At 47.8% G+C, this 139,403-nt stretch overlaps 7 protein-coding genes and 1 long non-coding RNA gene across 22 annotated transcripts; 4 read left to right on the top strand and 4 right to left on the bottom strand.

The window, feature by feature from the left end:
• Positions 1-493: 493 nt before the first annotated feature.
• Positions 494-22,070, bottom strand: Gjc1 (gap junction protein gamma 1). 5 transcript variants are annotated; one of them, XM_052757989.1, is made up of 4 exons: positions 21,650-22,070; positions 13,706-13,805; positions 3,550-3,623; positions 494-2,217 (listed from the first exon to the last, which is right to left on the bottom strand). In XM_052757989.1, exon 4 carries the CDS (start codon positions 2,195-2,197, stop codon positions 1,007-1,009), a length of 1,191 nt encoding a protein of 396 aa, XP_052613949.1. In that variant the 5' UTR covers positions 2,198-2,217; positions 3,550-3,623; positions 13,706-13,805; positions 21,650-22,070; the 3' UTR covers positions 494-1,006. The 5 variants fall into 5 exon arrangements, with proteins under 5 accessions (XP_052613949.1, XP_052613950.1, XP_052613953.1 ...); XM_052757990.1 differs by lacking the exon at positions 21,650-22,070 and adding an exon at positions 21,079-21,187; XM_052757993.1 differs by lacking the exon at positions 13,706-13,805.
• Positions 22,071-39,210: 17,140 nt separating this feature from the next.
• Positions 39,211-41,686, top strand: Higd1b (HIG1 hypoxia inducible domain family member 1B). 3 transcript variants are annotated; one of them, XM_052756177.1, is made up of 5 exons: positions 39,211-39,341; positions 40,061-40,210; positions 40,928-41,062; positions 41,190-41,261; positions 41,544-41,686. In XM_052756177.1, the coding sequence occupies exons 2-5, from the start codon at positions 40,111-40,113 to the stop codon at positions 41,603-41,605; spliced, it is 369 nt and encodes a 122-aa protein (XP_052612137.1). In that variant the 5' UTR covers positions 39,211-39,341; positions 40,061-40,110; the 3' UTR covers positions 41,606-41,686. The 3 variants fall into 3 exon arrangements, with proteins under 3 accessions (XP_052612137.1, XP_052612136.1, XP_052612138.1); XM_052756176.1 differs by lacking the exon at positions 39,211-39,341 and adding an exon at positions 39,417-39,982; XM_052756178.1 differs by lacking the exons at positions 39,211-39,341; positions 41,190-41,261 and adding an exon at positions 39,618-39,982.
• Positions 41,687-42,132: 446 nt separating this feature from the next.
• Eftud2 (elongation factor Tu GTP binding domain containing 2) lies at positions 42,133-88,639 on the bottom strand. Of its 3 annotated transcripts, none has more exons than XM_052756170.1 (28): positions 88,369-88,481; positions 84,278-84,386; positions 75,946-76,111; positions 74,817-74,895; positions 73,521-73,596; positions 72,981-73,046; positions 72,182-72,217; positions 70,898-70,988; positions 69,967-70,049; positions 67,619-67,785; positions 64,960-65,084; positions 56,965-57,028; positions 56,502-56,592; positions 54,956-55,091; positions 52,824-52,951; positions 52,266-52,459; positions 50,814-50,925; positions 50,331-50,471; positions 47,675-47,776; positions 46,847-46,929; positions 45,210-45,296; positions 44,913-45,039; positions 44,647-44,734; positions 44,041-44,159; positions 43,806-43,900; positions 43,168-43,321; positions 42,886-42,993; positions 42,133-42,591 (listed from the first exon to the last, which is right to left on the bottom strand). In XM_052756170.1, the coding sequence occupies exons 2-28, from the start codon at positions 84,380-84,382 to the stop codon at positions 42,496-42,498; spliced, it is 2,919 nt and encodes a 972-aa protein (XP_052612130.1). In that variant the 5' UTR covers positions 84,383-84,386; positions 88,369-88,481; the 3' UTR covers positions 42,133-42,495. The 3 variants fall into 3 exon arrangements, with proteins under 3 accessions (XP_052612130.1, XP_052612132.1, XP_052612129.1); XM_052756172.1 differs by having other exon boundaries at positions 75,946-76,102; XM_052756169.1 differs by lacking the exons at positions 74,817-74,895; positions 75,946-76,111 and having other exon boundaries at positions 88,369-88,639.
• Positions 88,640-88,697: 58 nt separating this feature from the next.
• Positions 88,698-92,069, top strand: Ccdc103 (coiled-coil domain containing 103). Of its 2 annotated transcripts, none has more exons than XM_052756174.1 (4): positions 88,698-88,810; positions 90,093-90,244; positions 90,815-90,947; positions 91,561-92,069. In XM_052756174.1, the coding sequence occupies exons 2-4, from the start codon at positions 90,102-90,104 to the stop codon at positions 91,996-91,998; spliced, it is 714 nt and encodes a 237-aa protein (XP_052612134.1). In that variant the 5' UTR covers positions 88,698-88,810; positions 90,093-90,101; the 3' UTR covers positions 91,999-92,069. The 2 variants fall into 2 exon arrangements, with proteins under 2 accessions (XP_052612134.1, XP_052612135.1); XM_052756175.1 differs by having other exon boundaries at positions 88,709-88,810; positions 89,664-90,244.
• A 1,233-nt stretch (positions 92,070-93,302) lies between these two features.
• Positions 93,303-94,638, top strand: Fam187a (family with sequence similarity 187 member A). Its single transcript, XM_052756173.1, has one exon. It carries the CDS (start codon positions 93,340-93,342, stop codon positions 94,600-94,602), a length of 1,263 nt encoding a protein of 420 aa, XP_052612133.1. The 5' UTR covers positions 93,303-93,339; the 3' UTR covers positions 94,603-94,638.
• A 669-nt stretch (positions 94,639-95,307) lies between these two features.
• Positions 95,308-104,310, bottom strand: Gfap (glial fibrillary acidic protein). 4 transcript variants are annotated; one of them, XM_052756982.1, is made up of 11 exons: positions 103,811-104,310; positions 102,726-102,786; positions 102,444-102,539; positions 101,296-101,457; positions 100,375-100,500; positions 99,940-100,160; positions 98,956-98,999; positions 98,520-98,634; positions 97,567-97,571; positions 97,355-97,440; positions 95,308-96,788 (listed from the first exon to the last, which is right to left on the bottom strand). In XM_052756982.1, the coding sequence occupies exons 1-11, from the start codon at positions 104,263-104,265 to the stop codon at positions 96,747-96,749; spliced, it is 1,413 nt and encodes a 470-aa protein (XP_052612942.1). In that variant the 5' UTR covers positions 104,266-104,310; the 3' UTR covers positions 95,308-96,746. The 4 variants fall into 4 exon arrangements, with proteins under 4 accessions (XP_052612942.1, XP_052612941.1, XP_052612939.1 ...); XM_052756981.1 differs by lacking the exons at positions 97,567-97,571; positions 98,520-98,634 and having other exon boundaries at positions 97,385-97,440; positions 103,811-104,308; XM_052756979.1 differs by lacking the exons at positions 97,567-97,571; positions 98,520-98,634 and having other exon boundaries at positions 103,811-104,307.
• A 10-nt stretch (positions 104,311-104,320) lies between these two features.
• Positions 104,321-111,974, top strand: LOC128121906 (uncharacterized). 3 transcript variants are annotated; one of them, XR_008222287.1, is made up of 6 exons: positions 104,321-104,503; positions 105,708-105,934; positions 107,451-107,711; positions 107,831-108,198; positions 109,488-109,754; positions 110,231-111,974. It is a non-coding gene; the product is annotated as an uncharacterized LOC128121906 (long non-coding RNA). The 3 variants fall into 3 exon arrangements; XR_008222286.1 differs by lacking the exon at positions 104,321-104,503 and having other exon boundaries at positions 105,638-105,934; XR_008222288.1 differs by lacking the exons at positions 104,321-104,503; positions 107,451-107,711 and having other exon boundaries at positions 105,638-105,934.
• A 248-nt stretch (positions 111,975-112,222) lies between these two features.
• Positions 112,223-136,176, bottom strand: Kif18b (kinesin family member 18B). Its single transcript, XM_052756978.1, has 17 exons — positions 134,603-136,176; positions 133,345-133,539; positions 124,360-124,686; positions 123,402-123,559; positions 122,994-123,098; positions 122,585-122,695; positions 122,310-122,507; positions 122,024-122,200; positions 121,372-121,446; positions 121,141-121,238; positions 120,565-120,733; positions 120,068-120,183; positions 115,672-115,871; positions 114,889-115,414; positions 113,803-113,886; positions 113,270-113,355; positions 112,223-113,048 (listed from the first exon to the last, which is right to left on the bottom strand). The coding sequence occupies exons 3-17, from the start codon at positions 124,676-124,678 to the stop codon at positions 112,972-112,974; spliced, it is 2,499 nt and encodes an 832-aa protein (XP_052612938.1). The 5' UTR covers positions 124,679-124,686; positions 133,345-133,539; positions 134,603-136,176; the 3' UTR covers positions 112,223-112,971.
• Between the last annotated feature and the right edge of the window lie 3,227 nt (positions 136,177-139,403).

The raw sequence follows: 139,403 nt of genomic DNA, 5'->3' as shown, positions 1-139,403 counted from the left end.
TAAGAGAATTTTTGTTTCTATTTCTAATGCTAACAAATATAGAAAATACTCATGACCAGCTTCTTCAGAAACCAGAGAGTCGCGATTGTGGACAGAGGCTCTGGGCAAGTGGAAGAGCTTTACAACTTCACTCCCTGTTAGGTTCACTCTCCAGGCGTGTCTTTGCACACTGAGGAGCCGCTTACGGCACTGCACAGTCACACTGGTGGGCGCCCACACTGCTGCACAGGAGCATCCTCGCTTCTCAGTCTTCGAAGACTGTGGGTCAGACACACCATCAAAGCACACAGCCATGCTGGGCGTTTAAAGGAAACCTGTAGTAAAAATTTACTTCCTTTGGAAACATATTCCAAGAACGGCTACAACTCTGGTCACAGGAAGGATGTTCCAAGATCTCCCAGGCAGAAGAAAGATCTCAACCTCTTTCTAAGAGGGATCTTCTTCCAACAACTTGAAAACTGGTTTCTCCCTCAGTTTCCTTATGAATCTTAAATCTTTCCCAAACACGAGAGGCACTTTTATTAAGTGTAGCATCTACTACAATTCTAATCACAAAGGTAACATTTGCTAAACAAAGTAATAACACTAGCTTTTAACAGGCATTATTTACAAGGATTTTTCCTTTAATATAAAAAAGTATAACTACAGCAGTCCAATGTACAAATACAAAAAAAAAGTTATCATACTAAAAAAATGTACCATAATACTGTACATACAAAAACTGTTCAACAGAATGATTTAAATAGATCTGTTCTTCTCTGGACCTGGAAGACACAATGTAAAGTTCTGCAACTGTATTATTGCTGAGAACATGTGCCTGGGAACACTGTGTTTTCCTTTCCCCACTCATCCCAGCTCCACCTTCAGAGTCCCCTGAGTTTGGATCATGAGCCAACAGCATCCCTGAAGATAACCAGAGCCAAATGTTTACTCAATGGAAGTCATTATTCAGCGAGCCACTGCTTACCATAAACTATGAAAACCCAAGTTTTAAGCCCAACCAAGATTAAATCCAGACGGAGGTCTTCCCATCCCCTGATTTGCTACTAACACTGCTTTTATTGGAGCCAGATTTGGACCCCACTTTGGCCTTCTTTTCCCGAGGACCATGGGGGTTGTTCTGGTGATGGTAGGCTTGGATGGCTAGATCCAAGCGTTCCTGAGCCATCCTGATCTCCCGCTGCAGAGTCTCCAGATCAGCTGGGAGGTGCTCCTCGTGGCTGCCATACTGCTGCTCCTGGGCGATATTGGCTTTGTTTTGCTTGTAGGCAATCTTAGCATTGGACAACTCGGTGTACTGGATTTGATCTGGTTTGACAGCAATGTTATAGCCAGGGGGAGCAGATGGTGTATTCCAAGTGAAAGGATAATTATAAGCACCCGGATCGTCAAGCTCCCTCCTTTTACTGTTCAGTGAGTCTCGAATGGTCCCAAACCCTAAATGGAGCATCTCCCAAATGTTAAGCAATAGGCAGAGGCCTGTAACACCATACATTATCAGAAGGAAGATGGTCTTTTCAGTGGGTCTAGAAATAAAGCAGTCTATCTTATGAGGACAAGGAAGTCTGCTGCACACATAAAATGGGTGGACTTGAAAACCATACAGGAAATACTGTCCAATTAGAAAGCCCACTTCAAACACAGTCCTGGCCAGTAGCTGCAACACATAGATTTTCATGAGCCCATCCTCCCGAATTCGTCTCCGGCCATCATGCTTCGGTTTTGGTTGGCTCTGCTCTTTATTTTCTTTTTCACTTTCTAGCTCCATTTCTGGATACATCATAGGATCCTCTTCATGGTCCTCTTCCGTTTCTTCCAGAGCCCGGTGCTGTTTCCAACGCATGGCATAGGGTTTGCTCCGAGCTGCCTTCTTGTCTGCCTCGCCATGCTCCATTTTGGCAATCTTATGAATAGCATATCCCAGGTACATCACAGAGGGAGTTGCAACCAGGATGATCTGGAATACCCAGAAGCGCACGTGGGAGAGGGGTGCAAAGGCATCATAGCAGACGTTCTCACAGCCTGGCTGCTCTGTGTTGCACACAAATTTGCTTTGCTCGTCATAGTAGATGGACTCTCCTCCTACAGCAGTCAGGACAATTCGAAAGACAATCAGTACGGTGAGCCAGATCTTCCCTACAAATGTTGAATGGTTGTGGATCTCCTCTAGCAGGCGAGTCAGGAAGCTCCAACTCATGGTGATGGAATTGGTTTGCCCTGGTATGTGGAAAAGTACCAAGCAGAGTGGGGGGGAAAAAAAAATCAACAAATGCTAAAAGTAGCTTTCTATTTTTGGTGCCCAACAAATAATCAAACCTTAGCAATGTAAATTTTAATTCCTACTATTTCTAGGGACTTTGTAACCCTGAAACAGAACTCACTTCAGGACTCATAGTAGAACAAATGTTGGCCTATACTCACATCTCGCTCTAACAGCTTTAGGAAAGATAGCAACCTTACTCATGTCTAGACACAGAAGGTCTTGTGTGCTTTCCTGGTTTTTCTCTCAGATGCAGCACACTGTATTTTTACATATATTAGTATGTTATGGGACACCTAGACACTGTGCACTACACATAACAAAATAATGCACCGGAGCAGCTTTCTGGTCCAGTCACAGTTACCACTGAGAACATAAAATGGGATGGAGTCCATTGTGAAGAGGCAGTTTACTAGAAAGCTTAAGTTTTAGACCAGCTAACAAAATGTTGAAGTAATTAAGGAGCCAAGAGTAGTGACACACATCTTTAATCCCAACACTTGAGAGGCAGAGGCAAGCGGATCTCTGTGAGTTCCAGGCCAGCCAGAGATACACAGTGAGACCCTGTCTCAAAATTTTTCATAAGTAATTAAGGAAAACAGCTGTCATTAACTGGCAATGATGAGCACTAATAGAGAGAGGAACTGGGGAGTGGTCCCTGCTAGGCCACACAGCAGAGCAAACCCTGGTTTTATTTTTAAAAGTCCACAATGGAAGCTGTTACAACAAAAAAAAATTAATGACAGATACAAAAAGAAATTTATGACAAACTGATCCATGAGAGCAGCAAATCCAACTGGTAGGCAAATCCACTAAAAATTAGCATATTTTTGTTTTTGTTTTTTGAGACAAAGTCTCACTATGAAGCTCTGGCTGTCCTGGAAATCGCTAGGTAGACCAGGCTAGCCTCAAACTCACAGAGATCTACCTCCTGAGTGTTGGAGTTAAAGGCATCCACCACCATGCACAGGTCTTATTTTTGATTTTTTGTTTTTGTTTTTCAGAGGGTCAAATGTTACCTAGACTGACCTTTGAACTCAAGCTATTCCCACCTTGGTCTTGGAATACTGGGATTACAGGTGTCTGTTACCATACCCATCTTTAAAAACAGCATGTTAGAGGATAAATTTTATTCCAAGACACTCACATCTATGCCTAGAATCCGTGTGACGTGTTAAACTCCTAATACAACATTTGACACAAAGGCCACCTACATTTTCAACTCCCCCTCTCCCACCACACTGCAAAGATTACGGTAAATCACCACCACCAAGTAACTCCAAACTTACCTGTTATCCAGAACTTGTTACCCAAAACCTTCTTTCAGAAATGGTATTTTGTTTGTTACTTTCACAAAGTCTCTCTGAAAGGGAAAAAGAAAAGGGCAGGTCATCAGCTTCCTCCCACAGAAAACAATGAATCACTAACGTGTCATTTTCGGGAAGAAACAAAGTTTTCTGTGTGCTACGGGGGTCACTCAGAATGAGAAGGAAATAGGCCTGACTCTCCTCCCAAAATAAATGACAGGAGAAATTGACAGTGACCTCAAAGTTTTTAGCCCATCAGGCTCTATGAAAACATGACAGGGGCTGGAGAGGACTCAGCAGTTCAGAGCACTGGCTGCTCTTCCAGAGACCTGGGTTCAACTCTCAGCACCCACGTGGCGGTTCACAACTGTCTCCAACTCCAGTTCCAGAGTAGCCGATGTCCATTTTTGGCCTCTGCAGGCACTGGAAGTGTACATAGTACACACACATAGATGCAGGCAAAGTAAATAAAATTAATTAAAAAATAAGAAAACTGGGCCTGGAGAGCTGGCTCAGAGGTTAAGAGCACCGACTGCTCTTCCAAAGATCCTGAGTTCAATTCCCAGCACCCACATGGTGGCTCACAACCATCTGTAATGAGATCTGGCACCCTCTTCTGTATACATAATAAATAAATAAATTTTAAAAAAATAAGAAAACCTAATAGGGAAATGAATAATTTGTGACAATTCAAAATCGCTGGTCATGGTGGAGTATTTAATTGTATTTGGAAGAGGGAGGCAGAGACAGGCAGCTCTCTCAGAATTCCAGGCCAGCCGGGGTTAAAAGTGAGACAGCGGCTAAAACAAACGAACAAACAAACAAACAAACAAACGCCAGACACTGATGAAGTTTGACAACTACAGCAAAGATCGGAAGCCTCAGCACTGCAAGGTTAAAGCAGGCTACCAACAGCCCTGGCTCTGTCGCAGCCAATACTTCTCACTAGGATTTGAGCAGCCAAGTAGGAGCAAGCTGTTCAGCTCAAACACCCAACAGCTGGCTCAGTTACTGCACACCAGTCTCCACAGGAGGTGATTTACAGATCCAATGGCTCACAAAGTCGGAGAAAGAAAACACCTGCACTGTGATTAAAAACAAAATAAAGTGAGCTTGGAAAACAAAACAATGTGAACTGGAGGCCAGAAGGCTCTCCATAGCCAGTTCCAGGCTAGCTGGCTACACAGTGAGCTGTCTCAAGACAACAAAACTATCAACAACAAAGCAAACCAACCAACGTAGGAGGATTCTGTAGCCATTACCAAGCTGTGTAACTCTGAAAAGCTAGGGTCAAACATCATCCATATGGCACCAACTTCCTTCATTACTATCATTTTATTAACATAAATTTACAACAATTGCTGAGACTGGGCCTAGTGGCCCATAACCTTTAATCTCAGCACTCAGGAGGCAGAGCTTGGTTTATGCAGTGTAACCGTGACTGCAAAGTGAGACGCTGTCTCAAAAACAAAAGTCCCGAGGGGGAAGAGGGGTTGGTATGTAAGAGGAAAGAAAAACTTTTTTTATAAAAAAATCATATAAAAATGCCGGGTGGTGGTGGCGCACACCTTTAATCTCAGCACTCGGGAGGCAGATGCTGGTGGATCTCTGTGAGTTTGAGGCCAGCCTGGTCTACAGAGTGAGATTCAGGACAGGCACCAAAACTACACAGAGAAACCCTGTGGGGGGTCGGGAGGGGGATGCTGAACCAAGCCAAATGCTGAGGTTGTGGCTCAGTTGGTAGAGTGCTGGCCTAGTGCATACAAAGCCCTGATCTGATCCCCAATACCCATAAAGGGGGCATGGCGGCACACACCTGTAACTCAGCATTTAGGATGTGGAGGCAAGAGAATCAGGGAGTAAGTTCAAGTTCAAGGCCAGCGTGGGATACATGAGGCCCCCGGGGAGGGGGGTTGAGAGAAAGGGAGAGCCTCATTCCAGCCTTACTTTCCATGGGCGTTTTATAGAATCACAGCATCCTATATCCACATCCTGAAGTTTTTGGTGCAGGTCTCCCTATAATTTATGCTCTTGACTACAAAATGTCTGAGAGAAGAGAATCTTGGTACTTTGTCCTCTATAGACAGAATGCACAAATTATTTCATCCTTTTTCTTAATTCTGTGGAGGCAAGATAAACCAGCACCATTAAGAGAAACTATCCCACAAGTGGTCTGGAGAGACGGCTCAGAGGTTAAGAACATTTCCACAGTTCCAATCCCCAGCACCCACATGGTGGTACACAACCATGCAAAGTTCCAGTCTCAGGAGATCTGGTGTCCTCTTCTGGCCTCCGTGGTCACTGGGCACTAGCCACACACATGGAACACAGACATACATGCAAAGCATCCATATATATAACATAAAACTTTTTTGTTTTCCTTTTTAGCTCTATGAGTTCACGGCCAGCCTGGGCTACAGAGTGAGTTCTAGGAAAGGCGTAAAGCTACACAGAGAAACCCTGTCTTGAAAAACCAAAACCAAACCAAACCAAAACAAAAATCTTAAAAAATACCTTTTTCTACATTAAAAAAATGGCCTCTTACAAAGGAGCTTAGGAATAAATGATTTTGTTTTGTTTTTGTTTTCTCTTTGCTATGTTGAATGTCTCTCCCCCTAAACCTCACATATTGGAGTTTTACTCAGAATGGCCAAGTGAGGTGGCGGTGGTGCAGGCTGAGGAAGGCGGATTTCTGAGTTTGAGGCCAGCCTGGTCTACAGAGCGAGTTCCAGGACAGTCAGGCTATAGAGAGAAACCTTGTCTTGAAGAAAAAAAACAACCAAAAAACCAAACCAAACCAAAATTTAAAAAAAAAAATTTTTTTTTTTTTGAGCTGAGGATCGAACCCAAGGCCTAGCAAGCGCTCTACCCCTGAGCTAAATCCCCAACCCAACAAAATAAAATTTTTTAAAAAGACCTAATGGAAGGTCTCTAGGCCATTGGGATGTTGACTTCAGGAGGGAATGCTGGTCTCCTCCACTGAATTCTGTGTATAAAAGTCTGATCCTGAGCCCTGAGCCTCTCCTGCTTCCTGTCTGGTAGGGTGATCTGCTACCACAGTCTCCTGCTTCCTAGGTGCCCTACCATCAGACTTTCACCAGAACTAACCAGAAGCTAGCACCATGTCCTTGAAGCCCCAAACTCTGCTAAATAGGATGATTTTTTTTTGAGACAGGGTTTCTCTGTGTAGCCTCGATCTCCTGGAACTCATTCTGTAGACCAGGCTGGCCTTGAACTCAGAGATCCACTGCCTCTGCCTCCCAAGTGCTGGGATTAAAGGTGTGTGTCACAACTGCCCTGCTTATAAAGCTGATTTTAAAAAGCAGCCTGAACACCGGGCAGTGGTGGTGCACACCTTTAGTCCCAGCACTCAGGAGACAGAGCCAAGCGGATCTTTGTGAGTTCGAGGTCAGCCTGGTCTACAGAACGAGATCCAGGACAGGCACCAAAACTACACAGAGAAACCCTGTCTCGGAGAAGAAAAAAAAAAAAAAAAAAGCCTGTTTCAGCATTTTACTGTATCTCTTTCTATGTAAATGATGTGTTTTACTAATTCTAACATCACATAAAATGGGTGACAGGTAATTTTTTTTCTAAAATAAAAAAGCATGGGCTTCCAAAGGAACAGCAGAACCAACAATAATTTTTTAAAAAAGAATACTACAGCCCATGGTGGTCCATAATTCAAAACGATTCACACACCCACACACACACTAAAGAAAATCATGTTTGCTTATATAATGGTTATTGGACAGAAACCAAATATGTTATTTTTAGTCTATTTTCCAAGTAACTTAAGATATAAATCTACCTTGTCTTGCACTAGAAGTATTCTACCACTGAATTACATTAGAGCCAAAATTCATAATAATTTTCTTAGTTACACACTATTTGAATCAAGTAAAAACTTACTGCATTTTTCTGTTAAGCGAAGTTCATAGGATTTTTAAAAATTAAGTATAAATCACATTGTCTGGACTATCTCGGGTGGTAGAGTCTCTTATTGGGATCATCATAAACAGGAGAAAGTGAGATTCAGATAATGTATGTAATTTGTCTATGATCATCTAATTACTAAATATTGTAAAACCAGAATATGAAGTTAGCCAGTCTTGCTCTAGAGTTCTGGCACTTATTAGTGATGAATTCTGCTGTACAGCTAGGTTGTAGCTCAGTGGTAAGGGGCTCACTTAGCATGCTGAAGGGCCTGTGTTGGACTCCCAGCATCACTCACACACCCACTGCAAAGGGGACTGCATACAGTTTTCATGTGAAAAGGACTTTATCCCAATCCTTGGGATCTGATTTATAAAGGAAACTCTTGGGGCTGGAGAGATGACTCAGTGGTTAAGAGCACGTACTGCTCTTGCAGAAGACCCAGGTTCAGTTCCCAGCACCACATGGTAGTTCACAACCATCCTTAACTCCAGTTCCAGGGAGGTCTGACAACTTTTCACCTCGTTGGGCACCAGGCATGCAAATGGTGCACAGATATTCAGGCATAACACTAATACACATACAATAAAATAAATATGAAGAAAAAAAGGATACTGGCTTCCCTGAAAAGCAAGCAAACATACATACAAAAAACTTGGTAAGACCAGGAAATTTGAGTTTATTCTACATCTTAAATGTAGAATAAATCAATTAAAGCTTAAAAACAAAACAAAAATTCTGCAAGGGTCCTTTCAACCAGGAGGGGTGGGATGGCTGGATGGGGTAATGACTGGACACTGAGAAGTTAGTACATTCAGTTTGGGAACAGCAAGCCCGAGACAACTGTTAAAGGGGGAGATATGCAGACTGTGTACATACCAAGTCCTGAGAGCTATGTCTGGACTCAAGGCAAACCAAACACATTATCATGATTATTATGAGTGGCTCAACTTTTTATCTTGTCACCTCAACTTGACTGGGAGCCCCCCTAAAAGACAAAGGCCAGACCCTTACTTCAGCACCTCGACTAGGGAAAGATAGATTTTAAGTGCTAAATAAACACCTGATCAACAAATGGACTGTGTGTTTCTCTAGTACCTGCTACTGTACAGCCTGTGACAGTCCTTCATACTTTTCTTCTTGATCCCGTTTCATCAGTCTGTCTGTGGATGGCTTACACAGAGACAGGATGTTGTGCAGAATCCAGCATCAGCCCAAATGTCGGGCTGAAGTTAACCATTCTTCCTTCAAGTTTCAGTTTCTCACCTTTGTCCAACATTTTTCAGAAACCAATCTGCTTGTTTTCCAGAGATGTTTCATTCTGGCCATGGCTCTTTAAACTTGCACCTTAAATCATGTGGTCCCAGCTCAATCCCAGATTCTCAAAGGCTCTCATATTTTTGAGGAAAACAAAAGCCAACACATAGAAATGTGATCAACCTCCTCTAATCAATCCATCAATCTATCCATCCATCCATCTATCTACACACTTGGTTTTTGGGTTTTCAAGACAGCATCTCTGAGTTGGCCCTGGCTAGCCGAGAACTTACTATCTAGATTAAGCTGTTGTAGAATTCGTGGCAATCCTCCTGCCTCTGCCTCCTAAGTGCTAAGACTACACAGGCAAGTACTACCAAGTTTAGCTTCCTCTCCCTACCCTTAAAATAAAAACGCTAACTGGGAACAGTGCAAGGGACCAGTGGGCTGAGCAGTTTCTTTCTTTTTTCTCTTCTTCCTTTCTTTTTTCTTTTTGTAAGAAAGGATCTTACTTTGGAGTCTTGCCTTGAGCTCTCCGGAATCCTACTGACTCAGTATCCTGAGAACACAAGTGTGAGCCACTACATCCTGCTCCGTGTGTGTGTGTGTGTGTGTGTGTGTGTGTGTGTGTGTGTGTGTGTGTACACACGTATGTACTAGCTGCTCTTTTAGAGGACCTGGATTCAACCTCCAACAGCCACATGGTGACTCATAACCACCTGTTACTCCAGGAGATTCAATGCCTTCTGGCTTCTGCAGGCAGACATGCATGTAGTACACAGACATACATGTAGGCAACACATTCATACACATAAAATAAATAAAATCAATTTTAAAATAAAATAAAAGCCAGATAGAGGCCTGAAAGATGGTTCAGCAGTTAACAGCATATACTGCTCCTGTAGAGGACCTGAGTTCAATTTCCAGCACCCACATCAGGCATTTCATTTCCACCTGTAACTCCACCTCCAGATCTGACACTCACATGTACAAACCCACACACAGATACACACATATACACAGAATTAAAAGTAAAATAAAATTTTTTTTAAAAGTCAGACAGACTAGGCATGGTAGCAAGTTTATAATCGCAGCACTCAGGATGCTAAAGCAAGAGATCATTAGTTCGAGGCCATCCTGGAATATAACATGATCTTGATTGTATGTCTGTATACCTTAATTAACACTAAGGGGGAAATCTATAAAGCAGTAGTTAGTTACTCACTCCTTAAAAATAGGCAATACATTACAGAAATGCCTGAGAAGAGGGAACAACATGAAACCTCTAATTATCTGAGCTCACTGGAGGGTTTTCAGAGCAAAGAGGAAAAACAAACAAAGCATAGTAGACTCACTGAGTTGAGGAGACAGCCAAGGTTACAACCGAGAAACCCTGCTTCAAAAAACAAACAAAATCTATAGATGAACTAAGGATTGATTCTTAACCCTAAATTTTGTGAAACTGAGCAGAATGGACTAGGAACCAAGGACAGTGATTTCAAAACATGATTCACATGCTTCAAGAATCAGGTCTTATTTTCCATATTTCTTTTCACACACACACACATGCATAGGAATGCAGGTACCCACTAATGCCAGAGGCATCTCAAATTCCCTGGAGCTGAGTTACAGGTGTCTAAGAACTGAACTGAGGTCCTCTGCAAGAGCAGTATGTGCTCCTTACCACTGAACCATCTCTCCATCCCCTTTCCATATTTCCAACTGTGACATAAATGGAGAATATCAAACTAGCTAATTTCTAAGGTTCACACTGCTTAATACTATCTCTGGCACAATAAAATTCATAAAACAACTGAAAAATTACAAAGAATTCAGCACTCCAGGGTAAGGAAGGAAGCAAAGTAACAGCAGTGACATTAACAATAATAAGATGTCAAATTTTCATAAAGATATTTCCCGGCTGGGAGGTGGAGGTGCACGCCTTAATCTCAGCACTCGGGAGGCAGGGGCAGGCAGATCTCTGTGAGTTCGAGGCCAGCCTGGTCTACAGAGCAAGTTCCAGAACAGCTAAGACTGTTACAAAGAGAAACCCTGTCTCAACTTCACCCCCTAAAAAAAGGTATTTCCCGGACAGTCATTCCAGAAAATCTGGACTAAACTAAAAAAATTGAAGACAGGTTCACCAAGTTAAGAACTCACTATCTGGGCATCCCAGATCAAGAGCTGAGCAATCCATTAAGAACTGTGCTAGTGACTCACATCCCTGAATGAGTATGCTTTATAGTGCAGACAAGGAATCAATTAAGGGGTTTACAATGAAGTTTTGTTTAACTGGAACGTTTTAAGTGGAAGTTAATTCCACATCAGTGATAATAGATGCTTAATAACTAGCTAGTGACAATTTCTAAGAAAAAGAATTATGGCAGCTAACAGGCAAACAGTAATCTATGTGGCATAAACATGAAAACAACTTGTTTTCAAAAGTGTTCCTGGCTATGAACAACATTTGAGAAACACAAAATATAATTTATCATGAATCAAATTATAAAACCAACTGAAAAGAGAGGCATCTGAAATGTTGGCTCTAACAACCAACAAGGAAATAAAACACACCATTGTGGGCTGAAGTGCCAATTTACACTGGCAAAGAGCCATTCTGTTTGAATTCAAGAACATTCAGGAACCAGCTGGAAAAGTATGGGATACCACATTCATCCACAATGCCTCGTAAGTGGGGCTGTCTTCATTCAAAAAGGACAGTACTGGTATCCACGTCTAAAACAGCCTAAGCTTAGATCAAATTGAGAATTCTAAATACTATTCAGTCTTGGAAAGTAAACATGTCCAATAAATGTATTTCCAATATTACTAGATTTGTGGATGTTCTAATATCATACAGCAATGGCAAGTGTGATCTGGCATACATACTTCTCGAAGACATCTGAGCAATATTTATCAAGAACTGAAATACTGCCGTGCACAGTGGCACATCTGAGGCAGAGGCAGACAGCTACAGTTCAATTAAGGACACTTGGTCTAAACAGAGACCTTCTCTCAAATGCCACTCTTCAAGAAAAAACTCTAAAATACTGTCTTTTGATCAGTAATACTACATTTGCAATTATTCCTAAATAAATACAGAATACTGGCTATAAGAATATTTTATATTAAAGCCTGGCGGTGGTGGTGCGCGCGCCTTTAATCCCAGCACTCGGGAGGCAGAGGCAGGTGGATCTCTGTGAGTTCGAGGCCAGTCTGGTCTATAAAGCGAGTTCCAGGAAAGGCGCAAAACTACACAGAGAAACCCTGTCTCGAAAAACCAAAAAAAAAAAAAAAAAAAAAGAATATTTTATATAATGTTAGAAGCCTCTGTAATAAAATAATATACAATGACTTTGAGGGGGGAGGGATGAGGGGAGATTGAGAAAGGGTCTCACTATGTCACTGTGTAGCCCTGGCTAGCCTTGATCCTTCTGCCTCTACTTCCCACACGCTAGGATTACAGGTGTGTGTCAACCCTTATCTACAATTTTTTTTTTAATTATTTTTTGAGGGGCTAAAGATGGCTCAGTAGTTAAGTGTTTGCTCCTCTTGGAGAGGACATCGGTTTAGTTCCCAGAACCCACATAGCAGTTCCCAACCACCTGTAACTCCAGTTCCAAGGGATCCAATGTTCTTTCTGACCTTCAAGAACTCCTGCACACATGTGGTACACAAAGGACACACTCAGACATACATACATAAAATAGAAAAAAAATCTTTTAAAATACAGATTTGTAAGCCCGTAAACAGCACTCCTCCATGGCTTCTGCTTCAGTTCCTGCCTCCAGGTTCCTTCCCTGACTTCTTCTTGCCACGACTTTTCTCAGTGGTACATGGAAATATAAAATGAAATACCACCCACCCAAGAAATATTGAGACAGAGTCCTGCTAGGCACGCCATAGCCTAAACGTTACAATCCTTCTACCCCAGCTGCCCAAGTTCTGGGATTATAAGCGTGTGCTACCAAACCTCTCTTCTAATTTTTTATAACAAAGAACACAAAATTCAAATATCTACAATTACCTAGATAAAATTCAAAATTATCTAGACAAATTCAAGCACCTGTAATTAGACTGAAAGTAGATTAGTGGCTGTCTAAGTCTGAGGGGTGGCGCTATCACTTTAGGATATTAACCAGTCCTCTAAGAGGAACCAAGTACTCTTAATTAACTGTGGTGATGCCTGTATATCCTTGTGCACACACTAGAAATCTTCTTTGGTAGTTTATTTTCTTCTTTTTAATGTGTATGAATGTTTTGCTTGCATGTATGTCGGTGTACCATATGTGTGCCTGGTGCCTGCAGAGGCCAAAAAAAGGGCCAACAGATCCCATGAAACTGGAGTTACAGACAGGTGTGAGCCACCGTGTGGTTTCGGGGGTTGAACCCAGGTCCTCTGGAAGAGCATCCAGTGCTTTTAACTGTGGAACTCTCTCTCCAGCCCCTTTTGGATGCTTTAAATAAGTGAGCTGGAACTTCAGGTTATATATAAGATAAAAATAAATCTTAAAAGAAAATGACTGACATGTAAGATTTCAATTATTTCTCAATAAAACTCTTTTTAACATTTTAACTCTTTGGATAGCAATAAGGTAATACAAGTAACTAACTAAACAGGAGGAGAGGCCTACAACAAATGGAGACCACAGGTACCCCTAAAGAGGACTAGCTTAGCTCCAGCTGTGAGAGGCTGGTGTATTTTCAAAAGAATTCTTCAACCTGAATTTTTATACACAATCTTGATTTTTTGGTAAACTTCCTGAAGAATATGGTAAGATGAATTAACAGGGCTGAGGTACAGCTAGCTCAGTGGTAGAGCACTTGCCTAGAATGCACAAGGCCCTGTGTTTAACTCCAGCACAAACACAAGCACACTCCTTCATGAATCTTCACAGATTAAACACTCACGTGACCAACATGGAGATGAAGCATAAAACATTACCAGGAAGCCAGCAAGATGGTTCAGTGAGCAGCACAAGTGTGACAACGCAATTCAATCCTTAGGGAACTCCTGATACCATATATCCGCAATCTCAGCATGCCTGCATGGAGATGGGAAGTGGAAAGAAGAGCCCCTAAGTTCAAAGGCAGTGAGCCTGGGGTATGTAGCATAGCAGAACACCAAGACCGACCCTGTCTCAACAGGGTTAAGAAAGAACCAACTCCCCAAAGTTGTTCTCTGGGGGCTGGAGAGGTGGCTCAGCACTTATTGGCAGCTCCTCCAAAAGTCCTGAGTTCAATTCCCAGCAACCACATGGTGGCACACAACCATCTATAATGGGATCTGGTGCCCTCTTCTGGCACGTAGGTGTACATGCAGATAGAACACCATACACATAAAATAAATCTTTAAAAAATTATTAAAAAAAACAAAACAAAACAAAAACTGGGGCTGGACAGCTGGCTCAGTTAAGAGCCAAGTCCTCTGGAAGAGCAGCCAGTGCTCTTAACCATTGAGCCATCTCTCCAGCCCTCTTTATTTTTAAATGGCTAGTTTTTGTGCACAGTGTTTCACGTAATCCAGACTGGTACGAACTTCCTCCGCAGTCTTCCTCATCTTCTTGCCTTTGCCTCTCGTACTGATATCACAGTCTGTGCTACCAGGTTCAGCCCAAGAGTCCCTGAAAACCCACAGTCCCTGCCATTATTTTTTGTTGATTTTCATCCACTACTGAGTATTGGAAGGAATTTACTTTTATTTGAAAGACTGATTAAAATAGCCACCAGAGGTTGAGGATTTTGATCAAGAGAGTAGAGCACTCGCTTAGCACACAGGAGGTTCAGGGCTTAATCCCCCTGCATATATACAGTAGGAAAAAAAAATCAGGTTCAATTACAAGTTCCATTAAATGTTTATTTGCAATGTGAATGTTATACAATTTTCATCTTCTAATCACTTTCTTTCATATCAAAGGTTCTTTTGTTGGAATAACAACATGCCATGAGATTCAGTACAAGCTCAATGGACCTATCTTGTAGTATTAACATATAGTCCTAGACACACTTTTTAAAAACCAAAATGTTACATTAAGGCTTTAAGATTAGCTATTAGAATTTAAGAACACTATTCTGAGCACAGATCTCCTTTTTATTTTTCCTGTCTTAAGAAATTATGCTCATATATATGCAATTTCAAACCTCCAGAGTGAGGGGACAGTTTCCCTGTGAAAAACATATAAAAAGCAGCTGGAAACAAAGCTCCTAGCTGTTGAGAGCCCTGGTGTGGTCCAAATAATAAAGCTACTTATTCTAACAGGATGTGGTACATACCTGGAATCCCAGCACCTGGGAGGTAGAGACAGGAGGATCAAGAATTCAGGGCTATGTTCAGTTACATGGTAAGTTTGAGGTCAGTCGGGACTACATGAAACCCTGTCTCAAAACACCCAAAACAAAGAGAGAAAAGAAAAGGCTTTGTAACCACTGAGCATCCATCAGCTTCCAATGACAAAGAATAACAATGATAAACCAAAAAGGAGGAAGGACAGATTTGCTTGTGGTATCAGTCTCAGTCCAGCGTCATTTGGCACCATTACTTTGGACGTACAGAATCATCAGGGGAGTGTGGGGAAGGACAGGACTGCTCACATGGCAGCCAGGAAGTACAAAGACAGAGGGTCAAACCAAAACACACCCTCCAAAGGCACACTGTTACCTCCTAAAGCTCCCAAAACTTCCCAACAGCATCATCAGCTAGAGACCAAAGCCTTCAACTCATGCTTTAGGGGAACATCTAAGATGCAAACCATAAATCATACATAAATAATTTTTCCTAGGTAAGATCTCAAATCATAGACATATTTTCCATTTTTATATTCTAGGTTTAAGTACAAGAGGATGCAATGGCTTCAGAATCACAATTCATTTTTTTCTAAATTTATCGCTACCATTTCCATCTTAGTGTTCTATTGCTGTAAAGAGACACCATGACCACAGCAACTCTTACAAGAGAAAGCATTTAATTGGGGCTTGCTTACAGTTTCAGAGATTTAGTCCACTGTCATTATGGTGGGGAGCATGGTGGTGTGCAGACAGACATTTTGCTGGAATAGCTGAGGGTTCTTCAGCAGGAAGAAAAAAACAATGGGCCTAGCTTGGGCTTTTGAAACCTTAAAACACATCGCCAGTTACACACTTCTTCCAACAAGGCCATACCTTCTAATCTTCTCAAGTAGTGTCATTCCCTGATGAGTAAGCATTCAAATATATGAGCCTATGGGGGCCACTCTTATTCAAACCACAATTCCTAACCATTTTTCCAAACTCAAAATAAGATGTCCTAGGCCAGGCTTTGTGATTCACACCTGTAATCCCAGTACTAGGAGTCTGAGACATAATAGTCTAAGTTTGAGGCTAGTATGGGTTACTAATTATACATCAGAAAATAGGATAAAATCAATAATGCATGAGCCTGTACTTGGGAGGCTGATGCAGTGGGATTATGAGTATGAGGCCAGCCTGGACTGCAGAGTTTAAGTTATTCTGTCTCAAAACCATACAACAAAATAAGGCAAGATTTAAAAACTAGATGCAATGTGTCAAAAGGAAAAAAAAAATCTTTATTTCACTTGACAGTCTGCTCAAGTTTAGCAAAGATCCTGCTGAAAATATGATTCCTCGATGTTATGCATATTATGTTACAGGTAATGTAGTACCTTTGTTTATGTGAACTAGTTGTTTGGGGGAGGGGTGGGACACGGTATTTTTTGTTTTGTTTTTGATGCTGGAATCAAACCTGGGCCCTTGAGCATCATTAGTGAGTGTTCTAGCACTCAGATACACCACCACTACACACCAACATCAGCACAGGGAAGGCTGAGACATCATCACTGAAGTTTAACAAGTTAGAAAAACAGATTTAAAAACAAAGTATCAGGAACGAGAGAGATGGCCCAGCAGTTAAGAGCACTGGCTGCTCTTCCAGAGGACCTGGGTTCGATTCCCAGCACCCACCATGGGTGGCTCACAAGCACCTAGAGGATCTAATGCCTTCTTCTGGTCTCCTTGGTTATCAGGCACACACATATACACAAAAAATAAAAATAAATATTTTTGTTTGTTTAAACTCATTTTATGTGTAAGAGTGTTTGCCTTCATATATGTATGTGCCTGCAGAGGCCAGATGAGAACACTGGATCCCCTGGGCTGGAGTTAAGAAGGTTAAGAGCCTCCATGTAGGTGCTGGGAATCAAATTAAGGTCCTCTGGAAGAGTAGCTGGTGTTCTTAACCCGAGTCATCTCTCTAGCTCTGTTTTGTTTGAGACAGGGTCTCACTGTACAGTCCTGTCTGTCCTCGAACTGACAGATCCACAGATCCTTCTAGGTGCTGGAATTAAAGGCATGGACCACATATCCAATTAAAAATAAACCTTTAAACAAACAAACCAACCACAACAAAACATCACTAACTATATCCATATATAAGACCATAAACATACAAACAAAATATTTAAACCAGGTGTACACACCTATAATCCTAGTACTTGAGGTTAAGGCACACAGACCAACTGAGGTCAACTTGGGCTACATAGGGGGAGACTCTTATCTCCAAACCACCACCACCACCACCAAGGTGGCAGGGGAACCACACACACACACAAAGAAAAAGAATATACAATATGTAATAGCAAGGCTTCCAAATAGGCATAGATTCCTAGAACAGTACTGTATTTTAGAGGTCCCTAGGCTAAACTAGAAAGATAGGCTTCTTTCTTTTTAATTTAATTTTATGTGTATGAGTATTTTGCTCATATGTGTATCTGTGCACCATTTGTGTGCTTGGTGCTTGCAAGGTCAGAAGACAGTGTTAGGATACCCTGGAACTGGAGTTATAGATGGTTGGCTGCCATATTAGTGCTGGGTATCGAACCCAAGTCCTCTGTAAGAACAAGTGTTCTTAACTGCTGAGCCATCTCTCTAGTCCTGAAAGGTTTCTTGACAGGAGTAAGGATAAAGACTTGCCTCTGGGGTAAAGGAAATAGATGGAGTGTGTGCAAAGACTCTTTGGGTGAGCTTTGAACTTTCAAGAAGTAGGAAAAAGACATAAACATGACAAGGATACACAGAATAAGAAAAAGTATATAAGCAAGGCTAGGGATGTAGTTCAGTGGCAGTGTTTGTCTACCATGCTGTGAGTTCAATCCCTAGTACAGAAAGGAAGGAAAAGAAAATGGAGCTATAAAAGCAAGCTGGAGGTGGAGCTTAGTTGGCAGAGTGTTTCTCTAGCATCCAAGATGTCGTAGGCTCACTCTCCAGCCCTGTGTACACCAATGGAGCACAGCGGCACACATCAGTAATTCCAACTCCACAGCACATGGAGAGACTGAGACAGGACTTCCATGAGTTCATAGGCAACCTGGACTAGAATGAGACTCTGTCTCAAAAACACAACAAAACTCAAAATATACCTAGTAACTGAAGATCAAGAATGGGTAAAGTTCAGAGTGAGAGGAGAGAAAGAATAAGGACTAAGACCAAGATTATCAGGTAAAGACACGGCCACCAGCCGGGCGGTGGTGGCGCGCGCCTTTAATCCCAGCACTCGGGAGGCAGAGGCAGGCGGATCTCTGTGAGTTCGAGGCCAGCCTGGGCTACCAAGTGAGTTCCAGGAAAGGCGCAAAGCTACACAGAGAAACCCTGTCTTGAAAAACCAAAAAAAAAAAAAAAAACACGGCCACCACCAGAGAGGGACCTGAGGAAGAGCTGGAGCAGAATCAGAACCCTAGAGGAGGCAGTACTTCAGGATGGAATCTAAGTCCACATAAAAACCTACCCTGGATAGGCAATTAGGAATCCCAGCTCCAAGAATGAGTCAAAAGGAATCCCCTAAAAATAGAGTCTAACTCCACTTAACTCCTCAAAAGGAGTATGTTACAAGTCATCATGAGGTTACAATTATTTCAGTCAAAACCAGTTAGCTCCCACAAAAACGTGGATAAAACAAGCCATATAACTAGAAAGTTAAACATTGTTTAGCGGTTAGAGGATAAGAATAGTACGTGATATTTATTCCACTTCCATAGAGGAAAAACAAACTTATTCCAAAAGTTTGTACATGTTTTCAAGGATTTTAGATAATTACCAGACTGCTAAACTTTTTTTGCACGTTAAAAACATTGAGAGGAGCCAGGCAGTGGTGGCACACACCTTTAATCCCAGCACTCGGAAAGCAGAGGCAGGTGGATCTCTGAGTTCAAGGGCAGCCTGGTCTTCAGAGCAAGTTCCAGGACAGCCAAGGCTACACAGAGAAACCGGGTCTTGAAAAACAAAACACAACAACAAAACTCACTGAGCAGATGGTACTCATCTTTGTTTATTCAGTTTCGAGTTCTGTGCCACACAAGTACTTAATGGGGAAAAAGTCTGCTGGGGCTGAGGGCTCGATGACAGAGCACATGCTTAGCATATGTCAAGCCCAGGTACAGTCTCCAGCATCACAAAAAAGTTTGTTGAATGAGCCACCTGTGGTGGTACACACCTGTAACCCCATCAATCTGGAGGGTCAGGCAGTAGGAACTAGAGTTCAAAGCCAGCCTGGGATGAATACCAAGTTCCAGATCACCAGTTCCAATCGTATCACATAAAAAGTAAAATGTTATCTTTAATGAGATCATCTCATCCTTGTACCTAGGAAAACCCTCCTGGGTAAACACATTCCACAGGTCTGAAAGATAAAACCTTTGCCAAGGTGTGCGGACAACTCCAGACTTTGTAAAACAAGAATTTACTGCTGTATGTAAACTCTGAGTACCTGGTCTTCTATTCTTCAGCTGTATAGTCAGGGTTCTCCAAAGGAACAGAATTGGTAGAATGAAACCAACGGTTTGAGACTATGACAAATCAAGACACGTTTATAAACCGTCTACTGCCTGTTTTCTCTCCGAAATGCCCTTTGCCTACAGTACTCCGCACCGAAGAGCTGGTGTAACGGATTGGTTTAAAAAAAGCTTTCACCCTTTACCCAGAAGAGTCTGTTCTAGTTCCTAGCATCCTGCCATTACACAGCCCTTCAGAAACTCAAAGTAACTGCAAAGAAATCCCTGCTCACACCAAAAGAAACCTGCAAATTTAACACAAATTCACAACTAATTTAGTTAGGAGCTAAACAATTAAGTTTGTAGGGCTTTTTTGTTTCTCTTTGCTTTTATTCCTGCTCTGAAAAATACCCACAAACTGTTCACAGGGCGAAGGATTTGATTCCAAAATCACCATATTAATTCTCTTCTTACAGATACTCATGTACTACAAACAAACTGATTTCTGCTTAACAGAGAATTAAAATCTTTCGTTTGCATAGCTTTGTACAGCGCTTTCACATATATCCACTTGTAAGAGTGCACAACAAAAACCGGACACCTTTAGACTTAAGACACAGATAAGATCTCTTATCCAGACTTGGTCTACCTTGATTTCCTCGATTTCACTTAGTGTTGATGAGGACAAAACAAAAGCCCGAGCACACTGAAATCTGTAGCACGGCCAATTCTCGAGGACCGAAAATGTCTTCAAATGATAAAACCCGAACTCCACTTCGCAAAAGAAAAGCAATCCCAAACAATCGCAAAGGGGTGGGGTGGGGGGCGGGAAACCCCAAATTCTAAACACAAGTCACATAAATCTCTTCAACTCAAAAACTCCAACCGCAGCAGCCAGCCCAATCACAGCATTAGCGCCTCCGCTCTGCTTTCCATCTGGAGACTCCACGAAGAACAATTAACACACACACACACAGGGGAAAAAAAAAACACCGCAGAGCTCCAAAGTTTTACCAAGTGAGGATAAAGTCATCTCAAGTGAAGAAAAGGCGTCCGGCAAGAGGCGACGAGCCGGGTCCTCCCGCCAGCCCCTCTCCCGCTCCGCAGCGCTCGCACCGAACCTCGGGTCAAAGCCTCCGAGGGAGACGGAGGACCCGCCGGACCCCCGCAGCACGCCGCGGAGAAGCGGCCGCGGTCGCCAGACAAAGACCAGCCGCCCAGCGCCGGCCGGGCCGGGCCCCCAACCGCCTGAGGAGTTGCGGGAGCGCCGCCGCCGCCCGCCCCCGGCCCGCCCGAGCCGTTTCCCTCCCAATTTGGGAACCGCGCGCCTGGGGACAAAGAGGGCGGGCGCGCCGGGGACGGCGGCGGGACGCGGGTGGCGACGCCCCTCGGGGCTCGGCGGGAAGCCTCCGGCGGCAACCTTTCCCGCCCGGCCACTCCCGGGAGCCCGGCCCGCCGCCGCCGCCGCCGCCGCCGCCGCCGCCGCCGCCGCCGCCTTCGAGGTGCCTCAGAGTTCGCCCGGCCGCGCCCGGCCCGGGTCCCCCTCAAAGCCGCCGCTCACCCGGCGGTGGGCGTCCCCGAAACCTCCTCCTCCGCCGGGCCTCGGCCCGTCCCGCCGGCCGCCGCCTCATGGGCCCCGCGTCGCCATCACCTTCGCCGCCTCGCCGCCGCCGCCGCCGCCGCCGCCGCCGCCGCCGCCTTCTCCGCCTCAGCCCTCAGCCGAGGCTGGAGCCGCTCCCGCCGTGCCCGCCGCCTCCCTCTCTCGCTCCCGCTCCCTCCCGCCGCCGGGACCCGCGGGGAGGCGCCTGCGCACTGCGTGCCGCGGTGGGGGTGGGGGCGTCCCGTCTGGGCCTGGGAGCGGGGGGCGCGGCGGCACGTGCGCCTCGGGTGGGAGGGGGGCGCCCGGAGCGCGCGGCCCCGCGCCGGCGCCAACTTTCCGTGGCCGGCTGCGCGCGCTCCCGGGCGGTCCCCCGTGCGCGGTGGGCGCGGCGGTGGCGGGGAGGACCCCTGCGTGCGGAGCCGGGAGCCCGGGTGGGCTGCTGCTGACTTGGCGCGCTGCGGGCTCCTGTCCTCCGGCGGGATTCTCGCAGGAGCCGCACGGCCACTAACGGCGTGATGGAGACACGCCTCACCTGAGTTTCCCGGGTCAGGCCCGAGAGCTCCGCCGTTATCTCGTGCGCTGGGTCAGGGCCTTGGTCCAGCGGATCTCGGGATGCTCATGGCCGTTCTAGGTCCTGCTCTGCGGTTGCTCGCAGAACCTCCGGGGCCTCTCGGCCAACCATCCCCGCCTGGTGGCTTTTGCAGGCGGGCTACATAGTTTTGAGGTCCTGGGTTTCTCGGATTAGCAAAACCCTAATAGGCCATTTCCTCTTAACTCCTTGCATCCCAGCAAGATCCCAACGACAAGACTTCTTAAAAATGCGCGTGAACTGGAATTCCCCCTGATCGAAGCAGCCAGTTAGTGAAAGGAAAACTGGGGCTGGAGAGATGGCTCAGCGGTTAAGAGTTTGTACTGCTGTTGCAGAGGACCTCCAACACCCACATCGGGTTCACAACCACCTGTAACTCCAACCCCTGGGGATCCGACTCCTCTGTGAGCGCCTATACTGATGTGCACATACCTGCATACAGACACAGAGACAAACAATTCAAAATAATCTCTAAGAAAAAAAAGAAACGGAAAATTCCCCTAAATACTTTAAATAGAGTGAGACTGGGTGACAAAAGACAGCTTACCAAAGATAGGGAGAGGAGGCAGCTCTGTGCAGTCAAGTGCTGACCATTCCTGGACTCTGGAATTACAGATGAACAAACTTAGTTTTGCCCCTGGCCAGGAAAGAAATTAAGCTGTAAGAAGTGAGGTGACTTGCGGATCAAATTTCACCTGAAGCCAAGCCCTGCGGGCTAGTTCACAGGTGTAAGAACTAAAAGGGCTGCCCTCCTTCCCGGGAGGGGGGTGTGTGTTTTGACCTCCATGTTTTCCAAAAATGTAAATTGCCTAAAATTTTACATCCTGGTTTCTGGCTTCTCTCTAAAAATCAAACAATGTGCTCACTTGAGCCTCAATTTTCATTTTTGTTGTTATTTTGTTTCTGAAACAAAGTTACATGTAGCCCAGGCTGGTCTCAAACTCAGTATATGGCTGAGAACTGGCCTTGAACTCCTGACGCCGGCTTCCATCTTTGGAGCGGTGGGATTTGAGGCATGGCATCACCACACCACTGCTTTGAACCTCTATTTTTGTTTTTAAGACAGGGTCTCTCTATGTAGTTTTAGTGTTCTGGAGCTTGCTGTGGAGACAGGCTGGTCTTCAAATCACAGAGATCCTGCAGCCTCTGCCCGATTAAAGGTGAGGGCCTCCCTGTCCGGCTTACGTGATGGCTACTTCTGATCCACTTTTGGTTTACTGAGAGCCAACACTGCCCCCTCAGCTGCTTGGGTCTCTTTAGTTCCTTAACTGGCGTGGCCTCAGTACCAAAGTTCTCCCCAGTTGGCCTTCGCCATCATATTACCTCTCTAGAGATATATGTCAGTGGTAAATGTGAAGAGCTTTTAAATACATGTAAATATTAATTAAAAAAAACATGTTGAGGATGAGGTGTAGCACTAGAGCTCTTACGTAGGTCTAATATGTCCTTGGGTTTATCACAGATCCCTCTTCTAGGGGAAAAAGGATACTAAACAGAGGACATCAGAACATGAGGACTAGAATGTTAAAGCCACAGCCTGGACACACATGTAAATTGGTACAAATCACTTTGGAGAGCACATATCCACTAAAGTGTCAACATATGAACACACTAGAACCTTAGAAACTCCATGGGACTTCTACAGAAACGCCTACAGACGGTCACCAAAATACTTGTGACAGAGTGTTCACAGAAGCACTATTCCCAACAGCCAAAAAACAAAAAATAGGAAACCTCTCAATGCCCATCAACCACAGGATAGGTAAATGCTACTATAGTCATCCATTGGTACAACGTGCCTCAATGAGAATAGACAACACCGAATTATATCATCTCGTTAAAAGTTTCCACGTATATATAGTTTGAAAACAGGCAAAAGGAATTGGTGCTGCTAAGTGAGACAGGACAGTGCCTGGAAAGGAGCATGATGGGACTTTGGGCGGCTAGTTCTGTGCTTGATCTGGATACTGAATACACAGGTGTGTTCAGTCGGTACATTGAGCTGTAGACAGGTTTTCTTTTTCTTTCTTTTTTGGTGGTGAGAATCAAACTCAGGGGCTCCTGCATGCTAGGTAACTCTCTACCACTGAACTATATATACCCCAGACTCGAAACTGTATATTGTGTGTGTGTGTGTGTGTGTGTGTGTGTGTGTGTGTGTGTGTGTGTGTGTGTGTAGTGTTTGCTCATGTGTGTAGAGGCCAGAAGTCAATGTCAGATGTCTTGACTGCTCTCCACTTTATTTTTTTGAGACAGAATTTCTCACTTAACCTGGAGCTCATTGATTCAGCTAGAATGGCCAGCCACCAGAATCTCCGGGGATCTTCTCTCTGCCTCCTGGGTGGGTCTGTGTGAGTTTGAGGCCAGTCTGGTTTACATAGTGACCTTCAGGACATTGAGGACTCCATGGAGAGCCCCTGTCTGAAAACACACACACACACACACACACACACACACGGAGAGAGTCACCTCCCACTTTTTGTGTACGTGCTGGAGATCCAAACTCGGGTTCTCTTGTTTCCTGACAAGCACTTTACTGACCATCCTCTTCCCAGCCCTGTATAATTTTAAGAGTGTGCTACTTTAATGTGGACTGGAGAGATGGCTCAGTGGTTAAGAGCACTGGATGCTGTTCCAGAGGACTGGGGTTCAATTCTCAGCGCCCACATAGCAGTTCACAATCATCTGTAACTCCAGTGCCCTAAGATCTGAAGCCCAATTCTGGCCTCCACTGGCACCAGGCATGCATATGGTACACAGACATATGTGCGGGCAAACCACACATACGCTTTAGAAATTCCATGAGAATTCTACAGAAATGCCTATAGATGTTCAGAAAAATGCTTATAGCGGAGTGTTCACAGAAGCACGTGAAATAAAATGATATTGAGAAAAATACATCAATAAAACTTTGAGGTCTAGAAATGTGCTTAATATGCGAGGGCCTGGGTTTGAGTTGCTTGTGACAAAGTGAGTTAAAGGTGCTTTGCTACCACGCCTGATGATCTGAGTTTGTGCCACAGGATAGGAGAGAGCTGACTCGTTCACGTTGTGCTCTGGCCTCCTGGATGTTGTGCACATAGGTGCAGAAGGAAAGAAAAATAGAAGTGGGTTTTTACTAAGGTTTTTGTTGTTTGGGGACAGAGATTTACACTGTATTCCAGCCTCGAACTTGTCATGATCTTCCTTCCTCTGCTTTCCTGAGTGCCAGGATTCTAGACATAAGCCATTTCAGGCAGCTTGACTTCATCAGGTTTAATGCTTTATTTATTTACTTGTTTATCTATTGAGACAAGGTCTCTCTATGTAACTCTGGTTGTCCTGTAACTCGATATATAGACCAGGCTAGACTCAAAACTCAGAGAAATATGCTTCCCTTTGCCTCCTGAGTACTGGGATTAAAGGTGTGCACACCACACAGCAGCAGATGATTGTAAAGGCATGGTAGCTGATAAGCTGCTCATCCTGGATGGATGTGGAGTCATATATATTTTCCCAATTACGGTCCCTTGGCCAAGTAGTGGGTACTACACCGCACAGGGCTTCCACTGTGCTACCCCATCATTATTATTATTATTATTATTATTTTTTTTTTTGGTTTTTTGAGACAGGGTTTCTCTGTGTAGCTTTGCGCCTCTCCTGGAACTCACTTGGTAGCCCAGGCTGGTCTTGAACTCACAGAGATCCGCCTGGCTCTGCCTCCCGAGTGCTGGGATTAAAGACGTGCGCCACCACCGCCCGGCCTTACCCCATCATTATAACTAATGAATCTTACATCCTATTCCAAAAGGTTGATTGCATAGAATTATACATTTTACATAATTAAAGATATACAAGTAGAATCAAATATTCCCTAGGATCATCCTCCTATAAATTGATGAATAAGCCTGCCAGGGAAACCATCCTTTATCTTGGTCCATTTCCTATGGAGACTGGGAACAGTTCCTTCTAAACAGTTATCTTGTTATCAGTCATTGTCTCTCTTTAGATGTGTGGTGATGAGTTTCTTTTTAGTCCACACACACACACTGTATCTTGTATTAGTTTGCTTTCTGTTGCTGTGAGAAAAGGGTTTACTTTATCTTACAGCTGACAATCCATAATAAAGGAAAGTCAGGGCAGAAACTCAATGCAAGAGTTTGAATCAAAAAATCACAGAGGAGGGCTGGAGAGATGGCTCAGAGGTTAAGAGCACTGGCTGCTCTTCCAGAGGTCCTTGAGTTCAATTCCCAGCAACCACATGGCAGCTCACAACTGTCTGTAACTCCAGTTCCAGGGGATCTGACACCTTTCACACCAATGAACATAAAATAAATTAAAAACAAAAAAACAAAAACAAAAATCATAGAAGAAGCCGGGCAGCGGTGGTGCTTGCCTTTAATCCCAGCACTTCGAAGGCAGAGCCAGGCAGTTCTCTGTGAGTTCGAGGCCAGCCTGGTCTACAGATCGAGATCCAGGACAGGCACCAAAACTACACAGAGAAACCCAGTCTCGAAAAAACAAAAACAAAAAACAAACAAACGAAAAAAAAAACCTACAGAGGAGGCACTGGAGAGATGGCTCAGAGGTCAGGAGCACCTGCTGCTCTTGCAGAGGGTTCAGTTCGATGTGCACGCACGTCCCAGCAGTGCTAAGGACTGAACCTGGAACCCTGTACACGGTAGACAAGCAGCATCCCCAAGTCTACAGCACTTGGTGTTAATGTTGTTCTTTAGGCTCTTTTCATCATTACATTTATTATCTATTTAAATAGATACATGTTGTTGTGTATTCCTGTATCTGTGGTTTTCCTTTTTTCATTTATTTATGTATTTATTTTTTATGTGCATTGGTGTTTTGCCTGCATGTATGTCTATGTGAATTTCCTGGAACTGGAGTTACAGTCTTGAGCTGCCATGTAGGTGCTGGGAATTGAACCCAGGTCCTCTGGATGAGCAGTTAGTGCTCTTAACTGCTGAGCCATCTCCCCAGCCCCATCCATGTCTGTGTTTGTATACACATGAATGTGAAAGTCAGAGGACAACTTTTGGGAGCTGGGTCTCTCCTTCTACCAGGAGGTTTCCAGGGATCACACTCAGGCAATCAGGCCCCCCAGCAAGTACCTTTACCAGCTGAGCCATCTTACTGGCCCCCTGGTATGTTTTGTTTAAACAGGGTTGTAGCTGGAAATTTCTCCGTCCCGCCCGGCCCCTTGGTCCTGCAGCCGCTTATAAAATAATCACTCAAAGGCTTATATTAATTATTAACTGTATGGCCTATGGCCTCAGCTTCTTGCTAGCTCACTCTTTCATCTTAAATTAACCCATTCCTATTCATCTATATGTTACTACGTGGCCATGGCGTTACTGGTCTGCTGGCATCTTGTGGCTCCTTGGGTAGCGGGCTGGCGTCTCTCCAGACTCCACCCTTCTCTGTCACCTAACCTTATCCTGCCCTGCCATAGGCCAATGCAGCTTTATTTATTATCCACCGGGAGCCACACATATTCACAGCATACAGAAAGACATCCATAGCACAGTGTTTCATGTATGGAAGATTAGCCTTGAGCTCAGTATATAGCCAAGGATAGCCTTGAATTCTGATCCTCCTGCCTCTAACTCAGGTTTATGGCTGGGTATTAAACCAAGGCTTGTGCACACATTCTACTAACTCATCTACATCCCCAGCCCAGCCCTTAGGTTTTGAGAAAGGGCCTCACTATGTAGCTCAGGCTAGCCTTGAAGTTATAATCCTCAGCCTCAGCCTCCTAAGTACAGGAATTTCAGGAATACCATGCCCAGCTCAGAGCAACCTTGTAAAGACAGTAAAAATGAGACTCGAGTAAGGTAGCTTGTTTTATGGTAGATAGTTTTATAAACCAGATCTATGACCTAAAATAAGGTTTCTGTCTTGTAGTCGGGACTCTTTGTCCACTCCTCAATCATCTTGCTGGCTATCACGTCTTTAACTCTATCACAGATGGGAAGCTAGGCTGGAAGCTCTTGTGCGTAGGCATTCCCCGAAGTCTGAAGAGATGGCTCAGCAGCTAAAAATACTTAGTGCTCTTGCAGAAGATCTGGGCTCGGTTCCCAGCACCCACATCTGTCTGTAACTCTAGTGCTAGAGGAGCCAACTCCCTCTTCTGGCCTCCTTTGCATCAGGCACACAAGGAGGTACACAAACATACAGGCAGGCAAAACACTTATACACATAAACAAAATTTAAAAATAAACCCTAGAAACTCAGTGGCTTTAAAAATATTAAACTAGGCCGGGCATGGTGGCGCACACCTTTGATCCCAGCACTCCAAGAGCTGGAGAGATGGCTCAGTCATTAAAAACTAGGCTTACAACCAAAATCAGGAGGCCGATGCAGGTGGATCTCTGTGAGTTCAAGGCCAGCCTGGTCTACAAAGTGAGCTCCAGGACAGCCAAGGCTACACAGAGAAACTCAATCTTGACAAACAACAACAAAAATTAAACTAATATATGAGAGAAGAATAAATTTCTAAAAATTAAACTATTTTTTAAAAAGAAAGGGGCTAAAGCAGTGGCGCATGCCTTTAATCCCAGCACTCAGGAGGCGGAGGCAGAGGCAGGCGGATCTTTATGATTTCAAGGCCAGATTGATCTACATAGTGAGTTCTAGGACAGCTAGGACTCTGTAGAGAGACCTTATCTCAAAAAGAGGGGTGGGGTGGGGCTGGAGAGTTGGCTTGTGGTTAAGAGCACTGATACTCTTCCAGAGGACCTGGGTTGGATTCCAAGCACCCCCGTGGCAGCACACAAACATCTGTAATCCTAATTCCAGGGGGTCTGACACCCTCTTCTGGCCTCCGAGGGCACAGACACACACCTGGCACACATGCAGGAAAAACACCCATACTGAAAGACCCCCGAAGGTAGTCTTCCCTCTGGAGAGACCCTCGCCCAGAGATCACACCGAAACCACAAGTCAGATGCAAACAGCAAGAGGCTTTATTCCGGAACACGGGTACCCGGGGCGACACAGTCCCTCCAGAGACTGAAGAGACTGGCGCGCCGACGGGCTGGAGTGGAGGGTTTTTATAGGGTTGGGCAGCGGAAGGGCGGGTACAGAAGCAAGAAGCATGTTTTACAGGGTTCTGATTGGACGACTCATATGAGGCCATGTTTTACAGGGTTCTGATTGGACGACTCATATGAGGCCATGTCTTACAGGGTTCTGATTGGACGACTCATATGAGGCCAGGTTCAAACTCAGGACAGCTCGTGGTCCCCCCCCCCCCCCCCCCCCCCCCCCCCCGAGCTCGACAGGCCTGCTGACCTGGCCCCCATCCAGGGTACAAACTGTCCCTCCGACCCTCCAGTTCCCTGTTCTGGGGCCAGGTGGCCGACCGCAGACACCCCGCTCGTTCCTGCGCCCATGTCCTCCAACTGAACCCTCCCCGTACTCCTCAGGCCCTGCTCAAGATGGCGTCAGGCCAAGCAAGCATGCTGGGGCCCCTCAGCACCACCCCAGAAGAGTCCCGGGGTCCCGGCCTGCACCTCCCTGCAGGGCTCCCCAGTCCTCAGGCCGCGCCACCCCCACAGGGTCCCCGAGTCCCCAAGCTGCGCCACCCCGGGGGCACCCGGGCCCCAGTCTGCACCGCCCGGAGGGTCCCCGGCTCTCGGCCTGCTCCATCCCGCAGGGCCCCGGGCGCCCGGGTCGCGGCCCGCACGCCCGGGCAGCGGCGCCGATCGGGCTCGAGGACACGGCGGGCCCGGGCTGGGAGCCTGCGGTCTCTGCCCGCCGCTACGACGCGGGGCCCGGGCGCGCGGGCCGCTGCGGGGCGCGCATGGCGGGCGCGGGCGGCTGGCGCGGGGACGGGGATGCGGCCCGGCCTGCGCTGCCCGCGGCTCCGCTCCTGGCGGCCTTTCAATACAAATAAACATTAAGAATTTAAAACAGAAATAGCCAGGTCAGGCGATGTTGGCGCCCGCCCTTCATCCCAGCACTTGGGAGGCAGAGTCAGGAGGACCTTTGTGAATGTGAGGCCAGCCTGGTCTACAAAGTGTGTTCCAGGACAGCCAGAGTTACACACAGAGAAACCCTGTCTCAAAAAACAAACAATAACAAAAAGAAAAAGAAAGAAAAGAAAAAGAAAGAAAGAAAAGAAAAGAGAGGCAGCCAGACATTGTGCACATCCTTAATGTCAGCACTTCAAAGGCAGAGGCAGGTGGATCTCTCAGTTGGAGACTGGCCTGTTCTACATAGTGAGTTCTAGGACAGCCAGTGCTATACAAAGAGACCTGTCGCTGAGAAGAAAGAATGAGTGAATGAATGAGAGCAAAGGCCGAGGAGACAGGAACACTGAGTCCCAGCTTGTGGATCCCAGGTCCGTGCATTGCAGGTGCTTGGGAAATGTGCTGAATACGTGAATAAACGCTTATCGACCTTAGACCCAAAGGGACAGCCTACTGAGGAGAAAAGAAAAAAGGAAGCAAAACAAAGTAACAACAGCAGCAGCAGCAGCAGCAAAACACCATGTTTCAAGCAGGGAAGCAGGTCTGGTTTCCAGGCTCTGGCAGGGAGCGGCTGGGGGCCTGTGCTGTGAGAACCACGTTGCATTTTATTCACATGGGGCTCAGGCAGGAAAAGATCAAAACTCAGTTTGAGAACTTGAGAGTCACCCTGGGGCTCTGTGGTTTGGGAACAGTAAGGTCAGCTTGAAGGCTGAACTGTGTCACTCTTTCCATTACATACTTTGCAGGGTCCCCACTTGGCTGGTAAACTCAGCGCAGATTCCTCTGTCTTGCAGCGTGGCACAGGGGCCTGGAGGGGTGGCATGTAAAGAGTACTCAGTGTTGGCAGTGAGTGGCTGAGTCCTGCCTGGCCCAGCCTAGGTGGGAAGGTGGACTGCTCAGGAGTCCTCGGTTCCCTGGGAGATGGGTATTAGTGGCACAAACCTCCTGCCCTCCCTGCTAATCCGGGCGGTTTCAGTTCATCTGCAGGATATACTGAATGGTTTCTTCCTGCCTTTGCCTACAAGGATGTTAGCTGAGTCTGGTCTTGGTTGTGGGAAACTTTTTGAGTAGGTAACACAAGTCATATAGTATAGCAGGAAAGGTAAGCCGACTCCCACCAGCTGGGTCCCAGGGCCCTGTTTGTAGATTCTTGTGTATTGATGTTGGATTTTAAATGAAAGATCAGTTTCCTTGGGAGAGTAAGAGCTAGATGCAATATAGTCAGATGCTTAGCTGGGCAGGACCTAAAGACACCTGTCCTGGTGTCACAGGCCAGACAGACTCTGGACAGACCCGGAACACAGAGCTCTGACCCAGGCCTGCCCCAACCTTGGGTAAAGTCCCTGAATGCCTGGAAGGCCTGGGTCTAGTAGGCTACCCTGTTAGCTGTGTGCACTCTTGTTTCCAGCTCCCAACCTTTGGCTTTTTAAAGATAGATTCTCAGGGATGGAGATGGCTCTTCACTTGAGAGCACCGGCTGCTCTTCCAATTACTCCAGACTGATTTCCAGCACCCACCTGGTGCTTCACAACCCTCTAACTCTAGTCGCAGGGGACCAAATGCTCTCTCTGGCCTCCATGGCATCAGGCAGGTACTCAGTGCACAGACATAATACAAGCAAAACACCCATACATATAATAAAATAATTTTAAAAAATTGCTTGTAACTGCCAAACCATTTCACCAGCACCTAATAATAATTTAAAAGTTTTTTTTTCATGAAAAACAATAAGTTCTCAGCCAGGCAGTGGTAGTGCATGCCTTTAATCCCAGCACCTGGGGTGGGGGGGGCAGAAGCGGGTCCATCTCTACGAGTTTGAGGCCAGCCTGGGCTACAGAGCAAGTTCCAGGACAGGCTCCAAAAAGTCCTCAGGGGCTGGGAAGATAGCTCATCAGTTGAAAGCACTTGCTATTCTAGGAGAGAATCCCAGCTTGGTTCCCAACACCCACATGGCAGCTCATTATTAGAGAGATATAATGTCTTCTTCTGGCCTCCAAGGGCACCAGGCATGCACGTGTTACACATACATGCAATCACTCATTCATACACATAAAATAAAATAAAAAAAGAAAAGAAAAGAAAAAAAGAAGTTCTCATGGAGCCCACTCTGGCCCTGAGCTCACCTGGTAGCCAATGAAGACCTTGAATTTCTGATTGTCCTACGTCCACCTCCTAAACTCCGGGGTTAGAGGTAAGTGGCATCCCAGAAGCCTCTCTCTTCCTCCTGCTGCTGGGGATTGAAGAACCAAGGAATCTGTGCCTGTTAGGTGTTGGGCACACCCTCCACCCTTGAGCTACACCCCAAGCCGTTTGTGCATGGGGGGGGGGGAGAGAGAAGAGAGAAGAGATAGATAGAGAGAGAGAGAGAGAGAGAGAGAGAGAGAGAGAGAATATCAGGTGTCTGCCCTCACTTTCTATCTTGTTTGAGGCAGGGTCTTTCTTGTCTGCTGCTATGCTGTGAACTCCAGGCTACCTGGCTCTCGAGTTTCCAGGGTTAGCCTGTCTCATGGCTCCACAGGAGTGTTGAAATTGCAGAATTGTGCCGTGAGGTTCTAGAGATCCAGGCTCAGTTTATCAGGCTTGCATAGCAAGGACTTTTAGCTGCTGAGCCATTTCCTCCTCCTCCTTCTCCTTCTCTTTCTTCTCCTCCTCCTTCTCCTTTTCTTTTTTAGTTTTTTGAGACATTGAGGCAGGGTTTCTCTGTGTAGTCTTGGCTGTCCTGGAACTCACTTTGTAGACCAGTCTGGCCTCAAACTCACAGAGATCCTCCTGCATCTGCCTCCTGAGTGCTGGGATTAAAGGTGTGTGTCACCACTGCCTGGTGTTTTTTAAAACTTAAAAAAAAATTATTTGGGGCTGGAGAGATGGCTCAGAGGTTAAGAGCACTGCTTGCTCTTCCAAAGGTCCTGAGTTCAATTCCCAGAAACCACATGGTGGCTCACAACCATCTGTAATGAGATCTGGTGCCCTCTTCTGGCCTGCAGGGATATATATAATAAATAAATTAAAAAAAATTATTTGTATTTTATGTGTATAAGTGTTTTGCCTGCATGTATCTCTGTAAGCCACATGCATATATCGCCCGAGGAGGCCAGAAGAGGGGATCAGATCCCCTGGAACTAGAGTTGCAACATTTGTGAGCCATCAAGTGGCTGCTAGAAATCCAACCCAGGACCTCTGGAAGAGCAGCCAGTGCTCTTAGTCACTAAGCCATCTCTCCAGCCTGTTTCTTGTTTTTTTGTTTTTTTTTTTTTAACCAGTGTGACTCATACCTGCTAGACCAGTACGAAGGATTAAATGTAATATGTAAGGTGCCCAATGCTTTTAGGCTTTTGAGGATCTTGGGTATCATCCCGCCTACAGAGTATTTTAGAGGAAGCTGGGAGATAGATATGGGAATTCCAAAAACACCCAACACAGGGACCTTAGCAAAAGATTTCAGCTTCTGGTGCACCCATTTCCTGTCTGAGTCAAGAGTCTCTGCCAGGATGTTCTACAGGCCAGAGCTGTTCCTTCACAAACAGGATTCTGTAACAGGAGCATTACTACAGCCAGATCTGTCTCCGTCACCATTATCCACACACTCGCTATGCTGCCTCAAATGATCCTGTCTCAGTTCCTGAGACTACAGGTCCATACCACCGTGCCCAGCTCTACCCATGGCCCCGTACACTCTGTTTCAAATGTGAACAGTCTCCTCTGGAACATATCAAAGGCACTTTCCTGGCTCCATGCCTGTGGCTCTTGGGGATGTCCTTGGACAGATGCTGCAAGGGCCTTAGAACCTTGTTCCAGTTTCTAAAAGGGGATGGGGTATTACAGCTTCCCAGGCCCAGCCACTTCCCAAGGACCCCCTGCACCTGCAGGCTTCATCTGGAGACTTCAATGGCCCAGCTTTCTATTACTTTTTTTTTTTTAAGTTTTTTTGAGACAGGGTTTCTCTTTGTAGCTTTGGAGCCTGTCCTGGAACTCATTCTGTAGCCCAGGCTGGCCTCAAACTCACAGAGATCTGCCTGCCTCTACCTCCCGAGTGCTGGGATTAACGGCATGCACCACCACCGCCTGGTTCTGTTACTTTTATCTTTCCTACCTACCTTCCTTCCTTTCTTCCTTCCTTCCTTCCTTCCTTCCCTTTTTCCTTTTAATGTTAAGGCAGGTCTCACTCTGTTGCCCTAAGCTGACCTAGAACTTGTTTTGTTTTGTTAGAGACAGGGTCTCATCATATAGACCAGGCTAGCCTCCGACTCACAGAGATCCGCCTGCCTCTGCCTCCTAAGTGCCGGGATTAAGGGTGTGCATCACCACCCCCAGTCCTTATCTCTGCTTTTTGCTTCTCAAATCCCAGGTACTTCTCTATGACCTAAATGTTTGGGTTTTTTCTCCTAAGATGCCCCCTCGGCTCTTCTATTCTGTTCTTTCCTGTTCCATCCCGTTCCTTGTCTAGTCCATTCTCATCTTCCCCTCACTCACAGCTCTCATTAGCTCAAGGCAGAAGCTTCATGTCGCTCCCTTGCCCTGTGCGGCCACTCAACTCTCTTGGGCTATATATAGCCCAGCCGTGCCTTAGATTATGTGCAGAGTTTCAAGACATCACCCCCTCCCCACAACCAGCTCCACTTGAACATAACAGGAACAACACCCAGGAAGCTTCCAGTTAGGAAGAGGTAGCCCAACAGTGTGAATGGGACAGGGGGGTTCACACAGCCCGTGACAACCTTCCCATCTGTTGTCAGGAACTTTTCAGTCTTCGACCCTTTTCCTGACACTTGCTCATCCTGGAGGAAGAGGAACAGCAGTGCCCCAGAAGTGCTAACCTCTGGATGGAGGCTGTTTCCACAGAGGAGGGTGGAGTCTCAGATCAAGGGGCTTAACAAAATATTCAGAGTGATCCATGTAGTATATGGGCAGGTTGATTCTGCATCCGATGCCGGCCTATAGACAGTGACCTGTACACTGAGTCTGTCTGTATATTTCATTTAGGCCCCTCTAAGGCAGATTTTATTTTTTCTTAATTTTTTTTAAAGATTTATTTATTATGTATACAAAAGAGGGCACCAGATTTCATTACAGATGGTTGTGAGCCACCATGTGGGTGCTGGGAATTGAACTCAGGACCTCTGGAAGAGCAGTCGATGCTCTTAACCTCTGAGCCATCTCTCCAGCCCCAGATTTTATTAATATGACCTGATTTGGAAGAAAAAGAAGGTTCAGTAAGCAAATTACTAATATAGAAATGCTTACATGGAAACAATTATTAAACACTTGGCATATTAACAAGAATGATGCTGTCATAATTTTATCTTATCTGTTTACTAAAACAGGACACTACAGAAACTTGTTAGTTGAAGTTTTACTGTATGTCCTCAGGTCCCCTAACCCTTTCTTTAGTGCTGGGGACCAAACCCAGGGCCTTGGATGCTAGACAAGTGCTGTTCAAAAGCTGTTTCATAGCCCTTCTCACAGGTTTTTGAAATAAAAAGGCAACTTCATTTCTTCCATCTCAAGACTTCTCCTGCAGTATACTGAAGTTAGTCCTGGGCAGTGAAATTTGATGTGAGGGATGGTTACAAGTTTGGTTTTCTCTATTTCATACTGTGACTTTGCATAAGTCATTCAACGGAGCCTCAGTTTTTCTTTTCTTTTTTTGGTTTTTCGAGACAAGGTTTCTCTATATAGCCTTGGCTGTCTGAAGACCAGCTGGCCTTGAACTCTAAGATCTGCCTGCCTCTGCCTCCCAAATGCTGGGGTTAAAGGTGTGTACCACCGCCGGGCGGTGGTGGCGCACGCCTTTAATCCCAGCACTCGGGAGGCAGAGGCAGGCGGATTTCTGTGAGTTCGAGGCCAGCCTGGTCTCCAAAGCGAGTACCAGGAAAGGCGCAAAGCTACACAGAGAAACCCTGTCTCGAAAAACCAAAAAAAAAAAAAAAAAAAAAAAAAAAGGTGTGTACCACCATGCCTGGCTCAGACCCTCAGTTTTTAATCTGTGAAATGGGAATAGTAATAGTCTCTGTCTCAGAGTTTTTTGGCTAACAGCCTGGGCTCCTGAAGCCCCAACAAGCTAGCTTCAGCCATTTGCTCTGCTATGCCTATTAAAGAGATGAATAATGGCTAGGCATGGTGGCACACGCCTTTAATACCAGCACTGGAGAGGCAGAGGCAGGCAGATCTGTGGATCTGAGGCCAGCCTGGTCTAACAGCAAGTTCCAGGCCAGTGAGACCCCATCTAAAAACAAACAAGAGAGGAATAGAGAAAAGATGAGAAAGGAAATTTACTCAACATGGTCATGCTGAGAAAAGGGACTATAAAGTGGTCCGTCCAGTGACCCCTACAGCCATGTTTGTGCATTGAAATGAACCTCTAGTCTGGATGGAGGGGAAGAAGGCTGCATTGGTCCTGGTGAAGGTGTGGTGGTCCAGCATGTCATTCCTCCTTGTTTAGCTCATGTCTGTCCTTCAAGACATGCTGTCCGACTGGATAACATCTCTTCCACCGGTAAGTTCCTCCTCTATCCAGACCAGGGCTTTAGACTTTCCCTTCCTCCACCGTGGGACTCCTGAGAAATCTTAATTCTTTCGAGTCCATTGTTTCAGTAGTTCAATTGCAAAAGGAGCAGCCCTTCTGCTTGTGCATGTGTGTTAGAATGTGTGGGTGCACACTTGCCACTGTGTGCATGTGTGTGTTAGTGTGTGTGGGTGCACACTTGCCACTGTGTGCATGTGTGTGTTAGAATGTGTGTGGTTGCACACTTGCCACTGTGCACAGGTGTATGTAGAGGCCAGAAGTTGATGTCAGGTATCCCAGGTATTGGTGGAGCGGAACTCTAAACTAAATATCTCCTTTCATTAGCTGGCTTTGTAGTTCACACTTTAATCCCAGCACTCAGGAAGACAGAGAGAGATCTCCGAGTTCAAGGCCAACCTGATCTACATGACAAATTCCAGGCCAGCCTGGGCTACATAGTGACATCCTGTCTCAAAACCCCAAAACTCAAGCCAGGTGGGTGGTGGCACACGCCTTTAATCCCAGCACTCAGGAGGCAGAGGCAGGTGAATCTCTGTGAGTTCCAGGCCAGCCTGGGCTACAGAGTGAGTTCCAGGAAAGGCACAAAGCTACATAGAGAAACCCTGTCTCCAAAAAACAAAAAACAAACAAAAAAACCCAACCAACCAACCAAAACTCCTTTTAAGATATGACTCAAAAAAAAAAAAAAAAAAAAAAAAAAAAAAGATAAGACTCAGTGGGTAAACGTGCTTGTCACCAAGCCTGGCAGAGTTTGATCCCCAGAACCCATGTAAAAGCTGGAGGGAGAGATTCTCTGGCCACCACATATGTGCCATGGCATGTACGTGCTCGCACACATGCATCACATACTCACTCACATAATAGTATTGATTTTTAAGGTCACAGCAGTGTGCTGGTACATGCCTTTAATTCTAGAACTTTAATTCAGCAGAGGCAGTTGGAGCACTCTGAGTTCAAGGCCAGCTAGGGTGCCATAGTAAGACCACTTAAAAATTTTTTTAGTTGTATGTGTGTGCACATATGTATATAAATGAGTGTATGCCAGTGGCATTGGATCTCCCAGAGTTGGAGTTTCAGGCAGTCTTCAGCTACCAGACATGGTTGCTGAGATCCAAACTCAAAATCTTGACCACTCTCCAGCAAATAATTTATTTTTAGGTACATGTGTATGTGAGGGGCTACGTGTTTGTCTGTGCACCACATATAAACCTTGTGTCTGCGGAGGTCAGGAGGTACAGGGGCCCCTGGAACTGGAGTTACAGGCAGTTGTGAACCGCCATGTGGGTTTTCTGCAAAAGCAAGTTATCTTAACCAATGAGCCATGTCTCTAGCCCTTTGTCCCCGTTTTTAAAAAGATTAGAATTTGATGATGATCCGTCTTGTCTTATCCAGGCATTTCCTACATGAGGGGAAGAGTATACCACGCATCTCTTGAGGACTCAGGCCAGCATGGGGACATGGAGAGGCAGCACAGAAGTGTGTGAATGACTGAGAGGAGCGTTCTCATGGACACGGGGGATATGTGAAGACCCTGGGGATTTGCTGTGACCTTGAGCCTGTTCATAGAGCAGTGAGTGTCAGGGAGAGAAAAGAGGGACATCAGCTGCTGGACACATGTCCAGTGCTGGAAAGACTCCTCTGGGGAACACACAAAAGCTTGCAGGCACAGAGGCCGAGAGTGATGTACGGAAGGAAGGAAGGCCTGGGAGGGAGGGGGACCCTCCACAGTGCGTCCTGACCTGTCCCCAGTGGGCTTAAAAACAGCTGCTTCTTTGTAGTCAGGGATGCCAGGATGGACCATCAAGAAAGGGTTTCAGATTAGCCAGCCCCCTGGAGGCAGCCAGCTATGGGACGAGAGACCATGACACCACTATTTACTAGCTGTGTATCTTTGGACAAGGAATTTGATGTCTCGGAAGCTGAGTTCCTTCCTCTGTGACAGGTCTGAGACACGTTTGTTTACCTTGTATAGACAGAGTCATACTCATGTCAAGTCAGGTGACTGCCATGAGACCAGAGTGAGCATCACTCCAGCTGTTCCACACTCCTGAGAAAAGTCCTTGACTCTGGCTGGGTGTGGTGGCACTGTTTTTGATCCCAGCACTTGGGAGGCAGAGGCAGGTGAATCTGAGTTGGAGACCACCCCGGTATACATTGAGTCCCACGCCAGCCAAGGCTATATAGTGAGACCCTGTCTTGGACAACAACAAAAAGACTCCTTGATCCCCCAGTCCCTCACAACTGGAGCTGAACCTAGGGCTTCCCACTTGGCAAACAAGTATTTACTACTGAGCTATACTCTAAGTTCTACTCAAACTCTAAGTTCTACTCTTTTTTTTTTTTTTTTTTTTGGTTTTTCGAGACAGGGTTTGTGTGTGTAGTTTTTGGTGCCTGTCCTGGATCTCACTCTGTAGACCAGGCTGGGCCCGAACTCACAGAGATCAGCTTGCCTCTGCCTCCTGAGTGCTAGGATTAAAGATGTGTGCTAGCTACTACTGCCCTTCTGTTTTACTTTTTTGATACAGGGTCCATGTTGCCCTGGCTGGCATGGAACTCACAGCAGTTCACTTGCTTCTGCCTCCTGAGAGCTGGTATTAAGGTGTGCACCAACACACCTATTTCCTGTCTTGAGACAAAGTCTCACTAAGTTGTCTGGGCTAGTCATGAACTCAACTCTGTAGCCCAGACTGGCTTTGAGTGTGCAATCCTTGCCTCAGTCTCCTAACTAGCTGAGGTTACAGGCTTGGTTCTAAAGGAGACCAAGGCTAAGACTAGAAAAATCCTACAACTGAAGTCTTACTTCACATTGCTTGTACGAATATTTGAAACAATCCACCCTGGGGCAGGACCCAGGAGCCTCGTCCACTGTTGCTTCTTCAGTTCTCCACAGCAGCGTTCACACGTGTGCATACGGGCTCACATCAGGCCTAACCTCACTTTGCTGCATCTGGAGCTCAGCAGATGGTGTGTGTGTGTGTGTAAGACTGATGCCCTGTTCTCTCCTCCCCGCTTTCACGACTTCAAAGACACTGCTTCCCTGACCCCATAGTGACAACTCTGGCGTCGGCTTTGGGCTGATTCAAAGCAGCAGACACTGAGCACTGGTCTGGCTGTTTGTCCTCCACATTCTAGCCATCTATCTCTTAGGGTAAGCACGGGCATGCTGGAGACTCAGGGGCTACCAGGAAGAGCTGGCTCAGGCAGTCTGTCCTGTGGTTGGATTCAGAGGGCAGCCTACTGGTTGAACCCCTCCTCTGAGAACTGGGACTTCAGCTATGATCAGAGCAGACATTTTTTAGGAGTTTACAAGGAGATCAGGATGAGGTAGCAATAGGTTGGTGAACAGTTTGAGGACCAGAATTTGTTCCTTTAGTTTTGAGGTGTAAAATACGTCAGTGTCCCATCCTTGACATCTGGCCCAGTGGCTTAGTTAACCAGTGTTGCATCTGCTGGGAAGAGCTTGGGCTCCCTAGAGTCAGCTCTTGCACTGTTGCTCCCTTAGGAGCAACTGTCAACAGATCCAAGACTGAAGGGGCCCCAAGATTCAAGGACTGCTCCAGTCTACTCTGGGGTTTCCAGCTGTTTTTCTTGGCCAGAGGATCACACCCATCGGGATGCAGATAGGGAGCAGGGAGCAGGAAGCAGGAAGCAGAACAGTGAAGTCAGATGAAGTGGAGAGGAGGTAGATCAGATGTTGAGGAGGACATGAAAGTAGCCACCAGCAGCCCAAACACTGGACAGAGAACACCCAGAGGGGCATCTTCTCAAGTGCAGGCTGTGCTGGGCATGGTAAGGTCCTAGCAGGTAATCCTCCTTTCCCCTGGAGACTAACAATCAGAATCCTTATTGTGGACTACCTCCTTCTAGGGCTGGGCTGAAGCCTAGGCACACAGCGGCTAACATCTGGACCCGGGATCATGTCTGCCAACAAGGGCTGGTGGGTGCCACCTGAGGGTGAGGACAACCTGTCTGAGAAGTTTCTAAGGAAGACCAGGGAGTCTCCACTGGTGCCTATAGGTGAGTTGGGGAAGAACAGGGTTGGGGTGGATGCCTCGTCTGTGGGACTTCATGTCTCTCCGTCCCTTTAAAGAACAAGGCAATGGCCAGAAACTCAAGCGGCCCACCCACTGCACAAGGAACAAACTCATAATACAATGAAGGTGTCTGACGGGTGGAGGTGGCAGCTGACTGGATGCAAAGTACACGGGGTGCTAACAGCAGGATGGGGTCTGCATTGGGATCTGGGATTGTCCCAAGGTTTCCCTTCCAGGCTCTAGAATGTGAGAACCTGTACAAAGAGGTATGACCCAGGAGTGAGTGGAGCAGCTCAGGTGGGGGTGTAGTCATGACAACAAACTGCCTGCATATGGAGAAGGGGCATCATGAGGGTCACAGGCACTTCAAAAAGTGCCAGAGAGGAAACTCAATATTCCAAACTCAGATGCACGAAATAACCTGCTGCTGGGTGGTGGTGGTGCACACCTTTGACCCTAGCACTTGGAAGGCAGAGGCAGGAGAATCTCTGTGAGTTCGAGGTCAGCCTGGTCTACAGAGCAAGTTTCAGGACAGCCAGGGCTACAAGGAGAAACCCTGTCTTGAAAAACTTAAACCAAAAAAAAAAAGAAAAAAAGAAAAAAAAAAAAGTCTGCTTAGCTTCCAACCTGCAGGCCCAGAAAGGGGCTAAGGGACCCTGGACTTGGACACAGGCCCAGTGATTCCACTGTCTGCCCACAGGCCTAGGAGGCTGCCTGGTGGTAGCAGCGTACAGGATTTACCGGCTGAAGGCTCGAGGTTCCACCAAGCTGTCCATACATCTGATTCACACCCGAGTGGCAGCACAGGCATGTGCTGTGGGTGCGATCATGCTCGGTAAGCAGCGTGGTGGGGGTCAGAGGGAGAAGAGGGACAGACTGTCCTCAGTCAACTGGTTCAAAGTTCAAGTCCCTGCTGCCCACACTAAAATCCTTGATGAATCCCTATGCTGAGGCCTTTTCAGGGTTCCCCATTGGTCACTGTTGCTGGGCAATGGGACAGTACGAAGACAGCCTGCTTCATGAATTTTCCAGAGGTGAGAACCAGGAAGCAGCAGCAGCTACTTGTGAACTATGACTGTGGGCTACTCCCTTTCACTGGGCCTCAGTTTCCCCATGCATAAGAACCACCTCTGGCTAGTCCACTCAGCAGTGCTTTGTGCAGAACAGACATCAAGTGCCTGGATGTCTGGCAGCTGATGGGGCCTGTGGCACACAGATGAGCAGGGAAGCTGGGTCTCAAGGGTAAAGCTAAGGTAGAGCCACTGAGCTGGAAGGGTGGGAAGGATTTAGTGTACTTCTCTTCCTTCTTCACACAGGTGCCATGTACACAATGTACAGAGATTATATGAAGAGGGTGTCAGAGGATCCTGACAAGTAGAGGACTCCTGAGGTGGCAGGATGGCCCAATTCCCCAGTGGTCTCTGTATGTGCCTAATAAAGCCATGTTGAAGAAAGTGAAGTGTCTTACTCGTGAGTAGAGCAGAGCAGAGCAGAGCAAGAACTGTGGAGGCTGGAGGATGGCCAGTACAATGGGTGGGGACCAAAGGGCCCTGGCCCCAACTCAAGGGGGAGAGACTCAAGGTGCAGCAGTCTCCTAGGAAAACAGACCTCAGTTCCCAGGGTCCCAGCCATTCCTGTACCACCTCATGTCCAGCCAGAAGCAGGCTGGAATGGGAATGGGAAAGTGGGGGCTGGGAAGGGGGCCCCGAGGCTCATGGGAACACTGAATCAGACACAGGCATTCCTTCCACCACAGGCTGCTTCCCTAGGGACCCAGTCAGGAAGGCAGCTGCAGCTGGGAGCAGAGGCAGTGATGCCCATGGGAATCACATACCCAGAATGTAAGTGCTCAGATTAGACAGGCAGAGGCTGGGGTAAGGGTGAACGAAAGCAGCAACCAAGGCAGAGGTCAGAATGTTCTGTTCATTTACAAACCATGGCTAAGGATGGACTTGTAAGAAATAAAAATTCCATGTAAATCCTGAAGACAGGCCCCTGGGGTTAAACACTTTCATCCTGTTCTCGTTCTTCTTCCCTGGGCCCAAGCTCCTCTGTTCCTTGGGAATGGAGCCAGACAGGGGCCATAGAAGGATCCAGGAGGCCAGATGCCCCTTCCTCACTGGGACACTGGCATGGAGGTTTCTGGGTTGTTCAGAGGGGCCCATAGCAGTTCCCAGATGCTCACAGCATGAAGGCCCAATTACACAGGTCTCAGCTTGAGTCCAGAGCCGTAGGCATTGCAGGGAGCAGGAGCGCCAGCCCCGGCACTCACATGGGGTAATTGAGTACAACGTCCTGTTTGGCGAGCTCTAGCAACATAGGATCATCGAAGAACTTGCTGATGCTCACATCTTCACTCAGGCCCTGTGGAGAATGGAGTCAGACACTAGGGTGAGCTCCTCAGGAGGGGTAACTGAGCATAGGGGCATCCAGACCTGTGCTTGACGGGGAGGAAGGCTGGTTAAGACTGTCTGAGAACTTGTGCCTTTAAGGTACTATGACAGCTCCTCTGTTTCCTTTGGGTCCTAGGTCTGCTTACCCGAGGGACTGACCTTTCCAAACAGCAGTACACTACCCTCCAAGAGGAAGAAAGACCACACATAACTCCCATGGAGACCCTGGGGGGTGAGGGATGGCAATGGTTTAAAGAACACATACCTTCCTACGACGGGTTTTGATCATGAACTCCCGGGCCAGGTGAGGAGCTGGCTGGGGCTCCAAGGGACGGATGACAATGCTCTTGTCCAGAGGATCACCAGGCACAATCTAGGACGCAAAGAGATTCAGGTAGTCAAGGCAGCTTCCCGGAGGATTCAGACCCAGAAGCAGAAATCTTCTCCAGGGCTGAGAAAGATGCTAGAAAACATCCAGGACAGAAGAGGAACTGGCAAGGAGGGCAGTCTGCTGACCTGAGAGGCCAAGTTGGCCAGGTTTCCTCACCTGCCAATGGTGGAAGACGGACAGGGAAAAGGCCTGCCCCTGGGTATGAGTGCGGAGATCAGTCTCAAAGCCGAAAGAGTCGATGGCTGGGATGAAAGCTTTGATTGTGTAGAGAGGGGAGCCTGGGATGGGTGCATCCTGAGTCACATGCCCCCTGAGAGAGAAAGACAAAAGCTAAGGCCTTAGTTGTACACAGCCAACAAGGCAAGGGGCAATGGGTCTTCTGGCTCCTCTGTGTATCTTAGCCCAGCACCATCAAAGAAGATGGATAAAACATGCTCTGCAGAGGGGACTGGCTTGGGGCTCTTAGCAGAAGCCACAGGAGCAGCTACCTCTGGAGAGGAGGAAAGGGCAAGGATACTGAAGAGATGGGATCCTATGGACAACCCCATCACTTCTTCATTTTAGAACTCTCCCAGGAGTGGGGGAGGGGAAGAAGAAGAAATCCCAGCCATTGCCTATGGTAAAGCTAGGGCCTGCCTCAGTTCTCTCCTACTTCCTTGTGGAAAACAAGCTCGTGGGCTTCAGGAGTGGAAAGGCGAGGAGAGCAATGGCTGGGGCCACCTCCTCCTTCCCCTCCCTCAGCAGCCAAGGGACTTCTTGCTCTCAAGTACCCTCCCTAACAACAGGCTGCTCACCTGCGCCTGGCCAGGACTGTGTAAACAGCAGACACACAGTCTGCAGGGGCCTGGACCTCTACAAAGTAGTAAGGCTCCATCAGACGAGGAGTGGCCTGCAACAGAGCAAGACAGGGCTCAGTCTGAGGAAGACAGAGTGAGGACATAAAGGGTCTCCGGACCTTCTGGATCCTTCTGTGGCCTCTGCCTGGTCCTCCACTTAATTTTCTGCCCAGTTCCCTACAGCTCCACTCACCATGAGGAAGGCAGAGTAGACTACCCGCCTGGCTGTGGGGATGATCTGGCCTCCACCCCGATGGAGGGGTTCCTGGGCAACCACTGCATCCAGGATCTTAAATTTGACATTCCGAATCACTGAAAGGAGATGGGAGAGCTGGGGCTAGTCACAGGGACATGGCAGAACAGCAGGGTAACTTGCTACACTGAGGCCACAGTGCAGCTGCCCAAAGATATGATACAAATATCACATCACATTGGCAAGGCCAGCAGCAAACAGGTCAGCAGTTGAACACGGACTTAGCATTTGATTCAGGCCGTGCTATGACAATGGAGCTTCCTTACAAGTTTATGTGCTGGTTCTGAACAGCTGTTTCCTGAACATAGACTATGTTCTAGAAATTGTATTTGGTCCCAGGCAGTCTAGCATCACAAACCACTCCAACCTGATTACCCTAGTGTATCTCTTCTCGACACACCAAAGACAGGTTCTACTCAGGAATTAAGAGCAAAATTGCTTTTCCTACTGGGTCCCAAAGATGGGAAGCCCATCCCTAGCTCATCACCTCATTCGGCTAGAGCAAGTGTCCTGGGAATAGAGTCAGGAGGTCGCTGGTGGACTTACGTTCATCGCAGAGCGGCCCCTCCCTAGTTCCCCACTGGAAACCTTGAACAATGCTGTCCTTTACTGAGCCGAGGAGTGCCTTGTCCACCTGCACAGAAATATCAGGCCTCCTTAGCAGTCTGCTGACAACAGACCCCGAGTTCAGAAGGAGGAGAAAAGTATGGCTGTGAGAAGCCACTCTTTGAACAGGGAAGAGGACACTACAGTTTCTTCAATCAAGGACGAACACTTTGCAGGCCTCCCAGCCTTCCACAAGTTTACTCTACCTCTGAGGGCAATGTGTCGTCCACTAGGATGTTTGGTCCTGTAGCATCAGGACCAAAGGCCCAGATGGAACGGGCAGCCAGCAGATCCCAGTCATACTTTGTTTGGAAGAACTCTCCCAGCTTTTTCCTGGAGGAAAGAGGAGAAAGTGGCTCCTGAGGCCATAGATCCTTCCTTTCTGGAAGATAGTAACCCACTCTGCCCATATCACATCCAGAACAGCAAAGAAGGCTGGATGGCGTCAAGGGACCAGGCAAGGAAGTCGTAGTGTGAGTCCTGGAAGTGGCGCCCTGTCTAACCTGTTCCAGGTGATCTGGACCACTTCATTCTCTATGTCCTCAGCCAGGCCCTTCTCAAGAGGCTCAGCAATCATGGTGATCTTGTTCCTGGTCAGAAAGGACAGAAGCAGTGAGAAGGGGTCACAGGATGAGCAGGGCAACAACACAGCCCTCTGAGAGTTCCAGAAATGGGAGACTTAGAGGCAGGGGGCAGCAAAGGGTGCCCTGTCTTCTTTCATTTGTTTTGTGTTTAAATGTGTATGAGAAGTTTTGCTTGCATTTATGCACAGGCACCACATGTGTGCAGTGTTCAAAGGAGCCAGACAGGGTGTTAGATGCCCTGGCCTGGGACTGTGAGCCACCATGTGTGTGCTAGAAAGAACACTTTGGTCCCTCTGCAAGAGCAACAAGTACTTAACCACTAAGCCGTGTCACCAGCCCCTCTGTCTGCTCTTTCTTGAAAAGTAAGGCTGGGGATGGAGAGTGTAGCCTGGCAGGACAGCATGTTTTTAGCATGTATGAGGAGCTAGGCTCCACTTCCAGCACCCACTAAAAAAGAAAAAGCAGCCAGGTGGCGGTGGTGCACGCCTTTAATCCCAGCACTCGGAGGCAGAGGCAGGTGGATCTCTGTGAGTTTGAGGCCAGCCTGGTCTACAGAACGAGATCCAGGACAGGCACCAAAACTACACAGAGAAACTCTGTCTCAAAAAAACAAAACAAAACAAACACCCAAAATACAAACAAACAAGCAAAAACAGTTAAATACATAGGGCAGATTTCCCAAAGCTGCGTGGCACCTAGGAAATTCTCAGGAAGGAATGTCAGAGCAGAAAGGGATGCAGTCTTGAGTAAAGTCGTGTATCTAAGCAGCCCCAACCCATCTCAGAAGTCTCTACTGCTACAAAAGCTGTGGTTGGGGTAGGGTGAAGTGAGTGTGGGAGAGGATGAGATTGTTAGTTCCAAGTACCAGGTACAGCGTTCCCAGTTCCCATCATTTTCTTTCTTCTCCCCAAGACAAGGTCATACATTTAGCCCCAGATGGCTTCGAACTTACTATATAGATGGAGCTGGCCTTGAACTTGCAGCAATTCTCCTAGATTTAAACCACCATGCCTGGTTTTTTTTTTTTTGTTGTTTGTTTTGAGACAGAGCCTCACTATGTAGCTCTGACCCTGGAGTTCTGTATGGAGAGATCTTACCACATCTGTGTAAAGGTGTGTATACCACCATGCCCCTCCCCCCTTTATATAAAGACTCTCACATGGCCCAGGCTGCCCTCAAATCTGTTATATGGTTGAGGCTGGCCTAGAACTCCTGATCCTCCCACTGCTACCTCCCAAGTGATGGGATTTGCAGGCATTTGCCACCACACCTAACCTCTTCCTTTGAGGATTTGTGTGTGTGTGTTTACATGTATGTGTGTGCAGGCTGATGTTGGGTGTCTTCCTTTCCACGTACTCTCCACCTTTTTTTTTTTTTGAGATAAACACAATGAGTTCCAGGTCAGCCTGAGCTGCAGTGTGAGCCTCTGTCTTAAAAAGACAAGAAAAGTGTACAGAGTAATGGGTTTCTTCGTGGCCTTTTCCCATACACACACATCGCTGTATCTGTTCATGTCTGTTTCCTAGTGCTCCCCCTTGCCTCCACCTCCTGCTTACTTCTTATTGGGTGTTTCAGCAAAGCATTTGAGGGAGGATGTTTCTACCACTGTCTCACAGAATGTCACAACTGGGTCAGCCACCTAGGCAATGAGAAAAAAATCGAGGTAAAATTGAGTTTTGTTGGAAGGACAGAGTTCTACCTAGGGAATTCTGAAGCACCCTTGCTCTTCCTCTGCATAAAACCCCTCAGTGGCTCTGCAAACAGTAGGCTAAACTACCACACTACTACCAAAGAGCTAGGGAGTAGAGAAACTACTTTCAAGTCAGGAGTAAATGGGGGCTCAAACTAGGCTCTAAAACTAGGGCTTTAATTATGGTCCAAGGAAGTTTCTGATACCTGCTAGTCACTGAATAACCCCTGGGGGTATGACAGAAACAGTGCTAGAGACCCGTGAGTACATGCTCCATCCTTAAGCCACAGCCCTAGGAATAGAGGTGTCTTAGAGGGACAGGACCTTGGAGAGAATATGTCTTGACTGGGAGACAGTACCATGCCATGTGTGGTTCAAGATGCTAGGTCTAGGCTTGGTGATAAGCCCTGAGAGTCAGCTCCCCGTTTCCATGACACTACCCACTCTGAGCCAATCATTAGGTAGTTCTTTTCCTAATGAAGGGACAAGAATAACTCTGGCTTGGGAGCCTTGACTTTAAACACATGACACTGAAAATGACTTAGTAAAAAGGGTAAACCCATTCTCTAGAATCTTCCTGACAAAGAGCAGCAGGAAGTGCTTTCTACAAAAGGGTCCAGTGGGCATCCAGGGGCTGAGGGTCTGGCTACTTAGGCCATTCCTCTGGAACTAGCCAGGCTAAGGGAAGGGGCACCTTGATGTCGATCTCTGAGTACATCTTCCGCAGATCGTGCATCACACAGTCCAGGTAGAGCTCCCCAGTGCCCAGGATCACATGCTCACCAGATTCTTCTACCTGAAACACAGTAGCCCCAGCAGTCATGGCCCTCACTCTCTTGTCTTGGACATAGCAGATATAAACAAAAATCGAGGCACTAGAGATGAAGATATCATAACTCGTTACCAGAAGCAGTGACCATTTCAGATTTTTTTGTTTTCAAGACAGAGTTTCTCTGTGTAGCTTTTGGAGCCTGTCCTGAACTCACAGAAATTCACCTGCCTCTGCCTCTCAAGTGCAAGACAGGGTTTCTCTGTGTTGCTCTGGCTGTCCTGGAACTTGCTCTGTAGACCAGGCTGGCCTCGAACTCACAGAAATCCACCTGCTTCTGCTTCCCAAGTGCTGGGATTAAAGGTGTGCACCACCACTGCCCAGCCTGTTTCAGCTCCTTAACAAGTTCACTGGAGCTGGGCAGTGGTGGCGCATACCTTTAACCATAGCACTTGGGAGGCAGAAGCAGGTGGATCTCTGTGAGTTCAAGACCAGCATGGTCTATAGAGTGAGCTCCAGGATAGGCTCCAAAAGCTACACAAAGAAAGGGCTGGAGATGGGGCTGGAGAGATGGCTCAGAGGTTAAGAGCACTGCTTGTTCTTCCAAAGGTCCTGAGTTCAATTCCCAGCAACCACATGGTGGCTCACAACCATCTATAATGAGATCTGGTGCCCTCTTCTGGCCTGCAGGGATATGTGCAGACAGAACACTGTATACATAATAAATAAATAAATCTTTAAAAAAAAAAAAAAAAGCCGGGCGGTGGTGGCGCACACCTTTAATCCCAGCACTTGGGAGGCAGAGCCAGGCGGATCTCTGAGTTCGAGGCCAGCCTGGTCTCCAAAGCGAGTTCCAGGAAAGGAGCAAAGCTACACAGAGAAACCCTGTCTCGAAAAAAAAAAAAAACAAGCCGGGCGGTGGTGGCGCACGTCTTTAATCCCAGCACTTGGGAGGCAGAGGCAGGCGGATCTTTGTGAGTTCGAGGCCAGCCTGGTCTAGAGAGCGAGATCCAGGAAAGGCGCAAAGCTGCACAGAGAAACCCTGTCTCGAAAAACCTAAAAAAAAATAAAAATAAAAATAAATAAACAAAAAAACAAACAAACAAACAAAAAAAAAAAAAAAACAAAAAACAAAAACAAAAACAAAAAAAAAAAAGAGAGAAAGGGCTGGAGAGATGGCTCAGTGGTTAAGAGCACTGACTGCTCTTCCAGAGGACTGGGGTTCAATTCCCAGCACTCACATGGCAGCACATGACTGTCTATAACTTCAGTTCCAGGGACCTGACACCTTCACACAATGTACATGAAATAAATTTAAATAAATAATTATTAAAAAAAAAAAAAAAAGCTACACAAAGAAACCCTGTCTCGAAACAACAACAAATCAGTGGAGAGCTAGGGCTAGTTCAGTGGTCAAGCATTTTTTCTGCATGACTGAGACCTTAGATTCAATCCTTAGCACCATCTACATCCCACCCCACATTCCCCCAAAAAAGGGAAGAAAAAAAGCTGGGTGGTATGCCTGTAACCCCAGTATTCAGGTGGCAGAGGCAGGAGATTCACCCTGAGGTCAATTTGATTTGTATAGCTAGTTCTAGGTCAACCTATACTGCACAGTAAGAGTCTGTCCCCACCAGGCGGTGGTGGCACACGTCTTTAATCCCAGCACTCGAGAGGCAGAGGCAGGTGGATCTCTGTGAGTTCGAGGCCAGCCTGGTCTACAGAGTGAGATCCAGGACAGGCGCAAAGCTACACAGAGAAACCCTGTCTCGAAAAACCAAAAAAAAAAAAAAAAAAAGTCTGTCCCCAAAATAAGAATGCAGAGGACAATACCGTCCCTAAGACACCGGGACCATTTAGCACAGTGCTGCTAAGTATGTCGTCACTGGCTTGATTCCTACCTTGGCCATCCAGGTTAAACCCCAACCTTATATCCAAAAACATAAGCTAGCCCTTTAACTCTCCCTTCCTGCCTCTCAGAAATAGTATGGTGGCAGGTTCAAGAGTGTACAAGATCAGCCACTTTTGTTTGTTTTAATTTTCTGTTATGATGCGTGGGGGTGTTTTGCCTGCATTTGTATGTGTGCACCACATGCATGCCTGGCACTTGGGGGGGCCGGAAAGAGCTTCAGATCCCTTGGAACTGGAGTTACGAATGGTGATAAGCAGCCAATGCTCTCAACCGCTGAGCCATCTCTCCAGCCCTGTCTGTAGCCCATAGTGGCATCCGACTCCCTGTGTAGCTGAGGTTGACCCTGAGCTTTCTGCACCCTCCTGACTCCACCTTGCACATGCTGGGATTGCGGGGGTCCACCACCACACCTGGTTCTCATTTTTCTAGAAAACCAATTCAAACTGGGTGCCTCTTAAGGAATAGTCTATCTAAAGTCGCCTGAGGAAACACGCACACTCCAGTGTTGTCTAGCCCTTAAATGGTAACAGGTGGGCACTGTCCACGCCCCAGGCTGTGGGAAACAACAGATCAGGAACAGCCGCTGAGTGCCACACAGGGCCACACAGGGCCACACAGCAGCTAGCTGGGGCGGGCCTGGCCAGCCGCTGCTGCCGGCCTTGCACATACCTTGGTGGTGAGCGACGGGTAGCTCTTGTTGACCTTACGCAGGCCGTCAAGCATTTTGGGGAGCTCGGAGGGGTTGACCGGCTCCACAGCAATCTTGATAACAGATGTGGTATTGAATTTCAAGGGCCGGAAAATCTGAGCCTGGATCCAAAACACACAAGAGTGAGGCCTCAGGGGTAGGCAAGAAGGCCCAGGCCTAAGGGAGAAGCTGAAGTCTTGATTCCTCAACCGAGAACCATGGTACAGCTGGGGCCCAATTTAAAGGACCATTTGCTCCAGACATTTTGGCACAGCACTGGGAAGAACAAGAAGCATGTCTCCTAATTCCTAGAGTGTGGCAGGGTGAGGACGCATGCTAGGGCTGAGCCAAGAAGTAGCAGTGACTGTGGATTAGGACCTTTTGTGTTTCAAAGCTTGTTGGCTCACGTGGCTACGGTTCCCTGTGCCCTTCTAGCTCAATGTGCTCCCTTTCAGAAACACTACCTCCTCATTGCCTCGGGGTTCAGTTATAGTCGCTGTCTTCACAATCGGCTGATCGACACCTTCAATCAGAACCCAGTTGCCAGCAGGAACACGATTCACCTCAATGTGGTACCTGGAGGAACATCCAATAAACGGGCATAGAACTTAATCAGAGCATTCACTCCATACAAATGTACCAAGCATCTGCTACACGCCAGGCGCAGAGCCAGGAGCAGAGGTGAGTAACACAGATCCACTCTAGCGGGGAGAGATGTGATGAACAATCACATAAGCTCACAGGACAAGTGCTATGCAGCGTGTAGTGTATGAGGATGTAATGGGAAAGCTTAATTCCCAGTGGAGACTCCTGGCAAAATGCCACTGCCCGGTGGACCTCTGTGCATTAGAGGCTAGCCTGGTCTACACAGTGGGTTCCAGGAAAGCCAGGGCTACATTAGTGAGACCCTGTCTCACAAAACAAAAAATAAAAAAATAAAAATAGCTATGGCCTAAGATTTATCCAATGTAAGGGACTGCCAAAACATAGATCCTTTCATTTCTGAGCTCTTCAATTTTCTTCTGCCTTCTAGAGAGAAGGGTGGATTTGAAGAAGGGAAAGGGGCCATCGCTGAGGCATAGCAGCCACATTATTACCAGCAGGATTGCTCTGGTTCTGCTTGTTACCTGAGGACAAACCGCCCAGAGGCCCAAGCTAAGTCTGATTCAACAGACAGGGATGCTCCAGGGACTCAGCCAAAGAACAGACGGTGGACGTACAGAAACAACAGCTTTTGGGAAGAAAGCTGAAGCAGTAAGTTAAGGGACAGAGAAGAGATGAAAAGTGGGTAAGAGGAGAGATGACCCAGCAGCTGAGAGCATTGGCTGCTCTTCCACAGGACCAAAGTTTGATTCCCAGCACCTACATGGAGGCTCACAACTGTCTATAACTCCTGTTCCAGGGGATTCAAAGGCCTCTTATGGCTTCCTTGGGCACCAAGCATGTAGATGGTGCACAGACATACATGCAGGCAAAACACTCATACACATTAAAAAGGAAAGAAAGAGTAAAAATAGAAATCCTACTCAAAAAAGCTTCACTCCAGACACCCAAAACTCAAAAGGAAAGATTCCAACATTCCAACAGGAGTCGCCCTTCAGCCCTGGCAACCTTAAGAACTAGATGTCCACAGATCTGCCAGGAGGGGGGTTGTGGAATAGTCCTTTACACTGTGTGAATATGTCATTGTGACTGGTTTAATAAAGAAGCTGACTGTTCTATGGTTAGGCGGGTGAACCAGACTAATAGAATGCTGGGAGAAGAAGGGCAGTCTCAGGATTGCAAGGAGGGACATCATACTCTGCACTTTACCAACCAGGGAGCTGAGTTTCCTAGGATTCCTTTTAACACCTTGCGACAGTCCCAGGATAGAAGCCTACATATGTCCTTGTAGGCTCTGGTCAAGAGTGCAGTACCTGGCGACGGAGATCCAAAGGCGGCCCACAGTACATATCTGGGAGTCTTCCTCATCTTCCAGAGTGTAGTTCTCCCCCAGCACCTTCACAGGCTGTCCAGCGTGGATGGTGCCGCTCAGCACCCGGCCAAAGGCATGGAACTGAACTCCATCGTCCGTGCTGTACATCTTAGTAGTGTGGCACATCAGGGGACCCTGGCGGAGGGACAGAGGACAGCTCTAACCACACACAGCCTGAAGGTAGTGCACCTCCCGACAGTAGCTGTGAGGAGAAAGGCCAAACGAAGGAGGATATGGACTCCTGGAAAAACTCCAAACTGTGTGTTTCCCCTCCCTCTGTGAAGGGCCTACAGGAGATTCGGACACAACAAAAATACAAATGAGACAACCAAGCCAGACAGGTGGTACAGGCTGGCAATCCCAGCAGAAGGGAGGCTGAGGCATGAGGGCTCCCAAGAGTGTAATGCCAGTCTGAGGGAGAGTGAAAACCTATGCCATAAAACATGCTCCCGGCCAGGAGACGGAGGAAAAAGAAAAAAAAAAAAAAATGTTCCCTTACATCTGGGTCACAGTCACTCATGGCCTCGCCAAGGTCAGAGTCCACGCCACCAGTGTAGGTATGCTCAATCTTGGGTTTGGCGCCCACTTTTGGAGATGGAATGTGCTGTACACACATGTCCACAAAGCCTATGGAGGGAAAAGAGGAAGCCATTACTGCCACATTCTTACAGGGGAAGTGGACGGAAGTATGAACTCAACATGGAAGCTAACACTTTAGGGAAGTCAGTTTCCTACGAGAAGAAACCACACACTTTTGGAGTCACACTGATGTCACAGAAATTTAAGAAGATTTCAGTGGGACGTAATTCCTTAAAATCCAGCTGACAAAAGTTTAGAGACTCAAACAATCCATGGCCACAGAGATCCATGCTTTTACTGAACCCAAGTATTTATTTACTGAGTACTGACACTGAGCCTATGTTTACTTAGGACAGGCCTCAGCTGATTAGCCCGCCCTTTGAGAAACACTGCCATGTTTCTACTCAGTAAGTTACTGTTTCCCTAACAGATTAATAAGCCACGAAACAGACTGCTCATTCGGACACTGGGATTGGTAAAATCTTTTTTCTTCTTCAGTCTGAAGATCAAACCCAGATGTCTACCCATGAGCCACAGTCCTAGCTTCAAGTATATCTGCTTTGACGGGTGTCCAGTATCTTCGGACTGATGGCCAGTCCAGAGCTATTATCACCTTTAAACCTAACTCCCATCAAACTTAGAATCAACAGTTGCTGAGGACCTCTGCCTTGGCCCTCTATTACTCACACTTTGAGATCAGTTCTCACTCTATAAACCCGCTGGACTGGAAGTCCCTGTGCAGACTTGGCTGAGATCTGCCTGCCTCTGCCTCCCGAGTACTGGGCTTAGACATGCACCATCATGCCCTGTTTCACAGCTGTTTCTTAAGACAGCACCTGCTCTGTAACTCAGGCTGCCTGGAAAGTGCTTTGTAGCCCATGCTGGTCTCAAACCCATGACAATCTTGCATTAGTCTACCAGGTGCTGAGCTACCATTTCTGGCATTATTTATAGACAAAAATCAGTCACAGAAGAAATAGGAAGTCTCCCCTGGTCCCCCCTGAAAGCTGCAGGTCACAGAATCAAAACTCAGGTCTTGGCATGTGTGGTGGTGCACGTCTTTGATCCCAGTACTTGGGAGGCAGAGGCAGGCGGATCTGTGGGTTTGAGGCCAGCCTGGTCTACAGAGTGAGTTCCAGGACAGCCAGGCCTGCATAGCGAGGGCCCGGCTTCAAACACACAGAAATAAGCTCAGGTCTCTACTCAGCTAGCTCAGTGCTCCTGCTGCGCTGGTATCGGCTTCCACAGAACAGAGAGGAAAGTAGCTCAGCAGACGGAAGGGGGTGAATCCAAGCCCCTGTTAGGACACTATGAAATACTCCCACAGGCTCCTGTTTGAACTCTTGGTCTCCAGGTGGGGGTACTGTTTGGGGGGGCTGCAGAATCTTGAGGAGGTGGGCCTAGCTGGAAGAAGTAGGTAAGTGGGAAACAGGTTTTGAGTTACAGCCTGGCTCCGTTTCCTGGTCTGTGAAGATGTAAGAAGGCCTGGCTCCCACGATGTAAGAAGGTTCGCTCATCACGTGAACCCCACCATGCCTTCCCCTCCACGATACTGCATCCTATTAAAGCACAAGCCCAAACCAGCTGTTCCTGTCAGGTGTCTGTCACTGTGAGGGAGAAAAGCAAACATCTCATGAGGCCTCACCTGTGCCTGCTACTCCACATCCCTGGGCATCCACTTCCCTGCTTGACTCCAGTAAACCTACCAGAGCCCATGGCCTGCCACCCATCTCCTTCACCTGCAGGACCCTCTTGATAGGGGAAGTCTAATCCCTTTTTCCAACATTAGAAACAACTACAGAAAACAGCTGGGAAAGGCTGCTGTAGCTAGTTCACACGCCCTCACAACTCCGCTGTCTGCAGGGGAGCTTCCAAGGCAAGCTGTGGGAGAACACAGGAGGCTGCTGTTGTTGTTGTATGTTTTCTGAGGCATCATGTGGCACAGAGTGTCCTGTGAACTCCTGATCTAACTGCCAAGTTGTAGGACTGCAGGTGTGAACCATGACTGCCAGATGAGGAGAGTAATGTTAAGGGCCTTGAGCTATTTATTACCTGTGAACTCGCCAAAGAACTTTTTGCAGACCAGCCTAAGCAGAGGGCGGATGTTCAGCTTTAGCTCCTCCTTGGTAAGGTGGATGCCAAGTTCGTCCAGGGTCCTTGGCAGGCTAGTGTCCACATCACCCACCACCTGTGAGATAGAAGGCACTGGGTCAGCTCTGTAATGACAGCCCTAGTGATGCATTACACAGGGAGTGAGAGGGAAGGCCAAAGAGAAATCTTACAAGCAGTCTTCTACAGGGAGGGCGCCTGGCAAGAACAGTTTGACTGGGAGGAGTGAGTCTATGCTACCTAGCCTTCAGGACTGAAGCTGACCCGGTTAAGTCTCCACATCCCCCACAAACTAAGCATTCAACTTGATTACCGTCAGTGCTGCCCCCTGGTGTCTGACAAGCAGCATCGAGCCCACTCAAGAATCCCTTACTCCTCCTACTTAAAGACTGCCCAGATTTAGAGGCTCATACTGGAAGGAACCAAAAAAGGCCACCTGTCAGGACAGGGCCAAACTAAATCATCCTCTGCAGACTCAAGGTCTCTCTACAGAGGCAGATTCTGTAAATTTCTTTTATTAATCCATTCCAGCCTGACACAAGATACTAAGTGTTTTTTTTTTTTTAGCACTGATAAATTTTAGTCATTATTTTATTCTATTGCTGTTTTTCTCTTCTGTGGGTGGAAACGGCCACACACATTGTGTACATGTTATCGTACGTATGTGCGTCCACTAGATACAGCATTGATTAAACACTTCCATATTTTATTACTGTCTTGGAAGACAGTTTGTTTGTTTGTTTGTTTTTGAGGTAAGAGTTTCTCTGTGTAATAGTTCTGGCTATCCTGGAACTCACTTTCTAGACCAGGCTGGTTTTGAACTCACAGAGATCCACTTGCCTCTGCTTCCTGAGTGCTGGAATTAAAGGTGTGTGCCACAACTGCATGGCCCAAAGATTTTTAATAAACAGTTGATGATGGAGCTGGGAAATGGGTAAAATGCAAGCTGTACAGGCACCAGGACCTGAGCTGGGATCAATAACCACATAAAAAGCTGGGCATGCCTGCATACAAGTCTAATCCCAGCATTGAGAGGTGGAGACAGGGATTGTAGAGAGAGGCTCACTGGCCAAGCAGTTCATCGACTGGTGAGCTCCAGATTTAGTGAATGACCCTGCCTCAAAAAAACTAGGTCATGCCAGGCGGTGGTGGCGCACGCCTTTAATCCCAGCACTCGGGAGGCAGAGCCAGGCGGATCTCTGTGAGTTCGAGGCCAGCCTGGTCTCCAAAGCGAGTTCCAGGAAAGGCGCAAAGCTACACAGAGAAACCCTGTCTCGAAAAAAAAAAAAAAAACTAGGTCAGCTGCTAAAGAGGAAGACACCGGACACCAAACTTTGGCCTAAGCACATGCATGCACAAGCATCAGCAGCTGCCCATGAACATGCACCCCACACAGAGATCCCTGGGACCCGTCAACGCAAACTAAAAACAAACAAGTGATGACCTAGCAGATTTAAAGCAGACCTGAAGCAGGTGGCCCAACACTCACCTGAGCAAGGATCTTATAAAGAGGCTCCAAGATAAACTCCACAAAGCTCCTCTGGGAGCTGCTGGTTGGAGCCTTTTTTGTGAACTTTCTCCTAAAGAGAAAAAGAAGTGTGAGTGACCAAGGAGGGAGAATGTGACTTATCCCAAGGATACATTGCCTAAATTCTGCATCTGAATAGAAGCCAAGCAGACGGAGGACTCCGTGTGATCACAGTTTCCAAACGGATTCCTGAGAGGATTTATGGCTATGGTTATCCTGAACGTCTGACCTGACCTTGAAGACCTAGGAGGCTGGGGTGGGGGGTGTCTTCCTCCACTACAGCTCATGATGCCAAGCATTCAGAGTTGCAGAGAGATGGTGGTTCATGCATAAAATAAAAGTAGGTTTTAGCCTCAGAAACTCATGTCATTATCAGGAAAACAAATCACCAGTCCACAAGAGTAACTCCCCACATGACACTTACGTCTTGGGATTGAAGTAGATGTCACCCCAGAGTCTTTTAGCAAATTCCTGGTAATTAATGTCACCTATAGAAGAAGGCACACAATTACAATTTTCCTGGTACAGTGTAGTGCAAAATTCTGTTTTAGGTGCTGCACGTCGTTAAAGTTCCCTCCTCCCAAGGTCCAGACACTCCTTCTAATCAGGCAGTCAGACACTGAGGCACAGAGGGGGACAGGACTGGTCCACAGAGGACAAGGCGGCAGCAGAGGCATCTTCCCAAGTGCAAGGTCCTGGGCCTAGGAGCATGGCCTGTGTCCTCCTGAGGGACATCTACAGTCCTGTCTGCAGTGACACCCATCCTTTTTGTAACCCATGTGCCATCTAGCTGCAGTGTCAACATAAGGTGCCACTGAATGGAACCCTAATCCCCGGGAGTCTCCAGTCCTGGAGAGGAAACACTGGAGCCACTCTTTTAAAAAGAAGTATTATTATTATTATTATTTTTTAAGGAAAAGTCTCACTGTGTAACCCTGTCTGGCCTGGAACTCACAGGTAGACCAGGCTGTCCCCAAACTCAGAGATCTGCCTACCCTTACCTCTTCAGCATACCTTACTGGCATGCAACACAACTACCCGCCTCATCTTTTACCAATTCGTATTTCCAGTTTAACTGCAGTGTGAAATTCGACCAAACTGAAGCAAGCAGCCGTGGCTTTTAAAATTCATGCACTTCTGAGTCTGGGGTGGGGAATATAACGCAGTGACAGAGTGCTTGCCCAGCATGTATGAGCCCCTAATTAGGGTTCATCCCTAGTTTTACAAAACAACAAATTCCTTTGAGCACAGAGCTCCTGAAGCATTCAGTTAGAGAACTGAGAACACCAACTCCTAGATTGTTCTGTTCTGATGTCAGGCTGCCCCCTTACCTCAGACAGCAAAGGAAAGGCACTCTCCTTTCCCAAAGGCCACATTTCCTCCAGACTTTTCTTTCTCATTGCAGCTATTGCTGCATTTCAAATGAGGGCCAAACCTACTTATTCCCTCCTGCCAGTTATGAAGTTCTCCTTCCGACTCTTCAGACACTATATTTTTCATTTTAACTTTTTAAAGAGTCTCATGTAGCCCAAGCTGGCTTGAACTCACTGGGTAGCCAACGATGACCTTGAACTTTGGATCCTCCTGCCTCTCCTCTCAAGAGCTGAGACTATGTGTGTACCACCATGTCTGGTTTTACTGAGGATCAAATCCAGGCCTCCTGCATGCTGTATACTCTGCCAACCTGAGTCCCATCCCTGCTCCTTCTTTCCTACTTTACCAATACCCAAACTTCCCTTCCCCCCCGTGAATTGTCCCACCTGGCCATGCCCTTTAGAGCTGCTCTTACAGTGTGGTACAATCACCACTGGACCGAACTTGGAGTGCAGGAGACTAAATCCAGGGCCTCACGCTTGCCAGGCAAGTGGTCCACCACTAAACTACCCTCTCAGCTTCAACGGTTTCTTAAATAGTTGTGAGACAACTATGCAATGTGATGCAGGTTTGTAATCTTCTTCAGCAGACTGAGGCAGGAGGATTCCAAGTTCAAGGTCAGGGCAGGAAACCTAGTAAGACCCTATCTCCCAAATGGGACACATTCTCAACACCTGTAATAAAGGACCTACCATTTCAAAGTTTAATATGTGCTTAATCAAAGAGTGAGCAGATACCCTTCCTATTCCTCTCCTTTCCAATCTCAGAGAACAATAATCCATATTCATAATCCTGCTTCTGAATACTGACAAAATACCAAACAGGCGTTGCTTCCTGAAGGCCCTCTTTCATCAGCTCGGCAAACACCACACAATCTTTAATAGCAGCTCCTAAATGCCAACAGAAGCAAGTACCTGGATCTCAAGCCCTCCTCCATCAGGCCCCGACATTATCTGTCTGGTTTTGCTATGTAAGCACTCTGCCAACAACATATACACTCAACTTCTGTGTTTTTTTGAGAAAGGGTCTTGTGTCGCTCAGACTGACCTTGAACTCACAATCCTCTTGCCTTCCTTGGTTGCTGGGATGGCAGGTGTAGAGCACCACGCCTGAAAACGGTCTTCCAGTAGTTTCCAATAGACCTTTTCCCCTTGGTGGCACAGTGTACCGTTGTCTGCACAGGCCAAGAGCAACGACACCTGCCTCCCCTGGCCCTCTTCCAATCCTGTAAGCCCGATGTGCTTAGCTCTCTACTGTCTACCTGTCAGCCCTCTTTTTCCTGTAGCCTGTCCTGCTGAAGGTCACAGGCACTGCCCTCCCCTCCTTCCTTCAGCTATACCTAACAGTAACAGCTACTCAGCATCCAGCTTCCTCTACAACCTTATGGTGTTGTTCACCATGGTGGGATTCGGACTCCTCACTGGAGGAAGTTCCTAGAAGTCGGAGCTTATTCACCATATCTTCTCACCCAGCATGCCTTGTGATATTCCACTGACAATATACCGCCAACAGATTCCAGAGTCCCAACTCCAGCAGAAAGTTCTGTGATACACGTAAGTAATTATGTAAAATAATTACACATCACATATGAAAAGTGAGGGCCTAGGAGCCCATGGTCTTGAATATTCCCTTCAGTGCAGCCTTTCCACATGTTCCTATGTGGCTTTTCCTAACACTGTTGGGATTACACGAGAGCCCAGGGCTAGTGCTTCATACACTGATGGTGGGGCCAGAGGATGGGTAACTGCTGTGGAAGTCTTTGTACACTGGAAATATGTATTACTCTCATTTGTTAATAAAGAGCTGACTGGCCTATAGCTGGGCAGGAAGAGATTGGGTAGGAGAGCCAGACTAGGAGGATGCTGGGACTTGGGAGTCACCAGCCAGACACAGAGGAAAGCAGGATGTGTATGAAATGAGGTATCCATGAGTTGAGTCAAGCGGTAGAAATTACATAAGAAATATGGGTTAATTGTAAGAACTAACTAGTAACAAGCCTAAGCTATCGGCTGAATATTTATAAATAATATTAAGCCTCTGATTTGGGAGCGGCTGGCAGGACAGCTGATCGGCTGTCCTGACGAAAAACTCTGGCTACAAATGGTGCCCAATGTGGGGCACCTACATCCACATAAAACCTGAGAGAGCTTAGGAAACAGTTCTAGACACGCAGAAACGGAGCCAGGCACAACTTCCTAGTCTCCTGTCTCTCAATCCAGCCTCAATGCAGAGACACTTCTCCCAGCTGCTGCCTTGGGACTTGAGCCGCCAGCCTGAGCCCTGACAACACTTAGCCATGAGCTAAGCCCCTTGGTGGGTTCCCAGTCTCTCACACAGGCCGTGGTACAGAGGCGTATCCTGGAAGCTGCCTGCAGGAAGATCCAGCTGCCATACACTACCAGCGTACACTAAGCTAAGCCACACCTGGCAGCAGCTGACATACCTGTTTAAGACTCAGCTGACATACCAGATTTAAGATTTGTCTCATACCATCAAAAACCAATACAGATGCTTGGTAAAAACAGATCCAGACAGAAAAAAGCCTCTAAACGAGTTATAGTGTGTTTAAAAATATACATAGGAGTGGGAGAATGAAAGAGTATATACAGTCATAGATGAAAAAGATAAAGTTTTAAATAATAAAGTCCTTAACAAGAGAGTAAAGTAATATAAAAAAACTACATAAATATGGGAAATACAGTCTAGATTGTAGATGTAACCAACCGTCTTATTAAATAAGAAACACAGAGCCGATTCAGAGAAGAAAGCCAAGAGGTCAGAGCTAAGAACCTCACCCTTCCTGATTCAGCGATCCTCTTCAGTCAAGAGAGCTCTCTGAAAGGGACCTACTTCCTGTGTGTATGTCTTTATATAGTCTAGCTGTTCTGCCTTTTCATTGGTTGTAAACCCAAACACGTGACTGCCTCATCACTGCCTGTATGTACCGCCCTCCAGGTCCTTAAAGGCGTGCGCCACCGCCGCCACGCACTTGCTATGGCTCTAATAGCTCTGACCCCCAGGCAACTTTATTTATTAACATACAATTAAAATCACATTTCAGTACAAATAAAATACCACCACTAGATCCTATATGCTACTGTATTGTCTTTAAATTTTTTGACTGCTAAGAGACACTGGATTATAAAAGCTGCAAGATTAAACCAACCTATATATTTTAAAAATATCTTGACTTCAAAATTTAAGTCAAAAGGTGTATCACTTTGGGGGAGAGGTTATGCTTTTATTTCCACAGGAAATGAAAAGCCGTGGATTCATTCCAGGTTTTTTAAAAAAAAAAAAATCAGGTTTGATCAGAAAAGACCCCTGAAGTCCTGGCTACAGACATTACCTTTAAAAGTTTATGTATTTTCAGAACAAGGGGACCAAACACCAATAAAAACAGATGGCTCAGGTGAGCCAATGTTTCAAAATGCCTGTTACAGTCTTTTCAAAATTCTACATCCAAAACAGTTTCAAGGCAGCTGGCTGAGATGGTCCAACCTCCCGGACTACTCCAGCTGGGACTTCATTTTTATTCTAATTTTCTCAAGGTTCTCCCAAAGATACTAGCACCCCCAGACAACAAAAAGTAGTCTAGAGAACAACGCCCACATTCCCAAAATATTGGTTATGGATATTTGTTACCATTTAAGGGGGGTTGGTTACAAGTTGTTATTGGTAATGGTCAGAAAAAAAGCTGAATAAAGGGGATTAGATTCAGGGATCCTGTCAGTAGAGTATGAGACCCTTCATCTCAGGGTCATGGATTTGAGCTCCAAGTTGGGTGCCAGGTGAAGCATTTATCTAACTATTTTTTTTTTTTAATCTAACTATTATTTATCAATAAAAAGTTGGGAGTCAGGTATCAGGGTAAGAACCTGAATGATCAGGGAAGCAGAGAAGCTACCAGTGACCTCCTTTCTCTTCCATTCCTCAATCCAAAGGGGCCGAGATCTCTCAGCCTCACCTTACTACGTCCTGTCTCCTATCTGTCCTCAGTCCTTAAAGACCTCTATGGCTAATTCTGGTCATCTAGTAGCTAGCTCTGCCCTCTGACTCAAAGCAAACTTTGTTAGAATGCGATTAAGACATCACATCACACAAGTAACCATTTCTCACAAGGCCCAGGGCCTTCTGCAAATAAGAAATTATGCCATCTCAGCCAGCTATGGTGAGGTACAAGTTTGAGGCTAGCCTGGGAACATGCTGAGTTCCAGGTCAACCTGGAATACAAAGTAAAACTAAAGAAAAAAAGAACCTACAAAAACATAAAGAAACTGAAGCATGTCTACCTTATGATTCAAGAAACCTTTGATTTTGTTTTTCATGCTGAAACAAAGGACATTGAAACACACAAACTTCTCTTGGAATTCTGCTCATTTCAGTTTTATCCATTGTCCCTCTACCCATTCAGCCATCCATCCATTTATTTATTTAGGTGCTATGGCTAAAGCCCAGAGCCTCTTGCACACTTAGTATATGCTACCTCAGGCTCCACACTTAGTTCCATCCACCCATGGTTTGTTTACAACTGAAAATAACCAACAGCACTGTCTAACAGCAATAATGTGCTCACAGTTCCAATGATAAGTTGAAAAGCAGAAGTATGTAATACTGTTTTAAAAACAGATTTATTTTTACTGTATGTGTATGAGTGTTTGTCTGCAAGTATGTATGTGCACCATGTATATGCAATGTCCATGGAGGCCAGAAGAGGGCATCATATTCCCTGTAACTAGAGTTACAGACAGTTGTCAAGTGGGCGCTATGAATTGGACCCAGGACCCAGCCAGTATCTCCTTCATGAATAATAATGAACAGCAAAGTAGGGACCATAACAAAACTGTAACAACGGTTATGGCAAAAAAGTCACAGGCAAAGCCAGGAGGTGGTGGTGCACATCTTCAATCCCAGAACTTGGGAGGCAGAAGCAGGTGGATCTTGGTGAGTTCAAGGCCAGCCTGGACTACAGAATGAGTTCCAGGACAGCCAATACTGTTTCACAGAGAAATTCTGTCTTGAAAAAAACCAAAAAGAAAAAAAAAAAAAAAGTCAAAGGCAAATCTGTCTGTCTATCTAATCTATCCTCAGGGTATAGTAGAATGTTTGCCTAGCTTTTGAATTCAATTCTAGGCACTGCAAAAAGAAAACAAAACAAAAAAACAAACCCAAACAGTACAAGATAACAAAAGCAGCGCCCTGAAACAGGCAGGCAGGGGAGAAGAGCTGTGGTGGACTACCGTCCACCAGGCTTTTTTTTTTCTTTTTCTTTTTTTTTTAATCTCGTTTTTGTGGTTTCTTCTTTAATTTTTTAAAAATATTTATTTACTTTATGTATGAGTGCTCTATCTGCGTGTATGCCTTTATGCCAGAAGAGGGCACCAGATCTCATTATAGATGGTTGTGAGGCACCATGTGGTTGCTGGGAATTGAACTCAGGACCTCTGAAAGAGTGGCCAGTGTTCTTAACCACTGAGTCATCTCTCCAGACCCATCTATCAATTTTTTTTGTTTTTTTTTGTTTTTCGAGACAGGGTTTCTCTGTGTAGCTTTGTGCCTTTCCTGGAACTCACTTGGTAGCCCAGGCTGGCCTCGAACTCACAGAGATCCGCCTGGCTCTGCCTCCCGAGTGCTGGGATTAAAGGCGTGCGCCACCACCGCCCGGCTCCATCTATCAATTTTGAGACCTCTGACATGGCTCGTCTCCCCAGCTCTAACATCAGGGTAACAACAACCCTCTATAGAAATCTCACATTGACACACAGGACTCTCACAGCTCCTATGAGAATGAGAGTTAATCAGCGAGGCAGAGATGGAAGCCAGAGAGTCCACTGGGAAGGGAAACTGGTCCCAGGGATATGGTGGTGAGGCTCTAGGAATCCATAACTTCATTTACTAGTGCCTGCCAGGGAGGCTTGTAAAGGCTAACTGCAAATCCAATATGCGTTCTCAATGAGGCCTATCGCATTTCTATGTGCCTAGAGGTGGCTGGCTGGAAAGCTAGCAAGAAGCACCAGCAGTGAAAGTCTGTCCACCCTGGAGAAGAACTGACAGTGCTATGTGGGCACAGGGAATTCCTCCTCTACAAATCTCTAGGAGGTCTTACTCTAGGAGGGATGTTTATTTCTAAAATGAGCTCTCTTTTTCAGACAGGGTATTCCTGTGTAGCCCTGGCTGGCCATAACTCAGAGATCTGTCTGCCTCTCCTTCTGAGTGCTGAGATTAAAGGCTGGCACCATCACACCTGTTTTCTTCCTAATTATTCAAAAATTGTTGTTATATAGAGAGGGTAGAAAGATGGCTCAGTTGCACAGAGATCACTGGTCTTGTAGAGGACCTGGGTTGAGTTACCAGCACCCATATAAGACGGCTCACACCCACCCATCTTCTGGTTGCAAGGAATCCCATGTCCTGTTATAGCTTCTAACCTAAACATTCTCTCTCTTTCTCTCTCATCTTAAAAGGAGGCTGGAAAGATGGTCCAGAAGTTGAAAATACTTGATCTTCCACCTCTGGAACCAAGCTGGTTTCCAGCACTCACATGGCAGCTCACAACCATCTGTAACTCCAGTTCCACACGGGATCCCAACACTCTCTTCTGGCCTCTGTGGGCACACACACACACAAACACACACCAAAAATAAAGTTTTTTATCTTAAAAAAAATATTGTCTAGGGGGCTGGAGAGATGGCTCAGAGGTTAAGAGCACTGACTGCTCTTCCAGAGGTCCTGAGTTCAATTCCCAGCAACCACATAGTGGCCCACAACCATCTGTAATGAGATCTGGTGCCCTCTTCTGGCCTGCAGTCATACATGCTGTATACATAATAAATAAATCTTTAAAAAAAAAAAATACTGTCTAGAAACAACTTAGCCTGAAGAAAGGATTTGAGGCCAAAAGGAGCCCCAAATGTGACAGTAACAAGTGATGAAGTATTCCCCCCACCCCAAGCACAGGGTATGACAGGAAGCCAATTTCTGTGCCATTCTGCAGGACAGGGGACACGAGTGGGCAGCTGGTGAGACGGCAGCAGGCAGAACTTACCAAAGGTGTCAGCATAGATCTTGGCAAAGGAGCCCAGTGTGAAGCAGATGCTGTACTGGGAGCTGGAGAAGCAGACATTGCCCAGCAGCGGGGACAGGATCAGGTTCTCATCGGTGGAATACATGCTGAAACAGACACTGCTGTGAGCCAGGGCCAGGACTTGAGGGAGCCCCGATGCCAGACTCTGCTGCATCATTAACATGCTACCAAAAGGAAGGGTGGTAACTCCCCATCACAGTCTTCAACTCCAGTCTCAGGAGGTGCTGCGTAAGATTCTTAAAATTGCCAAAGCCTGGTCAAGAACATGACATGATGAAGCTGTTCCCTTAGTCCCAGTAACAAGCTGATGTCCCAAAGCTGGGACGTCCTGCAGTCTTGAAAAAGCTAACCACACAGGACAGACTGGGGGAAACCTGCAGGATAGATAAAAACCTCGGAACAAATGAAGCTAATGTGATCAGAGAGGGATACATTTAGGAGACATCTCAATTCCAATACAAATGGTCACATAAAGGGATGGGTCATGCTTGTCTAGCACTCTCAAGGCCCTGGGTTTGAGCCCCAGTACCCATTAAACTAGTTGTGACAGCTTAGCCTTTTATCCTAGCACTCGGGGTGTGGGGGGTGAGATCAGAAGTTCAAGGTCATCCTTGGCTCTATAGGAAGTTCCAGGCAGGGACAGGACAGGGCAGACAAGCACCACCAGGAAAAAAGAGAGAAACAGCAGTGTTGCTCCTCTCCACTGTCACTCTCCTTATTCTGTTTGGCCTCGTTTCACAAATTCATGCTGAAACTTTCATCTCACTATTCTGTAGAATGTAGAGCCTGGCACCGCACACAGTAGGCAAGTGTTCTAGGATGGAGCTAAACTCCAGCCCTAAACTTTTCAAACAACTTGAGAGCCAGCCATTCAGGAAGCCAGGAGTGGAGATGCAGGCCTGTAATCCCAGAGTTTGGGAGGCTGAGGCAGGAGGCTCAGGGGCTCAAGGAGTAAGATGGGCTGTGTTCGCCTGATGCACCTAGTACCATATCCTACAGCCAGACTGTGCTAACATGGGCCTCCAAGCAACTTAGATGTATAATTCTATGCCATCTCCCATATTTATCAATGTGAGCCTAAACCTTCCACCTTCTTAAGAAGCTAATACATGCAGAACGCAAAGCAATTTCTTCATTTACATGGTCCGTGTTAACAGTAAGACAGTGCAGGCCACACCACTCAGCAGCAGGTGCCATATGGCAAGGGAGCTACACCAACTAGCTACTTAATTTCTTTTAACATCCCCATAGGCGATTCTTCATTTACTTAGTTATAAATTTATCAACTCATTTAATTTCACCGTGTGGGTGTAGAGGTCAGAGAACACTTTTGTGGTGTCTGTTCCTCCATCCATCTTTACGTGGGTTCTGGGGATTGAATATAGGTAGTTAAGCTTATGCAAATCCTTTATCTGCTCAGACATCTTGTTGGCCTTCTTTTTGTTTTTTGAGATAGTGTCTCATTCTGTAGCCCAGGTTGACCTCAAACTCATAGCAATTCCCCTGCCTCAGCCTCCCGAGTGCCAGAATTATAGATGGGGACCATTATGCCCCTCTTATTTATTTTTTTTTTTGAGTTGAGGATCGAACCCAGGGCCTTGTGCTTGCTAGGCAAGCGCTCTACCACTGAGCTAAATCCCCAACCCTATTTTTTAAATTAAATTTAATTAATTAATTTTGTGTATGTGGGTGTGCACACCCAGAGACCAGAGGTTGACATTGAGTGTCATTCTCTATTATTCTCCACTTTGATTTTGAAGTCAGGGTCTCTCACTGAACCTGGGGCTCATCAACTGGCCGGACTGGCTAGCCACGGGGTTTCCTGGTCTCCACCTCGCTGTGCTGGGTCACAGGTGTGAGGTACCAACCACCCTAGCTCGTTGCACAGATGCTAAGGATCTGAACTCAGGTCTTCATGAAGCAAGCACTTTACTCACTGAGCCATCTCCCCAGCCCTAACTTGAGTTTCTGAGAGAGGGTCCCTCCCTCCATGTTACTCAGGCCGACCTAGAACTTGCTGTCTACTCCAAGCTAGCTTCAACTCCTAATCCTCCTGCCTTTGGCCTCTCAAGTGCTGGGCCCATCGGCATATGCTACCACACTGCATCTAGTTTCTTCTTTTTTTAATAGAAGCAAAAATGAGCTTTTGGGGGCTGAAGAGATGGCTCAGCAGGTAGAATGGCATATTGCTCTTGCACAGGACCTAGGTTGTTCCCTGCACTCAAATGGAGACTCCCAACTCTCCGTAACTCTAGCTTAAGGAATCTAATGCTTTAAAAAAAAAAACAACTCTGTAAGCATCAGGCAAAACACTCAGATACCTAAATAAACAAATAATAATGAGCTTTCATAACCTGCCCAACTTTACATGGTTGGTGTGTGGCAAAGGTGAGACTGCTTAGAGTCTATTGATGACAAAACCAGAGATGTGTTACTGCACCGCTGGTTACGACACTGAGCTGATGAGGTTAGGCTTGGAGGCAGTCCTGGAGAGACCTGACATGTGCTGTTAGATGTGACAGGCTCACCAACACATGCCAGAAGTCTTCAAGGGTAAAATTAAGATTTATATAAGCCAGACTCTCCTAAGGACAGGAAATCCACTCCAGGAGTCTTATACCTTATCAGTCCATTGACCTCATCCACAATGTGTCGAAGTTTGTAGTAAGCATCTGTTGGAGGCAGCTTCAGCTCCAAAATCAGCCGGTCGATTTTGTTGATGCACACGGTGACTGCCGACCTTTCCTGCACTGCGTGCTTGACCAGCCGTTCTGTGTTCAGCATCACCTGAGAAACACCGGGCTCGGAAGGCGGGGCTAAGGGCAGAGGGCGCATCCACAGCGGAGCCGAAGAGGACGCTCTCAACGCACTTAGGACAAGGGGGAAATCACCTGGGGCGGGGATGGCATCTGGAAGCATCATCCTCAAGGCAGGTATGGAAATGTAAAAGGGTACCTACCCAGCACAACTAAGAAGTAAGTAAACACAATGACAATGCTGAGACCCAGGCTCCTCAGCACTTAGACTGCTAGGAAGAACTTAATGGATTCAGAAGCACTAGGATGAATGATATACTTTCTGCCCCTGGCTCCATCTTTTTCAGTGATCCTAAGGATTAGACCCGGAGTCTGGTATATTTGAGAAATGTTGCCTCCGAGCTACATCCCCAACTCTGTTTTAGTCTATTCTGAGACAGAGTGTCACTAAGTTGCTCAAGCTAGTCTCAAATTTGCTGTCTTCCTACCTGGGCCTCCAGAGGAGTTAGGATGACAGGTATGTGCCACCATGCCCTGGCTGAACAAGCCACTTTCTTGTTTGCTGTTACTATTATTTATTTCTTTGAGGCAAGGTCTTACTCTGTAGCCCCGCCTGCCTCAAACTTGTAGCAACCCTCTTACTTCCCATGTGCTGTGATCACAGACACACAAAGCTACACTCAGTTTGAAGAGGTGACATTTTCAACACCTGTGTGCAGACGAGTGATAGATGTGTGGGTAGGTATTTCTTAGCTGTGCTCATAGTAGCAATGAGCACCCCAGATCTTTGTTTCTAAAGAGTGGTCTCCACTACACAGGGAGTCAGAGCCCGTTGGAGCAATGGCTGGTTTTAGGACTGGGGCAGGGACAGTATAAGAAAACAAGCAAGTGCTCAAAACATGATGAGGTAGGTCAAAAGGATGAAAGAGCCTGTTACAAGGAACTCTGGCTAGTCCAAGATGAGTCAACAAGACCATCAAGATGTATGAGGATATGCTGGGTGTGGTGATGTACACCTTTAACCCCAGTATTTGGGAGGCAGAAGCAGGCAGATCTCTGTGAATTCATGGCCAGCCTAGGCTAGACAGTGAGCTCCAGACCAACCTGGGCTATGAAGTGAGATTTCTTTTTCCTCTTTTTTTCTTCCTGAGACAGGGTTTCTGTATGTACTTCCTACTGTCCTGGAACTTGCTCTGTAGACCAGGCTGGCTTTGAACTCAGAGACTCGCTGCCTCAGCTGGGATTAGAGGCATGCGCCATCCCTGCCTGTCTCTTTTTAACTTTTAAAATTAGTTAGTTATTTCTATGTATGGGGATGTTTTCATGTAATGGCGTGGTGTGAACGTCAAAGGACAACTTTCACAAGCCGGTTCTCAGCTTCTACCACGTGTAGGATCAAGACTGACCTCATGTCACCAGGCTTGGCAGCAAATGCCTTAACAAACAGCCCGCCTGAGTAAGATCTCATTGTTAGCATTAGGCATCTGTACTGGCCGGCCCTTAGGGTCCTGACAGGATGTACCTCAGCTGCAGCCACTAAGAGCACCCCTGTGCACATTCGCTACATTTCGTATAAAAGGCGGGCCCTGTACACCTCCTGTCCGTCCGTCTCTCTCTCTCTCTTCCTCCCTCCCTCCTTTCTCTTTCCCTTCCTCATGCCCAGGGACCGGTCCCTGCCCCCTTCTCTGCCCCTTCTCTCTCCCCTTCCCCTCAATAAACCTCCTCTGTGGGCCCTGTTGTATGGTGACCCCTTCCTGCCATTTTTAAAAGACAATACCCATCTCATTACACAAGACAGAGACAGACAATGATCTGTAAATAGTTTTATGTAACTTGTGGAAGAGGACACATGAGAGAGTGTGTCTCTGGGTACAGAGAAATCATAAAGAGATGAGACTAAGCTCCTTCTACAATGCTTGACAGCGTTTGAACTTTTAAATAAGGTACCTCTGGCTCCCCTGCTGGTATTACACTAGTGATCATATGAATAAAGTTAGTGGCATTACCCAATTGTTCAGTTTAGAAATACAAAAGAATTTCAGCTCCAGTCTCTAACTTTGAACATCACTTGCTTCCCTAAATTTAGAGCAACCCCGAGCCTTAATCACACAGACTTTCATGTTCCCTGGCTCCTAGCTCTCATGGCATTTTGAGTAATGTGTAAGGGGCACAGTAACAGGGGACTAGCTTCTAAGAGACCAGACTGACTTACCCCCTCAGCAGCATCAATGAAAAGCACCACTCCATCTGAGATGCGCAAGCCAGCTGTGACCTCATCAGAAAAATTCACATGTCCTGAAAAGTAAATACCCAGTCATCAGTCATCCCTTGGTGGCATGAGGCAGTTACCTTGCAGGATGACCTGAGGAGCATTGCAAAGTCTGCGAACCCCAATATTCCTCTTCCTTCCCACAGCACCTGGCGGTGTATAAACTCCTCCCACAGGAGTCCCACCCTGGGGTGAAGGTCTCACACAGAAGGTCTCCACACAGAGAAGGGAAAGCAGCTGACATTCCAGCTTAGTTTGATCGGCAATCAACAGAGTTCTGTAAGAGTCATGACTATCTGGAGGCAGGGAAAAGGCAAAGGTGGCTCAGAGCACGGTGAGCTGCCCCAAGAAAACAAGTCACAGACAGGGCGCTGCTGGGGGATGAGGTGGGCTTGGGAGTCAGGCCCTGGGACTTGATGGTGCACTGAAGGCAAATTTACCAAACCCCCAGACGTTGAACAAAAACAATTCTGTGTTAATTCAGCCCTTTCCATAAAAGAGCGAGCCGGCAGCAATCCTCACTGCACCCCTGTCCACTTCTGGAGAAGACTGAGCATGCTGGAGGCCTGGGGCCATGTCCGACTCACTGTGATTTCAGCAGTGGCTACGCATGTGGCCTGACATAAACTGAAATCAGTAAACATAGAGGGTCCCCAAAATTTAAAATTCCATAGGAAAGTAAGAACGGAAGTGAAATCAAAGGCCAGGAGACCGTGTCGGATAGTTCGTCAAAGAAAAGGGAGCTCTTGAAAAAGAACACTCGACCAAGGAGAAGGGAGTAAGCTCCAGGATGCGCCGCTGCGTACTGCTTTGGGGAATGGACACCAACGGAGAAGGGACAGGCTGTGACAGTACAGGGTCAGGGCTGTCCCACCTGGTGTGTCCATGATGTTGAAGAGGTACGACTTCCCTTTGGTGTCCGGCAGCACCACTGTCACCGGAGTGCTCTTGATGCCAACACCTCTCTGAAATTCAGACACAGTGATCAAGACTTCCTCCCGTGTCAGGGGAATTCACCTAGCTCTTGAGGTTTGTCAGTTGCTAGCTTAATTACACTGATGTCTCTCCTTGTAGCAGATGTAATTCTTTTTATCTAGGCCTCTGCGTGGCATGATCTTGTAGATGAAACACACACACACACACACACACACACACACACACACACACTTTTTTTTTGTTTTCAATGGTGCTGGGGATAAACTCGGAGCCTTATGCACGCTAAGCAAGAATCCTACTGTAGTGGGTAGCCAATAATTTCACCAATATTCTACTATAGAATTACACCTCCAGTTCCAAAGACAATTTCCTTTTTGGAGGAGAGAGTATTAGAAATCAAACACAGAGGTCTCTTACATGCTGGCTGAACAATATACTCAGCTCTAAGTTTTTATTTTGAGACAGAATCTCACTAAGTTACTCAGGCTGGCCTCATCCTCACTCTGTCACCCCAGTATGCTTTGAACTTCTTTTTTGGTTTTTTGAGACAGGGTCTCACTATGTTGCTCTTAGGCTGCCCTCGAACTCAAGAGATCCATCTACCTGCCTCTGCCTCCCAAGTGCTGGGATTAAACGCTTGGGCCACTACACTCAGCTGGCTTTGAACTTCTGATGGGCATGCCTCAGCATAGCAACAATGTTGCTATGATGGCTTATCCTGTGAGCACTGTCCTAAATTCCTTTAGTTAACCTTGTGTATGGATGTGAGCCTTCCATGTAGTTCTTGAGAGAAAAGGGGACAGATAATAAAGTAGCGAAGAGAAGAGGTGACAGGGGAGGAAGAGAGATCTAGATGGAACGATAAAAGAATCATAATGGTCCCATAAGCCGTCCACAGAGAAGCCCCTCCTGGAAGGAGATGCACACAGTAGGCATCTTAGGGATTGTCAGGATCTTGTAAAGACGTAGAGTTTTACAAATCTGAACATCACCTCTCAGTATCTGTCTTATTAGGTAGCATTAAATCCACTCAAGCACTGGAAGGCTCCACACCGTGCTCCAGCTTGCCTTCCCAGCTCTCATTATGGGATGACTGAGAGAGCAGAGCGTAGGGCAAGGCTAAATGGGAGTGCTATGGCAAAGGCCTCCCCCCCACGCTCTCTACAAAACTATGGCTGGTGGGCCTGTGTGAGAAAATTCTAATTTCCCAAGACACACTTACCTCTTGCTCTGTGAAGAGGATGTCGGTATAGCACAGCTGGAAAAAATTCAGTGATGTTACCACCTGAATTCAGACTTCTCTCCCATATGCACACCATCAATCACCCTCCCTCACCTCCGCCCATCTCAAGGGGCTTCCCCCAGGAGGAAACTACACCCAAGACAGCAGGCTGTTCCCACAGCAATTCCAGACAATGAGACCATCCCCCGCCCCCGCCATGGAGAATGTCCTGCAAGTGTGGAAAAGGCTGAGTGTGCAGGGTGGTGGGGGTGGGGGGTGTGAGCAGTCTTTAAAGACCATACCATGGCTGAAGCGCTAAGCTGTATACACACACGGCACTGGATCTTAAAGAGTGGCAGAGGGAGACACGGGCCAGCCTTTAAGTCTCACATGTCACAACAGTCAATCTGGCAGAGTCTGAACATTTATTGCACTGAGACTAGCTGCCACTGTTGGCCTTGTTCAGGCATTTAAATTTACCATGAAAACAACAAGGTCCAATTGTATGATATTTATAGAACAGACTATTAATAAAATGACAGGAAAGAGGAGACTATAAAAGTCAGGATACATCACTGAGGAGGGATCCCAAAATGCAGAACAGATCATCTAAAATTACTACAGGTTAATATTCTCCACGCTCCTGAGAAAGCTGAAATTATTTGCTTACACCTATTAATAAAGTACAATCACACAGCAGCAGTCTGTAGACACCACTGATTATGAGTGCAGGGAGAAGGAAGGGAAGGAGCGAGGCATCCCTCTCCGTTCCAAACAGTTCGGCCCAAGTTCTACTCACATCTTGGTCATAGCGTTTTCTGATTTCCGGATGTGTCTGCTCTATTAAGCAATCTACAAAACACGTCTGAAAGGGAAGAGATGGGTAAGACTTGCCAATTATGGAGGAAAATCTGTGCCCCTTTCCTCAAGCTCCCAATCCACCATGTAATTCAGGCATGAAGGGAGGAAGAGGAAAACAAAGAGGATTATGAGACAGCAAAGGATTAACACAGAAGCCATAAGATTATTTTTCAATGAAAGATGAAAGCTTTCTTGGAAAGACTTCCCTCAGGAAATAAAAAGTTATAAAAATCAAAGTAAGGCTCAATTTCCACTTTCTGTCCAGATGTAAACACACCGCTCAGGCATGTAAGTGGCTTAGGAACAGGCTCCAGAAATGCTAGAATTTCACAACAGTTCCAAAAGGGAGTGCTGTCTTGTGTCCCCAAACCACCCACTCTGCCTTAGGACTTCAAACTTCCATCCCTATGACTCTACAGGCTCAGAAGATGAGCAGGTACAAAGAGAAACCCTGTTCCAAGAAGCAGAACAGTCTCACCTTGCCGTGGTGGAGATGGCCACAAAGGGTCACGTTTCGGATGAGCTCTGAGTTGTCCATCAGATCTGCTAAGAAACTGGAAGGAGAAAGGCAAAGAGAAAAGGAACTGTAACAGAAGCTGCCCCACCCCAACAGGGTGGCACAAAGGTGTTTCAGCTATTTTTCAGCCAGGACAACTTTTAGTCCAACTGCAGAATACCCAGAGAAGAGTATCTGGATCTACGTGGCCCTGGCTGGGGTGCCCATCAGACGTGCCCTTCAGATGAAAGGGTGCGTGTGTGGGTCACAGAGTGCGTGGGGAGACCGGAGGACAACTTTTGGGAACCGGTTCTCTCCTGCCATGTGAGTCTCAGGAATAAACTTCGGTTGGGAGACCTGTCTATTCCACTGGGCCATCATGCTCACCCTGACAGAGATTTCAACAGTAAAATGATTGAAAAAGAAAGGCTGAATGAAGAAAAGGCAGGCATGGTGGATCACGCCTGTAACCTCACTGCTTAGGTGGTAAAGGCAACAGAATGAAGACCAGCCAGGGATGCATGAGACCCCAGACAGGGGAGAGACAAGACAGATGCACAGAACAGCTGGACAGAGTGGTACAGGCTCAATACCTAGTAGGTGAGGCAGGGGAGCAGGAATTTAATTTCATCCTTGGCTATCTAGGGAATTTTTGTCTTAAAAACAAAAGAACAAAAATCAGGCTGGGCGGTGGTGGCACACCCCATTAATCCCAGACTCAGGAGGCAGAAGCAGATCGATCTCTGAATTTGAGGTCAGCCTGGTCTACAGAGTGAGTTCCAAGGCAGCCAGGGATACTCCAAGAAACCTTGTCTCAAAAAAACAAAACAACAACCCACCCACCCACCCCCTGCGCAAAAACAAAAACAAAAAACCCCACCACCATCAAAATATATATAGACAGAGACAGAGACAGACAGACAGTCAACAATAAAAAGTTATCAGCAGGGGCTTCCTGGAGCCATTTTTCAGCTGCTAATCACAGCTGTGGTGATCTCAACACTGATAATTGTAACACCCTATACATCTCAAAGGCTGGCTCCCAGGACTACCTTGGGTTGGAGGCAGTGCTGGGACAGAGGAAGAGGAAACAGCTGACATCCAGATGAGAGCTGGCAGAAAAGACTGAACTTAAACATTCCAGCAGCCATAGTTCTGGTGGATCATAAAAAACTGCTGTCATAATTCTCTGGCTCCTTCAATCATAAACCCCATTTTCCTGCCTTAAGAAAAGATGCACTATTTCTTCAGAGAACTGAGAGAGGCCTTATAACTTACTCCATCTCATACACTGTGACAGGTAATGTCTGCTCCATCAGAGTGAATTTCTTGGTTTTCACTGGCTTTATAATGGGCTCTAGGGGGGAAAAAGAAAAGTAGTGACATGTAGTTAAGTATAAACCAAAAATACAGAGCTCGATTCCACTGGATTGGGCTTTAGAGCACATGATATATAACATCAATTTGTTTTATTCTCAAGGATCTGTCAGTCAGGTTGACAGTGGGGGAATGCTATTTCAGCATGAGACAGCAAAGAGACTTGAACTGCGCACTGAAGAGCATGAAGTTTATTTGGTGTGATATGGTGAAATAATGGATACAAAAATCCCCAAGTCTCTTTACATTTTAAAATGGAATCGCTTTCCAGAACCACTATTAAAGAGTTGGACAATAAACACAAGGACTGCTAAGAAGGGCTGGAATTTGCATGGAAAAATATCAGACCAAAGAGAGAACTTAGCAGTTTTGGTTTTTTTTTTTTTGTTGGTTTTTTTTTTTTTTTTTTTTTTTTTGAGACAGGGTTTCTCTGTAGTTTTGCGCCTTTCCTGGAACTCACTTTGTAGACCAGGCTGGCCTCGAACTCACAGAGATCCTCCTGCCTCTGCCTCCTGAGTGCTGGGATTAAAGGCGTGCGCCACCATCGCCCGGCAAGAACTTAGCAGTTTTTAAGCACTGAGAAGTAGATAAAGCACTATCTCCTTTTAAAACATATGTATATATTTAATTATTTTATTTCACGTGTATGGGTGTTTTGCCTGTGTGTATGTTTGTATACCATGTGTGTGCCTGATGCTCTCAGGAGTCAGAAGAGGGCACTGGATCTTCTTTTGTGACAGATGGCTGAGTTACAGATGGTTGTGAGCTGTGTGAGCGGTCATGTGGGTACTTGGAATTGATCCCGGGTCCTCTGCAAGAGCAGCCAGTGCTCTTAACTGCTGAGCCATTGCTACAGGTCAAAAGTACTAACTCTTCATTTACTAACAAGCTGAGTTTTGTTGAATATTAAAAAACAAAGTTAACTGAATGTTAATCCATCAATACTGGAAATTAAAGGGAAAAAAAATCACCCAATTTATTGACTGAACTTTGAAGATAGACAGCTAGGCAAGGTTTCCTCCAGTCATACCTGTGAGAGGCTGAGTGTCTTCCTCCTGAACTATGGTCTCCACCTCAGGGCCGTACACCTCCTCAGCTGTGGGGTAGTATTTCTTGTCCTCGTGCAGCACCACTTCCATGCCAGGGTGGTCATCATCATGCTCGCCCACGTCATCCTCATCCTCATCCTCATCCATCTAAAGGCAAGAGGGAGAGGGAGGACAGAAGGGGTCCCTCTTCCTGCTTTACTACTGACTACACCTTCTGTGGAAGAACCGACTTTCTGCATCTTCCTTTAAGTTCTGTGCTGGGGAGGAGGGTCCCTACTCCTTGGAAGACCCTCCACTCAAGGGACACTGGGGGCTTTGACTATGGCAGTTCTGTTGCACCAAACCTGTCTTAATGGGATCACTGGCCACAGTGGACTGAGATTAAAGAAAACAAACAGCTCATTACAACACAGCCAATTAGGAAAAAAACAAAACAAAACCCCCAAAACCCACTTTCTCTAAGAGCAAAAATCAAGAGCCAGAGGCAGAAATTAGGAACAGACCTGTATCCTTCCATTTTTCTCTTAGACTGACAAACTGGTTTTGGAAAACTGTCTTGGTTACAGGTAACAGGTATTGTCGAGAATGCAAAGCTGAGCCCTCACCTGCTGTGAGTGGGGAACCAGTGGTGCTGCCTTGGAAAGCTCTCTAAAATGTTCAACAGAACGTTAAACACAATCAAGCAATCCCAGCCCTAAATGATGTCCTAGTTAGGGTTTCTATTTTTTTCTTTGAGACAGGGTTTCTCTGTGTTGCCCTGGCTGTCCTTGAACTCACGAGATCCGCCTGCCTCTGCCTCCTGAGCGCTGGAAATAAAGGTGCTCATCAACACTGACCACAGGGTTTCTAATTGCTGTGATAAAACACCATGACTACCTTGGGGAGGAAAGGGTTATATTTCTGCTTACACTTCTACATCATAGTCCATTACTGAGGGAAGTCAGGGCAGGAACCTGGAGGCAGGAGCTGAAAAGAACCCATGGAGGAATGGAATGCTTTTTACTGGCTGGCTCCTCGTGGCTTGCTCAGCCTGCTTTCTTTTCTTTTTATTTATTTATTTATTTATTTATTTATTTATTTATTATGTATATAGTGTTCTACCTGCACGCATCCCTGCAGGCCAGAAGAGCGCCAGATCTCATCACAGATGGTTGTGAGCCACCATGTGGTTGCTGGGAATTGAACTCAGAACCCTTGGAAGAGCAGCCAGTGCTCTTAACCTCTGAGCCATCTCTCCAGCCCCATCAGCCTGTTTCTTATAGCACCTATGACCACCAGCCCAGGGTGGCACTCTCCACAGTGAGCTGGGCCCTCCTCATCAATCAATTGAGAAAATGCACCACAGGCTTACCCATTGGCCAGTCTGGTGGGGGCATTTTTCTCAATTGAGGTTCCCCCCCCTCTGTTTTTTGAGACAGGTTTTCTTTGTGTAGCTTTTCGCCTTTCCTAGAACTCATTCTGTAGCCCAGGTTGACCTCGAACTCACAGGAGATTTTGTCTTTGAAGAGGACTCTAGCTTGTGTCAAGTTGACAATAAACTAGCTGGTACAAGTATAAACCTCAAATATACAAAATTACGAATGCACAAAGACTTGTAATATTTTATAATTGTAATAATAATACAATAATACTGTAAAACTATTATTATTATTTGGCTTTTTCAAGACAGGATTTCTGAGTCTGGCTTGGAACTCACTCTGTAGAGCAGGCTGGCCTTAAACTGTGTCACAGAGATCTGCTTGCCTCTGCCTCCTGAGTGCTGGGATTAAAGGTGTGCACCATCACAGCCTGTCGTAAATAATTATTCTTGGTAGTGTTATTCATAATAGCAAAAACAAAACTAGAAACCCAAAAATAGACCAACTTATGACTGGGTAGTGAAATATACTGCTTTCATACAAAACAATATTTGGCAATAAAAGGAAATGAATGCACATATCATCTGTGTGCATACTGCTACAACACAGATATACACAGGTGCAACTCTAAAACATGATGCACAGTGAAGGTATCCAGACATAAAGGCTCCATGGTGTATCATCTCATTTGCATGCAAATACAAAGGGAAAGAAAACAGGGTGGAGGGAAGGCGAAGGTCAGCAGGTATAGATTCTTCCTGGGATGATGAAAATGTTCTAAAGCTGATAATGGTGATGGTGCTATGACTTTGTGAATATCCTAAAAACAACTAGATTAAGTGCCTAACAATTAATTGACCCCAAATGTTAAGTCCTTACATATCAACTCCTGGATATGAGCAACACTGAGCAAAAACTATTCCTCATCAGCTAAGAGAGTCTTGGGGTGGGGGCAGGGAGAACATTCTATTTAGTTGAAACAGCAAATGAAAAGACTCCAGCCAAGCAAACGTGGAGACTGTGAGGGTTAGCCAGGAAGCCAACATGTTTAGGAGTAGAGGGAACAATGGAAAAGTAAACTCAAGTAACACAGGAGGAACCACAGAGGACCTTCCAGATCATTTAAGTAATCTGACCCTCCACCCCCTCCCACCCCCGGTGGTTCTGTGTGTGTGTGTGTGTGTATGCTGGCAAGGTGCCGTCTTTTGAGACAGTCTCTGTGACCCGGGGCTTGTGGATTAGCTGAAACAGGTTGGCCCCCCTGCCCCAGCCCCAGCCCAGCCGTGTCTACCTCCCCAGCAGCGGGTCTTCGAGAGCACACTACTACACCTGGTATCTTTATGGGTTCTAGGGACCGAATTTAGGCCCTTATGCTTGTACGGCAACTGAGCCAGTATCCTCGGTCCTGACTTCACTCTTTCTAGAATAATAGTTTCAACTAGGGTAATCCGCAGCAGCAGTTATAGCTCAGTGCCTTGGGCTCAAATCTCAGCACTGTGTGTGTTGGGGGAGGATGGGGACGACCCATTGTGTTTCCCAGCCTGAGAACATCCTGAAAGGAAGGTTGGTTAGGAGCCTACTGCAGGAATTTAGTAGAGACAGTGACTTGCACCACGGTGGCTGTGAAGGTGATGAGAAGAGGCTGAAGCCTAGAAACACTTCGCAGAATCAAATGTTTTCTAGTAAATGAAAGCACGTTGAAGGAGAGGGGGAGGAGGCCTCTGACATGAGCAACTGGAGCAGGGCACTGGTCTACATGGGTGAGGAAGACTTTAAGAGCAGTATGGGGAGGCACTCGGAATTTGGCAGATACGCTACATCTGCGCCTCTCCATCAGGCATCGAGGAGAGAAGCCAAGTCAGATGCAGGACACATAAAGCTGAGGTTCAAGAGAAAAAAGGCTTTTGAAGACAGAAACCCCCGAGTCTCTGGACACAGAAGTCACCTGAGACTGGATAAGATGACCAGTACAGATTCTATTATGTAGTTCTGGCCTGTGCCTCTGCGTGCTGGGATTAAAGGTGAACACCGAGAAGGTTTTAAGGTGGAGTACCAAGTCTCCCCACTAGTGAGGAAAAACTGATGGAAGTGCTGGAGTGGGGAGGAAGGACGAGGGGTGGAGGTGGGGGCTAGTTGACTGAAAACAGAACAGAGCGGAAGGCATCGTGTGCAGAGAGGTGGGTAGATACAGTGGTGGGCGTTTGCTTTCCTTCACACAAACTCCAAAATGTCAACCAGTTTGGTTTTTGTTTTTTTTTTAAAGAATGCAAATCCCTCCAGTGGTGAGTGGGCTGCCTGGCTACCTCCTGCATCTGTATGTTCTACTTCTGATAACGCGGCCTGAGATTACATCAGCTCTTTCGGCAGCCAGACATAGCCTACTGACGGTGGCTCCCAACACCACCAAGCCGGTCCTCTGCCCACACGGCTGATGCATTAGGAATGGAACCGTGGGCTTTCTGTAACAACTTCAACTCTCAATCACGTCTCCACCTGAGCATATGCAGTAGCTCAAACAAGCCTCACACAGAGCGAACAAGCAGCCTTCCAGCACTCCCTTCTGTCTGCTGACAAGAAGCACCCCTCTAGGTACCTTGCTTCGCTCCTACTCAAGCAGTGGCCCGACCCCACACCTTCACATGAATGCTAGTAGCTCTGCGATGGACCCCTGGCTGGCTGTCAGGCCTCCAGCCCTCCACTCACTGAAGGAAGGACTCCAGCATTTTGCTTTGACTGTGTCATCCCTTGCTCTCAGTTCTTTTACTTCTGAAACAGGCTCTCACTGTGTAGCCCTGGCTGTCTTGGAACTCGCTATATGGACCAGAGTGGCTATGAACCCATAGAAATCTGCCAGCTTTGGCCTCTGCTGGGATTAAAAGTGTGCACCACCTCACCTGGCTCTTACTCCCAGTTTTCCATGCAAGGCTTTCAACTCTCGAGCCGCCACCTCCTGTGCTTCACACCCACAGCAGTCCTCTAAGGACTAGACCGGTGATCTGGAGAAGAATGGTTTACTGGTTCCTGCTACCTGTGGACCCTTCTCGCTGTACTCCTTCCCTCAGAATAAGCACCCTTCTTGCAAACTTTCATGCATTTGAGCTCCAAATAGCTTGTTTGGGTTTGGTTTCTGGTTTTTTGAGACAGGATTTCTCTACGTAGCCTTGGCTGTCCTGGAACCCACTCTGTACACCAGGCTGCCCTCGAACTCAGAGATCTGCCTGTCTCTGCCTCCGCATGCTGGGATTAAAGGTGTGCACCCAGCTTCTTTTTGTTTTTTTAAGACAGAGTTACACTCTGCAGTTCAAGCTGGCCTTGAACTTGTGATCTTCCTGCTTCCACTTTTCAACTGCTAGGATAACAGGCATGTACTACCATGGGCAACAAGCTCCCAAATGCTACGTACATCTTCATTAGCAAAATCACATGCATCTCTTTACTGTAGACACTTCAATACGGAATTTAAAGAGTCATCCTATAATCCCAAGGCACAAAAATCATGAGTTCACTGCCATGCCGGGCTACTTAATGACTTGTAAGCCAGTTTGGAGGACAATGAAAGATCCTGTTTCTAACTTTAAAAAAAAAAAAAAAAAAAAAAAATCACAAAAGTCTTGTTGTCCAGGCACAGTATATACTCCTATAATATCAGAACCTGGGAGACTGAGGCAGAGGGATCATTAGTTCAAGGCCAGCTTGGCTGCATAGTGAATTCCAGGGCACTCTTGCCTATATAGCTAGTCTCTGCCCCTTTTTTTTTTAAGTATTTTTTTTTTTTTTTTTTTTGGCTTTTCGAGACAGGGTTTCTCTGTGTAGCTTTGCGCCTTTCCTGGAACTCACTTGGTAGTCCAGGCTGGCCTCGAACTCACAGAGATCCGCCTGGCTCTGCCTCCCGAGTGCTGGGATTAAAGGCGTGCGCCACCACCGCCCGGCATGTATTTTTTAAAAGTATTTTAAAGCCGGGCGGTGGTGGCGCACGCCTTTAATCCCAGCACTCAGGAGGCAGAGCCAGGCGGATCTCTGTGAGTTCGAGGCCAGCCTGGGCTACCAAGTGAGTCCCAGGAAAGGCGCAAAGCTACACAGAGAAACCCTGTCTCGAAAAACAAAAAACAAAACAAAACAAAACAAAAAAAAAAAAGTATTTTAAAATAGCTGGTGTAAACCTCAGTAGAAGAGAACTCGCATACCAAATACAAGGCCTTGGGTTGAAATCCCAGCACCAAAAAAAAAAAAAAAAAAGGGCTGCACACTAGGGAGAAGTGAGCAGCAGCCATCAGATGCTGATCAGCAACAGGGAAGAATCGCCAACGTTCCACTCATCACACAGCAGAGGGAGACAGCATGAAAGAGAATGGAGCGATAACATACCACCATGCACTTAAGTTTAAGATTTATGCACCAAGTATAGACTCTACATATTTAGCAACTCACACCAACAAAACATACATACGCGGGCTGGAGAGATGGCTCAGCGGTTAAGAGCACCAACTGCTCTTCCAGAGGTCCTGAGTTCAATTCCCAGCACCCACATGGTGGCTCATTACCATCTGTAATGAGATCTGGCGCCCTCTTCTGTATACATAATAAATAAATAAAACTTTAAAAAAAAAGAAAAAAAAACAACATACATACGCCATTAGAATGACTACTATGGTGGCAGTATGGGAATAAGACTAATTAATAAATTAAACAAAAGCAGAGACTTGGCGGACACTGAGCAGCTCAGGTGTGAGCAGCACTCATATGGCCCTCCCCATCCATTTTTCGTCGTGTGTGTCAGCAGATTTAAAGGGCTGTAACTCACCACCTTAAACGCAGTCAGCAGTCAGTGCTTTCAGTCCACCTGCACAACTGCACAATCAACTTTGGACACCTTTATCCCCCGAAGGAACTCTGTCCGGAGTTCTCGCCTTCCAACCTGGGCACCCTCTGGTCAGCTGCTGTGTCTCTACAGCTGCCCACCCATTCTCTGGGCCCACATGGAAGGCTGCTTCCGTAGATGCAGCTCGTGGTCACACGGGTCAGGAACGCCCTCACAGACTTCCACTCTGGTACAGAACTGTATCACCTAACTAGCTCTTGTCTCCTACTGTAAATATTTTGGTACTTCATCTCCTCCAGGAAGGCAAAGCTATGCCCTGCTCTCTTGGCATCATGAATCTTTTTTTTTTTTTTTTTTTTTTTTTTTTTTGGTTTTTTCGAGACAGGGTTTCTCTGTGTAGCTTTGCGCCTTTCCTGGAACTCACTTGGTAGTCCAGGCTGGCCTCGAACTCACAGAGATCCACCTGGCTCTGCCTCCCGAGTGCTGGGATTAAAGGCGTGCGCCACCACCGCCCGGCGAGCATCATGAATCTTTGAAGAGTAAAGAGCTCTATGAACACTGACCGAAAGAAATATTGGCTTTACTTAGTCTGGACTCCAGATTTGCTGGGATCATTTTGAATTTTGATTCTGTTCTCTAATATGTTAGCTTTAATGTGCTGTGCAAGTTTAACAATTCCAATTAGAAAGGACAGAACAAAGCAGAGATGTTTTTGTGTGGCAACAGGAGGGTCTCCGGGGCTAACTGGCCAGCCAGTCTAGACAAAGTGATGAGCTCCAATGAGCAATCTTGTCTCAAAGGAGGTTGAACAACATTCCTGAAAAAGGACAGCAGAGGTTGTCCCCAGCCCTCCACACAAGCACATAGGTGCACCTGCACACACATGAACACTCTACACATGCATATAAAATAATTTAAAAGGTCCATAAAGGAGAAATGGCTCAATGTTGAGCATTTGCTGCCCTTGCAGAGAACCTGGGTTTGGTCCCCAGCACCCACATGGCAGCTCACAACTGCCTGTAACTCTAGTTTTTACTAATTCTTTTTTTTGTTTTGTTTTGTTTTTTTGTTTTTTCGAGACAGGGTTTCTCTGTGTAGCTTTGCGCCTTTCCTGGAACTCACTTGGTAGTCCAGGCTGGCCTCGAACTCACAGAGATCCGCCTGGCTCTGCCTCCCGAGTGCTGGGATTAAAGGCGTGCGCCACCACCGCCCGGCTAGTTTTTACTAATTCTTTAGAGCTATATTTTGGAGACAGGATCATAGTCTAGGCTTACCTCAAACTCATTATGAACTGAAGCTAACTTTGAACTCCTTATTTCCTGCCTCCATTTCCAAGTGCTGGGACTACATAACATTCCTTGGCTTTATAATAAAGTGCCTTTTGCAAGCCTCAAACTATTTTGAACTTTGTCTCCCATTCCTAAACTGGAGTAATAGAAATCTGCACCCTCCTTTTGTATGCCTCTTTTTTTTCTGATATAGCGTTTCTCTGTGTAGCCCTGGATGTCCTGGAACTCTATAGACCAGGCTGGCCTCGAATTCACAGAGATCCTCCTGCCTCTGACTCCCAAGTGCTGCGATTACATCTGTGTGCCAGCACACCACCGGGCTTTGTATGCCTCTTTTAAAATCTGGGCTCACAAGGGAGTTCCACGTGCAGATGCACTGACACAGATGACTGCCAGCTCCTAACTGGGGTTACTCCTGATTGTCAAAAGATATTGCGGGGAGCTAGAAGACTTATTCCAGAACTACTACTAGAGCTCAGATTCTAAAACTACCTCATGAACGAAACTCTTATATTCCCTTCTGAACTTTTAGGGGCCAATATAAAATTCCAATAAAAGGCATGTTATAAAAAAGGCAACATTAGAAATACATGTAGGTTATTACAGGAGTATTGTTTAAAGGTGGAGGGGGATAAAGAAAACAATGTTTAGCTGGGCAGTGGTGGCTCACACCTTTAATTCCAGCACTGGGGAGGCAGAGGCAGGCAGTTCTCTCTGAGTTTCAGGCCAGCCTGATCTACAGAGTGAGTTCCAGGACAGCCAGAACTGTTACACTGAGAAACCTTGCCTGGAAAAAAACAAAAGAAAACAAAAACCCAACCCCCAAAAAGAAAAAACAATGTTTTACCTCATCAAGATCTTTTGTCTCTCTTCCCAGTTCATCATCATCTTCATCAGAATCAAGCTCTGGTCCAATGTAATTCCCAAATTCATCATACAAGTCAGTATCCATGATGCTACAAGTCAAGAAGAGAGGAATCAGATCTGGCAAGTCCTGAAAGCCTGCATCACACCCTGTCTCCTTTACACACCTTTCCCTCAGGAGTTAACTTGTGACTGACCAATCTACTGAAGACTCTCCCCAGAGCCCAGGACTTTCTCCACTTCTCTGTCCTCTAATTTTACCTATTTACACACCCCCTCACCCTCTTGACTTTATTTAGGGACAGGGCTTCTTGTTGCCCAAGCTGGTCTCAAACTCTATGTAGCCCACACTGGTCTTAAACTCCTGATCCTCCTGCCTTAGTCTCTTTAAGTGCTGGGATAACAAACATATGCCCTGTGCCTGGCTTTATTTATTTACATTTTTTATTTATTTTTATTTTCTGTGTATAGGTGTTTCGCCTGCATATATGTCTGTGTACCATGTTTCTAGACATAATGCCCACAAAACCAGAAGAGGAAGTCAGATGCCCTGAACTGAAATTCTAGACCAGGTGTAAGCTAACGTGTGGGTAGTGAGAATCGAACCTTGGTCCTTTGAAAGAGTAGCTAGTACTCTTAACCACTGAGCCATCTCCCCATTCCCACCTGGTTTTATTTTTAATTTTAAAGACAGGGTCACTGCTACCCAAACTGGCCTTGAACTCTAGATCTTCTCCCTCTGCCTCCCAAGCTGACACAACAGGTAACTCGCGCCCAGTCCACCCTCCCCTTTTCTAAATGTATTTACTCAATTAAATTTATTTACATGTGTGTACATGTCTGTGTGTGTCTATGTGTGACTGTATGCACATGTATCAAAGACAGCACTGGATCCTTTGGGGAACACAAGGATTGTCACATGGGTACTAGGATCTGATTGCCACTCTTCATGACTGCCTAGCAAGTGCTCTTAACTGCTGAGTCATTTCTCCAGCCTCTCACTTCTTTTTTTATTTTTTATTTTATTTATTTAATTTATTTATTTATTTTGGTTTTTCGAGACAAGGTTTCTCTGTGTAGCTTTGCGACTTTCCTGGATCTCGCTCTGTAGACTAGGCTGGCCTCGAACTCACAAAGATCCGCCTGCCTCTGCCTCCCGAGTGCTGGGATTAAATGCGCTATGCTGATCGGGTGTCCGCACTAAGTTCGGCATCAATATCGTGACCTACGGGAGCAGGGGACCACCAGGTTGCCTAAGGAGGGGTGAACCGGCCCAGGTCGGAAACAGAGCAGGTCAAAACTCCCGTGCTGATCACTTCTTTTTTTAATACTAACATTCTCAAAATATCACAATACAATCATCAAAATCAGAAAATTAATACTGGCAGACTATTCTACCTAATACACAGGTCTGACAGACTGTTTCAAAAATGAACTGCACAGTCAAGGATGCAAACCAGGATCATATGCTTGCACTGAGGTAGCTATATTCTTTTAATTTACAACAGTTTTTTAGTCTTGATTTTTATGCCACTTTTGGAGATTACAAACCAATGATTTTGTAGAATATCCCTTCATGTGCATTTGCTTGCCTATATTACACTCAGGTTGCGCATCTGGAGCTGGGATATCACAGAGGGATGTTGTGCTCTTTTCGGTACACAATTCCAACTTGTCCTTATTGATGCTAACTTTGATCCCTCAATTAAGGTGGCAGCTGACAGGCTTTTCATTATAAAATTACTCATTTCCCTTTTTTTTTTTTTTTTTTTTTTTTGGTTTTTCGAGACAGGGTTTCTCTGTGTAGCTTTGCGCCTTTCCTGGAACTCACTTGGTAGTCCAGGCTGGCCTCGAACTCACAGAGATCCACCTGGCTCTGCCTCCCGAGTGCTGGGATTAAAGGCGTGCGCCACCACCGCCCGGCTAGTTAACTATTTCTTACTCTCACCAACAACTCTACAGTTCACAAAGCATCAGCCTGGGGGTTAAAGACTGATTCATCACATCTTAACCTCATCTCTAACAGTGACATGGCTCAGGGCAGTCACTTTACCTCTCTCCACATTTCTTCAAGCAGAAAAACGGAGCGAAGAGTGAAGGCATAAAAACTTTTAAAGGTGCCAAGGAGCTGGCTCAGCGGGGAAGAGCGCACAAAGCCAGACGCAGCTGCACAAGTATCTGTGATTACAGAAGGCCTACAGGAAATGGGAAGCAGAGATTCTTCTGAAGCTCAAGAGCCAGCTAGCCTGGTACTGGCAGTGATAAGGAGACTCCATCTCAAAAGAGGTCAAAAGATGAGCACCAAATCCCAATGGCTGGCCTCGGACCTCCACCTGTATACTACAGCACACTTGCACCCTTACTCACTACACAAAAATATGCACACACACACACACACACACAATATGATTAGTTGGGCATAGAGCCTTACACCTGTAATCCTACATAGTGAGCTAGAGGCCACCCTGAGATATATGAGAGACCCTGTCTCAAAACACAACAGCCAGGCAGGCAGTGGTGGTGCAGGACTTTAATCTCAGCACCTGGGAGGCAGAGGCAGGTTGAGGCAGAGGCAGACGGATCTCTAAATTCTAAGTTCAAGGCCAATCTGGTCTACAGAGCAAGTTCCAGGATAATCATGGCTACATAGAGAAACCCTGTCTCCAAAAGCCAAACAAACCAAACAAACAAACAAACCAAAAAAAAAAAACCAAACAAACAAAATGTTGGTGAGCATACAATGTGACCATTCCTGAGTATGAGAATCCCTGTGCTTCTTTGTGCTCACCTGCCAACACCCCAGACAGCACCATGCCCAAACAGTAATTTAATAATGTCAACTGAATGGAATTTTCAAGTTTGAAATTCTGATATTTCTTGTAGTGGAATGAATACCTTAAGGAAATCTGCTGAGTACTGACTGTAAATAAAATACAAATTTAGAGTGCTAATCACTGGTAATTAAATGTAAATCATTAATAGAAACTCTGATATATGTATTGTTTTTATTTCTAAGATGCTACCATATTTATATTCATTTCATTCTCCCAAAACTCCCATCAAGCGATGGCACAGACTTTTACAGAAAGTTGTTTATTGAACAAGCCAGGCTCATTTCTTCCTCAGAACCACTGTACCTGTCATTCCCATCGTCCTCCGGCTATTTATACCTTGTTAACTCATTTCTCCTTTAATATCACCTGCTTGTCACTCTAAAAATTCCCCCATATACACTTGCCAAGCCCCCCTTACACTAATGTGTGTGTGTGTGTTAGGGTGCTTAGGATCAAATCCTGGGCCTCACACTCTACTAAACATTCCACCACTGGGTTATATCCCCAGCCTAAGCAAATAAAGCCTTTGCTTGAATAGTACTTGGGGAACAGGTGTGTATATTTGCTACTGATAAACGTTAATAATAAAATCGGAGCCAAAAACCAAAAACAGTGCAAAGCACAAAACAGACCCCTAATGGGCCCTCAACAAGATTTGTTGGGGTTTTTTTTTTGGGGGGGGGGGGTGGCTAATGGGAATTAATGACATGGTTAGTTCAGCAAAGCTAGTCTCTAAATACTAAACCTGCATTTTCCCGCTACAACGCAGATTCTCAAAGGAATACTGAATCTTTTCTGTTTGGGTTTTTTGAACCAGACTCACTGCTTAGCCGAGGCTGGCCTTGAACCTGCAACAATCTTACTGCCTCGATCTCCAGAGCAGGAGAAACAGGCGTTAGCCATCACAGTCAGCTCGGATGCCTATTATTTTGAAGGTCGGGAAAACTTGGCGGTGAAGGAGACACCGATGGAAGGGGGAATGGCAAGGGTCTGGGTCGTTAGAGCGCCACCTCTACCCAGGGACAGGATTTAAACCGTGCAGGGTAACGAGGAAACCCCGGAATCATCAGTGAGTGCGTGTGTTGGGGGGGGGGGGGGGGAGGTGTCTTTCACTCCCTTTCCCACTCCAGGCTCCAATTTACCCCTGTGTGAAGCGAAAGGGATAAATACTATATAAATCGCCTCTTCCCAAGCTCATGTTCTCCCAACCTCCCAGAGCACCCTTCCCCGGCCAGCTCACCCGCCGCCTGCTCAGCCGAGCGCTCCGAGTCCGCCGCCTGAGCCCGCGCTTCCGCTGCACGCCGCGACAACGCCGGCGCCCGGCGCCAGGAAGGACCCCGAGCGCGTCGCCGGCCCGCTGCTCCTCGGAGGACAGCCCTCTGCCTGAAAAACAGCTTCGAGAAATGCTGGCTTCGCAGAGAGAAACGGGACAGACCGACTTGTTGCTCTTCAAAACAAAGCGTAAACTGCTCCAAAGAAAAGCAAGGCCGGAGCATTCACGATTCTGATCAGGCGCCTTGGGACACCCTGAAAGGAAAGGGCCTCCGGGCGGGCCACGTGGGCAGGCTAGTGGAGCTGTTGCTAGGCGACAACCGCTGTTGGGAGGGCGATACACAGGCGTTCTAACAGATCGGGAATTTTCCTCTCAAAGAAAACAAGGGATCCAAGACTGGGGCTGCTGGGTGAGGGTCTAGGGACAGTGTAAAGGGGATAATTCTAGTCATTTTATGATTGGAGAAGGCTTAGAACTCGTCAGGGAGGTGGACGGGTGGTGGGAGTCTCAGCTGCTCCCGAAGCTGAGCCTGGAGGAAAGATCATGAGCTCAGATGTTTTGGAGAGAACAGCCTGGACTACATAGCTAGACACCACCACCATCCTCCAAAAATTGATTGGCTAGGATCTGAGACACTTGAGTCCAGTTGCTGGGCTGCTAACAGCCCACTCCGCACTCCACTTCCCATCGCTGGGGTCGGCGGGGGTGGTTGTGGAGTTGCTTGCGGACCAGCACATTTCCTGCCTTAGGGCTGATCATGAGTGAACCTCCATGTCTAGTTCGGGCTCACCAGGCTTCTGAGGTGGAGAGGAGTCTCACAAGTAAATGTCGGAGCCCAGACTGGAACACATAGATTCCCTTTAAGATAGCGGGTCAGATTCATAGCGGGAGGCTGCAGAACTTCAGTGGTGGGGCTGGAGATAATGCCCACACACCACACAACCAGTGCCTGCAGCCCTCCATTGGTCAGGGATTTGGGGATGTAGAGCATTGACCTTTTTCCCCCTGAGGATGGAAGCTACTGAACTTTTTCTCTTCTGCCGCTTTTCCTCGACCCCCTGCTTAGTCATTGATTTTGGTTTAGGTGAAAGTATTTTTTCCTCCATTAAAAATACTTAGTGAAGTGTGAAATTTTGCCCTTGAGCTCAAGAGTAACTAATAAGAGTCTCTCTCTCTCTCTCTCTCTCTCTCTCTCTCTCTCTCTCTCTCTCTCTCTCTCTCTCTCTCTCTTTCTCTTCCTTTGTGGCAACAACCTGCCATAGAGAAATCCTATGTGAAAGGATGAAGGTTCAGAATTCTGAGATCTAAATGCTTTCTCAGCTGAAACACCCCCACTCCCCAATTAATTGCTTTGTGGTGGTGCTGGACATCAAACCCAAGGTCTTGCATTCACTAGGCAAACTTCTACCGCTGTGCTAGCCCTTAGCGTCTAAAATACTGTTAGAAGGAGAGAATGAAATGAAGACTTCAAACTGGAAGCTTTCTCTTCTGTTTTCCGTGAGAAGCCTTGAATACGTCTTCATCATGCAATTCCATTTGATCTGTAAAGGAGGAAACTAGACTTTTGTAGCGCTCCAGGATACGTATCGGATTGCTTTGGGTTGTTTCACCTTTCTGGCTAAGAATCCCAAGGCATTGTGTTTTCCCTGATACTGAGCCTCTGCTGATGCGCATTCTTCTTGCCTTCCCAGGCCTTAGCCATGGAAAAGAATGATGCAATCAACTTCAAGGCTTTGGAGAAGGAGCTGCAGGCTGCACTTGCTGCTGACGAGAAGTATAACAGAGAGAATGCTGCCAAGTTACGGGCTGTTGAACAAAGAGTGCCTTCCTACGAGGAGTTCAGGTTGGCTTGCAGCTGTGTTCAGCAGGCCCTTCCGTCACGGTGGGCTGCAGAAGTTAAAAGCAAGCAGTCCAGATTCAGATCATTCTGACCTTCTGTCCTGCCCCCACCCTCTACTACTCGGTGATCTCACCCAAGCTCATTACCCTCGCTGAGACCCAGTTCTATCTGTAAAAGAGAGAAATGGGCCGGGCGGTGGTGGCACGCGCCTTTAATCCAAGCACTCGGGAGGCAGAGGCAGGCAGATCTCTGTGAGTTCCAGGCCAGCCTGGGCTACCAAGTGAGTTCCAGGAAAGGCGCAAAGCTACACAGAGAAACCCTGTCTTGAAAAACCAAAAAAAAAAAAAAAAGAGAGAGAGAGAGAGAGAAATGGCTGTTACAGCTCTTTGAGTGATGATTGCATGTAAGACTCTGAGCACAATAGCTAGCCCATTTGAGGTGTATGAGTGCTTTTAGCTATCTAGGCTACTGTTGTTGTTGTAGTGGCCGCCCTATTTCCTGTCAACAAGCCTGGCCGAGTAGTTTCCTCACACTCAGAGAAACATTAAGTTTCGATCTCTATCTTTGGCCCAGAGGTATTGTCCTTGCATCACACCTGAAACCTCTGGAACAGAAGGACAAGGTGAGAGGAAAAAGAACTGTGCCGTGGAACTGTCACAGTACTAGGGAAAGGACTTTTCAGGATGTGGCCACTGAAATACCCCAGGTAGGTGTGGGCCAGCCTCTCTAGCCCAGCAGGATTTCTCTGTGCTAAAACTTTGACCTTGTCTGCTTACAACACATATCACTTCCTTATGTCTCATGGAAGCCAACAGAAACAGACTTTTCCCCTCTAATCCCAGAACAGCAATCAGATGGTGGGACTGAGTTGAATTGGGCTCAGCAGTCCTTTAACATTCCGTCTCAGGTCAGTGGTAAATAGTATAATGACCCTGTGGCATTATTAGAGAGGGACCCAGCCTGTCAGACCCTTGACTCTTACTTTGAGTTCCTTTTTCTCTGCCAGAGATTTACAGTAAACTCCCCAATTTTCTCAGAGCAATCTTTGACTTAACTGTAAAAGGCCAAGAACTATGTTTCCTTTCTCAGGAGGAAAATCCAAGTACAAATGAGACCTTCAAATCATAGCCTGGATTCCTTGGGCCTGCCCTCCCTCCTTTCATCCCCAGCTCCCTCATCTGAAAATGAGGCTACAGAGGCCAGCCTTCCCAGAGCTCAGAGAATAGTTGCAGCACTAAGATGAAAACCCATAACCCCCCTCCCATTACAGTTGCAGAGCGGCAAGATGAGCTCTGGACCTGCTTCCCTTTGTAATGCAGGAGAAATCACCCTTCCAGCCTGCAACCTCTGCAGAGTTTTACCGTGATTGGCGGCGACACTTAAGAAGTGGGCCAGAGCGCTACCAAGCCCTGCTTCAGCTTGGGGGTCCCGAGCTGGGCCACCTCTTCCAGATGGATGTGGGCTTTGGACTTCTCGGGGAGCTGCTGGTGGCACTGGCTGAGCATGTGAAGCTAAGTGACCGGGCGGCAGTGCTAGGGATTCTGCACAGCTTGGCTAACACTGGACGATTCACCTTGAACCTGAGCCTGCTGAGCCCTGCAGAGCGAGAGGGCTGCCAGCGCTTGTTTGAGAAGTTGCAGGCCATGGGCACCACCAGGTCCATGCAGGAAGGGCTTAGCATGGAGGAGCCATCTGCTGGGCTACCGGGGGAGGAGGAGCTCCTACAGGAGCTGTTAGGGCTGTATGGGGTCCACTGATGGGACTGGCTGCCCTCAGCATTCCCCAGTGGTCTCAGAAAGCATTTTTAAAAAAGACTTGTTTCATTTTATGTGTCTGAGTGTTTTGCCTACCTGTATGTCTGTCCACCATGTGTGTGCCCAGTGCCTGTGGAGGTCAGAGAGGGTGTACGTACAGATGGTTGTTTTAAGCTGCCGTGTGAGTGCCGGAATCAAACCAACCCCAGTCCTCTGGAAGAGAAACCAGTTCTCTTAACCACTGAGCCATCTCACCAGCCCCCTAGGAACGCATTTTGTGGTGGTTATCTTGGGGTTTCACAGAAGTATTGAAAGAAGTGTTGGGAGAAACCCACACCCACTTCCCTTTTCAGGTAGTGGGCTTGCCCACTTCTCCAAATCATAATTTTATCTATGTGGATCCCCAGGATACCAAGGACCCAATGGTTGAGGGTGTTTTGCTACCTACCTTTTGAGTTTGCCATGTCCCTATCCTTGAGAGGTGGGTGTGTTTTCATCTAAATTCTGGCCACACAGAGCTTCCTCCTAGAGGAAAAAAAAAAAAAAAGTAAACTCAGCCAGGTGGTGGTGGTGCACACCTTTAATCCCAGCACTCGGGAGGCAGAGCCAGGCGGATCTCTGTGAGTTTGAGGCCAGCCTGGTCTACAGAGTGAGATCCAGGACAGGCACCAAAGCTATACAGAGAAACCCTGTCTAGAAAAACCAAAAAAAAAAAAAAAAAAAAAAAGTAAACTCACTGACTTCTAATGAAAGATAAGCACTGATCATAACTCTTAACCAGAATATTTATAACCCAAAGCCAGTGAATGAACAGCCAATCAATAATAAGCAAAGGCTCCTTCATTTGAGATGCAGAATTTTCCCCCAGAGACCTAGTTCTTTCCACAGGTTGAGCCTGGGAAATTCCCAATCTATTGGCTCAGGTCTGGCCAGCATCCAGATGACCAGCTGTGCAAGGGAGGGTTTCTGTTATCTCTCAGGTTGAGGAAAGGATGCTGTCCTGGGCAGGCAGGGCGGAGGGCGCTTACAGCTCACTCTGGTTTCCCTTGACCCATTCTTGGGTGAGTGCCAGTGTTCTAGAAAGGTGAGAGAGTGCCAGGTTCTAGAATGATTTTCCCTCGAGATCGGCCCTGGTGCATTAGAACAGCATCTTGTACATCAGCTGGGAATAAATTGCCTTGCAACGGCTCTCTCGTCTGCAGTTTCGGGCTTCGTTCACTGGTTGTTTGAACCTCTCTTTATACAGCAGCCTCCCCTCGGCAGTCGGTAGTCGTTTCGAAAAAGCCATATTCTTTGGTGCCTTGGGTTTTGCCCTGCCCCCTCAAGATCCTCCTTCCTACAAGCATGAGGCTGGTCCACACTACCGTGCTCTTGTGGGCCTGGGGTAGTCTCCAGGCCTTTGAGATCGTGGAGAAGGAGAACATCTTTCAGAGGACGCCCTGCCCGGCTTTCCTGATGTTTGATAACGCGGCCTATCTGGCTGACATGAGCTTCGAGCTCCCCTGCCACTGCAAACCTGAGGATGTTTCGGCTGTGGTCTGGTATTACCAAAAGCACCTGGGAAGCAGCCACACCACAGTGCTGACAGACTTTGATGGGCGCTTGCTCACAGAGGCGGCTCATGTTCGAGTAGGCAGCAGCATGCTGGTCCGCTTCAGCATCCGCATGTTCAGCCTGTTGGTTTTCCGGGCCCAGCCAGAGGACTCAGGCCTATATTTTTGTGGCACCCGTAAGGGGGACTATTTTTATGCCTATGATGTGGACATCCAAAGCAATGAGGGAATGGTAGCCACCTTCAAGGACAGGGGCCAGGAGCCGTTGCCGGATGAATACTATGGGAGCCTCCATGTCTTTACTACCTTCTGGGAGTGGACCCCCTGTGACCGCTGTGGGGTGCGTGGGGAACAGTGGCGCCTTGGACTCTGCTACCTGCAGAACCCTGACCTCTCCCCTCGGTACCTTAAGACAATGCCCGATGTAGTGTCCTGTGGCTCTCGGGCTGTGCCCAGGAAACTGCACATCAAGACCAGGGACCACACACCTGAGCTACTGATTCAGAGCTGCCTAGTGTCCTGTGAGAAGAGGCATCAGATCCGGAAGGGTATGCTGACAATCTACAACTATGTGTCCAAAGTGGGCAGTCGACCCTGGCTGCCTCAGGTACCCATTCAATTCCATCAGCAAAGACTAGGCCACGGCCTCATCATCTCCTGTCCCGGGGCCCGGCCAGAGCATGCTGTGGCCTGGGACAAAGACCATCAGCCCCTCTACCGCACACAGTACCTAAAAGGCGTCAACAGATCCATGAGAGTGTTCATCGACCATGGCAACCATCTCCACATCCGCTTCACCCGGTTGAGTGACCGAGGCATCTATTACTGCTGGCGGCAAGGGCTGAGAATCGCTGGCTTCCGGTTGGGAGTAACATCTCGAGGACGCTACCCAGCCTCACTCTCAGACCCTGAGACTCGCACCGCTGTGGAACTCACCCTGCTGGGCTACCTGCTCATCACAGCGGTCTTCGTCACCATTCACCTCTGTCGTTGCTGTTGCTACGCATTTCGCTGTTGTCCCAACTTCTCCACCCATACCCTTCTCCAGCTGTGAAAGCCAGTTGTGTTCTAATATGTTTGTTGAGTGATACCAGATGCTTCTGATGGGCACCTTGGGCTGGGACACGTGACACGGTGATGTTCAAGCCTATTGTTTACAACACGCTCCCCAGTTTCACGGGAGGGGCCTGGGTCTAATCTGGAAAGTGGAGAAGCCTGAGGGGAGGTCAGAGGTCAGAGACTGGTCAAGAGGGTACACAAACAGGCACACGTGTCTTCTCACTTCACACTCAGATTGCTGGAGGAAGTGAACAGATACCCGTCAGGTCACCTATCAGTGTTGTTGACTTGGAGGTGCTTTGCCCTTGAGCTCTGCTGCTGGGCCCTGGTTGACCTGGATTGGGTGGGATGGAGAAGAAAGAAAAGTAGAGGGAGCTGCTGTGTCTTTCTTGGCCCCCAGTTGTTCTGGGAATAGCAGAGCAGCAGGTGTGAAGACGAAGGTAAAGATGGGGACCAGGAATGGGTGAAGAGAGTGACATCCAACACAGGACTTTCTTGAGTGGTGGCACCCAGGCTAGGGATTGGGGATGAGAAGAGGGTCTGGAGCAAAGGCCACGGCACCAGGGCTCTGTAGGAGGTGGGATTTGACAGGCAGCTGCCGCAATGGAGGTTCAGAATCTCAAGACTATCTGTGGCCATGAGCAAGTTGAGTCCTGTCTCGGTCTTTACCCCACCTTCTGAACAAATCAGACCCACTCTGTGGAAGGCTATGGCACATCTTTATTTCTTCTTAGTGAGTAAAGGCAACAGCACTGTTCTGAAGGTTAGCAGAGTGGTAAGGAGTGGGGGGAGGGTACAATGTCCTGGGAAGAGGGAGGGGCCCCACTTTCCTTTTTTGACCTTAGAGGGGAGGAAAGGATAATGGAGTGGACACTTTCAGCCCCATTTCTGGGCACAGTGCCCCATCACCTGCCCACCAACCAGCTTGAGAGAGGGTGCTCTGGTGTGGAAGGGCAGTCCCACGTTGCCTCCAGGCGGCTTGAACACGAACCAGTCTACTAGGTTCATGCCTCAGTTTCCCAAATTGTCAAACAGGATGATGCCGAAAATGCAGGTATTATTATGTATATGCATCAGAAAGGACATGGGCCCTCGGCTTGGAGAAGAAGAGCTAGTAATTACGGAATGGAGAACCTCAAGAGGATGGTTGTGGTTTCATCAGGGTTGAGAAGCAGCAGTCACAGGGTGCAGAGAGGTGAGTGGATGGGGACTATGCAGCCAGGAATAGACCTTCACAACCAAGACAACGGACAGAAGTCCCTCTCTCCTGTTTCACGGTCTTCAGGAGAATGGGGCATTTCCTTGATTCCCAGGATTCAGAGCCAAGTGTAACTGGTTGCCTACAACTTCCAACTCCAATGTCTAAATCATCTCCACCGGTGCTGCCACCACTGGCGCTCCTGCAGCCTGAGTAGGGGAGCCTTCCTGGGCTTGACCTCTCAGCATCCACACTTAGGGGCCAGGTACCCCACCTCTACTCCCTCCCAATACTACTTCCCTCTCCACTTATGCTATAGATCCCCCCAAGTGCTGAGAACCAAGTCTCCACACGCTCACAGGCTGCTAAGCTGTGTGGCAACTCAGAGGGTCTGAGACACGAGTTATCACTCTGGAGGGCCCTTAGGACCACCCGCCTTAGTGGCCATTCCAGGTAGCGAGTCTGCCCTACCCACTCCTAGATCAGTCAGGGCTATTCTGGAAGCATAAGTCTCTGGCTAGAGCTACTTTGCCGTGGGACCTCCCCTTTCTCTCTGACTTTCTGTCTTCCTCCAGCAGCCTATGGAAACTCAAAGTCCAGTTCCCAGAGACCTCAGCTCTGGCAACAGTTTCCATACCAACAAGGATGAAGGAAATGATCTGTTAAGGCTCCCTGCTCTGCCCAACTTTCCTCCTTCCTTGCAATTCTACCTCAGCTGCTGGCCCCTCCCCTCCCGACTGCCCCTTTGGAGTGAGTATCCTGTTAGTTGGAGGTGCAGAGTATGTGCCATCTGTCAGGCTCAGTAAGGACTGAGCCTCAGGCAGCAGACAGGCATAAAAACTGAAGGAAGGGGAGTGCTGGTGTGGATGGGAACAGGGCTATCTGAGGAGGAGCTTTGGGCCCTTGACACTGTGTGGCAGGGGCCGCCAGGTGGGCACACCTCACATCACATCCTTGTGTTCCTGCTTGGACTCCTTAATGACCTGCAGGGGACAGGGAAGGTGTACAGTGCACAGTTAGGGACCGACACAACTCCCAGACCCACCGTGCTAGGCCGTGCATCCTGAGGCAAGTCCCCAACTTTCCTGGATCTGTCTTCCCTTGACTGTCGTTGAATTACATCACACTGAGCTCAAACTGGAGGGTGAAATGCCACCAGTAAAGCATTCAACAGCGTGCCTGACACTACGGCGTGGGAGTAGCCATAGCTGCTGCTGCCACCACCCCATGTAGAGAAGGCTGTGCTGTATTTATCTCCTATTCCCATTCTTCTCCAGAAAGCTGCTCTGAGTAAATTTGAAGGCCCTTTCTTTCCCTAACTGTCCCAGTCAGAGCTGGACCATCAGATGGCCTTGATACACAGGTTGCCCTGAACACACTCCCTGTGGAAGGGCTGGAGAAGGAGAATCACATTCAAGGTCAGTCCCTTCTTCCAGAGCTCCATTGGGAGCCCCCGGGAGTTATTACTAAGGACCTTCCGTGAGCTAGTCCCAGGCTTTCTCCAGTCTAGCTTCAAGAACCCCTGAGGGCAGCCAGACCCTCTCCTCACCTCGCCATCCCGCGTCTCCACTGTCCTTACCACGATGTTCCTCTTGAGGTGTCCTTCTGATATGGACTTGGTGTCCAAGCTGGTTTCTGCAGGTGCGAGGAGAGGAGGCCTCCGTGGGCTCTTGGGATACTAAACATCCTGTCCTGTACCCGACTTGCCCATCATGCACCCAGGGTTATGAATACAGGGCTATCTAAGTAGACAGAGAGAACCTCGCCTTGTCCAAAGTGGCTCGGGACTCCCAACTGGCCCCCCCGGGGGGGGCACATCCTGCCGCTGTCCCATAGCCCGCTTGACCTTCTGTTCAGGCACCTGGTTTCCTGGCAACCAAGGGCTGCACCGAGAAAGGAGCCTCAGTTTCCTCTTTTATAAAAAGTGCTCACAGTACCTACTTCCCCAGGAGATAGTGAGGGGGCAAGTAACTAATATACGTTAACATGTGGCACACGTTAGTGATTAATACGTGTGGGCCTTCCCCATCCCTGCCTTTCTCTGTCACTCTTCTGGACTCTAGTGACCCTTGACTGTCTAGCATTTGGCACCTCTACCTGGTCAGCATAATCAACTTTCTAAGGCTGAATTACATTCTGAAATATGTATGGCCACTATTCCTAAATGGAATTTTCCCCTGTATCTAAGGATCATTTCAGGACCACATGGCAGTAAAAAGTAATTTGGTCCACCCCCCTTAGAGAGAAAAATATAACATGTCACACTCACTAATATTTAAAATGAAGAGCAGGGAACGAAAAACTTTATTCACTACAAGAGCAGCAGTCCAGAGGGAACTAATCCTCTGGGCTGAATCAGCACTGAGAGAAGCAACAGAGCCTTCGGGACTCATGAATCAAACAGAGAGCCTGCCCAGAGAGCACTGCAAGACCCAAGGGGGCCGCCTAGTGACAGGAAAGAGGCAAGGCAGAGGCTGTCGTTTGCTCAGAGGCTTCAGAACTTCTCATTCAGCTCCCAGGGACAAGCCCCCTTTAACATAGGCTCGCTCTGTTGGCATAACCTAATTACACCGCGCTAGAACCTGGGATGGGGCCGGAAGCTTCTGGGGGAAGGAGGGAGGCCGAGAGGACGGGGACACAGGCTTGGTGAGGCTCGCTGCCTGTCAAGCTGGGGAAAACACATAACTGAAACGCAAAGATCTATCTAATCGAGCGCTGGCGGGGCTCCATCTACAGTCTGGTGAGCCTGTATGGGTATAACTTGTATCGTGAGCCTTTTGAGATGTCTGGTGACTTTGTGGCCTTCCCCTTCTTTGGTGCCTTTGCCCCCTGTAGTGACAAGCAGTTCAAAACAAAACAAAACGTAAAACATTCGGAAGGGCAGAACCTGTTCGTGGCTAGCAGACCTGGCATCAGTGGCGACCTCACCGGTGTGCAGGGGTGTGACTAGGGGATGACGACACGGCAGTGAGACAGGGACAGCGACAGGCCCTCGGGGGCTGTGCTCTGTCTAGGATCTCAGCGGAGGGTCATAAAGGCTCCCAAGGAGAGCCTGGATCCCTTCGCCCCCCGTCCCCAAGAGCAGGCCACAGGCCTGGGGGGAGGGGTGGGAACTCACTACCCTTTCCCACAAGACCCCACTATACTGACCTCGGATCTGCAGGTTGGAGAAAGTTTGTACAGGGATGGTGATGCTGAAAGACAGAGGAGGGGTAGGGATGATGAGGCCACCCGAGGACACCCCCAGGTCCTGGTCCAGGGACAGCATGAAAATCTCAGGGTCCTTTGCCAGGCCAGCCTGACTGCATTGCCAACATCCCCTAATCCCCTAACTCCCTCTCCCCCCTCTCCTCTTCGTCTCTCTCTCTTCCTCCCTCCCCCTCCCTCTCCCCTCCCTCTCCCCCCTCCCGCTCCTCTTTCCTTCTCTCCTCCCAGCTCTTCCAGACAAGGTCTCTCTATGCACCCTTGGCTGGCCTAAAATTCAATATATAGACCAGGCTGGCCTCAAACTCAGAGATCTGCCTGCCTCTTCCTCTCAAGTGCCGGGATTAAAGCCATGAGCTATCATGCCTGTGTATATGAGGGCAGAAGTGGGTGTTGGATCCCCCGGAACTGGAGCGTTACTACAGGACATTGCAAGCCATCATATGGCTATTGGGAACCTAACCTCTAACTACAGAGCAACCTCTCCAGCCTCCACCACTTAACTTTCAACCCAGAAGCCAATACTCTCCCGGAGCTGGAAAAGTCTGCAGGGAGCTTGTATGTTATCTGCCCCCACAGAATACCTCCAGAAAGGAGAATGGAGGCTTGGGAGATGAGAAGAATAAAAAAAAAAAATGGTCACAATAAGTCCAAGGAAGCAGAACAAATCAATGAGGCCATGGGAAGTCCCATCTTTGTTGGCCAGCCTTGCGGGTCAGGGTCAGCCGCTTTGTTTGGGGGATAACTCAAGTGCTCGGCCCTGGGACTGGTTGGATCCATCTGTTCTTCAGAATCGATTTCTTGAATGTCTACTGTGCTTAGGCTGGACTCTGGGAGTGGAAGGGGATACAAGGCTAGCGGGAGGACTGCAGAGAACAAGAGTTACTGAGGAGAGGCAGCAGCAGTTCCCCAGCGCTGAGGCGAGCTCACCGGTTTTCCTCGCCCTCCAGCAATTTCCTATAGGTGGCAATCTCGACGTCCAGGGCTAGCTTGACGTTGAGTAGATCCTGGTACTCCTGCAGGTGGCGGGCCATCTCCTCCTTGAGGCTTTGGCCCTCCTCCTCCAGCCGGGCGAGCGCCTCCTGGTAACTCGCCGACTCCCGCGCGTGGCGCTCATCTTGTTCACGCATTTGCCTCTCCAGGGACTCGTTCTGCCGAATGGAGCCACTGATCTACTGATCGCTTACCCAAGAGGCTTCGAGGGCCCGGCCCCGGCCCCCTACCCCGCCTCCAACTTTTCAGAATCCTTCCTCCCTTCGTCCATCCCTCATCCCCAGCCCCCCGCCCCCCACCCCAGTCCCCTTCCAGCAACATCTTGGGTGGCGGCTGCCCCCGATCCGACCAGTGGTCCCTGCTCGCGCTCACCGTGCCGCGCAAGGACTCCAGGTCGCAGGTCAAGGCCTGCAGTTGGCGGCGATAGTCATTAGCCTCGTGCTTAGCCTGGCGGAGCAGCTCTGCGTTGCGGGAAGCAGCGTCTGTGAGGTCCGCAAACTAAACCGAGAGAGAACCTGAAGTTGAAGGGAGGACTCGAGTCTCCCTATGGCACAGTGCACAGACCAGGGAGCTGCCTGGGATGGGAGATAGACACGGTCTCTGGAAAATCAGGAAAGTGGAGTCGACCTCAGGTCTCCCCCCAGGAGCCGCAACTGTAACCGAAGGATTTATCATGCCTTCATCCTGCTCAGGCTGTCACTGGCTTCGGCAACTCACACCGGACTTGGTGCCCTGGGCCAACCGCATCTCCAGTTTGTGCTTTTTCTGTCTCGGGCCTCCTCACGACGCCTGTTCTCTACCTGAGATGCCCTTCCCTCTTCTTTTGAGTCTCTAGGCTGCCTGTCTAGCACAAGCCCCACCCTATCATCTTCCCTGTTCCCACAGTCTATATAAACTCTGACATCACCTTGACCAAATGTTTCCCTGTATCTCGGGAGTGCCCGGCACACAGCAGATGTTCAGGAGCACGGGGCACAGACTGGCAGAGGCGTCAAAAAGGCAGGCTCTCAAATGAGATGGGTTAGGATTGGAAGCTTTACCCCTCTGTCACTTAGGAGCTATGTGACATTGGGCGAGCTAGTTAACCTTTTAACTTTGCTAGTTAAAAGTATTAGCAACGATAACAATGAGTAGTTTGGGAAGTAGTGGTGCCTGTGTGGTCCTGGGCAAGTCATCTCACTTCTCTGAGCAAGGCTGGTCACCTCGATAGGTTATTTTCCAAGCTTCCTTCCCTTATTCTCCAGTATGAATCAGGAAGGGCTGTCTGGAAGAGGCAGGCTGGCCCACAGGTACCTTGGACCGATACCACTCCTCTGCCTCTTGCATGTTACTGGTGGCCACTGCCTCATATTGAGTTCGAATCTCTCTGAGGGCCGCTGTGAGGTCTGGCTTGGCCACATCCATCTCCACATGGACCTGCTGCTGGGCCAGCTGCTCCCGGAGTTCTCGAACTTCCTAATAGGGTAAAAGAAGGGGGATTGAGGCTCAAATCTCAGGCCCAGGCTACAGCTGGGGCTCTCACAGCACCACACTCCTGCCTGCCCAGATATGGCATTGGCTCAGGGAAATGGGGCAGCCTTTACTGGAAGAAGTGCATGACCTAAGCTAATGGCATGTGCCAGGCTCGCTGGCACACACCTTTAACCCCAGGATGTGGGAGGCTGAAGCAGGCAGGTCTCTATGATTTTGAGGCCAGACTAGTCTACATAGCATGTTCCAGGTCAGTCAAGTCTACACAGTGAGAGCCTGGTCAAAAAGTAAAAACCCTAAAGGGTATGGAATGAGAGTCTGAGAGCATCTTTCTCCCAGGGCTGCATAGTCAGGAACCAGGCATGAATATGCCTTACATCCAGGCTCTGAGGTCAGAGAACAGAGGTGTGTGTGTGTGTGTGTGTGTGTGTTTGAGACAGTCTCACGTAGGTCAGGCTAGTCTCAAGTTTTCTGTGTAGTTGAAATTGGTCTTAAACACACCGAGCCTCCTATCACTGCCTCCCAAGTGCTGAGAGTATACCACCGTGGCATGTCTTCAGAGGGGTTTTCGTGACTGTTTCACATCTTACTGGAGACAGGTGGGGGAGAGGGTGAAACCAGAGAGGCTGTGTGACTTGTGTGTGTGTGTGTGTGTTTAAACTTCTCTGGGTTTCAACGTCCTCCCCGTTGTGAAAGGAGACTGTGAGTGAGGCTCACAAAGCTGATGTGGAGGAGAAATCAAAGACCTGCCTTGTGCTTCTCAGAACACGGCGGAGGGGAGGATCTGTGGTCATTTTCCAGGGGTAGTAGATACTGGAGAACACCTCCCTTGTCTCTCTGTCTTCCTTCTTCCATTTTCCTTCATCCTGACAGTTGGTTTCTCTGTTTCCCTCTCTGAGTATCTCTCTGTCTGTCTGTCTTTCTCTCTCACTTGCAGTTTCCTGAGCCTCCCTCCTTCTGCCTGGCCTCACCTCCTCATGGATCTTCCTCAAGAACTGGATCTCCTCCTCCAGTGATTCAATCTTCCTCTCCAGATCCAGACGGGCCATGGTAGCATCATCTGCCTCCTGGAGTAGGGAGAGGACCTTTCGGACCCCAGAGTCCCTCCCCACAACAATCTCCAGTTCTGTCTTCCCCTCCTTGTGGGGATCTGGGAAGCAGGCAATTGCTGTGGAGGGCTAAGTTCAGGGGCTGTGTCTGGGTGGACTGCCACCAACCTCCCTGCCCCCTCCCATCCCTCCCATCTCTCTGACCTGTCTATAGGCAGCCAGGTTGTTCTCGGCCTCCAGCCTCAGGTTGGTTTCATCTTGGAGCCTGGGATAGGGGACACAGTATGGACTTTAGGTTTTCCTGAGGACTCTTGGATCCCTGTCCCAACCTCTTTGGAGGTGACTGTCATAAAACACTCCCAAGGACCATAGAGTGGCAGGAGAAGAGAGTGGCAGAGGATTCCTAGACAGAGGCCCTGGCTGAGAGAATAAGCAGCAGATAAGGGCTTCTGCTTTGACTCATTACTGAGGTGCCTTATCGGGGTTGGTGCACCTGCTAATGCTCGCAGAGGCGCATCCACGGCCATGCACTCACTGTACAGACACCAGTGCACCTCCTGCACCAGAGGGGCACACGGATGTCTGCCTCTCAGCAAAGTACCATGCCCCAGAGTTCGACCCCGGTCACTATCTTTTAGGATAGATTGTATCATAACCGCATCAAAAGGACTTGAGTATAGTCAAAAAGCTGGTGGCAAGCCGGGGGGTGGTGGCGCACGCCTTTAATCCCAGCACTCGGGAGGCAGAGTCAGGCGGATCTCTGTGAGTTCGAGGCCAGCCTGGGCTACAGAACAAGATCCAGGATAGGCTCCAAAGCTACACGGAGAAACCCTGTCTCGAAAAAACAAAAAACAAACAAACAAAAAAGTCGGTGGCAGACAGTCGTCTGGGTTCTGCGCCCAGGCCTGCCTGCTCTTTCTTGCATTTCCTATATTTCAGAGATCAGAGCTTCCTTGTGGACACAGACCTCCTCTCTGACCCTTCACAGTGCCAAATGAATGGAAAAGCAGAGCATATACTGGCTGGTGCCCACGCTACCCTCACAGCCCTTCCCCAGTGTGGAGGTGCCCAGAGTGACCAACTCCCTGGCAGCTGACCTTTGGGAATCAGATCCCTGAAGTTTTGGTCTCTCCCATCATATGAGGGAGCAAAGTTAGCCCTCCCTTTCCCAGGCATGGGGAAACGCAGCAGCTGAGAGGCCGAGCCCTCAGTCAGTACCCTTCCTTATAGGCACCCCTCTCGGTTCAGTCTCACTGCTCACTAGCCATTTTCCCTGTCCCCTTCCTCACTTCTGCCTCAGGGTGCCGAGGTCCTGTGCCAGATTGTCTCTCTCCACCTCCAACCGGGCACTGTTGGCCGTAAGCTGGTCCAGCCGCAGCCGCAGCTCCCGCAGCTCTGCCTGGTAGACGTCAGCCAGTTTGGTGGGCTCCTTGGCACGAAGCTGGTTCAGCTCAGCTGCCAGCGCTTTGTTTTGCTGTTCCAGGAAGCGGACCTTCTCGATGTAGCTAGCAAAGCGGTCATTGAGCTCCATCATCTCCGCGCGCTCACTGGCCCGAGTCTCCTTGAAGCCAGCATTGAGAGCCCCCGCCAGGGAGAAGTCCACCCTGACAGGGAGTGGAGGAGACATTCGAGACAGAGAGAAGCGTGGGATGGTACTCAGGTGGCGGCTGGGACCCAGGCCCCTGACCACCGTCTCAGAGGTGGCATAGGAGCGACGAGCAGAGGTGATACGTCTTCGCTCCATCCTGCCCAGCCTCTGCTGGCTCTTGGGATGTCAAGGGCTTTATGGAGTAATGGGCTGGACTGGCTCTGCCCTGACTTCCTGGCAGCACCCCCTTGAATAGCCTGAGGGGGTGGAGCTGGGCCCTAGCCCAGCTATGGGGAGAGCGCCTCTCACCCCACTGAGGTCTTTGTATCAGAGTCAAGGCTTCCCTCGGTACACCAGCTTGGCCTCACCAGTGATCAAGAAAACCCCCTTTCTGGTAAGATGGGTCAAGAGAGGGACTGAGAAAACAGCTTAGTCCATAAATTGCTTGTCTGTCAAGCATGACGATCCAAGTTCTAACCACAAAATGAATACAAAAGGCCAGGTTTGACAATGCATACTTGTAACTCCAGTGCTGGGGAATGAAAATTGGGAGGATCCTTGGGTCTCACTGACTAATTAGTGAGTTCCAGGTCCCAGGGAGAAACGCTGTCTCAAAAACCCAAGGCAGCAGGGCCTGAGGAACAGCACCTGAGGTTGACATCTGGTCTCAGCACATATGTGCACACACAGGAACATCTATGCAGTAAACGAACACTTGTGCATGTGTGCACATGCATACACACACACACACACACACACACACACACACACACACACACACACACAGAGAGAGAGAGAGAGAATGCACGAGCTGGGTTGGGTGAGCTGCCTCTAGCTCCTAGAGCCTAGAAGCCAGGGCTGTCCTCACTCTGCATGCCCTCGCTTCTCTATGGGCCTGGGAAATGCTAGGAACGTGAAGAATCTACGCCCTGACTCCAGGATCAGCCTATACTAGTTTCCTGATGACTCCCACTCCCAACAGATGTCCAGAGTCCTTCCCCTGGAGTCCACCATCACTGTCTTCTCATTCCCGGAGTTCAGGAGGGAAGGGCCGGGGTTGGGGCCCTCCCTATGACCCTATGACCTGGGCCTCTGGCTGTGTCTAGGGGGCATGACAGAAGGAATGATGAGGATCCTAATAGGGTAAGACAGCAGGCCTCCTTCCTGATCCCCCCCTCTTTGGCATCTTGTCTGGTCTGCTGGGTCATTTCTTCCTGGTCCAGCCTCCCTTTACTCCTGGCCCCTGAGGGCTCCACAGAGTAGTAATGAATGGGTTGGCAGTACATGCCGGAATCTTTATTTCTGTAACACCCGGTCTCCCTGGCCACCCCACATTCTCCCAGGAGATTTATCTTCTTCAGGTTCCCACACATCAGGCCTCTGGGGGATATGTAGGTCTGGGAAACCAGAATTCACCATCATCAATGGTGGGGAGGAGGCTGTTGCCACGAGACTTCAGGCCTATCCATCCCCTCCACTCCGGTCCCTCCCAGGCGCCTTAGCCATCTGTGCCCTTGGGCTTCTGGAAAACAGACAGCTCAGCTCCCTCCACCCCTGCCTTCCTCTGTCCATGCTTGAGCTTCTGATCTCTACTCCAGGGCACTTGCTGAATAGAGCCTTGTTCTCTGCCGCCAGTGAGGGAGCCATACGGCAAGGGCAGCCCCAAGGGGACTGGGCTGCTTTTATCCCAAGATGCCAGGATGTCAGCCCCGGGTGCTGTACAAGCTCCCAGCTCAATGGACTTCTCGGAAAGCGTCGAAGGGGGCCTGGAGTACAGCGGGAAGCAGGCTGTGTGCCCACCCCTGATCATTGTGTCTATGCCAAGGTGAGTCATTCAGTGGGCACACAGAGGTCCTGGGGGGTGGCCAGCTCAGCACTGCCATGTCTCCAGCTTACAGACAACTCCTGGCTGCTTGCCCCCTCCCCCACTCAAGCCGGTTCAGACCCCTGAGCGCCTGTCACAGCAACGCCCCTTACTCCATACCAGGGACATGGTATTCATTCGAGCATGCGATGGGCTGCTTGCTAAGGTCCCCCTGGCGAGTCTCAGCACGGGGAGGAAGGAGACCCTTAGGATCTAGCCGTACCGTCCCCCATCCTGAACAATGGCATAGTAAAGTAGATCCTGAGAGAAGTCCGCAGTGACTTCAGGCAGGATCTCTCATCATGTCTCCTGGAACTCACTATATAGATCAGGCTGGTCTGGAACTCACAGCGGTCCCATTGTCCCTATGGGATTAAAGGCTTGCGGGACTCCTTCCTGCCCTGGTGACTTTTGATGCTCAAAAGTTGGGAAGCTAAAAAACAGGGGACTTTAAGAAGAGCCTTACTAGAGACCAGCCTGGAACTCGGGACACAGCTCACAGGGTAGGAGTGGCCTACCTTCTTAGTATAAACAAAGTGGTTCCGGAGGAAAAAGATTTGACAAGGGGTTCATGAGCAAAACTGGAGAATTCCTCCTGTCCATGTGAGTTTGCCTCCATGCCAACCAAGGAGTCCCCCAGTCTCTGCCCCTCAGGCCCCTCCCTGGGCCCCTGATGCAGGCCCAAGTTCCATTTCAACCCCACGGGGCTTTCGGATCCTTGCCACTCTCTCAAGGGGTATTTGTGAGTAGAGACAAAGAGACAAAAGAAAGATATTCTTGGTTGCACTTGATGTATAAACTTTCATTATTAGTGTTTTTATTATACACTCACTGTAGAGAAATCAGAAAAGACACATAAGCAATATAAATATTTAATTAGTCATAATTTTGCCACATGCAGATAAACACTGCCAGATTTTTCCTCACATATGAATACATTTTTTTCAAAACAGGCCCAGACTGCACCAATTATTTTGTAATTTGCTTTTCCTTCAACAATATGTTGTGAACATCTTTCTGAATCAATAAACATTTACCTACATCATCATTTTAACAGCTGCATCATTTTCCACTTTATGCATTCATTTAACTAGCCAAGTTCTTAGCCCACTTCCCACCAAATTCATACATATCTGCCCCAGACAAGCACTTGGTAGGAAAATAGGCAGGCCCCCTGCCCTCCCAGTTGCTACAGGGATTCCCATCCTCCTAGCCTGGGGCATGCCTCATCCTGTGGATTACTCCTTTTCAACTTTCCCAAGCAGAAGTCTCCAACAACAAAAGCCTCAGGCCAAACTCCAGCCGACTTTCAGACTCCACCGCAGGGTACTGCCAACCATGGAGACAGATGCTTGGATACCTCACCACAGAGTCCACAGCCAAACTGAACCCTGCTTCAAGCCAAAGTGGGGATAAGATGGCGTCCTTGTGTCCCTCTCCCTGTATTAAAACCTGACAGATGATCTTTTGCTTACAGGGCAAAACCTCAATGCCTCCCAGGACAATCCCACTTCTGGTCTCAACTCATACACATAGTGCCTGGTGTTTCCTACTGATGCCAGACTCTAATTCAAGTGGTCATGCGATTCGAGTGTCACCTGCCGGCTTTGCTTGCACACCTGCCCCTGCCCAGTAGAGATCAAGACTGGTTGGCTGACCCCATCCCATGGTGCTGCCCGGAGGAAGGGAAGTGAGGACCCCAGGACCACTAGATGGCAGTGCTCAGCTGCCCAGACAGGTCTGGCCACCAAACCAGTGGAGGGAAATAGGGTTTCCTAGAGATTGGTGGTTTTTCTGCAGTCCACCTTTGTATCCATCAGCTGGCCATTCTGTTTTGTTTGTTTTTTTTTCTTCTAGACTCACCTCTGCTGTGACGGTGCCCTCTTGAGAAGAAAGCAATACTTTGGCTCCTCTGTGGCTGTGAAGTCTTGGGTGACCCAGGAACCGTCACCGAATCCAGATCTGTGAAATGAGGACTTACCTTCCAAGAACATTGTCAGTGAGAGACATCCACAGCAGGCATTGTTGTCAAACCATAGCGTTCATCTCATAATGCCTGCCGTGTGCGCCACTTACCGCATGCCCGTGCTTCTGTGATGGCTCAGCCAGGACGGGCAGGAACTTGAGTAAGGGCTGCCAAGTCCATCCAACAGCACCTACTGGGAGTATGTGAGAACCTTCTAAGGGAGGTCACGTGGCAGTGTGGCTAGGACCAAGGAACTGCAGTGAGTAAAGAGGGTGGGAGTCAGTGTCATTTTCTCCTACCTCTAGCTGTTGGTGGCTTCAGGTCCTACAAGGGGACATAATTAGTTTTTCCTTGTTTCTTTGTTTTTGTTTTTGCTGTTTTGTGATAACAGTTTCATTATATCTCAGGTTGGCCTCAAACTTGCTATGTATGTAGCTAAGGATGACCTTGAACTTGATTCTCCTGCCTCCACCTCCCGAGTGCTGGGATTATATGTGTGCACCAACGCGCCTGGTTTATTTGATGTTCAAACCCAGGGCATCATGCATGTTAGGCAAGCACTTTATCTACACCACAGTCCAGCCCAACATGTAACTTTTTTGAAACTGTGTGGCAACTGAAGTAGATGTTACCCTCTAACCCACATTCTTGCCTCCCTTATCCCCTTCCTGGGCTCTGTTCTCACTTCCCTTCCTCCATCCCTAGACTTAAGGCTCATGACTCCTACAGGTTCCAGAAACTTCGGGTGTGTTGACCTTTGGTGCCTGGGTCTCCTGTGCACCTCTGCCTGAGACCTCCTGGGGAGCCATGTCTTCCCCTGCAGGCAGAGATTTCCCGATGCTAGAATCTGTCTTCCCCCTCAGACCAGGGTCTACACCTCCCCTATTAAGGCACCACAGGACAGGGCTAGCTAAACCAGTTGAAGCTTCTGCAGGTGGGGGCTTCAGTTGGAGAGGACCTGCCTTAGACCAGGGGCCATTCATTCTCCCACCTTTAGCCTACGCCCAGCCAGGTTCTGCTGGTCAGAAATCAGCCCCTGTGGCTGCAGAATGACCCCAGACTGGACCCCAGAGTCCCGTCGTCTTCTTCCTCCTCCTTGGGCCCCGCCTCTTCCTATTGGACTCAGCAGCTCATTCTCTTTCACGGGTCCTGGGGCCAGGCTGCTGTGGCAGGGGTAATAAGCTTGGGCCTTTCTCCCTCGCCTCTCCTGGCCCCAGCCAGACCCACTTCAGCTTGTCCTTTACCTCCCAGTCTCCAGCCCTGAGATCTGCTTTTTAATTGCTTTCCCAGCCTGCTTTGCGCCTTCTCCCTGCACTCCCCCTCCCGTTCCTGCATGATTGGACCCCTCAGGGGTGTGAGGCCGGACCAGACGTGGCCCTGGTGGGAGAAGAGGGCTGACAATCACCCACTATTTCCAGCTTAGGAGCTCTCCAAGTGGATAGGATGGGCCAATGGACGGGGCTGTGTTGAGTAGAGGAGAGCCATGAGGCTTAGTTGAAACATAGTTCCCAGACTTCTGGGTGTGAATCTGTTCCCTTCCTCCTCCAGCAACATTCATCCCCAACTGTCCTGGTCGCCTCTTCACAGAACTATGGAAAGCCAGGCATGGTGGCACTCTGTGAGTTCCAGAGTAGCCTGGTCTACATAGCGAGTTCCAGGACAGACAACACTACATAGAGAGACCCTGTCTCAAACAAACAAACACAAAAGAACTATGGAAGAGAAGACAGCCATGACTTACATGCTACTTGGAACCAGGATCCCTCAAGCACAGTTGAGAGCCACGGGGTCTTTCCAGGGAGAATCTGGAGACAGGTGAGTGGAGCTCTCGGATAGATCTCATGAATTAGCTGCCAAGGAGATTCCTCAGGTTGGGATGATGCCCCCCTCCCCAGAGGGGTTAAGCTGAAGACTGCATATAGGGGAACACAGAAAGACTAGCCCCTCCCCTTGACAGTTTCAGCACTGATGGTAGATTTTGCTGTGTATTCAGTTACAGGGCTAGGTGGGTACCACCCCTTCTCCCATCACAAAGGTTTCCAGCTCTTTTCCACAAACCCGGTTTTGCAAACTGGGTAGGTACCCCAACATCAGGTTCAGACCTAAGCTTCAGTGTGAGCAAGGGGGTGCCTATGAGGGGTGTGGGGTGACAGGATTTCTAAATTCACAGAAGCAGGGCTGGGATGATGCAGGAAGAGGGGGTGTTAGGCCAGGCTGGGTCTGTGGCGGATGGAGAGGCATTGATTACCATGCCTCGTGGATAACTCTATGAGAGAACAATCCAATTTCAGTCTCATCGCCCATGCAAGTCAGATGGAAGCTGCGTCTCAGCTGGCTGCCCCCCTGCTGCCCCCGCCAGCCCGACTGCCTATGGCATGCAGGACACCACACAGCAAGCTCTGGGCCGACCTCCTGTGATTGAGGGCAGGAGCCACACGTGCTTAGCTCTATCAGCCCAGAGTCTCTGTACATTTTATGGGTCACCCGAGAGCACACTTTGTACCACAGAGCCGCAAATGTTTGCAGAGTGAATGGCTGGCTGCTGAACATCCTTGTCAAGAGTGACCTCTTCCACGGTCAGGCTGCCCCCAGCCTGGCAAACTCTGCCTCATGCAAGGACCCCGTTGTGCAGAGCATGCCCTCCTGGCCCTCGTTACTGGCTGCCTTGCCATGTGCGGACTGCCTCTGCCCTTGAAGGGCGATAGTGATGATCAGAAGAGGTAATATATGTGAAGACCCCAGGAAATGGACAAGTTACTCCATCTGAATCCAGTCATCACTCAGCAAGGCCTCTTCAAGTGAAAGTACCGTGCCAACTACCAGGGGATACAGATGTGAATCTGTGACGGCTTCGAGGGAGCCACAGAACACAGGGGAACAAACTCATTAACACTAATTGGAGAGGCGGGAACCCCATGCCTGAGAAGAGAAATGATGTCTGTTCACTTCAAAAAGGAAGCAGTCCTGAGTTATGTAAAAACCAGGATGTAGGCTGGGTCCCAAATACTTGCTGTCCAACTGTGGACAAGTTGGGCAGAGGTGTTTGATTCTGTTTCTCTCCTCTGTCTCATAGGGCCAGTGTAAGCTAAGGCACAGCCTGGCAGCACAGGGAAGCTCATCCACCTGCTTTTCCTCACTCTCCTGATAAGGGACAGAAATGAGCAGGAGGGGTCCAGGCATTCTTTGAACCTGGCAGCATTATTTACACACTATTCACAATGTGCTAAATACCCTTAAAAATGTTTGTTTTCAGGAGCAAGTTCAACACAAGCTCCTGTAATTTTGTTTACACTATTAATTCACTCAGCCAACCATGTCTTCATGGGGAGAACAGAGATAACCATGTTGAACTGCTATACAATCCAGCGAGTGGAAAGGAAGGCCCCCAAGAGCTGGTGGAGGGATGGGGAGAGGAGCAGGCTGCACTGGACTCTAGCTGGAACTCACTTGGAGCCTCAGCTCAGACCTGGGTCCAACCAAAAAGGCCTTCCTGACAGCAGAGTGACCCACCCTAAGGTGTGATAGACATCCAAGTGAGATTCCTTTGAAACCCACTGGGAGCAAGGATCCTGCAAGGAAGAAAATATCATGTGTGTGCATGTGTGAGGGTGGGTAACATGTATATCATACAGCATGTGTGTGGTCAGAGGACAGCTATGGAGTGGGTTCTGGGATTGGACTGAGGCTGTCGTGCAGACCTGCAAAACAAGTGCTTTTACCTGCTGAGACATCACCCAGGCCCACGGAGAGGATCCGCACTGTACTGAGGAGCCAGGTTCAGGCTCCAGAACAGAAGGCTGCAGATGGCCAGGAAGGTATTGTTTCCTGGACTCCTAAGTTCCTTGAACCCAGGACTGCAAGCATGCCAGGCAAGTAAGCACCTACCACTGAGCCACAGTCCTAGAAGTTTCCTGTTGATTTTTTTCACATTATGTAGGAACAGTTGCCCTCTAACTCACGATCCTCCTGCTTCAGCTTCCCAAGTGCTGGGATTACAGGCGTGTGTCACCAAGCTCAGCTTGAGATCTTTTTTTTTTTTTTTTTTTTTTTTTTTTTTAGGTTTTTCGAGACAGGGTTTCTCTGTGCAGCTTTGCGCCTTTCCTGGATCTCGCTCTCTAGACCAGGCTGGCCTCAAACTCACAAAGATCTGCCTGCCTCTGCCTCCCAAGTGCCGGGATTAAAGGCGTGCGCCACCACCGCCCGGCTCAGCTTGAGATCTTAAAGGATCTTACGAAAGGAAAGTGGCACTAACCTCTGAGGGTATAGAAGGAAGAACACACTCCAGAGGTGCAGATGATTTAATAATCATTACAGGAGAAAAACCTATAGATCTATAGGCATACACCTGTGTGTATATACATATAAATATTTACATATAAATACACATATATGGAAAAGTCAAGGACACTTAAATACCAATGTAACTAGCTAGCATTTATATATAAGTGGTAACATTAATGCTACATTCCCCTCTCTTCTTATACACTGGGTGTATGGCTCGTGTTTAGTGAGTGAAAATAATATAAACCAAAGCACCTGTCATGAGCTATATCATCAAGGGGTGAGGCGTTCCCACCCCAGGCTGTGGGCACAGGGCTGAAGATGCCCATCTCAAACACCAGAAGAGCTGAGCAGGACTTGTCCTCATCCTCCACCTTCACTGTGGAGTCTGATGTCAGACATGAGGTTCGGGGGTAGAGAACAGAGCATAAGAGTTCCTTGCATGGAAGGCTTTGGGAATGAGAAAGCATGACAGGATCCTTTAATATAGCCACATGTTTAATACTCACAAACGAATATATATATATATGTCAAGAAGCTGAGTGTAACAGATTACTAAAGAGGCAAAGAGCAGGTGGATGGTTGGGGAGGGGTGTTAATACCGGCAAGGCATGTTGGTGTTAATTGTTCCAAGGGCAGGAGGGCAGATCAGGGCTCATGGTATTGGCAGCACCAGACCAGAGAACGCTGTCAGCCTAGAGGTGTTGGCGGATCAGGATGAGCTTGGAGGCCTCGTGGTCAGGATACCCAGTTAACAGCACTCTGTCACACCAATCAGTCCCTTATGAGTCCTCTGGTCACCAAGGCAGTGGGGACTCAAGGGTGGTTCTGTAGGCCAGTGAGACACAGAGAGGTACAGAAGGACAAAGTGAGGCTATGTCCCAGACCCCCTGCCTCTCATCCCATCCTCCTCCTCCCTCATCAGGGTTCCTGAAATGCTTGGAAGTATCTCAGGTCCTTCTTCCACCTGGGTCTCCATTCACCCTGTCCTACATTCCATTTTCGTCCGCCACCACTGCTCAGCTCTACTTGTCCCTAGTTCCAGTTACCTGGGACTGTGAAGGGTCCGTCTGGCTTCTTCAAAGTGCTGCTGGGGAGGCGGGCAATGCAGCTGCGGCCTCGGGAAACTGAAGACCTGAAGGCAGGGAGGCAGGGAGGCAGGAAGGTGGGAAGGTCACAGGCATGTTCTGGACTGTGGGTGTACATGGAAGGGAGGCAGCTGGACACTAAACCTCAAGGGCAGAAGCTGAACAGCAGTTTTCAAAACCACCTGAGAATGGCAGATGCAATGAGGAGAGGCTTGTGGAATGAGGGGCACACAAGGAAGCTTTGGTGAGAGAGACAGTCGGACCAGTGCATCAGCCAATGAACGATGCCTATCTCCCTCATGGCTAGGGGTCTAAGGCCCATATCTTCTCTGGGAAAACCAGAGATGATTCCAGCCAGAGAACTAAATGCTGGGCCTGCTTACAGGACCTCGGCTGCTTTCTCCAAGGAGTCTAGAGAAAACCGGGTGGGGGTCTGGGCTTAGTTGGTGCCCACTGATCTGGTTAGGGCTTTTCTGTCCCACCTCCAGCCTCACCTCACAGTACGCCTCTTCTTGCCGGCAGTGGTTGTAGGTAGAGAAGATTTGGGGCCCTTCATGGTGAACGTGAGCACAGGTGCACTGTGGGGGTGGGAGAGGCAGATCAGGAGGGAGCCAGAAATGCTACTGACCAGTCTCCTCTCCAGCCCTGAGCTTGCAGGGAGGGAGGTTGGACCAAATGACCTGAGGCTTCTTCCTGCTCAGAAGTAGCCTCTCTCCCTGCCTCTCTTAGCCTGGGCTGACAGCTGAGTGACAGCCCCGTTCTGGGAGAACATCCAGATGTCAGTTTCTGGTGTGTCCTGGGAGCTGGAGTTCAAGCAATCTCACCCTTCCACCTGCCCAGCTCTGAGCTTGTTACTGAGCTGGTTCAGAGGACATGGAAGGTGTGGGGCTGTGGGTGGGCAGTCTGCCGGCCTCGGCCTCATAGCCCTGCCGCTTGCTCAGTCCTGAGCTGTTGCCATTCCCTTCCCCTATCATGCAGTTCAAGGGCAAAGGTAACGGCTTCACCTTTGCACTAGCAAATACTGAAGAAAAGTTTTCCTTTCTTGGTGTGCCACATCTCTTTTTGGTCTTTTGAGACAGGGTCTCTCTACAGAGCCCCGACTATCCTGGAACTCACTACGTAGACTAGGTTGGCCTCGAACTGACAGAGATCCGCCTGCTTCTGCCTCCTGAGTACTGGGACTAAAGGTGTGCAATACCACACTCAGCCTTCCTTCCCTATTCCAGATGCTGGGATAGAAACATCTGGAATACAAGTAGATGAAATAGGTATCTGTCTGTGGGTTCCAGAACCAAAACAAAGCCTAGGAACAGACAGAGCTGGGCTTGTTAATTCCTGCTTCCCTGATGACCCTTCCTAAGCTGGCGTCCCATTAGCTACTCAGGAGCATGCCATGAACCATCACAGAGTTGGCAGGATGAGGCACGGGCACCAGGTACTCTACAATCAGCCATGGTGCCACACAACTGCATGCTTTGCTTTCCTGGGCCTGGGCACAAGGCTGACGAGTGACCAAGGGGAGGCAGGTGGCAAATGCCTCTGTTCCAAGAGCCAGCTGCCTTCCACCTTCTGGGACTCACCTGGGAATGAAGGGCTGGTCTGTGCAGTTCAGCTCCTGGGGGACTTCCTCCCAGCCAACAGGATCATGGAAGCTGGGTTTGAAGGGGGACTCTTCGGAGACGGTGAAGGTGGTGTTGAGGTCACGAGTGGGTAGGGCGAGAGGAGTGGAGCAGTTCTGTAAGGCAGAAGGGCCCAGGGGCACCCGGCTTTTAATGACAGTAGCTGGGCAGACCCGGGAGGAGGGGGAGGAGGCCCTTTCTCCTCTGGGGGTTCTGGGCTCGGAGGCAGGCTGGGCCTTAGGTAGAGATCCCCTCCTCAGGCAGGGGAGGAAGGACTGGCGCTGGCGCTTCATCTCCTGAGTCGGGGCTGGTGGACTGCCCGGCTCTGTGGGGCTCAGTTTCCTCTTCTTCTTCCTCTCCTCGGCGGGCTTTTGGAATGTCTTGTCTGAGGTGCAGTCAGGTCCGAGTGGGACTCCCAGGGTGTGCGTGAGGCCATTCAGTTGCTTTGCCATGGTCCGGGTGACAGGACCACAGTACCCTGAAGATTCTGGACAGGGAAGGAACATGTGAGAAGGGACCTGGGGCTGGCCAGAGAGGAGTGTATGGGACATGGGAGCAGACCCCAGAGGCAGAGAGAGCCCTTAACTCCTCAGTTCTCTCTGGCCTGTTTGTGCATAGAAAGCCAGTCTGAGGTTCCAGTCCCCCACACAGCATGCCCCAGCAGCTGAGGCCCCAGCCCACCCCGTGGCTATAGGTGAGCCTTAGAGATCCAACAGCAGGCGAGACAGGCAAAAGGACACTCACTGGACTCTGAGCACTCCTGAGCTAGGGGGTGCCCCCTCGCCCGACCAGGAGCCCTGGGGCTCTGAGCCCCAGGTTCAGTGTTCTCATGCACCAACTGCTGCAGGGTCTCAAATTCTGAGATCATGTCAGGAGTCAGGAGGTTGGCTGCCTGCAGCAGGGAGTATTGTTGCTGGGCCAGGCACAACACCCGGAGGGCCAACCTGGAACAGACGGAAGAGAATCTGTATGTAACTTATTGAGAACCAGGCTGAGCAGGTCTCTGTGCTATACACTGTCCATCACTCTATACCTGGCTAGTCTGCCAGCTCCCTCCTGCCTTGCCCCAGACCAGTTTACCTGCTTTCACCCTCCTCCTGGCCATGAATCCTGTTTTGGCATACCCTTACCAAAGGCCAACACCTCCACAGGTAATGGTGGGAGGTGTCACCTATTATTCATGCCCTATGTCAAAGACAGTCACCTGGGAAATAGAGAAAAGGTGCCAAGTGGCCTTGAACTTGGGAGCTGAGTTCCTCCTCAGCTCTGCCACTTAATAGTGCTGTGGTCTTTTTGATCTCATGTAGCCCAGAGTGGCCTTGAACACGATACATAGCTGAGGATGTCCTTGAACTCCTGATCTTCCCTCCAGTCCCCAACTCCCAAGTGCTAGGATTACAGAACTATCATCTCTCCCCTCAGGATAAGACAATAGTTAAAAGAACCCAGATCCAATTAGTCCTGTTCAAATCCCAGCTCAACATGTCCCGTCCGCAGGGTCTTCACTGCACCTGTTAACTTCAGTCTCAACAGCTTTAAGATGGGGTGGTAACAAGTACCACTACATCACAGGGCTGCTGGCAACGTTAACTGAGGTATTGATTTACAGATTTATTTATTGGGTCTTCAAGACAGGGTTTCTGTGTGTAGTCCTGGCTATCCTGGAACTTGCTCTGTTAGGACCAGACTAGCCTAGAAATCCAAGATTCACCTACATCTGCTTCCAAACGGAGGGAATTAAAGGGGTACACCACCACACCTGGCTTTGTTACTATGGTTTGAGACAGGATCTCACCGCATAACTCTGGTTGGCCTGGAACTCAGAGATCCACCTGTCTAGCCTCCCTTATTCTAGGACTAAAGGTGTGAGCCACCATACCTGGCCTAAGTGACTCATTTTACATGCAGAATATTTAAAGGATGCCTGGCACACGGTAAACTATTACTTCTGTGAAATGGTGTCTACCTTGTTGGAATAAGGGGAGACTAAATAAGAGGCTATGTTGATTGTGGCTTTGAGAAGACCCTGGAAATGCATTTGGAGATGTGTTTTCTAGCTAATGGTTGGGATCCTGAAAAAGTGTGTGAAAATCAACACACATTTCACATGTACCAGGGGACTATTTAGAGGAAATTCTGAGGGTAATGTGATTATTGATATTGTAAATTTAGATTCTCATAAAGTAAAATTTCTTCCTCTAAGGCACGCCTGTGATAAAAGAAATAAACACAATTACCTTGGTAAGGATTATTCATGGCAAATGATTTATCCCCAGGTAACCACCTGTCTGGACTCTGAACCTCTTCACTGGCCGTAGTCAGTGTGTGCTCAGGAAACACAAACTCATTTGCCAAAGCAGCCTCAAGGCCTTTCTTTGTGAAAGCAGGTAGGACATTAATTAACAAGGACACAGCGGAAACTCGGTATCTTTTTGAGCCTCTATTATGAGGAAGATCTGAATTTGTTTTGTTTTTCAAGACAGGATTTCTCCGTGTAGCTCTGGATGTCCTGCAACTTGCTCTGTGGACCAGGCTGGCCTCAAACTCAGAGATCCACCTGCCTCTGCCTCCCAAGTGCTGGGATTAAAGGCATGTGCCACCATGCCTGGCTAAGATCTGAACTCTTTTTATTTCTTTTTAAGATGTTTATTTATTTTATATATACAGTATTCTGTCTGCACACATGCCTGCAGGCCAGAAGAGGGCATCAGAGCTCATTATAGATGGTTGTAAGCTGCTATATGGTTTCTGGGAATTGAACTCAGGACCTCTAGAAGAACAGTCAGTGTTTGTTCTTAACCTCTGAGCCATCTCTCCAGCCCGATGTGAACTCTTAAAAAGAGTGGGCATCGGGAGAAATACATGGGCCTGGGTGTCAGACGACTCGGGTTGGGCTTGTCCTTGCTCTGTGCCCTGGACAAAGACTACAGCTCCCCAGTTGACACATGGACAGCTGGGCTTTCAAATGAGGTTTCCAGCACGTGTAAGACAGAGCACCTGTTTTGTCTGTCCTGTGTGGAGGACCTCGGCATCGGACCTCACGTGAAGAAAGGCTTTTTTACGCCTGGGGTGGTGGCGCCTGCCTTTAATCCCAGCGTGGGAAGGAGAAGCAGGTGATCTCTGAGTTGAAATCAGTCTAGTCTACATAGTGAGTTCCAGCACAGCCAGGGTTATGTAGAGAAACCTAACCTCAAAACACCAACCAACTTGCCAGGCGGTGGTGGCGCACGCCTTTAATCCCAGCACTCCGGAGGCAGAGCCAGGTGGATCTCTGTGAATTCGAGGCCAGCCTGGTCTCCAAAGCGAGTTCCAGGAAAGGCGCAAAGCTACACAGAGAAACCCTGTCTCAAAAAACCAAAAAAAAAAAAAAAAAAAAAAAAAAAACACCAACCAACCAACCAATAAACAAATAAATAAAATAAAAAAGAAAGATTTTTACCACAGGGGGAAAAAAAAAAGTCTTGAAAAACTGAACTGGAAAAAAACTCTCCAATCTGCTCCATGCCCTGGTGGCCTAAGACTCTGAGCTCTAATGAAGTTCAAGGGAAATCACTATTATCTGGCTATCAGAGCTTTTCCAAATGCACAGGACACCACAATGCTCTGCAGCAACTGAGACTTGGGATCCTTTGTCATATTTTATTAGTATTTCATCTCAAAGAACTTAGCATAAGAATTGTGATTTTCGCCGGGCAGTGGTGGCGCACGCCTTTAATCCCAGCACTCGGGAGGCAGAGGCAGGCGGATCTTTGTGAGTTCGAGGCCAGCCTGGTCTACAGAGCGAGATCCAGGAAAGGCACAAAGCTACACAGAGAAACCCTGTCTCTCGAAAAACCAAAAAAAAAAAAAAAAAAAAAAAAGAATTGTGATTTTCAGCTGGGCAGTGGTGGTGCACACCTTTGATCCCAGCACTAGGGAGGCAGAGGCAGGCAGATCTCTGAGTTCAAGGCCAGCCTGGGCTACAGAGCAAGATTCAGGACAGCCAAGGCTACACAGAGAAACCCTGTCTCGAAAAACCAAAAAAAAGAATTATGATTTTCAAATCACAGGCAGAGCAAAAGTGATGACCAAGTAACCTCTCTTTATAATGGGGGACACCAAACAGAAAGATACTGCGTCATCCATGGGAGCCAGTAGTTGGGAGGCCAATGGGACACCCCACCCACATATCTCTGCCTCCTCACTCAGGGTCCAGGGAGTTGGCAGCAGGAGACAGATAATGAGCCTTTGATTATTCAGGCCGCAGCATTTTTGCTGAGTCGGGAACAGACACTCCCCGACAAGAAATAAAATTAAGCAGGCCCTTCTGTCCGGAAGCTTTAAATACACTGCCTAGTGTGAACCGTGCAGGGGAGGGGAGAGTGGGGCTGACAGTAGCAACGCTAAGTGGCAGGGGATTGGTGCACTGGGGGCCATGGGAAAACGAGAGAAAAGCCCCTCTGTGTGGCCCAGAAGAAATGGTCCAAATCTTTCCCTCTTTGGCTTAAGGGTGGAGGATCTTATTTACTTCTGGAGAAGAAATAGCCGCAATCTGTTGTTGAGAATGCACTGGAAAACCTGACTCATGGTTACCCCCCCTTCTGCCTGCGGCCTGGCTCCTCCTGGCTGTACAGGGACAGCCGCTCTGCAAAGACACTGGGCCCCAGCCGCCTGCCAGCACCCCCAACAGCCTGCCCGACCTAGCTCAGTTCTTGCTGTCTGTCAGGGTGGGTGTGCATGCGTGTGTGTGCGTGTGCGTGTGCGTGCACATGTGACTGTGTTGCCAACGGTGGCAGAATAGTGATGACAGTAAGAAGACAGAGTCCAGGATCACAGCAAGGGCTGGAAAACAGCCATGGGGTGAGGGTGAGGAACGGGGACTTGAAGCTAGGCAAGGTGCCTTAGGCCTTTAATCTCAGAACTAGGTAGGCAGAGAAAGGTAGATCTCCGAGTTCAAGGCCAGCCTGGTCTACAGAGTGAGTTTCAGGACAGCCAGGGCTACACAGAGAAACCGTGTCTCAAAAAACCAAAACTAGAAAGAAAACGGGACTTAACTGTCAGCTCAGAACCGACTGGCATGACATTCTGAACATCAGCTCCTATCCGAGGAGGCTAACCTGTCACTCCCCACCGTGGACTCACTTGCCGACAAGACACCTACTGCTTAAAATGATCCCCGTCCAGTCTCTGTGGCGAGTGTTGGCTCATGACCGACTTCGGCTGCAAAGTCACACTAGGCGACCCTGGCAGGTCCGGCTCTGGCATCTGGGTTGGAAACTAGAGAAGGAGGCATTAGTAGTGTAGCCAGGATGATCTCCTAAAATCCTTCCCCTGGGCTGCTGACATGGCTCAGCAGACAAGGGGGCTTGCCACTAAGCCTGAAAACCTGGGTTCAATCCCTGGGATCCACATGATAGAAGGAGAATAAACTGTCACAAATTGTCCTCTGACTTATACACATGCACTGTGGCATGGATACACACACAAAAAAAATAAATAAATGTTCACAAATAAAGAAATAGAATCCTCTGTCCCTTCTCGCAGCCACTTTCAAACACAAAGCACCTGGACTTTGTGAAGAGAAAGGGGAGTTGCCTTAATGATATTCCACCAGCCCAAGTCTTCTCAAGGCCCAGGCTTCACATCCACAAGTGCTACCTGCTTGTCCTGTAGGGACTGCTCCTGCTCTGAAGCATTTTCTTCCACAACCCTCTGTTCCTGGGCCTCTGTCTCCAGGTTCTCCTCTTGAAGGGTTCCACACTCTGCATGGAGTCCTGGGGTGTAGGACTGGCTGCAGTTCCCAGGCTGTAATGGGGAGCTCGGAAGGCTAAGGAGGAAGTGAATTTTGAGAGGTTTAAGAGGGAGAATAAGCAGGGGGGCCGGAATGTTTTGGTATCTGGTGGCAGAGTCCATCTGCAACTCTGGAGTAACAAATGGTAGCCGTTGGGGGGAGTGGGAGGTGTCAGTGACTTTTCTGGTTTAAGAGACAAGGACACCCAATCCCTGTGGACCTTCTCCTGATGAGGGGACACTGTTTGCTTATATGGCTGGGTGTTAGTGCTTCATCTAGGTAACTATTAGTTGCTAGTTGCTGGCCCCGGCTAGGAACCCCTTGTTTTAGGTGCTAGAACACAGGCAAAGGTTCGTAGCCCACCAAGGGGCAAGAAAAGAATGGGGCTCATTCTCTCTGCAGTTGATTTGAAGGGTGAGGCAGGAAAGGGCAGGCACACTCACTGTTGTGGTATGCTCAACTTGGGGGACCGTGGGGAGTGCTGTTGCTGGGCCTGGGCTCCTGCCTCATACACCTGGAGCTTCTCCCTCAGGGCAGCCACCTGAAACAAGAGCATCCCAGTCCTCAGAGCCCCGGATGACCACAAGCACCAGGGGTGGGCACAGAAGCCAGCAGGACCCCAAGCTTCTGGTTCTTGTCCCCTCCCCAAGTCTGCCTCCAGAACTGCTCCTCACCTCGGCCTGGAGCTGCTGGCAGATGGTGGCATATTGGCTGATATGATGGTCCAGGCTGATCACGTTGCTCTTCAGCTGAGGTGGGGCGCACAGAAGAGATGTTTGTTTATTTAAACAAATGACAATGATCACCATGACCACAGGCTGTGTGGGAAGCCTCACTCATGTTACCGTGACTAACTCTTTCAACTCAGGTAACGGACCAGAGGTCTACTGTAACGTACTGCCTAGGACCACAGCAAAGGGCAGAGGATTGTGTGGGGTCTGAACCCTGACTCTGACCTTCACATTAGCCAGGCAATGGCCTGCTCTGTAGCAGCTCCACATAAGCATGGTTCACTGCAGAGACAGGCAGGGGAGACCAGAATTCCTCTGCTTTTGTCTGAGTCAGTGTATATAGGTATTGATACTACTTTATTGGAAATAGGGTTCTGTTGCCTGTAGCAAGTCTGGATATCCTGCCTCAGTATAGCTGAGGTCTTCCTCAGGACAGAATATTACTGCTTCTATCACAAAGACCATTCGTGAGTCCAGGGAACTTTCCTGTGCCCGGGAACAACGGATAGGAATCTAAGGGCTGTCTAGGGCTTGTCCCCACCTCCTCTCAGGTTGGGGCTCCCTCCACATGCAGGACATCCCTGCTGGCATGTACCGTGAGTCTGATCTCCTTGGCACGGTCAGCATATTTGAGGGTGTTGTAAGTATCCTCGTAGGTCAGGCTGGAAGGGCTGACGGCCGCAATCATCACGGTGCGGCAGTTGCCCCCAATGGAGTCCTTGAGCAGGCGGGTCAGTTTGCTGTCTCGGTAGGGCACATGAGACTTGCGGCCCTGGGGCAGTAAGTGGATAGCTGGGTTAGACTGCCCCGTGCTGGGAAAGGGACCACTGATTCAGGTGCTCATTTTCTGTTCTGGAGGTGCTGAGTCTGCTGTGCATTACCTTTGCATCGGCCAGGGCATTGAGGACATTGATGAGGGCTAGCAGAGAGCGGTTGATGTTGGCACCCTCCCGTAGCCGCTCTCCTTTGGCATGGGTGCTAGATGCCCGCTCTGAGCCAGCCAGGTCAATCAGGCTCATCTTGGCTACTTGAAGGGCCTGGGTCAGTCCTGGAACCCGGTCCTGCTGCTTCACAAAGATCTGGGGGCAGAGGGTAGAAGTGAGGGATGTAGACATCAGGACCCCCAGTCTTAGGCTGAGCACATGCTGCTGCTCACCTGGAAGATGGCATGAGAGCGGGAAGACGTGGCGTTGGCATCCGTGGGGTGCTGTGTGCGGCTGCAGTTGCCCCTGGTCAGCATCTCCAGTAGCTGTGCAGCTGAGGCTGGCTACAGAGGAGATACCCAGGGAGGGGCTGTGGTCAGCATCTCCAGTAGCTGTGCAGCTGAGGCTGGCTACAGAGGAGATACCCAGGGAGGGGCTGTGGTCTTACCACCAGGGCTTTTCTCCTGGCAGGAAAGACTGTCCTTCAGAGCCTGTCACCCTCTATTGCTACTCCGCCACTGCCGCCATCACCATAACCACCACCACCACCACTACAGCATCCAGGAGACTCCCAAACTGCCATTTGAGGGAAGCCCAGAGCACCAGCGGAGTGACTGGCCACACCTGAGGCCCAGTGCATACCTGGTGGAAAGAAAGCCCCGGTACCACCACTCCCTTATCAGGGTCCTCACGGATGGTGAGGGGTCCTTTGGGCTCCAGGAGGTCATGGATCTGCTCATTATATACCTTAGGAAAAAGAAGAAGAGGAAGAGACCCGAGGAAGAGCACCGCCCCAGGATAGCAACAGGGCACAGACTGGGGGACTCGGAGGGGACAGACTTAGAACAGGTGCTGAGACAGTGGCCCTGAGAGCAGCACTTTGCAGGTTGTGTCAGATGACAAGGGCAGGGAGGACAGGGTTCCCTCACGTGGTCTCTCACTGGGCTCTATCTGTGTGCCCTGGACCCTCTTCCCCAGGTACCACTCCACTGCCTCTTCAGGTGTTCCGAGAATGAAGTATGACGTGGGCCAGAGAAGTGGCAGCCCTACCTCCAGGTAACTGATGAGGACCTCGAACTGTTTTTCTTCCTGACGGGCTTCAAGACGCCTGTATAGTTCCATGGTGGTGAGGTACATGATGCCAGGGTCTCCCTCCCTTCCCAGCATGGTGTGTGTCTTCCCGGCCCCAGTAGCTCCATAGGCAAACACTATAAGGGACAAGATGGGGAAGAGGGAGGCAGTTGGGCCAAACCCACCTCTCCGAGGGCTGTCCCAGCATATTGCCACCAGGCTCAACCTTCTCAAGTCCCTTTCCCCTGCTGTCTATGACCACAGTACCAAGGCTTCTACCACGGGTATTCCCTCAGTGCTCAAGTCCACCGGTGTTCTCTCTGGACCTATCCTGGCTCCCTATAGTCTGTGGAGTCCAGGGCAATAGGATCTTTTTCTTTTCTTTTTTCTTTTTTGGTTTTTTTGAGACAGGGTTTCTCTGTGTAGCTTTGTGCCTTTACTGAACTCACTCTGTAGCCCAGGCTGGCCTCGAACTCACAGAGATCTGCCTGCCTCTGCCTCCCGAGTGCTGGGACTAAAGGTGTGCGCCACCACTGCCTGGCGGCAATAGGATCTTGATCTGCACTGGAGTTGAGGACTTTCCCTTCCTCTCCAGGCTGGGAATGCTTTCTGATGGAGGTCCACGTTTTTTTTTTTTTCTTTTTTTTCTTGCCATCACACTCCTGGGTTTATAGTGCATACACACACACACACACACACACACACACACACACACACACACACACACACACACACCTTCCCTCTAGAGTGTTGTACACATCAAGAGTTCAAAACCATGTCTAACTAATTGGCTCCTACGGTAGACTAGGACCCAGAGGAAAGCATTGCATAGTCAAGTGAATGAATGAAACCCCAAGCAGAGAGATCAGAAGATCCATGGAACTCCTCTCAGACAGAAACAGATAGGTAAGCCCACTACCCAGCAGGCAGTTCTCACCTGAGCAGTTGTAGCCCTGGAGGAAGCTGTCAAGGATGCTGTGTGTAGTGTGCTGGAACACATCCTGTTGAGTGGCCGCCTCGCCAAAGACTCGGTCAAAGACAAATGTCAGGTCTTTGCCCTTCTTCTTGGGGCCATTGTGGGAGCCAGTCCATTTTAGGCCAGGAAACCCCCCATCATACTCCTCAGGGTCAAACACCAGCACCCGCTCATCTACCACCTGAATCACAGGCCGCCGCTGACTCTCTAGCTCCCTTGGGGTGGGAGGCCTCACCCGAACGACCACACGCACCACGCTGTCTTCCACAGCCATCACCATGGCAACACCTGTGCAGAGACATGACTGAGGTGAGGACCACGCCAACTCAAGAGGATGCGTTAGTACTGAAGGGCTTTCCCCGCCTTCCAAGTGGCTGACCTCCACTTACTTAGTCCCCAAGGGAGCAAGACAGCAGTATCAATTATTATTATTATTATCACTATTATTTTTAAGATAGGGTTTCTCTGTGTAGCCTTGGCTGTCCTGGAACTCTTTCTGTGGACTAGGCTGGCCTCAAACTCACAGAGATCCACCTGCCTCTGCCTCCCCAGTGCTGGGATTAAAGGTGTGCACCACCACCACCACCACCACCACCACCACCACCACCTGTCAACAGTATCAATTATTAACACACATTTTTCTCATGTGAAATACCACACTTGTCATACTCGAATGGCTATGCTTCCAAAGGTCTTCTATGGACTTCCTATATTTTCCACTAAGCCTTTTGGCTTCAGAGGCAGTGAGATGGCTCAGCAGGTAAAGGTGCTTGCTGCTAAGCCTAATGACGTAAGTTCAATCCCCAGGACTCCTGCAAGTTGTCCTCTGACTCCAACACATGCTTTGTAGCATGGCCCCTTTTGATAAATAAAATGTAATAAACAATTTGTCTATACTCATACCACCACCATACTTTTCCTACTGTTAGAACACACTTTAAATCTAGTAGCAAGACTCCCTCACTGGACTTTTTCGTAACATCTTAGTATTACTAGGCATTTGTTATGCTATTTGTGACTTTCTAAGAAATTTTATTGGCACTAGCCCTGGTTATGCACGACTATAATCCTAGCTACAGGAGAGGAGGAGGTGCTAGACCAAGCGTCGGGGCCTGCCTGGGCTGCAGAGAGAGGTCCTGTCTCGGATAACAAGTAAATGAGAAGGGTGGAGTCAAGTGTCCGTGAAGCTCTGGCTTCCATCCTAGTACCGAAGGGGAAAGAAAAGAAGTAAACTGGAAGTTGGGCTGTAGTGCAGTGGAACACTTATGCTCGCATACGTAAGGCCCTAGGTTTGATCCCCAGCACCACTAAATACATATATACACACATATCTAAATACATAAGAAACCAAAATCGTATTAATTTAACCCCAACCCACAACACCCTTTTCCTCTCAAAAATAACCCTGATGTGATTACAGCTGAAATTACATACTTATTGAACAGTTTAGGCTGGGTGTGGTGGCGAATGCTTTAAACCTAGCACTGGGAGGCAGGGGTAGAAGAATTTCTCTGAGTTCTAGGACAGCCAAGGCTAGCTAGACTTAGTCTCAAAAAACCAAAATCAGCAAAACGTTTTAGGCAAAAATGTGGCTATTAATTATTCAAACACGTTCTATGCCCCTCAAGATGTTCTCTTTTTTAAAAATTCCAGATATTATGTAATTACACTTTAAAAATATTTTATTTTCACTTTGTGTGTGTGTGTGTGTGTGTGTGTGTGTGTGTGTGTGTGTGTGTGTGTGTGCAAGCCCATACAGCCTGTGAGGCCAGAAGAGGGCACTAGATGTTAGTTGTGAATCCCTGATGTTGGTGTTGGGTATCAAATTCTGGTCCTCTGAAACAATTAATGTTCTCAACTGCTGATCCATTTCTCCAGCCCTGTGATTACTATTTTACTATCATCCCCAAGTATAGATTTAATTGCTTTTCAAAAAAAAGTCCATTTATTTTTGTGTGTGAGGAAGTCAGAAGCCAACTTTGTGGAGTTGGCTCTCTGTGTCCACATTTCCACGTAAGTCAGGATGCCGGAGTTGTGCAGTGAGCACCGTACTCATGGAGCCATCTCACTGGCCCAATTTAATTGCTATTATGAATGGAGTATCTTCCAACTGAGCTTTGGATATGTGTCTTGTATTTATTACCCTCAAATTCTCTTATTTAATTCCAGGACTTTTTTTCTTTTTTTGGTTTTTGTTTGTTTGTTTTTTCAAGACAGGGTTTCTCTGTGTAAGAGCTCTGGCTGACCTGGAACTCACTTTGTAGACCAGACTGGCTTCAAACTCACAGAGATTCACCTGCCTCTGCCTTCTGAGTGCTGGGATTAAAGGTGTATGCTACCACTGACCAGCTTAATTTCAGTATTTTTATGTTTCTTGGACTTGCCAAATAAACACTTACGTATTTGAAAATATCTCCCCCCTTTCTCTATATGTAAACCAACTTTTTTTTCTTATTTAAAAAAAAGTCCCTGTGTATGTATGATGTGTGTGCATGTATGTGTGTGCGTTTGTGTGTGTTCACATATGTGAGTACAGGCATGTGTGTAGAGGTCAGAGAACACATTGCCTCCACTCGTACAGCAAGTACCTTTACCGGCTAAGCCATTTCTGCAGCCCATTCTATTATTTTAAAGAGTTGCTATTTGAAAGATCTAGAACTTCAGCGTCTTCTCTCTCTGGGGTACATCATTGGCTATTACTGATATCAAAGCAACCACGTATTCTTAGGGGAAAACCTGCCTTAAGTGTAGTAAACTTGCAACGTTCTTGTTTGTTTGTGTTGAGACAGGGGCCCATGTACTCAGGCTAGCTTTGAACTTGCTAGGTGTCTCCCAAGTGCTAGGATTACAGCTGTGTGCCCCTATACTCAGTAAGGGCAGACAACTGTAGTCAGCAATTCTCAGGTGGCTTTTTTTTCATTTATGCAATGATTTTTACTTTTATGTTGTTTTTTTGAGTAGGGTCCCATGGGGCCCATGCTGGTTATTTTTTTCTTTTTAAACTATGTAGCTGAGGCTAGCCTTGAACTCTTGATCTTTCTGCTTCTACTTCCCAAGTGCTGGGATTGATTACAGGAATGTGCCACCACTCCTGGCTTACTTTTATTTTTTTGAGATAGAGTTTCAACATTCAAATGAATGGTCAAATATGTCTATTCTTTCCTTTTATGACTTTTTTTTTCTTTTTTTTATGACCTCTATGTCATGTTTAAGAAGACTTTTTTTTTTGCTGGGCTGGGGAGGCAGAGGCAGAAGAGTCAATCTCTGTGTGTTGGAGGCCAGCCTGGCCTACACAGTGAGTTCCAGGGCAGCCAGGGCTACATCGTGAGACCCTGTCTCAAAAAAAAAAAAAAACGCAAAACAAACAACAATAACAAAAAAAAGACATTTCTTCTCCAAAGCAACAAATGCTTTTTTTTATACTCCTGTCCAATACCTTCCTTCCTTATATTCTTTTTTCCAGCTGGCAAGCAATTATCTGAAGATCATTTATTGAAGATTTCTTTCCCACCTATTTCAAACGCAAAATTTAACACAACTAATTTTTTTTTTTTTTTTTTTTGGTTTTTTCGAGACAGGGTTTCTCTGTGTAGCTTTGCACCTTTCCTGGAACTCTCTTTGTAGACCAGGCTGGCCTCGAACTCACAGAGATCTGCCTGCCTTTGCCTCCTGAGTGCTGGGATTAAAGGCGTGCGCCACCACCACCCAGCACACAACTAATTTTTTTATAGAGACATGTGCTTATTTGTGAGTTTCACTCTTCATCCTGGCACACTGCGGTTGGAGTCCCCTGTAATGGACCACCTCTTGCACTTTTTCTTGGTTATTCTTGGACATCTTGCCTTGCATATGATTTTAAAATTATCTTGTGAAGCTCCATGAAGAAAATCCTGCTAAGATTTTAATTTGGGTTATTTTTAATTTATAGGTTAATATGAGAAGACTTGGTGTCTTGACGATACGGAAGCTTCCCACCTAGAACTGCTGTCTCTTTCCACGCGCTCACAACTTTATAATCTTCAGTAAAATTTCATAATTTTCCTCTCGTGAGTATCGTACATTCTTGATTCGGTTTATTACTAGTTATTACAGTCTTTGTTATGTGGTGAATAGACGCCTTTTAAAATTGCATTTTCAAAACCATATTTTGCCAGAATATAGGAAAGTTTTGAATATCTGGATGCATACCATGCAGCTGCCTAGAATACCAAATGTTCTTATTAGTTCTAATAGACTGCCATTGATTCTCTTAGGCCTTTCAATTAAATGATAATATAGTTTGCAAATAAAGACAGTTGCTTTCTATTTTCAGCTGTCTTTATTTGGTTGCCTACCCTCCACTGCCCAGTAGGGATGTAGGGATGGGTACTTGGTGAGATGATTTCACGGTGTCTCTCTCTGAATCTGTTGATGCGGACGGTAATACAACAGATTCCCCAGTGTTGATCTGGTAATAATTCCTGAGGTTTCCAGCCTGTAGTCATTTGGTGTTCCTTCACACCTCTGTGCCTGCCTCTTCATTTCGCCTTTGAGTTTTGAGGATGCAGGCAGGAGTCAGTCCGTTTAGCCCAGTTCTCGGGACGTATTAACACGGGGAAGTAACGGGGCTGTTCCTGAGGGATATGAACAGATGAATGCTTTCCCAATAAAGGTTATATCTGCTGATCAGTCATAATGAAGGCCATTCAGCAAAGTGGGGCTTCTTCTGAGTATTCTGGCCAACAGCGCGGGGTTTTCTTGGGGAATGAGGCAGAAGTGAGCTGATTTGAAACTCCTGTTCCTTTACCCCTAAACTTCACTTCTTCCCAGCACCAAACAAGGGAAAGATATCAACCAACAATAATCCTTTTATGTGTGTATAATCCAGTTTTCGTCCCAGCAATCGGATTGTCATAATAAACATATTAGCAAGTGCACACTCTATCAAGGTCTGTTCAAAGCACTGCACACATCATCTCCTTTTATCTCCACTGCAATCCCACAAGATGGATAGTATTATTACACTCATTTTTCAGTGAGGAATTGAGACAGAGAGGGTTAAGCAACTTGCCCAAGGTTCCAATACGAGTGAGTGATGGAGCCCTTAGCTCCAACCCAGGCGGTCTGACCGCAGAGTCTGCTGTCCTGTCTGATAATGATATTATATATTATGCTCTGATGATCAGAGGGTTTTAATAGTCCCTTATGTTTGTATAATAATTATAATCCCTTTTCTGGGACTAGATTATGTGCTCTGAAAGCACTTGCAGATGTATGGACTACACCTAATTTTCGACACCAGAGTTCCTTTTTCTTGTTTTTACATTCACACCCTCAGGAGACCTGCTTCTCTGTGGGAGAAGTAAAGGCAGAGCAAGCCTCGGTCTACACTGGCTGCCTCCCTGGCAGTTTCAGAGGCCCATGGGGAGGGTTCTGGCTGAGGAGGAGGCGCAGAGCAGCCTAACATTCTAAGCAGGAAATTAAAAAGGGCACTGGCAAAGAGTGCGCATAACCTTTACAGCTCTCTCCTCCCGCCTCCCGAGGGCCAGAGGGGCCAGTCTGTTTGCCTAATGAGATGTTTTCTTTCTTCCCAAGACAGTGCTGGGGGCACCAGGTGCAGAATGTAGGGTAACACTTGGCATGGGTGCCTCAAGGACACCTGGGTCCTGGTCTGTGTGCTGCATCTGACTGGTGGGGTGGTCTTTCCAAGAGCCACACCACCCGTCAATGTCACATCAGCTGCGCACTTTGAGAGCCAGTGAGAACAGCTACCAATCTGCTCCCACCCCAGGGGGATGAGGAGATTAATGAGAGACCGTTTGTCAAGTTTGCTTTGATCCTCGCTTGGAAAGAGCATTTCAGCCCAAAGTACAAGGGAGATGATTCTTTAATAAGATCTTCAGGGTTCTCAGGCAGGCACACTCAAGTCCTATTTCTAACCCTAGGCAGCTCATTAAAACCCAGAGGCGAGTGTGCTGCTGCTGATCTGGGGCTGGGAAACCAGGATTCAGATGTTTTAGGGGTGGCTTCTTTTGCCCACCCTTGTAGAGATGAGATCAACTTCTGAAGGCCCTGGAGGAGAATTTCTGAGGACTTGAGGGGATCCCCCTGCAGACAATGAGAGCTGAGAAGGAGGGGAATGAAGGGGTACATTCTTCAGACATGACTGTTACAGGCGCAGCCACAGCCTCTTCACTGATTTTTATCATTCCTTAGGTTAACTCATCCACGGACCCCAGGTATTTGGGGACCTGTCCCAGCATGCAGCAGATGCTGAATAATACTCGTCCTACGAATGAATAAGGGCCAGAGAACCCAGTCTGAACCCCAAAGCCTAGAAATAAGTATCGTTGCTACATTTACGGAGTGCTTTGCTGAGTGTGTCTGTATGCTAAGTACTCTGGGCTAAATGCTTTACAAATGGCTTCTTTTAGCTTTCTCAACAATCTCATTCTGTGAATAGGATTGTTCCATGTGACATGGAAGGAAAACAACCCATTAAAAAGATGGTAAGCAAGGCCAGAGTCTAAGCTCACTCAGAGGCACTACTCCATCTTTACACACTACTTCTGCCCTTCCATCAGTTTAGTACGTTTTTCTGTCCCACTTCTGGGCTTTGTATGTCCCTCACCTTGGTATCCATAGAACAGTGTGCTACAATAATGGACTCCTCCTATGCATGGCTTGATTTTTAAATAGAAAATCATAGACTATACTTTTTCTATCCAGGGCCGGGTGTTGCACACACCAGGCAAGCGTCCTAGCGCTGAGCTGTTTAATAGTTCCGTCTGTTCTCTTAGCTTGTCATTTTCTGTGGTCTGGCTAGAGACTCTGCTCAGTTTGGCCTGGAACTTAAGATCCTCCTGCCTCAGCCTCCCAAGCGCTGGGACTACAAGTGCATGCCACCATGCCTCTTTGCTTGTTCTTTCCTGTCTTACAAATCGTGATTTAGTCTTCTTGTCTTACAGTTCTGGCTAGGAACTCTATTACAGTATTGAACGGAAGCAGCAATAGTGAGCATTCTCCATCTTTCCTCGTTTTACAAGGAATGCTCTTATTATTTCATACTTTGTTAGTTTAAAGACATTTGTCTCCATTTCCAGTTTACCTCCACATACACAAACATAGACACTGGATGTGGACGGTGCTGAGGACTGAACTTAGGACCTTGAATATGCTGGTTTCTGGTTCCCAATGTTTTATTTGAAGTTTTAACAACTACACTTATTTTTATGTACTGGTAATTTTAATCATGTTCAACATAAAGTCCAGAATCTTAAGACAGAATGAAAATGTTTGCTTTTCTAACTGACTGTAAATATCTGGGAATTCAGTGGGGGTTTTCATTTGTGTGAAGGCGAATTTTAAACTAATATAATCTCCTCATTGGCCTTAGATCAATTAAGAAGTTTTACAACTTCTATTTGGGGAGCAATGGGGTGGGGGTGCTGAGAACTAAACTCAGGCCTTAGGACACACTAGGCAAGCAGTTGCCACTAAATCACATCCCTGACAACATGTGAGTTATCTTTTCATTATAATTGTGATGTTCTATTTAACCGAGTTCAGTGTATTTTTTAAATTCCCAAATGTGAATTTCCTTTTGTTTGTGTTTGGTGGGGGGGTTGTTTTGAAAGAGTTTCACTCTAACTGGCCTTACACTCAGAGATCCTCCTCTTACGCATCTCAGGGGCTGGGATTACAGGTGCCGGGGTTACAGAAGTGTCTTACTATGCCTAGCTTGTATTTATAATTTCACTGATTGTGGAGAATGTAGTTTATACAATATTACGATAATTATCCACAGTTGCTGTGCCACCAGATCGAGAGAAGCTTTACAAATGTCTCTAACAATATGCTATACTTTATTTATACTAGGGCTGGGAATGAAGCTCCTTGGTAGAGTGCTCATGGTCTTGGGTTTGATCCCTAGACTGTGAAAAGAAAAAGTACAAATGGATAAATTAGATAGTATAAAAAACCAACTAATTGAGAATGAGACACTTTAAAAACCTGTCTGGGGTGATGGGGGTGGGGTGGGTGTCGAGTTCAATAATGAAATAGGCAGAGAAGAAATGGCATGGGGAGACTGATTGAAGGAAGTGGTGTTAACACCGAAAAGCTCATTCAGAAAAATGATAGGTCTTCTCCGAGTCAGGCGTAACTACTCTATGCCTCGGTTTCTCAATATGCAAATTGTTAAGTAAGATTATCTGTCTCACCAGGTTATCGTTAGGCTTGAATGAGTTCGTTTCGACCTGAAATTGAGTTCATTTACGTGCCCAACAAATATTAGGCATTGCTAGTAAAATTATATGACACAGCATCTCCCCGTGACGCACAGAACCAATAAGTTCAATAAACTAGTTTAAGGTCTTTGGCACAGACCAGGCTCTACCTTTTAAATGTCACGTCAGTAGTTTAACGCTTAAAAAAAAAAAAATCGATCTTCCTGGTATAACACAGACCTGGTTTTCTTTCATTCCTTTCCTGTCTGGTTCACAACAGTATTTACTGGGTGCCTCGTAATCAAGTTGCAGCAAACCCCGACTCCCGCTCCACGCTCTCCGCCCCCCCCCCCCCCCCCCCGGGCGCACACGGCTGTGTAATTCACTCTGACAAGACGTGTGGAGACGAGCTTGGCTACCCCATTCTCTTCCGCAGGGCGTCCGAGCTCCCCAGTTCTGGCAGAAAACCCAATCCCACCTCACGCTCGAGGAGGCTAGCTGCTACAGAGCCGGGTGCATCTTTCAAAGGATCCGTGTACATGAGCAGGCCCAGTATGGGTCCCGGGCCGTGGACGCAGGGGTCGCGATCTGCTGTACATCTGATGTACAGGAAGGGCCCTCCTACTGGTCCCTGACCTTCCCAAACCAGCGCTGGTTCAGTCGGCGGTAGCCCGGCCCGCGCGTCCGAGACCTCCGCACCGACCCCACGGGGCCGTGCCCACCGCGGGTCAAAGCTTACCTTTCGTCGGTTCCAGCCGCTGGTGTCCCTCATGCGTCCCTCCGCCACAGACCGGAGCCCTCGGACCCCGGATTGAGTTTCCCCGTACCCTCTTCCACCGAACCAACCTTCTTCCGGCGCGGCGCGTTCAAATTAGGCGGTCCGCTCATCCGCGCTTCCCATTGGTCACCGCCGAGCTCGCTGATTGGCTGTTTCCTAAGAAACAAAGACAGCCCGAGGTGCGCCTGCGCACTTGTTCTCTTGCTTGCTGGAGGCTGTTTGGCAGAGACTGAACTGACCAGAGTTACCGCCAGAAGCCAGTCCCTAGCTGTAATACGAGGGACCCTGTCTCTGTCATATGTGTGCCGAGCTCAGCATCGGTTACAGCGAATTCGACAGGATTTCTAATCTGCTGCTGTGGCCTAAATGGGCATCCTTCTATCTGTAGTGGCGGTTCCTTTAATCACTTCTGGGCAAAGGTAGGAGCATCTGTGTGAGTTCGAAGCCAGCCCGGTCTACATAGCAAGTTCCAGGCCAGCCAGGGCTAGAAAATGAGACCTCTACTTGCTCTCTATTTTCAGTAGTCTTGGTCTGTCCTCCCTGTGGCATTGATGTAGGTCCGGGACATCTAAGGAAGGTAAAGTTTCCTCCACCACAGCTGTCCACAGGTTAGTAGAATCAGAATTTAATACCTGGTTGACGTGACTCAAACTCTTTATTCACCTAACTGGACCCAAAACGATAGAACAGCACTTAATTCAGTGAGGACCAAACAAGAAAATCGAGTGAAGGTGCCGTTACTACACAGCAACACAAACACTAAAGAATCGGTTGTAGCCGGGCGGTGGTGCCGCACGCCTGTAATCCCAGCACTCGGGAGGCAGAGCCAGGTGGATCTCTGTGAGTTCGAGGCCAGCCTGGTCTACAGAGCTAGTCCAGGACAGGCTCCAAAGCTACAGAGAGAAACCCTGTCTCGAAAAACCAAAAAAAAAAAAAAAAAAAAAAAAAAGAGCGGTTTGTTTAAGGATAGTTTTCTGGTTAAGGATTGCCTTCCCTTAACCAGATTTGTCTGTACAGAGGTGTGAGGGTATCATAGAGGGTTTAGGACCTTCAAGGCCATTAAGAGAACAAGCACCAAGTCTGGCATTTTTTTTTACCCCCCCTCATTCCCCCCACCCCCGGAGCTGAGGACCAAATTCAGGGCCTTTGGTCTACCACTGAACTAAATCCCCAACCCCATAAGTAAAAAATTTAAAAAGACATAATGTGAGCAACACACCTTGTAGACGTTCAGTGAAATGGTGCTAGGTGTTCTCATATTCGTTCAACGATTTGTTATGACAGCCAGGCTCAGAGAATACAGAGATAAGTGATACATGGAGCTCACAATCTGTAGGCGGAAATTAGATATTTATCAGGGGTGGGGATTGTGGTCCATGCTAAGGCAGAAGAGGCGGAATGTTACAAGTTCAAAGCCAGCTTCATATACATAGTGCTAGGCCAGCCTGAACTATAGAGTGAGCCCCTGGAAAGGGGTGGGGAAGAAGAAGTAAGAGGTGGGGAAGAGGAGAATTAAGCACTAACAATAATGTAGTATGATTTAGGCTATAGCAAGAACATACTGGGCAGCCAGACAGTGGTGGCGCACGCCTTTAATCCCAGCACTCGGGAGGCAGAGCCAGGTGGATCTCTGTGAGTTTGAGGCCAGCCTCGTCTACAGAGCGAGATCTACAGGAGGACAGCCAAGGCTACACAGAGAAACCCTGTCTCAAAAAACAAAAACAAAAACAAAAAAAAAACATACTGGGCAATGGTGGCTATGTTAGCTGAGGTACAAAGAGAGGTGAGGGGATAGTCCGGCAAAGTGTCTGTTTCTTGGATCTCAGAAGCCAAGATAAGAGAATTTTTTTGGTAAGAAGGTCAATTGACCTACAATTAGCCCAGTAAGAATTTCAAGGCCTAGGGGCTGAAGAGATGGTTCAGTGGTTAAGAGCACTTACTGCTCCTCTAGAGGACCTGAGTTGGGTTCCGAGCACTCATTTTGCAGGGCTCACCACTGCCTCTAACTCCAGCTCCAGGGGCTCTGACACCCTCTTCTGGGCTCTGCAAGCATCATCTACATATGCATGCACATACCCACTCACAGACAAATACATGTACACATAATTTTAAAAAATCCTTATAAAAAGAATTTCAGTTGGGCATGGTGGGGCATACCTTTAATCCCAGCACTCAGGAAGGCAGAGAGGCAGGAGGATCTCTCTCTGTGAGTTTGAGGGCAGCCTAGTCTACAGAGCTAGTTCCAGGACAGTCAGGACTACACAGAGAAACCCTCTCTCAAACCACACCCCATCCAAAAAAAGAATTTTAACTGGGCATGGTGGTACATGATTTTAATCCCAGCACTCAGGAGGCAGGAGGATCACTATGAGTTTGAGGCCAGCCTGGTCTCCATATTGAGTTTCAAGATAGCCAGGATAACATATACCCTGTCTCAAGAAACAAAACACAACACAAGGATTTTAAGGCTTAGGGTTGAACATATAGCTGAATGGTAGAGTGCTTGCTTAGCAATCAGGAGGCCATGTGTCTGATCCCCAACACTGTAAACTATATATGTGGGTACCCACAAACTCAAGGCAGGGCTGGCATGGTGGTTCAGTGGTAAAAGCTGCTAAGTTGATGATTGGAGTTTAATCCCTATAATTCCTCATGTTGTCAATGCCTTCCAAATGCCTGTTGTGGTGTGCATAAATTAATGTGGGGACAATGAATGAATAAATAAATAGACCTTAAACCCGAAGACTGTGTGCAGTTTTAGCCTCTGTCTTCTGGTCTACATCTTGTGGGGTGTACATACATCTTACTCCCTGTGACTGCTGAAACAGCCAGCCCTAGGTGGTTAGGGAATGCAGATGAGAAACGCATCTGGACACTCTTTTTTTTTTTTTTTTTTTTTTTTTAATTCCAGGTTCAAAACCGGGACCTGGCCATGCCAAGCAGACACTGTACAACCAAGACACATTCCTTGTCTGTTTAGTTTATACATCCTTCGCACCAAGGTCTGCCATTAGATGCTTCAGAAATAGACTAATTTGGGGGGCTGGAGAGATACTGGGTGATCTTCCAGAAGACCCAAATCCAATTCCCAGCACCCATATGGCCACTCACCATGGTCTGTAACTCCAATCCCAAGGACTCTGACACCCTCTTCTGGCCTCCACGGACACCAGCCATGCACATGGTACACAGACATCCATGCAGACAAAACACCCATACACTATGTATGTGTGTGTGTGTGTGTGTGTGTATTTTTTTAAAAAAAGAAATAGACTAATTTGAAAAGGTCTTGAATCATTCTGTATTCATTCATCTATTTATTAGTAATACTGGGAATGAAGCCCAGAGTCTCATGCATACTAGGGCAAGTGGTCTCCCATTGAGCTATAGCCCTAGGCCTCCGTTTTAATTTTTATTTTGAGACAGGGTCTCACTGAGTTGCTTAAGCTGCCCTTGAACTCACTATCCTCCTGGTTGACCTTGAACTCAAAATCTCCTGCCTCAGCCTGACAAGTGGCTGGGCTTACAGGCCTGTACCATCAGGCCCAGCTTTAAGACATCATTCTTACCATCTTAAACCCAGTCTAACCTAGTTCAGAGGCCAAGCATCGTGAGGGCTAAAGAGTCTATTTGCTGTATCATGGAAGAGTCCTTAAGTGGCCTTGACTTGGACAGCTTCAGAGGAACGGCAGCTTCTAGATCAGGATGGGACAAAAGAAAGTAGCAACCGCTCTGAGGACATTTAATTCTCAAGGGAACAGAGATATATGAAGTAGTGAGAGGAGAGGGATGGGGTCGAAGGAAAGGCTTAAAATATGATGGAAAGGCGCTAATGAAGTATGAGCCCTTGAAGATTAATACAGAAATGAGATTATCAGGGCTGGGGAGATGACTCGGCCAGTAAAGTATTTGCCATGCAAGCGTGGGTCCCTGAGTTTCATTCCCAGCACCCGTGTAAAAAGCTGAGCATGGGGCATGCACTTGTAATCCCGGTGCTGGGGAAGTGGGGACAGGTGGACCCCGGAAGCTCACTGGTCAGTTATCCTAGCCTAATGAGAAATTCCCAGCCCCTGGTGAGCAACCAGGTCTAAAAAACAAAAAACAAAAAACAAAAAAACAAACAAACAAACAAAAACAAAACAAAGTAGGGGCCAGGTGTAGTAGTGCACACCTTTAATCCCAGCAGAGGCAGAGATGGATCTCTGTTCTCTGCCAGCTTGGTCTAGAGAGTTCAGAGCCAGTCAGGCTGGCTATCTATCTATCTATCTATCTGTCTGTCTGTCTATCTGTCTGTCTATCTATTTATTTCAGAGATATTGCTTTGGTAGTTAGTGCCTGTGGAAGAGAATGGTGCAGGATGGAGCAAAGAGAGAAATTGTGCTGAGCTCTCTGAAGATGAGGATAGGAAGATACTTCAGAGTGGTCCTTTGTAGGGGCAGGAGGACTGAGCAGGGAGCCGAGGCCTCAATGCCCTTGGCAAAATCAGATGTGGGAGTGAGTTATGAAGAGACGAGGGTAAGACAAGCGAGCAAGGCACTCACATTGGCAGAGGTAAATCCCCCGGGAGAGGGATTTTTCAGGCAGCTGAACATGATCTGCTGGCAGCACTTCCAGCAATCGGGGGAATAGATCCTTCCACCCTGAAGGACACCTGGATGGTGCCTCACAGTGCCCATCCAACCATCACGGAGGAAAAGGGGGGAGTTTAAGGAGGGCAAGAGATGTTTGAGATAGCTAACGTTATGGCAGAATGGTTCTTATGTGGCTGGCACAGTGTCATGTACTAAAGGAAATATTGTCCCCTATGGAAAAGCCCGAGTCTGGCTCTGGAGACAGGTGACTACTGGAAGGCTTCATGGAGGAGCAGGCAATGGACCTGGGCTTTGAATAGCGAACAGGTATTCTGCAGGCAGCTGCAGTAGCCAAGGGTCCTCACAGATCCCTCTTTACAGCTCTCATGCCCTTGGTAGTGTTCCTGTCCAGGCTGGAGCTTCTTGCTTAGGGACCTAAGGGACTTCTACCTTGGGGACCCGGGAAGAAGCCTTCAGATTTACCCTTCCCCAGCTGGAAGGAGGCATCACAGAAGGCATGCTGGGTGACTAAGGGGAGGGAGAGCTGCTCAGCCTGGAATGGAAGAAGAAACACTGTCACCCCAAAAGTACAGCTACAGCAACAATTTCGGGCCCAGGGGCTCAGATTTCAGAGACCAGCATCCTTGTAAAACAAGAATAAGAGCAAAGCAGCAGGGTGGTGGTGGCACACGCCTTTAACCCCAGCACTCGGGAGGCAGAGCCATCTCTGTGAGTTCAAGGCCAGCCTGGTCTACAGAGCAAGATCCAGGACAGGCACCAAAACTACATGGAGAAACCCTGTCGGAAAAATAATAAAAGAATAAGAACAAAGCAAGCCCCACACAGTGTAGCTGCCTCAGAGCAACTCCTGCTCACAGCTGGAGGAGCATCCCTTGCCCTCACAGGCCACCATGCTGTGGGTGTCTGTGTACTGTCCCCACAGGTATTTTCAATCTCTAGTGCTCTGTTCTCAACCTTCTGATGCTGGGACCCTTTAATACAGTTCCTTGTGTTGTGGTGAGCCCCAGTCATAAAATTATTTTCGTTGCTACTTCATAACTGTAGTTTTGCTACTGTTATGAATCATAATGTAAATATCTGTTTTCCAACGGTCTTGGGCGACCCCTGTGTAAAGATCGTTGACCCCCTCAAAGGGGCTGTGACCCACAGGTTGGGAACCACTGCTCTAGTAGCTCTTGTCCAGCTCCTTGGCAGTGAGCAAAGAGCTTGTCTATAGGTAGGTGTTCAGCACTATTTGCTGAAGTGAACAGAGGAAATCCAGACAGGAACATATGGAGGCCTCGGGGTATCCTTGTACTCACCCCAATTTGGAAGCCACAGAGCAGAAGGGTGGGAGAGTCCAGAATGGAGACTGAAGAATACATTCTGAATACTTAGCTCTACCTCCTGCATCCCCTATACCAGATCCTCCCCTTAGAGTCCCACACT

Source organism: Peromyscus californicus, unplaced genomic scaffold, assembly GCF_007827085.1.
Source record: "Peromyscus californicus insignis strain IS unplaced genomic scaffold, ASM782708v3 Scaffold_3__1_contigs__length_106647218, whole genome shotgun sequence".
In the NCBI taxonomy this organism is placed as follows: Eukaryota; Metazoa; Chordata; class Mammalia; order Rodentia; family Cricetidae; genus Peromyscus; species Peromyscus californicus.
This window is presented reverse-complemented; position numbering and strand designations above follow the sequence as displayed.

Coding starts and splice junctions, on each gene's coding strand:
- Gjc1 (XM_052757989.1), bottom strand. CDS start 2,197: ATGAGTTGGAGCTTCCTGACTCGCCTGCTAGAGGAGATCCACAACCAT.
- Kif18b (XM_052756978.1), bottom strand. CDS start 124,678: ATGGTGATGGCTGTGGAAGACAGCGTGGTGCGTGTGGTCGTTCGGGTG. Junction 123,099..123,401: donor TCCTCATCAGTTACCTGGAG/GTAGGGCTGCCA, acceptor CTTTTTCCTAAG/GTATATAATGAGCAGATCCA. Junction 113,887..114,888: donor GACCAGCCCTTCATTCCCAG/GTGAGTCCCAGA, acceptor CCACCCCCACAG/TGCACCTGTGCTCACGTTCA.
- Higd1b (XM_052756177.1), top strand. CDS start 40,111: ATGTCTGCCAACAAGGGCTGGTGGGTGCCACCTGAGGGTGAGGACAAC. Junction 40,211..40,927: donor GTCTCCACTGGTGCCTATAG/GTGAGTTGGGGA, acceptor GTCTGCCCACAG/GCCTAGGAGGCTGCCTGGTG. Junction 41,262..41,543: donor GCTTCATGAATTTTCCAGAG/GTGAGAACCAGG, acceptor TTCTTCACACAG/GTGCCATGTACACAATGTAC.
- Fam187a (XM_052756173.1), top strand. CDS start 93,340: ATGAGGCTGGTCCACACTACCGTGCTCTTGTGGGCCTGGGGTAGTCTC.
- Eftud2 (XM_052756169.1), bottom strand. CDS start 88,624: ATGCTCCGGCCTTGCTTTTCTTTGGAGCAGTTTACGCTTTGTTTTGAA. Junction 70,989..72,181: donor TCCTCTTCACAGAGCAAGAG/GTAAGTGTGTCT, acceptor TCTGAATTTCAG/AGAGGTGTTGGCATCAAGAG. Junction 47,777..50,330: donor ACCCGTCGCTCACCACCAAG/GTATGTGCAAGG, acceptor ACTGTGTTTCAG/GTAGAAGAATCTGGTGAGCA.
- Gfap (XM_052756982.1), bottom strand. CDS start 104,265: ATGGAGCGAAGACGTATCACCTCTGCTCGTCGCTCCTATGCCACCTCT. Junction 100,501..101,295: donor AGGAGTGGTATCGGTCCAAG/GTACCTGTGGGC, acceptor CTCTCGGTTTAG/TTTGCGGACCTCACAGACGC. Junction 96,789..97,354: donor TGGAGACGCGGGATGGCGAG/GTGAGGAGAGGG, acceptor TGTCCCCTGCAG/GTCATTAAGGAGTCCAAGCA.
- Ccdc103 (XM_052756174.1), top strand. CDS start 90,102: ATGGAAAAGAATGATGCAATCAACTTCAAGGCTTTGGAGAAGGAGCTG. Junction 90,245..90,814: donor CCTTCCTACGAGGAGTTCAG/GTTGGCTTGCAG, acceptor TCTTTGGCCCAG/AGGTATTGTCCTTGCATCAC. Junction 90,948..91,560: donor TGGCCACTGAAATACCCCAG/GTAGGTGTGGGC, acceptor TTTGTAATGCAG/GAGAAATCACCCTTCCAGCC.